General features: G+C 38.4%; 1 protein-coding gene across 3 annotated transcripts; it reads left to right on the top strand.

Moving 5' to 3' along the window:
- Positions 1-24,373: 24,373 nt before the first annotated feature.
- Emcn (endomucin) lies at positions 24,374-132,733 on the top strand. Of its 3 annotated transcripts, XM_052179163.1 has the most exons (12): positions 24,374-24,573; positions 64,489-64,611; positions 71,271-71,345; positions 84,349-84,462; positions 98,682-98,720; positions 115,574-115,663; positions 115,898-115,951; positions 119,006-119,101; positions 122,214-122,238; positions 123,574-123,635; positions 127,666-127,739; positions 132,055-132,730. In XM_052179163.1, the coding sequence occupies exons 1-11, from the start codon at positions 24,501-24,503 to the stop codon at positions 127,698-127,700; spliced, it is 786 nt and encodes a 261-aa protein (XP_052035123.1). In that variant the 5' UTR covers positions 24,374-24,500; the 3' UTR covers positions 127,701-127,739; positions 132,055-132,730. The 3 variants fall into 3 exon arrangements, with proteins under 3 accessions (XP_052035123.1, XP_052035124.1, XP_052035125.1); XM_052179164.1 differs by lacking the exon at positions 127,666-127,739 and having other exon boundaries at positions 132,055-132,733; XM_052179165.1 differs by lacking the exon at positions 98,682-98,720 and having other exon boundaries at positions 132,055-132,732.
- The last annotated feature ends 11,446 nt before the right edge of the window (positions 132,734-144,179 follow it).

Below are 144,179 nucleotides of genomic sequence, written 5' to 3'. Positions count from 1 at the left end.
CAGGTTCTACCTAGAGGTCACATGCAGGAACCTTAGGGAAAACAGCTGCAATAACCTGATATGGGGAAAAAGTTAACAAACTCATAGTGAGGCTTCAAAAAATTAATATGCATAAGATTTCCTATGTCAACCTCTCAAAACATTTTTGATATGATTCATAGACAATTTGCCTTAAGATCTCTTCTCCTCCCTTTCCTCCTCCTTTTCTTCCTTTCCCTTCCTTCCTCAAAGTTCCCTCCTCTCCCTCCCATACCCTCCTGTTCCTCTTCTTCTTCTCTCCTCCTTCTCCTCTTCTTCCTCATGATCTTCCTCCTTTTCTTTCTCCTCCTTCTTCCTCTTTCTCTTCTTCTTTCCCCTCCTAGTGGTTTTATGATGGATCAAGATGGATCGCGATTCATTGCTATAATCAAGACAAATACAACTATAGCATTTCCAAGTTCAGTTCAATAAACTCGAACTTGTTTGAGGGCTGTAAATCAAATGAATATCCAATTACATTTGAGCCAACAGCTTGTCCTAATGTGTTAGCATGTTTACCATTCTGTTTTTCCAAGTCTAACATGTTCTTCCTACAATCTTGTCTAATTTTGGAATAGTAATCTACTAGTGCTAAATGAAGATGCTTTCCAGGCAAGCATCTGACTTCACTTTGCATCATCACAAGGAAACATCCGAGGAGAGGAAAAGGTGAAAGCTTCAAGACAAGAAATTCATGTGGTTTCCTGTCCTTCAGTCACACTTACATCATAATTGAAGCTCAATATATTTTAGTTAAATGAATGAACTGCGAGGCCCCCAAAAGCAAGGAGAAGATCAGTATATATGGTACACACCACCTATTGTTATTTCTACTGCTGTAACCACTTATTTTAAGTAACACTTAGTAAATTTATGAAGAAGGAGAAGGAGGAGGAGAAGGAGAAGAGGAACAGCTTAATTCAGGCTCTTCACTCCATGATCAGTTGATACTGCACACTTTCAAGGTGGGAAGAACATTGTGACTGCAAGAATATGTGCCAAGGAGGGTTCTTTATTTAAGACTGAGCAGGTAGCAGAAATACAGGTCATTCTCTTTCACTTTCTTTTAAAAAAAATTATTGATTGTTTTATTTATTTACTTTTCAAATGTTATTCCCCCTTCCCAGGTATCCCTCTGCAAACCTCCATCTCATCTCACTTCCCCATGCTTCTATGAGGGTGCTCCCCCACCCACTCACCCACTCCACCTCACCACCATACCATTCCCTATGCTGGGACATCAAATGTTCACAGGACCAAGGACCTCTCCTCCCAGTGATGCCTGGCAAGGTCATCCTCTGCTACATATGCAGCTGTGGCCATGGGTCCCTCCATGTGTATTATTTGGTTGGTGGTTTAGTCCCTGGGAGTTCTGGCAGAGTCTGGTTGGTTAATATTGTTGTTCCTTCTATGGGGTTGCAGACCCCTTCAACTCCTTCAGTCCTTCCCCTAACTCTTCCATTAGAGTCCCCTTGCTCAGTCCAATTGAGCGTAAGCCTCCCCATCTGTATTTGTCAGGCTCTGACAGAGCCTCTCAGGAGACATCCATATCAGGTTCCTGTCAGAAGCACTTCTTGGCATCAGCAATAGTGACTGGATTTCACAGCCAGTACCATCCATATCATGCATGGGTCTGCCTTCTCCGTTACTCCTCTCTGAAACTGCTCTCACAGATGCATCCAGAGATCCTCACAGAGGTCCTGGACCATTCTAGATTTAGTCAAATACATAATGAATGGAACTTAGTCATCAACACCATCCCTGTGAGCATCATGCCCTGAAGCTGTGTTTTAAACCTGGATATTTATATTGATGTTGGGATAAGAAGTTGCTGTGCTAAGATGCTGCTGTTTACACATTTTTTTTATAAATTGCTATATTTCTTTTTTATTAGATAGTTTTTAATATACATTTCAAATGTTATCCCCTCTCCTTGTTTCCCCTGCAAACACAACCTATCCCATCCCCCCTTCCTCTACTCACCAACCCACCCACTCCCTCTCTCCTGTCCTGGCATTCCCCTATACTGGTGCCTCCAGCCTTCTCGGGACCAAAGCCCTCTCCTTCCTTTGATGACCAACAAGGCCATCTGCTTGAGCTTCGTTTGGTCTGTCAGTTGTATCTTGGGTATTCCAAGTCTCTAGTCTACTTTTCAGTGAGTGCATACCATGTGAATTCTTTTGTGATGGGTTACCTCACTCAGGATGATATTTTCTAGTTGCATCCATTTGCTTAAGAATTTCATGAATTCATTGTTTTTAATAGCTGAGTAGTATTGCATAGTGTAAATGTACCACATTTTCTGTATCCATTCCTCTATTGAGGGACATCTGGATTCTTTCCAGCTTCTGGCTATTATAAATAGGGTTGCGATGAACATGGTGGAACATGTGTATTTATTACATGTTGGAGAATCTTCTGGGTATCTGACCAGGAGTGGTATAGCTAGGTCTTCCAATAGTACAATGTCCAGTTTTCTGAGGAACTGCCAAACTGATTTCCAGAGTGGTTGTACCAGCTTGCAATCCCACCAGAAATGGAGGAGTGTTCCTCCTTCTCCACATCCTCACCAGCACCTACTATTGCTTGAGTTTTTATAATTTAGCCATTCTGATCGGTATGAGGTAGAATCTCATGGTTGTTTTGATTTGCATTTCCCTGATGACTAAGGCTGTTGAAAATTTCTTTAGATGCTGCTTACCCATTCTGTATTCCTTAGTTGAGAATTCTCTCGAGTCTAACTTCCTGAGTTCTTTGTATATATTGGATATTAGCCCTCTGTCAGATATAGGGTTGGTAAAGATTTTTTCCCAATTTGTTGGTTGCTGTTTTGTCCTATTGGCAATGTCCTTTGCCTTACAAAAACTTTGTAATTTTATGAGGTCCCCATTTGTCAGTTTTTTATCTTAGAGCATAAGCTATTGGTGTTCTGTTCAGGAAATGTTCTCCTGTGCCCATGGGCTCAAGAGTCTTCCCAAGTGTATTTTCTATTAGTTTCAGTGTGTCTGGTTTTATATGGAGGTCCTTGATCCACTTGGACTTGAGATCAGCACAAGGAGATAAGAATGGATTGATTTGCATTCTTCTGCATGCTGACCTCCAGTTGAAGCAGCACCATTTGTTGAAAAGGCTACCTTTTTTTCCACTGGATGATTGTAGCTCCTTTGTCAAAGATCAAGTGACCATAGGTGTTTGGGTTCATTTCTGTGTAAATTTGGTTTTATCATGGAATATCTTAGTTTCTCCATTTATGGTAATTGAGAATTTTGCTGGATATAGTATCCTTGTCTGGCATTTTTGTTCTCTTGGGGTCTGTATGAGATCTGCCCAAGACCTTCTAGCTTTCATAGTCTCTTTTCATAGTCTCTGTAATTCTGATAGGCCTACCTTTATATGTTACTTGACATTTTCCCTTACTGCTTTTAATATTTTTTCTTTGTTTAGTGCATTTGCTATTTTGATTATTATGTGACAGTAAGAATTTCTTTTCTAGTCCAATGTATTTGGAGCTCTGAAGGCTTCTTGTATGTTCATGTGCATCTCTTTCTTTAGATTAAGGAAGTTTTCTTCTATAATTTTGTTGAAGATATTCACTGGCGCTTAGAGCTGGAAATCTTCACTCTTTCTGTATCTATAATCCTTAGGTTTGGGCTTCTTTTTGTCTTGTGGATTTCCTGGTTGGTTGGGGTTAGAAGCTTTTTGCATTTTGTATTTTCTTTGACTGTTGTGTCAATGTTTTCTATGGTATCTTCTGTACCTGAAATACTCTCTTCTATCTCTTGCATTCTGTGTTGATTCTCACATCTATGATTCCTTATTTCTTTCCTAGGTTTTTTATGTCCAGAGTTGTTTCCCTTTGTGATTTCTTTATTGTTTCTTCCTTCGTTTTTAGATTCTGGATGGTGTTGTTCAGTTCCTTTGCCTGTTTGATTGTGTTTTTCTGTAACTCTAAGGGATTTTTATGTTTCCTTTTTAAGGGCTTCTACCTGTTTACCAGTGCTCTCCTGTATTTCTTTAAGGAAATTATTTATGTCCTTCTTGAAGACCTCTATCAGCATCATGAGATGCAATTTTAAATCCAAATCTTGCTTTTTCGGTGTGTTGGGGTATCCAGGACCTACTGTTGTAGGGTGATGCCATGTTGCCTTGTTTTCTGTTGGTAATGTTCTTATGTTTGTCTTACATGTTAGCTGGTCTTGCTGTCTCTGACTATTGCTTGTTGAGTCCTGCAAGCTTGTGTATCAGTACTCCTGAGAGACCAGTTCTCTCTGTGTATGCAAGTATGTAGGCACTAGTGGGAGACCAGCTAGCTCCCTTGTGGCAATATTTGTGTCTGTAGCTCTGTGGCCCAGGATCAGCTCTGGGCACAGATAGAAATCAGAAGACTCCTGTCCCCACCTGCTCCTGGGTTCTTCTGCCCTGAGGGTTTCGGGTTGGTTCCTCTGATCAGCTGGGGTGGTTTCACCTGCACTCTCAGGCCTGTCCACACTCTTGGAAGACTAGCTCTTTCCCTAGTCTTCCACCTGTGTATGCAGCCCTGTGGCTGAGGATGGTCTCCAGCAGCAGACAGAAAGGGGAATGCTCCCACCTAAGTGAGTTCCTCTGAGCAGCAGGGGTGGTCCCATCTACACTCTCAGGCCTGTCTGCCTTCCTCGAAGCCTAGCTATCTCCCTGTACCATCTGGGTATGCAACCCTATGGCTGAGGATGGTCTCCAACAGCCAAATTACTACATTTCATTATCGTTTTCCCATGCCCAATACAATAAGAATTTGTCTAGACAAAACTGAAATGAGCACACAGGTTTGAAAGTTAGCAAAAAAAACTGTACAGGATGAAAGTAATATATTGTCAATAGTCACAGTAATAGTCATGAGTCATTAGCCCTGATAAATGTTTGGGGTTTCCCTTTATGGGACTCAAGAGAAGAGGAGTTTGGGGGAGAAGTTTGGGAACTTCCTATGCATGCCCCAGTTCAAGAATAATGACAAGAGACTATATTTATTTATTAGCTTCTGGCCTTATATCTAGGCATTGTTTCCCATTAACTTTTTTTTTTATTGAATGTTAAGTCATTTTTTATGCAATATATTTTTATTTACATTTCAAATGATTTCTCCTTTTCTAGACCCCCACTCCCCGAAAGTCCCATCAGCCCCATTCCCTCCCCGTTTTCCCACCCAACCCTTCCCACTTCCCTGTTCTGGTTTTGCCCTATACTGCTTCACTGAGTCTATCCAGAACAAGGGGCCACTCCTCCATTCTTCTTGTACCTCACTTGATGAGTGGATTATGTTTTGGGTATTCCAGTTTTCTAGGTCAATATCCACTTATTAGTGAGTTCATACCATGATTCATCTTTTGAGTCTGAGTTACCTCACTTACTATGATGTTCTCTAGCTCCATCCATTTGCCTAAGAATTTCATGAATTCATTGTTTCTAATGGCTGAACAGTACTCCATTGTGTATATATACCACATTTTTTTTGCATCCACTCTTCTGTTGAGGGATACCTGTGTTCTTTCCAGCTTCTGGCTATTATAAATAGGGCTGCTATGAACATAGTGGAACATGTATACTTATTACATGCTGGGGAATCTTCTGGGTATATGTCCAGGAGTGGTATAGCAGGATCTTCTGGAAGTGAGGTGCCCAGTTTTCGGGGGAATCACCAGACTGATTTCCAGAGTGCTTGTACCACCACCAGCAGTGGAGGAGTGTTCCTCTTTCTCCACATCCTCGCCAACACCTGCTGTCTCCTGAATTTTTAATCTTAGCCATTCTGACTGGTGTAAGGTGAAATCTCAGGGTTGTTTTGATTTGCATTTCCCTAATGACTAATGAAGTTGAGCATTTTTTAAGATACTTCTCCGCCATCCGAAGTTCTTCAGGTGAAAATTCTTTGTTTAACTCTGAACTCCATTTTTTAATAGGGTTATTTGGTTTTCTGGAGTCTAACTTCTTGAGTTCTTTATATATATTGGATATTAGCCCTCTATCTGATGTAGGGTTGGTGAAGATCTTTTCCCAATTTGTTGGTTGCCGATTTGTCCTTTTGATGGTGTCCTTTGCCTTACAAAAACTTTGTAATTTTATGAGGTCCCATTTGTCAATTCTTGATCTTAGAGCATATGCTATTGGTGATCTGTTCAGAAACTTTCCCCCTGTACTGATGTCCTCATGGTCATTTCATTGGATGCTGAAAAAGCATTTGACAAAATTCAGCATCCTTTCATGCTTAAAGTCTTGGAAAGAACAGGAATTCAAGGCCCATACCTAAACATAGTAAAAGCAATATACATCAAACCGGTAGCCAGCATCAAACTAAATGGAGAGAAACTTGAAGCAATCTCACTAAAATCAGGGACTAGACAGGGCTGCCCCCTTTCTCCTTATCTTTTCAATATTGTACTTGAGGTACTAGCTCGGGCAATTCGACAACATAAGGAGGTCAAAGGGATACAAATTGGAAAGGAAGAAGTCAAACTATCATTATTTGCAGATGATATGATAGTCTACCTAAGTGACCCAAAAAACTCCACTAGAGAACTCCTACAGCTGATAAACAACTTCAGCAAAGTGGCAGGTTATAAAATCAACTCAAGCAAATCAGTACCCTTCCTATACTCAAAGGATAAGCAGGCTGAGAAAGAAATTAGGGAAATGGCCCCCTTCACAATAGCCACAAACAGTATAAAGTACCTTGGGGTGACTCTTACCAAACATGTGAAAGATCTGTATGACAAGAACTTCAAGACTATGAAGAAGGAAATGGAAGAAGACCTCAAAAAATGAAAAAACCTCCCATGCTCATGGATCAGCAGGATTAATATAGTTAAAATGGCCATTTTGCCAAAAGCAATATACAGATTCAACGCAATACCCATCAAAATCCCAACTCAATTCTTCACAGAGTTAGAAAGAGCAATCCTCAATTCATCTGAAATAACAAAAAACCCAGGACAGCTAAAACTATTCTCAACAATAAAAGAAATTCTGGGGGTATCAGTATCCCTGACCTCAAGCAATACTACAGAGCAATAGTGTTAAAAACTGCATGGTATTGGTACAGTGACAGGCAGGCAGATCAATGGAACAGGATTGAAGATCCAGAAATGAACCCACACACCTATGGCCACTTGATCCTCGACAAAGGGGCTGAAAACATCCAATGGAAAAAAGATAGCCTTTTCAACAAATGGTGCTGGTTCAACTGGAGGTCAGCATACAGAAGAATGGGAATTGGTCCATCCTTGTCTCCTTGTACTAAGCTCAACTCCAAATGGATCAAGGACCTCCACATAAAGCCAGACACTCCCATTAACTTTTAACTCAATTATTCCATTTACACTAACCTAAGTTCTGTGGCATGGCTGGTTAGTTACCTCTCCTTCCTTTCTGACTTACTTCTTCCTCTCTGTCTAACTGGATAAGCATCTCTCTCTCTCTCTCTCTCTCTCTCTCTCTCTCCCACTCTCAGAAGTCACACCTTACTATTGTGCCTTTTGCTATAGGCTTTTTGTTTTAACCAATCAGAAGTTGCCTTAGCAAGGACAGAGACACATCTTCCTATATTATACAGAAACATCACTCCAGCAGCTCTATGGGGGTATATGCGTTCTTTATTTTGATTGGCAGGCTCCATGAACCTGACTGTAGTAATATGCATGCCAAATTATACATAGACATAGGATTACCATCAGAATACTCTCCCTAAGAGTTCATTTGGAGAAGAGAGTTTGTTGTATGGCACATGCACCCGAAACTAATTCAGGTCAGATTGGCCCATTGCCCTTAGCTCACTGGAAGTGCCCCCCCTCCTGTGTTTGAATAGAAACAGGCCATTATCAAGGGGTTGCTAAGGAAAACAACTATTCCCATTGTTTGAAGCAAACATACAAGTAGCACAATACAGGTGGAGGTCCTGGACTGTTGGGGGATGCTGGGTGCTTTGTTTGAAGAAGGGTGTGTGTTTGCCTGTAGCACAAGTAGACAAAGGTCCCAGGATGCCAAGTGGTTAGAAGAGGGATGTGTGCATAAACCAAACTAAATGGAATCCGAGACTTGTAAACTATTTCCTATGCTTGCCTGCCTCAAAACACTTCAGTACTTAGAAATGGGAGATTTAGCAAATCAGATAATTAATGAATTGGCACTTAAAAAAACAAATAAACTGGAAAAAATCATCACATAAAAGTATAAAAACAATATTAAGAAAATTTACAAATTTTTTCCTTGTATTTAATATCCCAGGCTTAGAAACTCTTGAAGCTTAAGGATTTGTTTTGGAACAAGTGAAAAAACGAAAGTCAGGGTTTTACTGTGACAGGAACAATACAGTAAAACAGTGTGTCCATCCAGTGACTCCTTACGAGTGACCTTCAGAAGGATGACTGAATCAGGTCCGAATGAATCGAAGTATGGCTTTTTATTTATAGGTCAAGAAATTCAACTTTCTCAGATCTGAGTAGTTAACTCTGTTATATTCAAAAGAAGCTAATTGTATAGAAATGCGTTTTAACATATTCATTTGTACAGAATGTAATTACTGCCACAAAGCAGAGATGCATGCTTGATGGTCCAGCACAGCATATGCTCAAGAGGAAAATTCTATTTGGTGTAAATATAGATAGTAACTTTGGAGGAAGGAAATAAAACATGCAATGATTAAAAATTTAGAGACAGCGCCATCCCAACAGGATCACACCTCAGTCACCATGTCTCAAACTGGAGGGATTACAAGACACCTTGACTAAGTAGGAAGAAAAATCTAAAAACACCCCTCTTCAACCATTTCTATAAAAACCACAGGTTTTTTTTTCTGTTCTGTAAATCAGCATGCCAATATGATGTGATCAAATAGGCAAGTGCATTTGAAGCAGAAGGTCTCAGAATCAAAGAACTAACTGTGTCTGCCTGTGGAGTCTCCTCCTTGCTATTGGAAAAGATCAAACCAGTGTTAATCCGCCGCACATTTTGCCATATAAAAGAAACTTATAGTTTAAAGTGATAAAAATATTACATAAGTGGATTTTTAAAAATATTACTGTTGCTGGTTTTTAAACTTGGGTTGGATATTGGTGCTCAGAAGTCTTTATAGGAGTCAGTTAAGAATATTTATTGAATCTTAAACTGAGGGCTTTCTTGGTGAGTCTGAGAGTGAGGACTAGGAAATGCAGATGTTTCCTTTTAGTGCCAAGAAAACATTTTTTAAAAAAGTGTGTTTCCTAATGACTAATGCCAGCAATTATTAACTCCCAGTTGTCTTTGGAATCGCCAGGGGACACTTTGCTCATGGATGTGTGGATCCCTTCTTGTGCTTCCTCCAAGGCAAATCTGGTGCTAAGATTAAGGATAAACATAGACAAGATTAAACATGCACAGCAAACCAGTGCTGTGGTGTCAGGCTCCTCTGTGCTATCAACACCCCAGACCTCCCAGGACAGGAAGTTTGGATTTTATGGCGGGAAATACACTCAGGTGTGGCTCTGGCCTACTTGCTATAGCCACTGCTGTGTCATTTCCTCTGAACAAAAGCAACATTTGGAAGGATGGGTTAGGAGTGTTCCAGCTTTGTTGTTGATCCAAGATACTTTCATGTTCAGTTTTATATATGTGCAGTGCATGTTTAATGAAGTTGAAAGCATTTGTAAACAATTCTAGTTGGTGATGAAAATGATTTATTTTGAGAAGTTTGTTGAAAAAGGAAACGATTTGCATTTTGTATAAAAAAAAGTTCCACTCTGATAAGTGAAGGGATTTTACATTTGCCATGCCCATAATTATTAACACCTATTGCTAAGACTATTTATATTAATGTATAAAATATTTACATAATTTTGAGAAAATTTACCAAGCATTGTCTGGTTTCTACTTAGAAATTAATCATGAACCATTCGCATTAAAATGGTTTAAAGAATAGGATGTGCCTCAATTTCGGAACCAAGGACTGTTATTTCATAACCAAATGAACTAAGCCGGGGAGAAAACCTCTTGCTCTCTATTCTTGTGTCATATGACTGAACAGGAAGGTAATGAGTGTTCCTTGGGGTACTTGCTTGGGGTTGGTAGTTGCTTGGGGTAATTGCTAAGTTACATTCATGCCGTTACTTTGTGTGTGTGTGTGTGTGTGTGTGTGTGTGTGTGTGAGAGAGAGAGAGAGAGAGAGAGAGAGAGAATGTGTGTGTGTGTGTGTGTGTGTGTGTGTGTGTGTGTGTGCATGCATGTGCTCTCTGGAGTGAAGGCTAAGTTTCCATTAGAGTTTTCATCAATGTTCTATTGCTGTGAAGAGACACCCTGACTATAGCAACTCCTTGGGGCTAGCTTACAGTTATGAACTTTAGTCTCTTATCATCAAAGAAGACAGACATGGTACTGGAGAGAAGCTAACAATTCTATGTACAAAACTACACGCAGCAGGCAGAGAGGGGGTTGAAGGTGTGTGTGTGTGTGTGTGTGTGTGTGTATGTATGTGTGTGTGTGTGTGTGTGTGTGTGTGAGAGAGAGAGAGAGAGAGAGAGAGAGAGAGAGAGAGAGAGAGAGAGAGAGAACAAGAGATGGGGCCTGGCTGAAGCATTTGAAATACCAGAAATGAACCCACACACCTATGGTCACTTGATCGTCGACAAAGGAGCCAAAAACATCCAGTGGAAAAAAGATAGCCTTTTCAACAAATGGTGCTGGTTCAATTGAAGGTCAGCATACAGAAGAATGCAAATTGATCCATTTTTATCTCCATGTACTAAACTTCACTCCAAGAGAATCAAGGACCTCCATGTAAAACCAGACACACTGAAACTAATAGAAAAGAAATGGGGGAAGACCCTTGAGGACATAGGCACGGGGGAAAAGTTCCTGAACAGAACACCAATAGTTTATGCTCTAAGATCAAGAATTGACAATTGGGAACTAATAAAATTACAAAGTTTCTGTAAGACAAAGGACACTGTTAAAAGGACAAAACGACAACCATCAAATTGGGAAAGGATATTCACCAATCCTACATCTGATAGAGGGCTAATATCCAATATATACAAAGAACTCAAGAAGTTAGACCGCAGGGAAACAAATAACTCTATTAAAAATGGGGTACAGATCTAAACAAAGAATTTTCACCTGAAGAAATTCGGATGGCCAAGAGGCACCTTAAGAAGTGTTCAACATCATTAGGCACTAGGGAAATGCAAATCAAAACAACCCTGAAATTTCACCTTACACCAGTCAGAATGGCTAAGGTTAAAAACTCAGGAGACAGCAGGTTTGGGGGAGGATGTGGAGAAAGAGGAACACTCCTCCACTGCTGGTGGGGCTGTAAGATGGTACAACCACTTTGGAAATTAGTCTGGCTGTTCCTCAGAAAACTGGACATGACACTTCTGGAGAACCCTGCTATACCTCTCCTTGGCATATACCCAAAGGATTCCCCAGCATGCAATAAAGACACATGCTCCATTATGTTCATAGCAGCCTTATTTATAATAGCCAGAAGCTGGAAAGAACCTAGATGTCCCTCAAAGGAGGAATGGATACAGAAAATGTGGTATATTTACACAATGGAATACTACTCAGCAATTAGAAACAATGAATTCACAAAATTTTTAGGCAAATGGTTTGATCTGGAAAATATCATCCTAAGTGAGGTAACCCAATCACAAAAGAATACACATGGACTGCAATCTCTGATAAGTGGATATTAATTAGCCCAGAAGCCCTGAATACCCAAGGCACAAATTGCATAACAAATGACTCCCATGAAGAAGTATGGAGAGGGTCCTGATCCTGGAAAGGATTGATCTAGCATTGGAGGGGAATATAAGGACAGAGAAAAAGGAGGGAGGTGATTGGAGAATGGATGGAGAGAAGAAGGTTTATGGGACATATGGGGAGAGGGGATCTGGGAAAGGGGAAATCATTTGGAATGTAAGCAAAGAATATAGAAAATAAAAATATTTAATAAAAAAAAGAAATCTCAAAGCCCACCCCCAGTGACACACTTCCTCCAAAATGGCCACACCTACACCAACCAGGACACCTCATAATGCCATTCCATGAGCATTCAAATACATAAGTCTATGGGGAAATTTTCTGTTCAAACCACTACAGGTACCTTGTGGGTTGGAGATTTGTTCTGCAGTGAGTAGGTTTTGAAAAGTATCATGTAATACTATGGGTGGTCCTAGTAGGATTCCTCAGGTCTTTGAGAGCATGAAATAGAAAGCATCATGGTTCCTGAGAGACCCTGTAATCCTCAAGAGGTGATGTTGTAAGCAAGGCTCTGCTGCCTTGCTGGCCCTGCCACCCTTCCCAACCTGGTCACCTCTCCACGCTGGCCCTCTCTGCTCTCTTTCCCTCTGTCCCTGCCATCGCTACTTGCCCATGAGTAACACACTGGAGAACTCAGCTGACAGCAGCACCATCCCTTGACCTTCCCAAGCTGTGAGTCTGCATCAGGTATTTCATCAACATAGCACTAAACTAAAAGAGAAAAACCAATTAACACAGATTGGGGCTTCATTACAAGCCCTCATTCCAATTGGGCTGTCAGATGCAGCACTGTTTTCTGTTAGCAAAGCAGACATGTCTGTGACTCAGGAGGGACCTGTCGGACTTGGCCCTTTGACCCACCTGGTGTATCACCATGAGTCACGCATGGAAGAACTCAGCAAATGTCCAGAAATTCTAAAAGGATGTGGAAAACGGAAGCAGATTTGGCAGAAACTAAATCTATGGGCAACTGGAGAATCGAGTACCAGAGCGGAAGCTAAATCAAAGGCCAAAGAATGATGGGAAACTCCTCTTTAGGAACCATGAAACATCAGTAGTGCTTTTACTGCTGGATGTAAGTTGAAGCAGATAAGCAGGGTAGAGGGTAGGCCCAGCTGAAGACTTCTAGTGAAGGTTGGGATCCCCGCTGAGAAAACAGCCTAATTGACATAGAAAGTTAGATTATGCTGCTACCAAATCTATGTGGAGCAACCAGGAGAGGCGACTGACACAAAAGTTCTGCAGCCGATGAGTTTCCTGTCTACTGTAGTTCAGTGACAACTTCATCAAACTCGGATGTAGCTGGGGAAGACAATAGACTTCTCCACTACTCAGAGATTAGTGCCAAAATAAACTGGAAATACCAGTGACTTAATAGGACACAATGGTCTCCATTTTGCTCAAGCTGATTGAGAACTGATTGAGAGCTGATTGCTCACTGTTGAGAACTGAGAGGTCTGCACCACATAGTCACTCAGGAACCCAGTCCCCATGAATAGAGAGACAGGTGACTTCTCAGAGTATCCAGGAAGAGGAATGGAACTCATACTTGTTCTTCCTTGTACTGTTATAAAAATGGAGTGTGTTCTAACCAGTCACATGGCAGAGAGTATAGAACTTTATCATCCTCAAAATCTTTTCACAGAACACCAGTCTAAGATACAGCACTCAAAGATAAAAACCAAACTAAACTATCAGTAGTCACAGGCTAATTTAATACTCACAATTGTGATGAAACAGCTCTGTTCTGAATCTCTGCTTACCATCCCAGAAGCAACGCTTCCACATTAAAATGATCAGCACAAGACACTTTACTTCCCAGTTTAAATTCATGTTTCTGTGAAAACCAAAAAGTTATGCTTGCCCGCTGCTTTCTTTGTTGGGAAGGAGAAAAGGAAAAATTGACACATTTTTGTAGAACTAACTTCAATTGATCTGGAACTTGAAAGGGGAAAAACAAATAAATCACCTCATCATGACTTTAAAGTGGCTGAGCTGAACTTATCCTTTGATTGTTACAAAATGGCCAGAGAGAAGAAAATTCAAAGGGGGGGGGGGGACTGTATTTCAGAACCTGAGAGCAACTGACATAGGCAGGCAAGGGTGTCTGTGCACAGCCAGAGACAGGCAAGAAGACGTGTTCACAGCTAGAGGCAAATTAGCAGAGGTTGGTGGAGCACACTAAGTGTGAAAACATAATGATGTATAATGACAATCCATCTAAATCTCATGCTTAAAAAAAAAAAAAATCTGGAGCTGTGGAAGGAGAGAAGCCCCGCAGCCATATTTGCTGTCTGCAGGGACACAAAAGGATCACTAGGTACTGTAATACCCTGAGCTTTAGATTTCTGGTGGTGCAAACCTCCAGAGTCTGCCTGCACTCAGGAACTGAGCACATAGGCGGTTCATCTGCAAGCCAGTCCATCGCAGGACCTGTGACCTATGTGAGAATCAACAGAGGGAGTGACCCCCACCACAACTTCTTTCCTCCATAATAGAGCAGACAGAGAACACCTGGTTGACCTTGAAAACCTAAGTATAGCATTGCTTGAGGCAAGACTGAGAAGGGCTCCAAAGGCACAAAAGAGGAAGCCATCATATCAGTAATCTGTGCCAGAAGAAACCCAGACATCCAGTGGTGCAGAGATAATCTTAAAGATCCACAGAAGGTTGAAGCACCAGCCAGGGACAATAAGACCATCTAACCCCTGGGAGAACCAGATGGCTAAAGGCAAACATAGGAGCCTTACTAACAGAAACCAAGGCATTATGGCAGCATCTGAACCCAATTCTCCAACATTAGCAAGTCCAGGGTATCCCAACACACCAGAAAAACAAGATTTGGATTTAAAATCACTGGTCATGATGCTAGTACAGGAACACATGAAGGACATACTTAAAGAAATTCAGGAGAAAATGGACCAAAAATTAGAAGCCCTTTCAAGGGAAAAACAAAAATCATTGAAAGAAATTCAGGAGAATACAAAAGCCAATAAGGAGGAAACGCAAAAATCACTTAAAGAAATACAGGAGAACCTTGATCAACAGGCAGAAGTCATGAAAGAGGAAACACAAAAATCGCTTAAAGAATTAGAGGAAAACACAAACAAGCAAATGACAGAACTGAGCAAAAATTTTCAGGATCTAAAAACAGAAGTAGAAACAACTAAGAAAGCAACAAAGGGAGACAACTTTGGAGATAGAAAACCTTGGGAAGAAATCAGGGACCATAGACGCACATATCAACAACAGAATACAAGAGATAGAAGAAAGAATCTCAGATGCTGAAGATACCATAGAAACCATGGACTCAACAGTTAAAGAAAATGCAAAATGCAAAAAGTTTGTAACCCAAAATATCCAGGAAATCCATGACACAATGAGAAAGCCAAATCTAAGGATTATAGGTATTGATGAGAGTGAAGATTTAAAAGTTAAAGGGCCAGCAAATATCTTCAACAAAATTATGGAAGAAAACTTCCCTAACCTAAAAAGAGAGATGCCCATGAATATACAAGAAGCCTACAGAACTCCAAACAGACTGGACCAGAACAGAAATACTTCCCGTCACATAATAATCAAAACCCCAAATGTACTAAACAAAGAAAGAATACTTAGGGCAGTAAGAGAAAAGGGGCAAGTAACATACAAAGGAAGACCTATCAGAATTACACCAGATTTCTCACCAGAGACCATGAAAGCTAGAAGATCCTGGGCGGAGTTCATGCAGACTCTAAGAGAACACAAATGCCAGCCGAGACTACTATACCCAGCGAAACTCTCAATTACTATAGATGGAGAAACCAAGATATTCCATGACAAAACCAAATTTACACAATATCTTTCTACAAACCCAGCCCTACAAAGGATAATAGGGGGAAAGCACCAGTACAACGAGGGAAACTATACCCTGGAAAGAGCAGGATATTAAGCTTCTTTCATCAAACCCAAAGAGGATAACCACACACGTATAAAATTAAAATCAAAAATGTTAGGAAGCAATAACCACTACTCCTTGATATCTCTTAACATCACTGGACTCAATTCCCCAATAAAAAGACATAGACTAACAGACTGGTTACGTAAACAGGACCCTACATTTTGCAGCATACAGGAAACACACCTCAATGTCAAAGACAAAAACTACCTTAGAGTAAAAGGCTGGAAGACAATTCTACAAGCAAATGGTCCCAGGAAACAAGCCGGAGTTGCCATTCTAATTTCAGATAAAATTGACTTTCAACCTAATGTCATCAAAAGAGACATGGAAGGTCACTACTTGCTGGTCAAAGGAAAAATCCAACAAGAAGAACTCTCAATCCTGAACATATATGCCCCAAATACAAGGGTGCCCTCATTCATAAAAGAAACTTTACTAAAGTTCAAAGTACACATTGCACCTAACATAATAATTGTGGGTGACTTCAACACTCCACTTTCACCAATGGACCGATCAGGAAAACAGAAACTAAACAGGGAGACAATGAAACTAATTGAAGCCTTGAACCAATTGGAGTTAACAGATATATATAGAGAGAACTTTTTATGCCAAAGCAAAAGAATATACCTTTTTCTCAGCACCTCATGGTACCTTCTCCAAAATAGATCATATAGTTGGTCACAAGACAGACCTCAACAAATATAAGAAGGTTGAAATAATCCCATGCCTCCTATCAGATCACTATGGAGTAAAAGTGGTCTTTAGTAACAGTAAAAACAACAGAAAGCCCACATACACATGGAAACTGAACAATACTCTACTCAATGATACCTTGGTCAAGGAAGAAATAAAGAAAGAAATCAAAGATTTCTTAGAATTTAATGAAAATGAAAGCACAACATACACAAATCTATGGGACACAATGAAAGCAGTGCTAAGAGGAAAACTCATAGCTTTGAGTGCCTCCAAAAAAGAAATTCCAGAGAGCTTACACTAGAAGATTAACGGAACAACTGAAAACCCTGGAACAAGAAGAAGCTAATTCACCCAGGAGGAGGAGAAGACAGGAAATCATCAAACTCAGGGCTGAAATCAATCAAGTAGAAACCAAGAGAACCATACAAAGAATCAACAAGACCAAAAGCTGGTTCTTTGAAAAAATCAACAAGATAGATAAACCCTTAGCCAGACTAACCAAAGGGCACAGAGAAAGTATCCAAATTAACAAAATTAGAAATGAAAACGGAGATATTACAACAGAAACCGAGGATATTCAAAAAAATCATCAGATCCTACTACAAAAACCTGTACTCAACACAACTGAAGAATCTGGAGGAAATGGACATTTTCTTAGACAGATACCAATTACCAAAATTAAACCAGGATCAAATAGACCAACTAAACAGACCCATAACCCCTAAAGAAATAGAAGGGGTCATAGATAGCCTTCCGACGAAAAAAAGCACAGGACCAGATGGTTTCAGTGCAGAATTCTATCAGACCTTCAAAGAAGACTTAACACCAATACTCTTCAAACTTTTCCACCAAATAGAAACAGAAGGAACACTACCCAACTCCTTCTTCGAAGGCACTATTACCCTGATACAAAAACCACACAAAGATCCAACTAAGAAAGAGAATTTCAGGCCAATTTCCCTTATGAATATCGATGCAAAAATACTCAATAAAATTCTTGCCCACCGAATCCAAGAACACATCAAAACGATCATCCACCATGATCAAGTAGGCTTCATCCCAGGGATGCAGAGATGGTTCAATATAAGGAAATCCATCAATGCTATCCACTACATAAACAAACTCAAAGAAAAAAACCACATGATCATTTCATTAGATGCTGAAAAAGCATTTGACAAAATTCAGCATCCTTTCATGCTAAAAGTCTTGGAAAGGACAGGAATTCAAGGCCCATATCTAAACATAGTAAAAGCAATATACAGCAAACCGGTAGCCAACATCAAACTAAATGGAGAGAAACTTGAAGCAATCCCACTAAAATCAGGGACTAGACAAGGCTGCCCCCTCTCTCCATATCTTTTCAATATAGTTCTTGAAGTCCTAGCTAGAGCAATTAGACAACAGAAGGAAGTCAAAGGGATACAAATTGGAAAGGAAGAAGTCAAACTATCACTATTTGCAGATGATATGATCGTATGCTTAAGTGACCCTAAAAACTCTACTAGAGAATTCCTACAGCTGATAAACAACTTCAGCAAAGTGGATGGCTACAAAATCAACGCAAGCAAATCAGTAGCCTTTATATATTCAAAGGATAAGCAGACTGAGAAAGAAATTAAGGAAATGACCCCCTTCACAATAGCTACAAACAGCATAAAGTATCTTGGGGTGACTCTAACCAAACAAGTGAAAGACCTATATGACAAGAACTTCAGATCTCTGAAGAAGGAGATCAAAGAAGATCTCAGAAAATGGAAAAACCTTCTATGCTCGTGGATTGGCAGGATTAATATAGTTAAAATGGCCATCTTGCCAAAGGCAATCTACAGATTCAATGCTATTCCCATAAAAATCCCAACCCAGTTCTTCATAGAGCTAGAAAGAGCAATTCTCAAATTCATCTGGAATAACAAAAAACCCAGGATAGCTAAAACTATTCTCAACAGTAAAAGAATTTCAGGGGGATTCAATATCCCAGACTTTAAACTCTACTACAGAGCAATAGTGATAAAAACTGCATGGTATTGGTACAATATCAGGCAAGCGGATCAATGGAATAGGATTGAAGACCCAGAAATGAACCAACACACCTATGGTCACTTGGTCTTCGACAAAGGAGCTGAAAGCATCCAGTGGAAAAAAGATAGTCTTTTCAATAAATGGTGCTGGTTCAATTGGAGGTCAGCATGCAGAAGAATGAGCATTGATCCAATCTTATCTCCTTGTACCAAGCTCAACTCCAAATGGATCAAGGACATCCACATAAAACCTGACACACTGAAATTAATTGAAAAGAAACTGGGGAAGACCCTGGAGGACATGGGCACATGGGGAAAAGTTCCTGAATAGAACACCAATAGCGTATGCTCTAAGAGCAAGAATTGACAAATGGGACCTCATAAAACTACAAAGTTTCTGTAAGGCAAAGGATACTGTCAAATGGACAAAACGTCAACCAACAGACTGGGAAAGGATCTTCACCAACCCTAAATCCGACAGAGGGCTAATATCTAATATATACAAAGAACTCAAGAAGGTAGAACCCAGAGAACCAAATAACCCCATTAAAAAGTGGGGTATGGAGCTAAACAAAGAATTTTCACATGAAGAACTTCGGAGAGCTGAGAAACACCTTAAGAAATGTTCAACATCATTAATCATTAGAGAAATGCAAATCAAAACAACCCTAAGATTTCACCTCACACCAGTCAGAATGGCTAAGGTCAAAAACTCAGGAGACAGCAAGTGTTGGCGAGGATGTGGAGAAAGAGGAACACTCCTCCACTGCTGGTGGGACTGCAAGATGGTGCAACCACTTTGGAAATCAGTCTGGCGGTTCCTCAGAAAACTGGGCATGTCACTTCCTGAGGACTCTGTTATACCACTCCTGGGCATATATCCAGAGGATTCTTCAGCATGCAATAAGGACACATGCTCCACTATGTTCATAGCAGCCCTATTTGTAGTAGCCAGAAGCTGGAAAGAACCTAGGTGTCCTTCAACGGAGGAATGGATATAAAAAATGTGGTATATTTACACAATGGAGTACTATTCAGCCATTAGAAACAATGAATTCATGAAATTCTTAGACAAATGGATGGAGCTGGAGAACATCATACTAAGTGAAGTAACCCAGTCTCAAAAGATCAATCATGGTATGCACTCACTGATAAGTGGATATTAGCCTAGAAACTTTGAATACCCAGGAAATAATCCACAAATTAAATGATGTCCAAAAAGAATGGAGGAGTGGCCCCTGGTTCTGGAAAGACTCAGTGCAAGAGTATAGGGGAATTCCAGAACAGGGAAATGGGAAGGGGTGGATGGAAGAATAGGGTGATGGAAGAGGGCTTATGGGACTTGCGGGGAGTGGGAACCCAGAAAAGGGGAAATCATTTGCAATGTAAATAAAAAATAAAAATAGAAAGAATTGAAATGATTACAAATAAATGTTTATAAAGATATCAAAAAAAAGATGAATAAAAAAAAAACTGGTCTGCATTTTTTTTGTCACATGAGTGCAATGCCTATGGTAGCCAGAAGAGGGCATCAGATTGCCCCTGGAACTGGAGCCACATAATGTTTTTGAGTGCAGAGAATCATATTCAGGTCCTCTGCACATGCAAGGGGTGCTCTAAATCCCTGAGTCGTATTTCCAGCACTAAATCTCACATTTCTACATGGAGGAATTCAACAATATTAAAAGATGTCATCTGACATGGAAAATTTTTCCCTAAAATGCTATTTTTGCACACCAAAAATAAGACACATGGGCAGAAATATCAGACACAAGGTGACATGCTGGTAACAGTTGACCCAAATAGGAAGTTGAATAAAGTTGTTATAAAACTTACCCTTTTTGTGACAGGCATTTTGGCTGTGATGAAATAAAACATTAATGCTTCTATCACTTCTGGGCACAGAATCAATTTTTGAAAATGGATACAGGAGAAAGTATTATTTCTTAGAAAAACATCACTGTTTCTATTAGTATGATACACATAAATACTGTTGTGGCTCAGTTTTGTATGAGAAGATTCAATTTGAGCCAGAGTTTTACAAGGGTTATAAACACAGGTAAGGGTTCAGGAATGGTTTCTGAACCTTTCTAAACAGAAGATTGGATTGTCTTACGAAGAACGTTCCAATCATTCCATCTGTTGACAGGGGGCTCCATGCTTGTGTCAGAGAATTTGTATATTTGCACTGAAATAAATATAGATCTCATCTCTGAACTATTGCTTCTCTAACACTCCACATTCATGCCCCTCTGCACTGATAGATTCCTGTAAACTTTGGGAATCAGTGTGAATGGAAAAGACCATCTTTATGTGTTGAGTAAACAGGAATGGATGGTTAGAGAAGGTGACAGAGAGTGGCTTTGGAAGCCGAGACGGTTTGCCACAATTCGCAAATCTCACTTGAGTAAAAACAAACCAGCACTTAGCTGGGCAACCTCGAACCAACTCACAGAGTATAAATGAAGAATAATTTCCTGTTGGTGGTGTAGGTTTGGCCCGATTGCCAACTTCTTTACCATAGATGTCCATTTTGGCTCTGTAGGAGGGAGAATTGCTATCATCCCGATCATGAGTTCTAAACGTCCCTTGAGTTGTAGTTCTGTTCCCAGTGGCTACAAGAAACTAGCCAATTCTCATCTTCAGTAGCAAGGGCCAGGCCCCATAGCCACTGAGAATGCCTGATACGCTGAACACTTTAAGCAGAGCACAGAGTAAATGCCTGAAAATAAGTTTGGGATTGGGCTATCTTCTCTCTCATATCCTCGTGACATTCAGCATCTATTTCTTTCAAAGTTACCTTTATCACTCTGAAATAATGTCTCCTGTAGAATCCTGTCTTCATTAGGGTTTTACTGCTGTGAACAGACACCATGGCCAAGGCAAATCTTATAAAGGACAACGTTTAATTTGGCTGGCTCAAAGGTTCAAAGGTTTTAGTTCATCATCATCAAGGTGGGAGCAGAGCAGCATCCAGGCAGGCATGGTCCAGGAGGAGCTGAGAGTGCTACATCTTCATCTGAAAGCTGCTAGTGAAAGACTCCAGGGAGCTAGGGTGAGGGTCTTAAGGCAACACCCACAGTGACACACCTACTCCAACAGAGCCACACCTCCAAAGAGTGCCACTCTCTGGCCAAGTGTATTCAAACCATAACAAATCCTAATGGCATGAAGACACACCACTGGACTAAAACAACTTACTTTAGCAATTCTAGAAGGCAAGAACAGGTTTCTTTTTTTCTTTTACCCTTTTTCTGTAAGCACTGTGAAATGACCTCCCAGAATCTCCATTCATTCACTGCACAAAATTCAAGAGAGGCATAATGTTCATCGTCTGTTTCCCACGAAGAATCTAGGCACTTAGAGGACAAATATTTCAACCAGTGAGGACATCATTTAAGGAGGGAACAAGGGTTTGGAATCTGACAGTTTGTGAGATCACCCCTTTGCTTTCCAACCACTTTAGAAGATTATTTCGTTCCACATGAAGAGATGGCAGAGAGGAAGGAGACAAGTATGGAGAAAGTTTTTACTTGTGGCTTTAATAATAGTGCCACCTCCATAAATCTTCTCAGGGACACACAGGTTGAGAGAAGTCACCATGGTTACAGTCTTGGCATCCAATGTCTCCAGAGACAGTGATGTCACAGGCAGCCCTGGTTGTGTGATTCAGATGAACTCTGAGATGGTTCTTTTGTGACCTCATTTACAACAGCATCCTTTTCTTTTTCATTCTGGATTAAAATCTAGAGTAATTTGTGAAAAAAACAAATACAAACACATTCCTTCTTTCAGGATAGAAGGATTTTTTTCTTGTCACCTATTTTCTTTTATCAAACTGTTCTTAAAACACATACTACAAAATGATTAAAAACCTTTCTAGCTGTTAAGAACACCAAATATTTGGTAATGCCTGTGTAAATATATGTCCAAAGTATTAAAATTTAAAAGTATTTACTCAAACAGAAATTGAAGGGCAGGGGATATTCTCTTGTGGTTTAAAGTCAGAAATGTGTTAGTTCCAGAAACACATTTACAATCTCTCGTGTTCTCATTTGCTTACGTGTGCACATGTGTGGAAGTCATTGGAGAACTTATAGGAGTCAATTCTCTCTTTCACCATGTCTTTCCCAGAGACAGAACTCAGGTCACTGCACTTGGCTGCAAACACCTTCACCCACCAAGTTGTCTTGGTGGCTTCAGAAAACTTTTGAAAAGGAAAATAAATGAATATTCCTTTTGTTCCTTTCTTTTCAGCATGTGGTCCTAACAGTCTGGCTGAAATAATAAGCCCATTTTCAGAGTGAGAGAGAGAGAGAGAGAGAACATAAACCTCTGGTTCACTCTATATGAGTGAGCAAACCTACACCCATAGGTTCATGCATACCCAATGTAGCCCAGGTAACACAATCAAAATCAAGTAACAAAATACATAAAAGTAGCTTGACCTTTTCTCAGGAGTGGACGGCGTCTGGTGCTAAGAGTCTCAAACACTAAAGTCCCCAAACTCCCCCTGCACACACACACACACACACCCAAGAACAACAGCAAGCAGGAAGTGAGACAGCGTGTCTCACCCTGTTCTCACAGGACTACATTCCAGTCTGTTCCTGGAAAATGCCTGGGTCATCTATTCACATGATCTGCCATCCTTGTACCCTCTGGGTTGTGCCTGATAAAAGGGACACCCAGCGGTATTCTGATTTGTGAAAAAAAGTCAATCTTACTTATAGACAAAGTTAAAATTTAAAAATGAGCTCTTCAGAGACTAGACAGTGGTCAGGGTGAAATCAACAAATGTTGTTAAGAGGTCTGAGCCAATGATCTGTTCTGGCCACACGTCTATGGAGGAGTCCTTCCCTGGACAGTGTAGCAAGGAACTGGATGTCTCCTTAGAAATGGGTTAAGGTCTAATTTTATAATTCAGTCTGTAAGAATCCATTAGCATCGTCCTCTAGTAAGCCTGTACCTAAAAGTATATGAAAGAGCAGTCGGCTGAGATGTGAAACCTGTGACCCCAGAGTTCAGGAATCTCCTGACTCTATTCTTCACATGAGTGCTGTGTTCAGGGGCTTGGCTGTGCAACCGTCATGTGTAAATCAGTCGTCACTTCCAGCAAAGAGGCTACTGGTTGGTGTTTGGTCCTACAGAGCATACAATTCACAACATCACCGATGCCCTGTGATAGCTGATTTTACCCAGGCCATCCCAGTAAGATTCCTTATACCTACAATGCAGTAATTATTTTTTCCTATTCTTCATAGAAACCTACTAATAAAAACCAGGAATATCGACTGTGGATGTAACTTGGTGGAGGTGCACTTGCCTAACATAAATTCAGTCTGCAACAATATAAGAGGAAGGGTGGCCTTAGAACCAGAAATGAGCAGGGATTAGTTTTATATCTGTGTATACTTCTGTTAGAAATGCCTTGAAAACCTCTCTGGACAGTAATAAGAGGCCAGCTTACTTCCTCAAGAGCAGAGCGAAGTCCAATTAATGCTCATATTTGTCCCTAGAAGGTAGTCTTCACTGGTTGGCTTATGAGTTGAGAAGAGAGAAAAAATTCAATTCCTTGTGGATTTTGTGCTCCAACGCAGCCCTTGGGAAGGTACAGCCTTTACAGCGGAACTGAGGGGCTGCTCGGGGAGGCCTCTTTACAGCTTCTCTAAAACGCACCTTCAAAACAAAAGTTGGAAAGCCCTCTGGCCCAGTCTCAAGAAGGGTCTCTTCCTGTTCAAATCCCATCCTGACCTTTTTGTTGAAGAAGAGCAAAGTAATGCAGTAACAAAAACACAAGTGCCTGCCAAAGGAAGAGAGAGGAAAAAAAAGAGTTCCTGTAAGGGACTGAAACAATAAATCTCCTCTCTGCTGACCTCCCAAAGGGAGTGTGTGTATTTCCTCTAGTTCTTTATCAGAATCCCCAAAATAAGTAGGAATGGGCAGCGGCTACTCACACTCAGCACACCTTTTCCATTTGCTAATAGGGCCTGGTCAGGCTGGGAGCAACCGTTCCCTGCCTTACCCTGGAGAGCAGGAAGGCACTGAGACCATCCGTGGGCACCATGAGGCTGCTTCAATTGACTGCTCTTTTCTTGCTTTTGGCCACCAGTCTCTGCCGCGGTGAGGACAGCAAAGGTACGATTCTCTTATCTTTCCGAGGGTGTGGATGAACTTCTGGGCTCAGTTGATACTCAGGGGCTTCTTCCTGCCGTTCTGATGAGTTTCTGGTTGATCAGCTGAATGGAGGACACGGAGTTAGGTGTGGAAGAGGCTGTGGAGGCAGTGCCACCCAGTAGAGAGTTTGTTTCTACTGCAGCGGAATGTTTGCTGGTGTGAGGGCCCGAAGGCGTGTTTAATGGATTCGTGAACGCATCTCAGGAATTATGTTAACTTTCTAGGGGCTAAAAATAGAATTTCGGCTTAAAATGTGCTAGTTCAAAACAAAAACAAACAAACAAAATAATGTTCTAATAATAAGTGGATCGGGAAAGAGTGAAAATCCATCACTGGAGACAGTGTTGCCAATGTCTCCAACACTAGTTCCAGTTCCCTTTCACCTCCTAGGAAAAGCTAGGTGCAGAAGTAAATGGTGATTCACCATTAGGCAAATATTAGCATCTTAGGGGATTGAGTAAGTGGAGATAGAAATGTATCTCTTTTTCTTACAGAAGTATATACACACATAAACATAGTTGCATAATATTTTGTGTAACTTTCAGAACAAGCCAAACCCACCAATGATACAGGTAGGAAAAAAAAAAAAACCCTCAGATGCACGTTACCCTGAGCTAATGGGCAGTTGAAAGACTGCACACGTTTATTTCTAACTATTCTTAAGTAATAAAAATAAACAGTTACATTTAATAGCTTATTAGGGTCCTGGATTTGGCAATGGGAAGAACATAAAAATGAATACGGTGTTTCCCTTGCCCACAGTGGTAAATGTACTACTGAGACAAAGAAGTGTGTGATGCTAGTATTAGACAGATTTAATAAGTTTAAAAGCTAAAATGCAAGCTGCCTAGAGAAGACACATTTGGGAGAGATTGGCTCTGACTCTGGGGTGGGCGGCGAGCACCATGGAGGGTATATGTGTTAAAGGGAGGGTAGCAGAGTAGTCCAGAAAACTCCATTCTAATTTTATTTGCTTGTGCCCTTTTCCAAAGTTTACTGCCTAGAAGATTTTTAATTTATAAAAACAATCAAAAGTAGAAAAAAATAAAATCAATGCTCCAACTTGAGTTTACATTTTGTCAGTGATTTTGTTAAATACTTTTATAAATTTAGGATCAGTCTGAAGCATCATACAGTTGTTTAATCACACATCTGGCCAGAAAGTTGTAAGAGTGACTGAGAATTTAGTTTTTATAAAACGTGTCGAGGAGGATTCAAGTCGTTTTTATAAAAGTGACCATGAACTCAATGACCTGCTTCTAAGTTACTCTGAGAATGTCAGCTCTCCAACTTACTGCTCAAAATTGTGTGCCTCATTAATATAAATTCTGCAAGCCTGGGCTTAGGGTCCTCACCATGTCGGGTCCACACACCTTAGATTGTACAGTAGTCAGCCAGCACTTTGTAAATGCTGAGTGGGCTGCACATTCTACAAACAAAGAGGAAGAGGGCCAGTGGATGTGGTCTCCCTCCTGGGACTATAAGAAAGAAGCTACCATGAAGGACTACACAGAGCGGACCACTGATCTTTTGGGGGAAAATACCAGCCTCCTTTAGTTCACTGGTCAAGTGTCCTCTCTCAGTTTAACAGTGGCAGCTTTCTCTGAGTTATTAGCCCATGCTGGTATAATTTCTCACTCGGGCAGTGGAAATATTTAGACAGTATTTCCTTCTCATCTGCCAACAAACCTACTTGATAACTTGAAACCAGTATCTGGAGCAGGGAGAAGAGGGAAGGAGGAAGGGAGGAGGAGGAGTGAAGAGGAGAAGAGTGAAGGAGATGGAGGAAAGGAGAGGGGGGGAGAGAGAGAGAGAGAGAGAGAGAGAGAGAGAGAGAGAGAGAGAGAGAGAGAGAGAGAGAGAGAGAGAGGCTGATCTTAGAAAAGGAAGTTGTGCCTTGGCACCACAGATTGACCCTTGAGAGTGGCCTGGGTGGGACAGAGAGATTTTCCTGTCCATGTGGATGACTTTGATGCACCTGGCTCTGCCAGTTCATGTTTCCTTAGCAGATTGGGCACAGGAAATGAAGCATTTCCTAAGTTCACCTAGTCAGTTCTTTCCTTAACTCCCTGTACCAAGAGTACATTGAGTTCAGAGCTTCATGGCCCCTCACAGTTAGGATGATACACACATCTATCAGCAGAGTCAATCACTGGGGTTTGGGAGGGAGACATTTGGCTATAAAATCCAGACCATGAAGTAAATGCATGCTCTTTTTGTTCTGAAATTGACTTCTAAATGTGATCTTTTTTTCTGATAAATTGAGTACTTCCCTTTCTGGTGTTTTTTGTCAATCTCAGATTTAAATAAATATGATCTAGGCTATGAGACTTTTGTTGAAATCCAGAGAATATCTGCATGGCAGCAAGAAGCTTTGGTTGCTAGGATTCTGTTCTAAGACTTTGCAATGTACAACTTGGAGAGCTGCTCTATAGAAATATGTCCCAGAGGTTCCTGAAGGGAACTGTTATTCTTTCCTGTAGTCTTCTATGCTGTATTTGAAACTGAACAGAGACTCTAGTAGCTTTTAAGTCTAGAGTGGTGAGCTTTTGACTGAGACTCAGAAGTGTTAAATAAAGATTCCAAGAACATGGAAGATTAGAGCATATATATATATATGTATGTATGTATATATATATATATATGTATGTATGTATATGTGTATGTGTAGATGTATGTATGAGTGCGTGTGTGTGTGTGTGTGTGTGTGTGTGTGTGTGTGTGTAATTCCCTCTAACATTTTATTTTAATAGGATAGGCAGAAACAGAATTCTGAATAATAATATCAGGAAGATTTAATTGCTAGGAGGAATTCATTTGTTAGTGACAATATTCAATATTATAAAGTAAAAATCGATTGAACACACTATAAGAAGACACTGTGCTAAATCCAGTAACTTTATGCAAACTAACAGGAGCCATTCCTCATATTAGATAGAATGAGAAGAAGGAGAACCAAGTCACATGAATTCTGTTTTATTGTAGGTCTTAAGGAATAAATAAAGAGTGGTATAGAAAACTCGCACATCACTTAATTTGGTGTGTTGGGAAAACACAAGTTCTCATAAGAATGTGGTGAATGTTGCAACTTGAAATTAAGAGACTCAATGTGAATATAGAATTTTAAAAAATTGGGACACCATCAAAACATCAGTGCATTCTAATCTAGAAATATAAGGTAGCCATATTTTGAACATGGCTGCCTACTAGAAAGCAGAATACAGAGAATAGTATCGGGAGATGTTAAATTGCAACATGGGAAGCAGCAATGAATAGCCCTGGAGGTAGCTCAGGGTGAGGTAGATGCTTAACTTGTTTAAAGCCCTGGGTTTGAGTCCCACACTTACAAATAAATAGAAAAGAAATATCAATTCTTATAGTTGACAATTAAGACCTGTAGAAGTTGTTTGAGATGGGGTTTTATCATCCGAGTTATAAACCAGGAGGATCTATCTGTCAGCAGAATATAGATCAGACTAATGGAGTCAAGAGAGATAAAAGACCAAGAACCAATTTACAAGTCACTAAGTCTGAAAGCCTGTTGTTGAGTTGTAAAGAAGGGTCTAGGGAAAGCTTCACAGATGTAGAGGACATTGAATCATTTTTACTGCTGATGAGAGACAATCCAATACAGAGTTGTGTGAATACTAGAATTGGGAAAATTATTTCAGAGCAGTGTAGTGGTTATTCCTGGTTCTCAACTTTACTATATCCGGAATGGACTACAATCCAGAATTGGAAGGCTAACCTGTGATCCTAATCTGGAGGCTGGGAGATACAAGTTTCTGACCTGGATCTTGGCATGGAGATTTTGAGGCATAGTGGCTATGAATCCCGGAAGATTAAGACAGGGAGATCTCTGAGTTCAAGGTCATCTGGGATAAAGCAAGTCCCAGATCCAGGAATGGTGGGACACACCTTTAATCTGGGTGACACCTTCTGCCTGAGGCCTACCTAAGGACTTTGCAAGAAGGAAGATTAGCTCTCTCTTCTTTGCCTGCTTGTCTTGAGAGACTGAGAAACTGCTAGATTCTTGGACTTTTATTCAAGCTGCTGTTGGGGAGTTGGAATACACACTATAAGTCACCAACAAATCCCCTTATTATATAGAGACTACCCATAAGTTCTGCAACTCTAGAGAACCCTGACTAATTCAGAGCAGAGACCAGGAAAGATCCGAAGAGATAGTTTAGGAGAAAAACTGGTGCTAAGACAGCAAACTTCAATGCTGGTGAGGCTGAGATATGTCATGGGGTTGGGATATGCTAGGAGCTGGAGGTGCTGTTGAGAGATAAAGCATTCCTTAGCTCTCTGTTCAAAGGTTAATAATCTCATGGCGACAATAACATGGATATTCACTCAACTTCCCTTCTGTCTGGATGCCTGCGTTTTGCAATCCGCAAGGTACGAACATTCCGTGGCACCTATTCACTGAAGCATCATAGTTCTTACTCCACACTGCAAGCTCTGTACAGTTCCCAGTACCTGTATGTAATGTATATATTATATATTAAAATAATATGATAAACAAATAATATGAATATGATATATAACATAAAAAAACAAATAGTATAAAATAGTTATAGGAGTTTGCTTAGTCCTTCTACTAAGCTTAATTTTCATCTATATCTCTTACTTGGTATAAGCAATCTGTTGTAGTAATTCAATGTGGAGGAGATGCCGTGGGGACAGTATTTGGCCCACCAGTTGTTTGTTTACCATTTTTCCCTCAGTAGCTCATTTTAAAATGGTCTTTACCTAAAACTAAAAGTGATCATAGGTTATCAATGTGTGAAATACTTTCTGGATAGTCATAACATTTTCTTCAACAAACTCTCCTCTCATTTTATTTTAGAGATCATAATATTATATTCTCATTTTATTTTAGAGATCATTCAGAAAATTGAGACAATATTAGTACTTGATGGTTTCAGAAATTAATCTCTTAGATGACATTCATTTCCCTTTCAATTCCAAGCTTTAGGTAAATATTTTAATTTATGAATCATTCTATGATTCAAGCTACTAATATTTTTCATTAGTAATCAATTTCCAATGCACTCTTTAATAATTTGAGATGCACATTTCTAATTATTGATTTTTCAAAGTATGAATTTTACTGGGATGTAAAATTCCTGCACCATATCTCTTTTCCTTCCTCTGAATTCCTAGGGTCATTTTGGTTTTATTGAGTTAGACAGTGATGTCGTTGGAGTGTGAAATCTCTCAGAAGAGAAACTTAGAAGTTCAATTGGCTGGGGGGACTCTACATACCATAGCCCATAACAGAAGAATAAACACAAGAAAATTGGTGTTCACATTAACAGCTAAAGAGGCCAATTAAAAAAAAAAAAACTCCTCTTCTGAGATTTTTGTACCATGCAGACAGCTCTATCAGTAGAGAAAATAACTGTTCCCTAAATAGAAGCAGGTACTGTGTGAGAATTAGACACCTGGTTGCTGTTCCTTCTATCTTTCCTGACCACGAGAACTCCAGCCACTGCTGCGGCAGCCATCTGTAGCCATTTGCAGCCACAGGTGCAAAAAAAAAAAAAAAAAAAAAAAAAACAGCATTTTGCTTCACTTTGGTGACTATATTTTGCTTTCTGTCTGGTGCTATTCTGATGCTAACATATGTCCCAGAATCCTACCTGATTATTTTTAAAGCTTTGAAATTTAATACAGTAGCAGCATCCCACAAGACATCAATTTGATGAAACAGAAAGGAGACCCATGAAAAAGCTTCCTCCTTTCCCATCCCCATCTCCCCAGCCCAGTACTTTCCTTTCATTTTGTATTTATTTATTTGTGTGTATGTTTTTTTATGTGAACATGAGTGTGTTCCTGCATGCATTCATGTGTGTGAGCATGTGTGTATGTATGTCAGGAGATTCCTGTCCATATATGTACATATAGGAGGTCAATACAGGTGTCTTCCTCAATGGCTTGCCACAGAGGCAGGCGGATTTCTGAGTTCAAAGCCAGCCTGGTCTACAGAGTAAGTTCCAGGATAGCCAGGGCTACACAGAGAAACCTTGTCTCAAAAAAAAAAAAAAAAAAAAAACAAAAAAAACAAAAAAATCAATGGCTTGCCACCTAATTTCTGGAGACAGCATCTCTTAACAAACACAGAGCTCAGTAGTTCAGCCTATAAGTTCCAAGGACCTTCTTGTCTCTAAATTCTCCTTGCTGGAATTACAGATACACACCACTGTGCATCATTTTTTGGAGGGTTGGGATGAGATCTGAACTCAAGTTCTTAAGCATTTTTCCCACTGAGCCATGTCCTCAGCCCAGTACTTTTCTTTCAGAATTCAATACTTTTTCATTTCACCAGATTCACTGCTCTAGCTCCGACTCTGTCCTGCAATCACTACCATCCTCTATAGACTGAGGGGAAGCTTATCCCAGTTTCATAGTCTGCTTCCCAGAGAACTCACTCATCTTCATGAAAACATTTGGACTTGGGTGATGGTGTGTGCCACAATATAGATTAGTTATAGAGTCTCCTCAGTTACATAACTGTTAAGTGTTGACTGTTCCCTAGTTGACAAGCTAAACAATATACTAAAGAGAACCTGCTCTGAAGAAATCAGTTGTGTTTGCACAGATTTGGTAATGAGTTTTATGTCTAAAAAGTCACTATCATTGATTTTACTAAAATGTGCATTGTGTACTAATCTTTCCAATCAGTAATCTCCTCACTGAAGCCTTTATAAAGTGTGTCAGGTCCAGAAAATGGTGATGGCACTTGAATCTGGTCCACATCATCCCTGAGCAGTATTTGTGCAACATCTGTGAGCATCTGCCATTGGTGGTGCTGAGAACTTTACCTGTTTCTTCTGTTGCAGCATTTCAAGGACATCTGTAGCACATCTGTTTCACTGACTAAGAAGATGAGGTGAAAAAAATCATATGATATGATAGTGGGATCACGTGGCACGGAATCAAATAAGGCAGAAGCACTTCAGAGCCTCTTGTGTACCTTGCCACCTCCCAGTGTGGTGCCACTTCAGTAGCTTGAGTTTCATGATAATTTAAAAAAAAATAATGGAATTAAAGATCTACTGATCAATCAGAACAGTTGAGAAACCACTGCTGCCTCTCATGGTGTCCACAGAACTTCTGCTTAGAAATGAACATTTTTAATATGCTGGGTTCAAGTGAATCTCATGTAATGTGTTAGAATTTGGGCCCCTGACTCGTCATGATGCCTGAAACAAAATGAACCTGCCTCTAAGGGTCAGTGAAGCAGATATGGGGTTTACAGGAGCAGAAGGAAGGAAATAAAGGCAAACTTGTGGAATTAATCCCTTAATGTCAAATTATAATAGTTCTAGATTCAGACTGTCTATATTCATTGTGTCTATTGGGTGAATTAATTACTTAACTTCCAGCATCCTAAGTAACTTCGGGATAAGTGCAGTCCTCGCCTCATGGGGACACTAAAGGAGGAAGTGAAATGACAGGCATGGATGGTATAGAATGGGTAGCAAGTCTTCTACAAATTTTACTCTACTTTCAAACTTAAAGTTCTATCCCATAGCATATCCCATCATTTAGATTCAATGTTTTTATTCCACACTGATTCCAATTAGAATCAATTAATAAATATGTTGCTAACTCTCACGTGATAAAATAAAAGCTCATGAAAAAATTTCACACAAAATAATTGTATTCAAGGAAACTGGACACTGAATTAGGTTGTAGTCACAACATACACAAGTGGAAATTGTATATGTGAATTCATGTAATTTCTAGAATGTTTTCAAATTCGTAAGTCATTAAACTTGCTTCATTAATCAAACACTAAGATCAGTAGGTATAAAGGGAGAGTCATATTCCTTTAATGGTGTGACTCCATTGGTGATACATTGACTATTCTCTAAGAGAGATACCACACTGAAGTCTGTGTGTGCAGCACAAACTAGACATGGTGGGTTTTAAAAGAAGAAAGACTATGCACCATTGGATGGGTAGGAAAGTAGATGTGTATTTTGGAAGTGGAGTAGTTGGGTGAGCGTTATCAAAACACATGACAAAGTGAATTCTCAAAGAACTAATGAAATATTATTTTCAAAAGTTTATATTTAATGAAAAATCATTTTGTTTGAAAATAGCCAATATCTACTATTTCTTTAAGGTGGGGTCTCTCACTGAGTAGCCCTGGGTGGCCTTACCTTGTGTAGAGGAGCCTGGCATCATAAACTGACAGAAATCTGCTGCTCCTGCCTCTTGAGTACTGGGATCAAAAGTATGTGCTACTGCACACCACAGCACCAAAACTGGTTTTAATCTTTCATACAATAGTAAGTCTTAGTGGGTCTGAGAGGTGGGATGTGTCAGTGATGGAGACTCGGTCATGGTGTGACAAGAAGTCTTGTCTTGGTTCTGTGTGTGACAGACTTGGCCACCACACTGAATGTATGTTAGCACTGGTGTCTCCATCAGACAATAGAGGAAAGGATCTGTATTGACAAACACTCATGCTACATGGCAATGAGAAGTCTACTTGTAAATGCCATATAAACTATGAATTCCCATTGGTCTGTTTATGCTTATGGTAACTAATATTGAAATCACAGAGTCAATAAGTAGAACGATTTATATTCTTCAGGATTCTTTCTTAATAATAATTATGCCATTCTAGCACATCTCCTATAGCCATATACCTTATACGTGTGTGTGTGTGTGTGTGTGTGTGTGTGTGTGTGTGTATGAGTGTGTGTGTGTGTGTATGAGTGTGTGTGTGTATGAGTGTGTGTGTGTGTGTGTGTGTGTGTGTTGACATCCCAATGGCCCAATGGTCATGTTTTAAAATAATGCTTGAGTTACAAAAATCACACACAAAACACAGAAAACCATTTGTATCACACATTGGCTTTATTTTTAACCGAAGTGGGAAAAGAAATTTGTTTTTGTGGTAAGAAGTGTGAAATTGTGCTCCCAGAGTGTCGAGCGAGTGTGAGGGCACAGCCTGCAGCTCCTGGATTCTTTCCCCAGGGTAGAGAGGCCATTGCTTCTCTCCAGGGCCCCCACTCCTCTGTCCAACTCTGAAATGGCTCCTGGTTTTGTTTCTCTGAAAACAATTTTTAAAAGATGGGAGTTACTTTTTTTTTAAATACACAGAATTAGCTAATTAGGATTTATTGGTAGCAATTGAACTATTAAGATAGGGGTGTTTAATGATTAAATAGTGTGACTCAATGATCTTTTTGCAAATTCTTTTTTTTAGCTTCATTTACTTGATCTAATTTTATGTCAGATTCTAAAACTTGTAAAGATTGAAAAATAAAATGACAATGATAAAATACAATGATGCCAATCACCTGCCTACTTGCTAGGAAGATCAGACCACCACTTAACTGTACGTGAATTTTCTGGCATCAAGGACAATGTCTCATGATCCTTTTCTCTTCTGCCAGTCTCTATCTGTGAGTATATAGTAGACGGTTAGTAACAGGCCTTGCTTTAATGTGGAAAACTGTATTTCACTACACATCATCAGAGTTGAAAAGACACAGGCATCCCAGCCATGTTCTGATATTTGGGGCATGTTTATTTTTATCACAATGCTCTCCTTTGTTTCTCTGCTGCTGCTATAACACAGTGACCAAAGCAACTTGGGAGCATGTGTAGTTAACCTGTAGCCTTATAGGTTAAAGTCTATTGTTTGGGGGGAAACAAAGCAGCAACTTAGAGGCAGGAACTGAAGCAGAAACCAAGAAGGCGCGTTGTTTACTGCTTTGATCCCATTCTCACATTCAGTGACATTTCTCACAAGGGCAGGCCTATTTGCCCAGGGATGACACTGCCTATAGTAGGCCAGGCACTTATACATCAATTGACAATTAAGAAAACTGGGATTCCCTTACCTAAGTTATGTCTGGGCGTTGAGTTAACAAGAACCAACTATGACACTCGGCTAGCAGAGAACCTGTGGGATCTTTGTTTCTGAGGTATGGTCTCGGTTGGTTACATTTACTTGTCAGGCTCTGTAGAGCTGGCCTATCAACTACTTTGTCTGATGTAGATTGTGCTGGCCTTTGAACTAATGGATGTCCTCAAATCACAGCAGAGTGACGTGCAGCTGTGGAATCATACCTTCTTACAAAGAAAAACAAGAGGTCCCATAATTCTCTGTACCATCTGACAGGTCATTCTGAGCTATTATAGATCAAATAAAAGCACATTCGTTAAGTTCTTCACATCCAACACTTTCCTAAGTAACCCCAGTCTAATCCTGCAAAAATCAAGATATTAGATTTATAGGCCCAAATGCCATTTATGTGGTGGATATGGGTGTTAAGTCTTCTTTGCAGTAAAAGAAAGGCCCAACCTTTCACAACTCATTCATCTAAGAATTGTTTTAATATGAAATTGCCTAAATTATCTTAAAAAGATTGAACATACTGGGTAACACAACAGAGTCCTTTTTTTCTGGTTAAGCCCTGGCTGGTATCACAATCAGGACTAAGTAATGTGGGAACATACTGTCCTCTGAGTCAGGAGTCCTTAGTCTCTGTGCCAGTGGCTTCAGTTTATCTTGTGTCTGAGGCTAGCAGAGATTTCATGTTCTCCAGGCTGAATCTTCCATGTCTAGAAAGCAAATGAAGTGAGGCTAAATGATGATAATGCTCCTTTCAGATCTACAGTTTTATGCTCTTACTGTAACCAATGGCTTCTCTACGTCCTGCCCCTGTTCCCTTGCCTCTCTCCTTCCCCACGACTGTATCAGGGATATCTGTTCTGGAGCAGGGCTCAGGTCCAGAGATCCTCATCTGCACTGCCTGGGATGGCTTGACATGTGAAAGACTTCTCCTGTGCTGCCTGGGATCACAGAAACGAAACATCCTTCTGTTTTAATGACACGGTTCTTACCGCACACATTAACAACCGGGAAGAGTTCCTGAGAGGGAAAAGGAGACCAAAAATTGATCTGAAAAACTAACTCTGAGAGGGAGAGGCCCTGTGTGAGAGACCTGGGAAGGGACAGATATGGCCAATGGAAAGAGACCCTAAAAGTTCTGCCAATTGGGAGGAGGGTGCCCAGGCCTGGGGCCATGCTCCAGGCATCATGCAGTTCACTGTCTCACCACACAGCACACACTGAAAACTCTGAGAATTATAAAACTCCCTGCTTTCAGGGAAAACTTTGGTATGAGTTTATTATCTTTTTTTTTTTTTGCTTGTACTAGTTTAGGATAATAGGAAAGTAGACATGGCCAAGAAAAATATTATTTGAACTTCTGACATTCCCCCTAGGCAGCACAGCTTAAATCCCTACACTTTCTGGCCCTCTCCTTTTCAAAGGTTCCCTTAGCACTTACTCATGAGATGTCGGTGTTCCCTCTCCAGCCTAGTCCTTTGTCCCACCCTGTAGGCTACTCAAGCAAATTATCTACTTTTAATAATAACTTAATTAAGGGAAACAGTGCCACATTCTCTTCTGAGTCTCACGTGCAGTGGAAACGTGTCTGATAATTCAAACACAAAACTGACTCCCATGATACATTAAGATATAAAATGTTATGATACAAACTATTTGAGGACACTCAGAGGCAGAAATGGCATTAACTTAGAGAAGTTGACTCCAGAGAGAAATTGAGGTACTATGCTATTACAAACCTAAGTTCCACGTGCACAGAAATGTCTACTATTGGAAGATGACACCTGATTTCTGGCACTTGGTTCACTTACCCTGATAACATTCAGTAAATTAGAATCAGGTATAGGGGAGCTTAGGAATGTTCCCCAGAGATCAGAAACTAGACATCCTTAACATGAAATGAGCTGAGTTATTTGTCCAAAAGTACATAATAATTTCAGGATATACTTTTTAAAAAGAAAATTTAATAAAACAGAATAGCCACAAAGAAAAAAATGGAAAAAAGCAATAAGAAAGAGGAGAGGCTTTTCCTGTGTGTCCTTAGTAACTTACTCATAAGTTATTCCTGAATTGCATGTGCCCCAAGGAATCACGCTGTCTTTCCTAAATGTGTGAGCTCTTCCACCCTGCCTGTTCCTCCCATGGCCTGACTGCTCGTGTACTCTTCCTGTGTACACTACTGCCTACTGTGTAATGCCTGTTGCATCCAAGCAGCCAGCATACAGTGTGCAAAACTGTCACCATGTGTTTGATGTTTAAGGAAGAATGCATAATTACAGTATTATTTTGTACAACTAGCTAGGCTCCAATGTTTTTCTGTTTTTCAAGATGAAGAATATTTCTCTTAAATCATTGCTATAAATAATTACTAGCACAAATTTACAGTATGATTTCACAAGCTTAAGAAACCAGAGAACTTAGAGAATTATTTAAATTACAGAAAACACAAATCATAATATGAGATTAAGGTTTGTTTGTTTCCTCTCAACTCTTTCTTACTTGACTGTTGACCATAAACTTTCTGTCCTTGATGAAATTCTTGATGTCACATTCTTTTTTCCCCTCAGTCTTTTTTTTTATTGTTATTTTTTTTATTCGATATAATTTATTTACATTTCAAATGATTTCCCCTTTTCTAGCCCCCCCCCCCACTCCCCGAAAGTCCCTTAAGCCCCCTTCTCTTCCCCTGTCCTCCCTCCCACCCCTTCCCAGTTCCCCGTTCTGGTTTTGCCAAATACTGTTTCACTGAGTCTTTCCAGAACCAGGGACCACTCCTGCTTTCTTCTTGTATCTCATTTGATGTGTGGATTATGTTTTGGGTATTCCAGTTTTCTAGGTTAATAACCACTTATTAGTGAGTGCATACCATGATTCACCTTTTGAGTCTGGGTTGCCTCACTTAGTATGATGTTCCCTAGCTCCATCCATTTGCCTAAGAATTTCATGAATTCATTGTTTCTAATGGCTGAATAGTACTCCATTGTGTAGATATACCACATTTTTTGCATCCACTCTTCTGTTGAGGGATACCTGGGTTCTTTCCAGCATCTGGCAATTATAAATAGGGCTGCTATGAACATAGTAGAGCATGTATCCTTATTACATGGTGGGGAATCCTCTGGGTATATGCCCAGGAGTGGTATAGCAGGATCTTCTGGAAGTGAGGTGCCCAGTTTTCGGAGGAACCGCCAGACTGATTTCCAGAGTGGTTGTACCAATTTGCAACCCCACCAGCAGTGGAGGAGTGTTCCTCTTTCTCCGCACCCTCTCCAACACCTGCTGTCTCCTGAATTTTTAATCTTAGCCATTCTGACTGGTGTAAGATGAAATCTTAGGGAAGTAACAATCACTATTCCTTAATATCTCTTAACATCAATGGACTCAATGCCCCAATAAAAAGACACAGACTAACTGACTGGATACGTAAACAGGACCCTACATTTTGCTGCTTACAGGAAACACACCTCAGGGTCAAAGACAAACACTACCTTAGAGTAAAAGGCTGGAAGACAATTTTACAAGCAAATGGTCTCAGGAAACAAGCTGGAGTAGCCATTTTAATATCAGATAAAATTGACTTTCAACCCAAAGTCATCAAAAGAGACTCTGAGGGACACTTCTTGCTGGTCAAAGGAAAAATACAACAAGAAGAACTCTCAATCCTGAACATCTATGCTCCAAATGCAAGGGCACCCTCTTTCATAAAAGAAACTTTATTAAAACTCAAAACACACATTGCACCTAACACAATAATTGTGGGTGACTTCAACACTGCACTTTCCTCAATGGACCGATCAGGAAAACAGAAACTAAACAGGGACACAATGAAACTAATTGAAGCTTTGGTCCCCTCAGTCTTATAATAAACTGTTCTGTCAAAAACTAAATTTGAAGAATGTACGAATTTAAAGTTAGAAAATAATCAAAAATAACAACTGAAATTTCAATTCTATAAGTCAGGACAGCCTGTGATAAGGTTCTACCACATGATGTCCTTTTAAACTTTCTTGTTACATTTACCTATTCACTTTGAGTGTGTGTAAGTGTGGGTACATCCATACTGTGGCGTGAATTTGGGGGTCAGAGGGCAACTCACAGGAATTGGTTCTTTCCTTCCCCTATGTGGGTTCAGGGGCTTGAACTCAGGTCACCAGGCTTGAAAGCACATGTCTATCCAGCTAAGCCACTTTGCCAGCCCCAACAAAGAATCTTTACAGATTCTGTTTCTGCCCCCACCCCACCCTGCCCCCAGGTCCTACTCAGGCTCCGAGTTAGAAGCAGAGAAGGGTAGATATCACAAGTTGAATGAAATGCACTATCTGAGGTGGCCATGTGAGAAGGAAATGTCTTCCTCCACAGGGCCATAAAAGTGGACACTCAATCACCAGTACATGGCACTGTTTGAGGGAAGTTGTGGAACTTTTAGACGTTAGAGTCTTGATAGAAGGATTACATCACTAGAGGCAGGTTTTGAAGGTTTATAGTCCAGCATTTGTACTGAAAAAATTCGATAAGCTTCAGTGATGTCATGCCAATGCCATACCTTCTCTGTCATTAGAGACTCAGACTCTGGAGCCATACCCCAAATAAACCTCTTTTCCTTAAGTTGTTTCTGTTCATCATAGTTTATCATAGCAATATATACAAAGTAAGTAAAAAAAAAAAAAAAAAAAAAAAAAAAGCTGTTCATCTCCCCACTGAATTGCATGGAGAAATAATGACAAACATACTTTAGCCATCTTAACAAGATGAAAAAAATCTTATATTGACAAAAGCACAAAAATACATATACATACTTCCAGGTGCATGAAATTAAAGCTGCCAAGCCCAAACACTTGCATGCTTATGGAATTGGGAAGGCAAGAGTAGGAACTGTCACAATGTCAGGTACAGCTCACTTGTATAAAGATGGGAGGTGGGTCACTCAAAAGCACATTCTCAAAGATCTCCCAGGCCACTCACTGCAAGCCCAGCTGTGGGCTAAGATTTCACTTGCTTTATGGGCATTTACTTCCTTTCACTTCTGTCTCTGGCTTTTTATAATAAAAACCAAACATTTTAAAGACATCAAGAAAGCCCTGAAAATGTCACCAGCACAGTCCCACCACTTAGTTAGCACTTGGCAACTGCACTGAGTGGAAAAGAGTGAGTGTTCACTTGCGAAGTGTTAAATTATAGGAAAGCTAAGGATTACAAATGCAACTAATCAACAGGGCTTCAGGCAGGTGGGACAACCTGAGCTCAGAATAGAATGGAGATTCTGAGTTTCAAATCTTAACAATTAAATTGCAATTTATTAAAATGAAAGTAAGCAATCTTTTTTGGTAGAGAAGAGTCTTCAAGTGCCACAGAGTGATTAGCACTTATCTGAGGTTTAATCAGAAAACCTTAGGATATGCTAGAAAAGAAAGCCCAGAGAAAGCGCCTTCTCAAATGTTTGTTACAAGAATAGGTTCTTTTGCCAAATAAGGCTCCATGATGATGGTCCTAAACAATTTGTGGGTATTCTATTTCTCTGCATCATTAGAACAATATCTATTAATATAGAAATATTGTATACTTGTGAGCTTGAATTGCCCCATTGATTCCATGTCAATCCATGTTTAGTCTCTTGAATTTTAGCTTCCCATTAAATCTTGTTTATTTGACTTTAGAAACCTACCATGTAACAACCACCTTGCTCAGGCTTCTCCCCTGCAGGGAGGTAAATTTCTACAAGATGTAACTGCTCCCAATTATTTCAGCCGAAGTATTCATTGTCCTTAATTAGCTGATGAATCTGGTGATGGTAAGAGAGTCTTACGTGTGCCATCTCAGCAAACTGAAGATCAATGATGGAGACTAAGGTGGACCACTCAAGGTTCTCCCAGGAATACTGAGGGTGAGGCCAGGCCAGGCCACATAAGTTCATATTCACATTTGTTTGCTGTGTTTCTTGGTGCTGAAGACAGGAAATCATTACCTGGAATGTTTTCAGCTATCTCACAGACCTTTAATTCCTTTTAAATTTTAATTTTCCCCAGAACCCCATCTAAAGCAAGGTAGAAGTACTTAAAAAAAATATTTGCAAAGTGATGAAACATTTATCAAAAGCACTCCCAAGCAAGGCGGTGTGCCTTGTCTCCCAGTGGAGTTCTTCAGTATCAAAGCCTATCAGACTGGAATGTAATAACAATAGTGTAACACTTGAGTATCCATTGGGAATTATAAAGAAGGCTTATATATGCAATCTCTACAAACCTCTAAAGGCCAGGAAAAGAGGTACATATTATTTGAAATTTATAATAAACTTTTAAATTCTCTTTTTAAAATATTTGTTTTTATGTTTTTAACTATACACATGTGTGTTTATCTGTGAGTGTATAGGGGCCACTGGGCTGAGAGTACAGGTGGCTGTGAGCCAGTCAGTGTAGGTGTTGGGATCAGAAGCAGGTCCTCTGCAAGATCGAGCTGTGCTTTCAACCATTGTGTTCTCTCTCAAGGCCAGAATTTAACAAACCATGGAAATGAGACTGCAGGTAGCTTAAAACTGATGTTAAATATGCTCTCTTAGTACAGAAAAAAATAGCATATGCAAACTAAACTTAAAAGTTAAGCCAAGAAATAAGTTATATTTTTCTGTGACTTAAAAGTCGAATATTGACATCTAAAAATGAATTAACCTTTAAAAATTAGTTATGCATACAAGATGTGCACTCAAAGACATTTAAAAAATCGAGCAATATACCTTCCAAATGCACAAAATATGAGCATCATGTTTCTAAGATGCAAATATAAATCTCTTTAGTTGGTAACTAACATTTTTATCATTACATAACATAGTCCCAAGACATAGTGGACATTTAATAAATATGCTGAATGCAAACAACTAAGTATTTCATTGTAGGCTCCAGAAACTGTCAGGATTATATTCCGGGGAAATACTACAGATAGCACAATTGAGCATTGAGGAAAGCAAAATCACTTGTATTCTAGAGGGGCATTATTAAAAAGAGGGAGATGTAACACCTGTATTGCAAAAATTAGAAATAACAATGCCTTAATTAAGAGACGGCAGGGAGTCCAGCTTATCTGATGGAAGCCCATAGGAATTAGGGTAAGTTAAAGTTTTAAAAAAGAAAAGAAAAGAACCTGCCAAGATTCCTCTGGGATGCAGAAATTCATGCTTTAAAATCTAATTATCTCTATCTTGACAGTGACTTATGGTAGCCAGGCTCAGAACACACCCAAAGCTCTTTGGTGGTATTCTTAACTCTGTGTAAGTCATTTCTACAATGTGTAGCAAAATACAGTAACAGTTCATAGTACTGAGCTGTTTTCTTCTTTTTTTTAAATATTTTTATTTTCTATATTCTTTGTTTATATTCCAAATGATTTCCCCTTTCCCAGATCCCCCCTCCCCATATGTCCCATAAAACTTCTTCTCTCCATCCCTTCTCCAATCACCTCCCCCCTTTTTCTCTGTCCTTATATTCCCTTCCAATGCTAGATCAATCCTTTCCAGGATCAGGTCCCTCTCCATACTTCTTCATGGGAGTCATTTGTTATGCAATTTGTGCCTTGGGTATTCAGGGCTTCTGGGTTAATTAATATCCACTTATCAGAGATTGCATTCCATGTGTATTCTTTTGTGATTGGGTTACCTCATTTAGGATGATATTTTCCAGATCAAACCATTTGCCTAAAAATTTTGTGAATTCATTGTTTCTAATTGCTGAGTAGTATTCCATTGTGTAAATATACCACATTTTCTGTATCCATTCCTCCTTTGAGTGGCATCTGGGTTCTTTCCAGCTTCTGGCTATTATAAATAAGGCTGCTATGAACATAATGGAGCATGTGTCTTTATTGCATGCAGAGGAATCCTTTGAGTATATGCCCAGGAGAGGTATAGCAGGGTCCTCTGAAAGTCTCATGTCCAGTTTTCTGAGGAACCTCCAGACTGATTTCCACAGTGGTTGTACCATCTTACAGCCCCACCAGCAGTGGAGGAGTGTTCCTCTTTCTCCACATCATCTCCAACACCTGCTGTCTCCTGAGTTTTTGACCTTAGCCATTCTGACTGGTGTAAGGTGAAATCTCAGGGTTGTTTTGATCTGCATTTCCCTAATGACTAATGATGTTGAGAACTTCTTAAGGTGCCTCTCGGCCATCTGAATTTCTTCAGGTGACAATTCTTTGTTTACATCTGTACCCCATTTTTAATAGGGTTATTTGGTACCCTGGGGTCTAACTTCTTGAGTTCTTTGTATATATTGGATATTAGCCCTCTATCAGATGTGGCGTTGGTGAATATCCTTTCCCAATTTGATGGTTGTCGTTTTGTCCTTTTAACAGTGTCCTTTGCCTTACAGAAACTTTGTAATTTTATGAGGTCCCATTTGTCAATTCTTGATCTTAAAGCATAAGCTATTGGTGATCTGTTCAGGAACTTTTCCCCTGTGCCCATGTCCTCAAGGGTCTTCCCCAGTTTCTTTTCTATTAGTTTCAGTGTCTCTGGTTTTCCATGGAGGTCCTTGATCCACTTGGAGTGAAGTTTATAGTACATGGAGATAAGAATGGATCAATTCGCATTCTTCTGCATGCTGACCTCCAATTGAACCAGCACCATTTGTTGAAAAGGCTATCTTTTTTCCATTGGATGTTTTGGCTCCTTTGTCGAAGATCAAGTGACCATAGGTATGTGGATTCATTTCTGGATCTTCAATTCTATTCCATTGGTCTACTTGTCTGTCACTGTGCGAATACCATGCAGTTTTTAACACTATTGCTCTATAGTATTGCTTGAAGTAAGGGATACTGATTCCCCCAGAATTTCTTTTGTTGTTGAGAATAGTTTTAGCTATCCTGGGTTTCTTGTTATTCAAGATGAATTTGAGAATTGCTTTTTCTACTCTGTGAAGAACTGAGTTGGGATTTTGATGGGAATTGCATTGAATCTGTAGATAGCTTTTGGCAAGATGGCCATTTTAACTATATTAATCCTGCCAATCAACAAGCATGGCAGATTTTTCCATTTTCTGAGGTCTTCTTCGATTTCCTTCTTCAGAGACCTGAAGTTCTTGTCATATAAATCTTTCACTTGTTTAGTTAGAGTCACACCAAGATACTTTATATTGTTTGTGGCTATTTTGAAGGGTGTCAGTTCCCTAACTTCTTTCTCAGTCTGCTTATCCTTTAAGTATAGGAAGGCAACTGATTTGCTTGTGTTGATTTTATAACCAGCCACTTTGCTGAAGTTGTTTATCAGCTGTAGGAGTTCTCTCGTGGAGGTTTTCGGGTCACTTAAGTAGATTATCATGTCATCTGCAAATAGTGATAATTTGACTTCTTCCTTTCCAATTTGTATCCCCTTGACCTCCTTATGTTGTCTAATTGCTCTAGCTAGAACTTCAAGTACTATATTGAAAAGATATGGAGAGAGAGGACAGCCTTGTCTAGTCCCTGATTTTAGTGGGATTGCTTCAAGTTTCTCTCCATTTTGTTTGAAGTTGGCTACCGGTTTGCTGTATATTGCTTTAACGATGTTTAGGTATGGGCCTTGAATTCCTGTTCTTTCCAAGACTTTTAGCATGAAAGGATGCTGGATTTTGTCAAATGCTTTTTCTGCATCTAATGAGATGATCATATGGTTTTTTTCTTTGAGTTTGTTTATATAGTAGATAGCATTGATGGATTTCCTTTTATTGAACCATCCCAGCATCCCTGGGAGGAAGCCTACTTGATCATGGTGGATGGTCATTTTGGTGTATTCTTGGATTCGGTTGGCAAGAATTTTATTAAGTATTTTTGCATCAATATTCATAAGAGAAATTGGCCTGAAGTTCTCTTTCTTTGTTGGATCTTTGTGTGGTTTTGGTATCAGCGTAATTGTGGCTTCATAGAATGAGTTGGGTAGAGTTCCTTCTGTTTCTATTTTGTGGAATAGTTGGAAGGGTATTGGTGTTAGGTCTTCTATGAAGGTCTGATAGAACTCTGCACTGAAGCCATCTGGTCCCATGCTTTTTTTGGTTGGGAGACTTTCTATGACCCTTTTTATCTCTTTTGGTGTTATGGGACTGTTTAGTTGATCTATTTGATCCTGATTTAGTTTTGGTGTTAGATATCTGTCTAGGAAACTGTCCATTTCCTCCAGATTCTCCAGTTGTGTTGAGTATAGGCTTTTGTAGTAGGATCTAATGATTCTTTGAATTTCCTCAGTTTCTGTTGTTATATCTCCCTTTTCATTTCTAAGTTTGTTAATCTGGATACTGTTTCTGTGTCCTTTGGTTAGTCTGGCCAAGAGTTTATCTATCTTGTTGATTTTCTCAAAGAACCAGCTCCTGGTTTTTGTTGATTCTTTGTATGGTTCTCTTTGTTTCTACTTGATTGATTTCAGCCCTGAGTTTGATGATTTCCTGCCTTCTACTCCTCCTGGGTGAAATAGCTTCTTTTTGTTCCAGGGCTTTCAGGTGTGTCATTAAGCTGGTAATGTATGCTCTCCCCATTTTCTTTTTGGAGGCACTCAGGGCTATGAGTTTTCCTCTTAGCACTGCTTTCATTGTGTCCCATAGTTTTGGGTATATTGTGTCTTCATTTTCATTGTGTTCTAAAAAGTCTTTAATTTCTTTCATTATTTCTTCCTTGATCAAGGTATCATTGAGTAGAATATTGTTCAGTTTCCACGTGTATGTGGGTTTTCTGTTGTTTTTGTTGCTATTGAAGACCACTTTTACTCTATAGTGGTCTGATAGGAGGCATGGGATTAGTTCGATCTTCTTATATTTGTTGAGGTCTGTCTTGTGACCAATTATATGGTCGATTTTGGAGAAGGTACCATGAGGTGCTGAGAAAAAGGTATATTCTTTTGCTTTAGGATAGAATGTTCTATATATATCTGTTAAATCTAATTGGTCCAAAGCTTCAATTAGTTTCATTGTGTCCCTGTTTAGTTTCTGTTTTCCTGATCGGTCCATTGAGGAAAGTACAGTGTTGAAGTCACCCACAATTATTGTGTTAGGTGCAATGTGTGCTTTGAGCTTTAATAAAGTTTCTTTTACGAAAGAGGGTGCCCTTGCATTTGGAGCATAGATGTTCAGGATTGAGAGTTCTTCTTGTTGTATTTTTCCTTTGACCAGCAAGAAGTGTCCCTCAGAGTCTCTTTTGATGACTTTGGGTTGAAAGTCAATTTTATCTGATATTAAAATGGCTACTCCAGCTTGTTTCCTGAGACCATTTGCTTGTAAAATTGTCTTCCAGCCTTTTACTCTAAGGTAGTGTTTGTCTTTGACCCTGAGGTGTGTTTCCTGTATGCAGCAAAATGTAGGGTCTTGTATACGTATCCAGTCGGTTAGTCTATGTCTTTTTTTTTTTTTAGACTTAGTGATATATAAAGTTATAATAATGTGAGGAAATCATGTTTGGAAAGGGTCATGTTGAAGATCTGGAGTTAAGGACTGTAAGTGAATAGTCAGGAAAATGAACAAAGGTCAATATCTCATGAAGACTTCAAGTAATAAAAATGATACAGTTGCCTGCAATTTTATTTTATATATATATATATATATATATATCCTCTTGTTAGCTGACTGCCATGTCCTATCCAACATATATCCTTTCTATCTTCCAGCTCTCTCCACATATTACAACTTAAATATACCAATCATTTTAAAGTCATGAACACCTTTTTTTTTTTGCCAATACTCTTTTTTTTATTTGATATATTTTTTATTTACACTTCAAATGATTTCCCCTTTTCTAGCCCCCCACTCCCCGAAAGTCCCGCAAGCCCCCTTCTCTCTGCCTGTGCTCCCACCCACCCCTTCCCACTTCCCCTTTCTGGTTTTGCCGAACACTGCTTCACTGAGTCTTTCCAGAACAGGGGGCCACTCTTCCTTTCTTCTTGTACCTCATTTGATGTGTGGATTATGTTTTGGGTATTCCAGTTTTCTAGGTTAATATCTACTTATAAGTGAGTGCATACCATGATTCTCCTTTTGAGTCAGGGTTACCTCACTTAGTATGATGTTCTCTAGCTCCATCCATTTGCCTAAGAATTTCATTAATTCATTGTTTCTAATGGGTGAATAGTACTCCATTGTGTAGATATACCACATTTTTTGCATCCACTCTTCTGTTGAGGGATACCTGGGTTCTTTCCAGCATCTGGCAATTATAAATAGGGCTGCTATGAACATAGTAAAGCATGTATCCTTATTACATGGTAGGGAATCCTCTGGGTATATGCCCAGGAATGGTATAGCAGGATCTTCTGGAAGTGAGGTGCCCAGTTTTCGGGGGAATCACCAGACTGATTTCCAGAGTGGTTGTACCAATTAGCAACCCCACCAGCAGTGGAGGAGAAAGAAATTAGGGAAATGGCCCCCTTCACAATAGCCACAAACAGTATAAAGTATCTTGGGGTGACTCTTACCAAACATGTGAAAGATCTGTATGACAAGAACCTCAAGACTCTGAAGAAGGAAATGGAAGAAGACCTCAAAAAATGGGAAAACCTCCCATGCTCATGGATCAGTAGAATCAATATAGTTAAAATGGCCATTTTGCCAAAAGCAATATACAGATTCAATGCAATACCCATCAAAATCCCAACTCAATTCTTCACAGAGTTAGAAAGAGCAATTATCAAATTCATCTGGAATAACAAAAACCCAGGATAGCTAAAACTATTCTCAGCAACAAAAGAAATTCTGGAGGAATCAGTATCCCTGACCTCAAGCAATACTACAGAGCAATAGTGTTAAAAACTGCATGGTATTGGTACAGTGACATGCAGGAGGATCAATGGAACAGGACTGAAGATCCAGAAATGAACCCACACACCTATGGCCACTTGATCCTCAACAAAGGGGCTGAAAACATCCAAAGGAAAAAAGATAGCCTTTTCAACAAATGGTGCTGGTTCAACTGGAGGTCAGCATGCAGAAGAATGCGAATTGATCCATCCTTGTCTCCTTGTACTAAGCTCAAATCCAAATGGATCAAGGACCTCCACATAAAGCCAGACACTCTGAAGCTAATAGAAAAGAAACTGGGGAAGACCCTTGAGGACATTGGTACAGGGAGAAAGTTTCTGAACAGAACACCAATAGCTTATGCTCTAAGATCAAGAATTGACAAATGGGACCTCATAAAATTACAAAGTTTCTGTAAGGCAAAGGACACCATCAAGAGGACAGATTGGCAACCAACAAATTGGAAAAAGATCTTCACCAATCCTACATCAGATAGAGGGCTAATATCCAATATATATAAAGAACTCAAGAAGTTAGACTCCAGAAAACCAAACAACCCTATTAAAAAATGGGGTACAGAGTTAAACAAAGAATCCTCAACTGAAGAACTTCGGATGGTGGAGAAGCATCTTAAAAAATGCTCAACTTCATTAGTCATTAGGGAAATGCAAATCAAAACAACCCTGAGATTTCACCTGATTTTCACCAGTCAGAATGACTAAGATTAAAAATTCAGGAGACAGCAGGTGTTGGAGAGGGTGTGGAGAAAGAGGAACACTCCTAGTCTATGTCTTTTTATTGGGGCATTGAGTCCACTGATGTTAAGAGATATTAAGGAATAGTGATTGTTACTTCCTGTCATTTTTGACGTTATTTTTTAAATTTGATTGGTTAACTTCTTTTGGGTTTGATGAAAGGTTACTATCTTGCTTTTTCCAGGGTGAAGTTTCCCTTCTTGTATTGGTGTTTTCCTCCTATTATCCTTTGTAGGGCTGGGTTTGTGGATAGATATTGGGTAAACTTGGTTTTGTCATGGAATATCTTAGTTTCTCCATCTATGGTGATTGAGAGTTTTGCTGGATATAGTAGTTTTGGCTGGCATTTGTGTTCTCTTAGAGTCTGCATGAGATCTGCCCAGGATCTTCTAGCCTTCATAGTCTCAGGTGAAAAGTCTGCTGTGATTCTGATAGGTCTTCCTTTATATGTTACTTGGCCTTTTTCTCTTACTGCCCTTAATATTCTTTCTTTGTTTAGTACATTTGTGTTTTGATTATTATGTGACAGGAAGTATTTGTGTTCTGGTCCAGTCTGTTTGGGATTCTGTAGGCTTCTTGTGTATTCATGGGCATCTCTCTCTTTAGGTTAGGGAAGTTTTCTTACATAATTTTATTGAAGACATTTGCTGGCCCTTTAAGTTGTAAATCTTCACTCTCATCTATGCCTATAATCCTTAGGTTTGGTCTTCTCATTGTGTCCTGGATTTCCTGGAAATTTTGGGTTACAAGCTTTTTGCATTTTGCATTTTCTTTAACTGTTGAGTCCATGGTTTCTATGGTATCTTCAGCATCTGAGATTCTTTCTTCTATCTCTTGTATTCTATTGTTGATATTTGCATCTATGTCCCCTGATTTCTTCCCAAGGCTTTCTATCTCCAAAGTTGTCTCCCTTTGAGTTTTCTTAGTTGTTTCTACTTCTGATTTTAGATCCTGGATGGTTTTGCTTAGCTCCTTCACTTGCTTGTTTGTGCTTTCCTGTAATTCTTTAAGAGATTTTTGTGTTTCATCTTTCATGACCTCAGCCTGTTGACCAAAGTTCTCCTGTATTTCTTTAAGTGTTTTTTGCATTTCATCCTTATTGGCTTTTGTATTCTCCTGAATTTCTTTCAATAATTTTTGTGTTTCCCTTGCAAGGGAACTTTTGATCTATTTTCTCCTGAATTTCTTTAAGTATGTCCTTCATGTGTTCCTGTACCAGCATCATGACCAGTGATTTTAAATCCAAATCTTGTTTTACTGGTATGATGGGGTATCCAAGACATGCTGTTAAAGGAGAATTGGGTTCAGATGTTGCCCTATTGCCTTGATTTCTGTTAGTGATTATTCCTGCGTTTGCCTTTTGCCATCTAGTTCTCACTGGTGTTAGTTGGTCTTGTTAGTTGGTTAGCGGGACTCACCAGTGCAAGCTGCCCCTTCCCAGGTGGCCTCTGGTGCACAGCTTACCTCCTGCACTGCCTGGAGACAGGGTGCTGTTGCCCAGGCTGTTCATATCCTGAAGCAGACACCTGAAGGCTCCTGCCTGGACCCGTTGGATTCACCAGAGCACACTCTGAGCTGTTTTCTACTTGGTTTCTTCTGTTGACTTCTCTGGGGGAAGAATCATAGAACATCAATGGAAAAATACCTGAGCTCTTCTTCCCACAAGACCAGCACTGACCTAATCAGCCCTGTGGGTGGCCTGAATCCTTCTCTTCTAAGTGGCTTCTTCAAATGCATCCTACCTTTAATCTGGCCAGTCTCAGCCAACACCTTGCAGGTGTTAGAGAGTGATAAAAAGAAAGCCAGAATTGTTCTAAGTTTTTGTCACACTGCTGCTATAAAGAGGAATGATAGATAGTTGGTTTTAGGGGGGGGGGCAGTTGTTTGGTTTTTTTAAAAAATGTATGTTTAGGGATAATTTACAGTGCAATATGAGCTACTTAATGCAACTGCTGCCAATGAAAACGGACATTGTATTTCAATTTTCAATTGAGATGCTATGAAACATTATTCCACATCCTGATTCTCCTCCTCCTGGAATTCAATTTATACATTTACCAATATTAGTTTTTCATTGATAACTTTCCTCTTGATTAAAATTCAAAGAGTGAAAATGAAATTTTCACAGTTGCAAGAATTGAACCTTGGTTGAAGACAGCCATGGTAACTTCCTAGTTTTTATATAACTTAACTGTCTTAGGGTGTTACTGCTGTGAACAGACACCATGACCAAGGCAACTCTTCTTTTAAGGACAGCATTTAATTGGGGCTGGCTTACAGATTCAGAGGTTCAGTTTATTATCATCAAGATGGGAGCATGGCAGCATCCAGGCAGGCATGGTGCAGGAGGAGCTGAGAGTTCTTCATCTTCATCTGAAGGCTGCTAGCAGAATACTGGCTTCCAGGCAGCTAGGATGAGGGTCTTAAAGCCCATGCCCATAGCGATACACCTACTCCAACATGGCCACATTTGATAATAGTGCCACTCCCTAGGCCAAGCATATACAAACTATTACAATTTTATAAAAATGTAAAAATAAAATATTATATGACTTCATCGTTATTCCTAAACATGGAGGGGGTCGTGTTATCATTTACTGCTGTTCTTAATTCTTAGGCCATTCAGACATTTTCTAGTTTTCCTCTTACATTTTGGTTTTCACTTCATACTTATCCCTCCTAAACTTTATCCTACAAATAAACAGCGATTTCTCTCTTATTTTTTCCTTATCTCGATTTCTTTCCTTATTATTTAATATATTTTAAAATGTCATTTAACTTGCTGCCATTTGAAAGGTAGATTTCAATTACTCTTTCAAATGAAAAGATCAGATTTCTTAGACAACTAGTGACATGAAATATCTCCCCTGAGCATCTGGAGGTCCCTTAGCCTAGAGGGGTAAGGTCACAGTAGAGTTGTCCCTCTGAAAAGTTGGAACCCAAGTGTGAGGTGGATTACAAGTAGAGTTAGGAAAGTGGGGGGAGTCAAGGGGCTGTTCCTCCCATGTTTCCCTAGAGGAAACAGTTTAGCAGTTTGTAGTTTCATCTTTTCTGTTGCTCGCTATGACATGAAATGAGAAATCAAGTCTTACTAAAATCTGAATAGATTGTTGTAGGCCTTTGGCTCTGTTTTATGTAAAATATCTCCTCTGCATTGGCATTTGAGACATGAAATGATTGTCAGTCACCTGCTCAGCCCTTATTTTCTACTTGTTATCAGTCCTTCTAATATCTTTTGGATCATGGGTAGTTAAATTGCAGAGGAAGTGGCTATAATCCCTATTAGAATGAAAGAAATGAACAAAGAGATTGATTTTCCTTTAGATGCAGAAGCTGTGATTTGGTGCATTACAATATCCACTCCTCATTGGCAACTTTAACGTCCTTTGTCAGGAATACTATTTCCAATGTGTGTAAAAATGGTACAGCTTATGTCACTAGATGTTCTAAATGGTCATATAATTAAATAATATTGATCCATATTACCATATGCATCTAGTTTCCCAAGACAGATCAATGCGGTAGATGTTCTTATGTTTTTATTATGTTTGTTGATTTTAATTTTAAAGTTGAGAAAGCAGGAATCAAATTGAAGCCATCATAATTAAAAGTGTCTATCAAAAGTTCAGAGGTTGAAATTTAATCATGTGTCTGTAATCCAAGAATTTATGAGGCAAAGACAGGAGGAAAGTGTTTTTGAGACTGGCATGGCTCTACAGCAAACTCAAGATTAGCCTGAACTACACAATGAGATTCTATCTCAAAAAAATGAATAAATAAAATTCCTGCCTGCTCTAAAGTGACGGCTGGAGAAATAGTTCAATGGTAAAACACTCGCTCCCAGTGTGTATGTGTGTGTGTGTGTGTGTGTGTGTGTGTGTGCGCGCGCACGCGCACATGTGCATGCGCATGCATCACACCAACTCTAATAGTGTTCATATTATTAATTCTTATGATTACTTCTATTAAAATCTGTAGTGCCATTTTATATTGTATATCGTAGTATTATATATTATAAGTGAACTGATCTTTTTTAAAGAAGAACTGATATTAAGAAAAGAAGTAATGGTAGATAAAGAAAAAGCCATAAAAACTCAGATTGTAACATAAATCCAAGTGGAGAGAGAGAGAAGCTGGCATCTGTAAACCACGTTTTTAAGAACTCAGGCTTTCATAGTTTGCTGCAGGCAGATGGGGCATTTCTTTCGACTAGCTCCAGGTTCCTCACCAGCGCCTGTAACAACAGACAGGCTTGCAGTGACACACTGAGAATCAGTAAACAGCTCCTCTGGACGTACCAAATGCACTTTCCTCAACCTCTGCTCTGGAAGGATATGAAGAGTGATGTCTTCATAGTACAGTCTCACTGGAAACATGAAAACTGCCACAAACACATGGAATGACCCAGAAGTTATTTCCAGATTTAAAAGGACTCAACCATAAATCCAAGCTTGTACCATATTCCACTCTATCAGGGTCATAGAGGAGTTGAGTTTTCCTTAAAAAATAGTAATAAATATATGAAATAATGCTGTGAACATAGACATAAATCCAGAAACTTTCTCTTAGTCTTTCACATGGTCATTGTAAATTCAAAACAGTTCTTTATTCTTCCATGTTTAGCTGGTCCTAACTCACTATAAAGGATAGAAAAATTGCAATAGTATACATATTCAGTTCAATTTGAACAAAACTTATTATTACTGAGCATTTAATAAACATTAAGAACCTAATGACAAATACTCTACTAGCAGACAAAGATATAAAGATATCTGTTAAAGCCATTAAGATTGCCTGGAAAAGATGATAATTCTCACATTTTTTCATAATAAGTCTAAAGCCCTAAAATGTTTAATTATATCAAACATATCTGAAGTCTATATTAATGATATATTGATAATAATGTGAGATTATACCTATTGATTTTTCTCTTACGTATATCTCTGTTTCTATGTTGAGAAAGTAAATTTAATTGTTATAAAGTGAATTTGTCTTCAAAATTAACAAAAATCAATGCATAAATATTTCTTGGCATACCTTCTTGGCCTTAAGATTTGGAAAACATTATGAAATATATTCCTCAGTGCTGGAGACCTCCAGATTGCGGTAAAGCTTGCAGCTGTACCAAAGTATTCAAGTCTATTTCCTTTGATGATTTTCTCATCTATGTTAAGGCAAAAAATCCACAGCCAACAGCAGGAAGAAAAGGTACAGAGACAATTTATGGTTAGCCTCTACTTCACAAACACGTATTTACAACACAGCAAACATATGGTTCTGCATTTAGTGGGTGATATTTAATTGAACAAGAAAAGGATTTCAGGTAACCTCAATATTACCTCTATTTCTTCGTTACTTAATACAATACCATGATGTGACTGAAAAATGTTCTCTGAGCCCTTGGGAAATGTCAGAAAGTGTCACAAGAGAATGGAAAATATTCTCACACGTATCTTTATTTCCAGCTTTCTGCATCCATCACATCTTGCTCGGCTCTTTCCTTAGGGCATGTCCTTAACTTTGCTTTAGCAGAAACCAAAATGTGTTTCTCCTTTTCTTCATCACAGCAGATACAAACAAGTAACTAAGCTTCTAGTGTATATTGTGGATGGCAGTGAAGGCAGAGGATGCTCCTATAAAGGAGCAAAGTGAGGGCACATTTTAGTCATTTCTGCTACCGTGTTATCCTAATTCTCCATCTCAACCTTGGTCATTTCTTTTCTCCTGCATCCTCGGGGATTAAAAAAGTAGCTTCTGGCTTTCAGCAAATCCAGTTTTCTAGTTCTTTCTTTCACATCTGGTCCTGGTCATCAATTTAAATGTGCAAGATCATCTAATTTAAGGGTGAGTCTGGCCACATGTTCCCTAATAAATACCATTTCTAGCCCAGTCTTTGCCTTGGAATTTGGAAAAAAATCTTGGAGTGCTAAATTTTTCTAGTGAAAACAATAAGGCACTATCATAGAATGAGTTCCCATCTGTAAGTAATGAGGTGTGTTCATGTCAATTAGAAAGAACAGTATGCAGTTCACTTCTTGTTCTCCTGGCCAGTGAATGTAAGCTTCCAGTCCTGTATGCTCTGCAGGATGTCAGGATGTATGCTTCCCAGCCTGGAGCTGAGCACTTATCCTGGGAATGCATCCATGACCTACAACTATGTTTAAAAAAAAAAAAAACAAAACAAAAAAAAAAAACAACAACTGTTGCATCTGTCCCACAAGATGCAGAGTTATTTTTAAATGTGTGAGATATAGTTGACCCACAAGTGACTTCTTCAATGCCCTCATAAGGGAATAATACTTCAGAATATTTAGTTTCTGAATATAACATTACAAAGCTAACCCCTGAAATTGAAAACGCAGAAGAAACAATTTCATCTCTGTTCTCAGCTTAGTGCCTGTCCTCCCACTGAGCATGTGCTATCAGACCAGTTTTCTCTCTGCACTGTGCGGACACTGTGTGAGAACGCATGCATAGAGACAACACGGAATTCTGTGCTGACACTCAGAGCTCCTCTATACCACACCTCAAGGGCTGTGGCTCCCTGGATATGGATATTTGCTTATTTATTATTAGCCATATAGTATCAGTCATGAGTGCTGAAAGTAATTCGCTACTTGAAGGAGATGACTTAAAAAGAAGATTAAGCTGGGCAGTGGTGGCACACGCCTATAATCCCAGCACTTTGGAGGAAAAGGCAGGTAGATTTCTGAGTTTGAGTCCAGCCTGGTCTACAGAGTGAGTTCCAGGACAGCCAGGACTACACAGAGAAACCCTGTCTTCAAAAAAAACCAAAAAAAAAAGAAAAGAAAAAATAAGAAGAAGAGTAAATTTCTCACTCAGTCTTATGATGCTATTAAAGGCCACAGAAGACAAACTATCTGACCTGTGGCAGCAGCTCTCTCAATGTTGGGAAGAGAAACAACCCATTTACAAAGAAAATACCCCCTGAACAAGGAAAGAGAAACAAAACACTACAAATTTTTTAGCAAGTTTAAGTATTATTGTATTAATGGAGCTCACTGATACATTAAAAAAACAGCACACTTTTGAGTCATTGAATTAACACATAGACACTACATAGTGTGAGAATCAACCTCTATGACCTGGTTGAAACTTTGAGTCACAATAGTCATATGCTCACATTGGGAAAATTATTCCTCAAATTGTGACAGAAGTGTGACACATAGTAACTCTCTCACACCATTTGAGGCCAGCTTTCAAGTTAATTTCTTCTTCTCTGCATTCTTTCTTTCCAATTACTTTAACCACAGTTTCTGGAAACAAATGTTATCAGTATACTAATAAAAGGGAACAATAAAATAACATAAAATTAGTCAAACAGTTATCAAAGACCTGATTAGAAGAATCCAATTATAATTTTGAAAAAAAAAAGTTAAGATTTCCTCAAAAAAGCTTCATTAACTTGAACCTACTGATGGAGCTGAAGATTCTATCTAAATGTATCACAGCAATATTACCAAGTAGTATCTAGGTGTCCCTGCAGTAAAACTCTAAAATTCCCTTCATATCGTCGGTGTTTCTAATAGGTTTAAACCCAAGTCTAATAAGCTCATTGACTTTCTCATTTATCTTTTATATGTAATACTCTATGATGTCTGTTTCAATAAAACTGAAAATTGACATTGTATAAGTCAGCCTTCCATCACTATAATGAAATAACAGAGGCAACAGACTTCATAAACAGAAAAGGTTTTTTTACTCCATTTTCAAGGTTTCAAGGGCATGGAACTGTAACTGCCTGGGTTTGGCTGTATTATATGTTGGTGCACTATAAAACACTATCCAGTAGACTGTTTACATCTGAGACCAGAAGCAGAGAGACAGAGGTCAGCTTTTAGAGCCAACTATCTTATAGAAGCCATCGTGGAATCCTACGAGAACCACCTTCCTTCTGCACGCACCTGTTCGATGGCCCAAGGACCTCCCAATGGGGCCACTTAAAGAGCCCATCACGTCCCAGCAGCAGCGCCCAGCAAACACACCTTTGTCATCTGAGCCTTCTGAGGCTCATCCACATTAAATCCAGCAGACATTTAAAATGGTGAGCACCTTGTATAAGACCACATGGCTGGCGAGTGATAGAGCCTGGGCTCAAAACTAGCTATAGCTCAGGTTACTCCCAACCTGAAGTATGTCCCACACTTCCTTTTGTCTAATAAATTATTTTAATTATCTTCTGTTTATAAAGGACACTGTATATACATACATGTAAAGATATACTTCCACACACACTTGTGTGTGTGTGTGTGTGTGTGTGTGTGTGTAAATCGTAGGCTAAGATACTCACTTCTAGCTCTCTTATAACTTGAAAACTCTTTCTTATGATTATAGTTATATCCCCTGAATAGAAAGAGTGATGAAGCAGTGCTAACTACCTAGCAATTTCTTCTTATTATTGTTCTCACTTTTTTCTTTGAGTCTTGGTAGTCTGATTTATATGTCTTTATGAACTCCTCTTTAGGGGTGAACGCTGTTTGAAGACCCTTAGTGCCTCCTGTATCTGGAGTTTGGCATCTTTCCACAGATTATAAAATTTCCAGTCATTATTTCTACAATTTGCTTATGAACATTTTTGTTGTTGTTGTTGTTTGGTTTTTTTTTTTATTTCTCCTCCTTCTTCAATTAATACTGAATACAGATGTAGCTCTTGAACTTTTATAGCCCTGGAACTATTACTTTTCACGTGTGTATGTCTCTTTTTGCTCCCCAAATCCGATGATAGGGAATGTCTATCTTAGAACTCTCTGCTGCCTTCTTCAGCTTGTTGTGACTGCTGAACTTCCTACTGTGTCTTTCTGTTCAATCGTGATGCTACTCATCTTTAGAGTTTCGCTTTTTCTGTTATTGTTCTTTGTCCCACCAAGCCTCATTTTATTCATGCAGTGTTTATAAACACTGTAAGGCAGTGAGCTCTCTTCTCCGTGGGGGTCTTAAGATGAGCTGTAGAGTCGTGTGAAACACAATAAACTCCTATCTATATAGCCCACCTGGTTCTTCAAAGAAGCAATAGTATCTAAGATAGTGTACTGCTAATGTAGAAGCAGACACACCAATGAGTGAAACCGAGTATGAACCCAGAATGAATCCATATGAATGAATCCATATGCTATGGCTTTCAGCAAAGGCACCAGTACACACATTCTCAGTAAATGGTACTGGGATTCTGGAGACCCATGTGTCAGAGAGAATTAAGTTTAATTCTTGTCACACAACATATGCAAAAATCAGCCTAAAATAGATTAAAGACTTGTATATAAGATATGAAAGTGTCTAACAGTGAGAGGAAACCAGGCAGAGAAAGCTATGGAGAACAGCATAGGTAGGTATGGCTCCAAGCAAGCCCTGAGAAAAATGAAACAATAAGTGGAATCTCACCAGAATAAAGCATCTGGACAACATGGAAGCCAATAGACTGAGGAAGAAATCGGTGAGGTCGGAGACAGCATGGCACAGCACACCTCTGCCAAGGATAAATTGCCAAAACTCAAAGGACTGTAGGAGGGAGAGACCCTGATTTAAAATGGGTAAGAGAAGGCTTGCACAGTGTTGACAGGAGTTCAAGGTAGCCGGTATAAAAAGCCAGTTTAGAAGTTACTCAAAACACACTTAAAAAAAAACCAACAGCAACAACAATAACAACAGCCACAACCCTGAAGCAGACGGGCTGGGGAGATGGCCCAATGGGTAAAAGCATCATCAGCTGCTCCTGCAGAGGACCAGGATAGATTCCCAGCACCACATGGACATTTGCAACCCTCTCTAACTGTAGTTTCAGGCTATCTAAAGTCCTCTTCTGGCCTCCGAGGGTATGCTATCATGATGCAGTGATGTCCAACAGGTGAATGAACAACAACAACAACAACAACAACAACAAAATCATCAGGTCCAACAGTCACCTGTAACACACATCTATCCCAGAACTATGAATAATTATGGCAGGCAGTCGGAAATGAATGTAGCAGCGTGTGCACCAAGCACATGGAATTTGTAAAAAGGAACACAATGTGTCATCCATCATCGTATGCCTGAGGCTGGAGATCATTTTGCTCTGTAAGGTATTCTGGACTTTTTAAATGCGAGCTGCATCCCCCCACCCCCCACTTCTGTGTAAAATAACCTTATGGAAAGAAGGCAAGGTGGAGGTGGAGGCTGGAGATGGAGGAGATGTGGCGGTGATGGCTGACGGTGGTGGCTGCTGAGCACAGGATCTCAATTAGACTAGAGATTATAACTGAGAGTTTTCAGAGATGGATACTGAAAATATGTATTTATATACTTTAACTTCACTGCGTAAATTTTAAAGATCCAACCACAAAAAATAACTATTTGAGGTTGTGTGTGTGTGTGTGTGTGTGTGTGTATGTGTGTGTGTGTGCTCTTTAGCCTTATTGAGTTATTCCACATTCTACTTAGCAATAATTGCAACATCACTTTTGTACCGTATAAATATATTCAACCATAATTTACATTTGTACTTAGGGAGAGAAAAGATTATCTTTAATTTTTCAAAAAAAAATGAAAAAAAAACCTTCCTTTTTTATTATATATTTTCCTTATTTACATTTCAAATCTTATCCCCTTTCCTGGTTTTCCCTCTGAAAACACCCTATCCTATCCCCTCTCCCCCTGCTCATGGACCTACCCACTCCCACTTCCCTGTCCTGGCATTCCCCTACAGTGGGGAATTGAGCCTTCACAGGACCAAAGGCCTCCCCTCCCTTTGATGTCCAACAAGGCCATCCTCTGCTACATATGCAGCTGGAGCCATGGGTCCCTCCATATGTACTCTGATTCGTGGTTTAGTCCCTGGGAGCTCTGGGGATACTGGCTGGTTCATATTGTTGTTCCTCATATGGGGCTGCAAGCTCCTTCTGCTCCTTCGGTCCTTTCTCTAGCTCGTCCATTGGGCAATGGACCTTGTGCTCAGTCCAATAGAAGGCTGAGAGCTTCCACCTCTGTATTTTTGGTCAGCTACTGGCAGAGCCTCTCTTCACCCTTTTGTCACCAAATGTATGGTTTTGACTGACTTAGAGACCATATAAATTCAGCCAGGACTTGGAGAGAGTAGAAATAGGAGCTGGTCGTTCACAAGATTCCCAACTCAGCAAAAAAGTGTGCCATTTCACATGTGAAAGTCACTATTCCAGACTAGGGTGATCTGAGAAGTCTCTGGGGACTTGTGTTTTTGGAGAAACTTTTGGGAAAGTTGATGGACCCAGGAACTGAATGTTAAGCTGAATGGGGCAGATTGATAACAGCAGGCAGAGAGCTTGTTGTTGGCAGGTCCTAAGGGAGGCACAAGGCAGTGTTCCCACAAATCAGGCAGACATGCAACTGATCCCAGAGATGACCTGGGAGCCCTGCCTGTGACATTTGACAGAACTTAGAAGATGCTGCGTCCCAGCATCCATGTTATGAAACAGATGTCAACATAACCAGTGTGTGCCTAAGGGGTGTAAATGCTCATCAGTCAAACTCAGCACACGATATAAAAAGTCTTGTAATAAATTCCCAAGTCTAAATATACCTCATTATTAAACATGATCTTCAAAGGATCACATTAGCAAATGGAAAATTGTTGGCATCACCCCTTAGTATTGAACAGGATACTGATGGGTGGGGAGAATTGGCCCTGTAACAGCCTCTGGCCCCTCAAACCTCTCTGCTTGTCAGCCAGAACGCCTCAGATCCTCAGGTCCATTTGCAGATAATGTCTTATGTTTAACAAACTCACCAATGCAGCCCTGAGTCCTGTTCTCCCCTGAGGGGCCAGGTGGCTGAGACACCTGTCACTGCCTGCTGCCTGCCAGGCTTGGCACTCTGTCCCCACCGCACAGATGGCTGGTCACCCAAGGAGATGGCTCTTTCAGGTGCAGAATTTCTCCACTTATCGAAGTTATTTTCCAGAGAGGGATGAGAGTTTCCTGCTGGTTCTCTTCCCCCGCCCCTAATTCCACATAAGATTTATCTAAGTCCTCTTATGACTTCTGTTCCTTCAGGAGTATTTTTAGCTTTAATTGAGTTATGAACTGTACATCAAAAGCCTGGTTTTCAAGTTTTCAATAGCTTTGAAGCTTCATTTAAAATGGGATTTTCCTGTCTTTATTTCCCAAAGATTTAAGTTTATCAGACACAATTGAGAGCGACTTCTAGGTCCCAGGTCCCACTACAGCCCTAACTTTATTTGTTACTTTTGATCTCTCCTTCCATTTGCATATGAAACACACATTTCCATATTATACCTTATAATCCAATTTCTCTCAAAATCTCCTCCTCACAAAGTTATTAGTTATTATAGGTATATTGTGTTACTTAGATTACATACAGCCATCTCTGTGCATTAATTTCTATACAGAGCCAATTTGCTGCAGAACTCTGGCTTACTCTAGACACAACTCTTTTTTTTTTTTTTTTAGCACTTGTTGAAATAGATGCTTAATAAATATTTATCAAGTTAAATGGTTCTTTAGCTAGTGAATGTCTTATTTATTTCTTATGAGAAGTAAAATGTAAGCATAGTTTGACTGCATCCTTGTACATTAAGGTTTTTTTTTAATGAAATTATTTGCATCTAATTTCATTGGTAGTGAATCGGTGATATGTCTTATGTCAAAAGACAAGGGCTGCTGATCCTTTGAGAAGGGCTGCAGACAAACTGGTTGTCTGTGACTGTATACCTCAGAAAGTGTACTTTCCTTCAAAAGTTTAAATCTTTCCTCTGAACATTTTGCTCCTGGAAAAAGATATTGAATACTTTCTCAGACACAGTGGAGAGAATAAGTGCACATAAATATCACTGTGGAGCAAAGAGCAAGGAAAAGAATCCTCTTGTTGTATGACAGACTTTTCAGGAATAGACACAACACACACATACATGCACACACACATGCACACAGACATACACACTCTTGAGCATGCATCCATATATGCATGTGCCCATGCATACAAGTGCGCACGCGCACACACACACACACACACACACACACACACACACATGCATGTACACACACATCTATACATCTCAGAAAGGAACTTATCACAGAACAAAATCTAACTACTGTGAATTTTTGCTGGGTTACTAACAAAAATACTCATGAGGGGTTGCCTATAGGAACAAGGATGACTAACAACAATAACCAAAAAAGATAGAAAGACAGGAAGACAGCTGCCTGGCTGAGATGCTCACCCCAGCTTGGTGATGGTTTGCAGAAGGTGCAGCAGCACCACAGTCGAGAATCCCCTCCCTCAGCCTGGCTGCCCAGAGGCCTCACCCAGCAGTTCACCCCTTCTATAAAGCTGGGGAGGGCTATTAAGGAGTCTTTAGCCGCTTTCCCAGACTCATTGTGACTTTGTGTTTCCCTCAAGCCCCTGACCCTATAGAATTTCAGAGGAAATGGCTATACAAAAACTTCTTATCATATATTAAAGGTTACGGAAATGCTAACACACCAAATTTTCTACCAGTTGAAAACATCCTTTAACAATTCATTTTCTAAGCGAGGCTGTGCTACCTTAGGATACAAAAAGGATTCCTTCCTGAATGCTGGGCAAATAGAAGCACCTAAGATGCTTCTTGTGCCTGTAGCTTTTCTTCCTCTTTTTCATTGCACAAATATTCTACAAAGGACTTTTAAAAGGAATTGCCTTTATAGGGTCACACTTTCTCAATCAACAAGCAAATCCTTCTTGTTTTCTTCAGCACTAGCATTTGCAGAGCACAACCATATAACCCACGATATGTCTCGTGTTATTTACTGTTCACGGCTATGGCTATGGTCCCTACCAGAGTAGACAGTACTTGTGGTTGATGCCAGGAGGAACACAGCAGAGCCTTTTACTGCATCAGATCATAATTTTCATATAAGGAGTCATCCTGTTTGTTGAGTGAGGAAGGGAAGGAGGGAAGAAATGCCTCTGGAGATGGTGGCAGTGCTCAGAAATTAAAATGGTTCCCATTGGAAAAGTCTACATACAGGGCTCACACAGAGCTATGTACTAGTAAAGTTAATTAATGGTCTAAGTGGCACTGTATACTTATTTATCTTTGACTAGTTTACCCACTTCAAATTATATTTAGAAATTAGTATTAGGTGATAAAATGAAATTCTAAAAGACAGATAGGTAGACAGCATGGCTGAGACAGGGGATAGCCCACCCATGTGTTCCAGCTCCATAACTGAGACAGGGATAGCCCACCTGTGTGTGCTCCAGCTCCCTGATCAATACAGGGTGGAGGGGGACAGGGGGAGGGAAAGGTCAAAGAAAAGGTGTGAGAGCTACTTCCAGAGAGAAAACCCTTTCGACTTGATTTCTGTAAGGCCTTTGAAAATGCAGCTCTCCTTTCTGCATGTGCTAAACGCACCTGCCTGAGCTGATGCAGCAAGCAGTGTCCATGTACTGCATCTATAAACCAGGTCAGTGCCAGGAGCTAACACTTCTAAGCACCTCAGGGTGAACAGCAAATGCATCCACCTCAGGACATCAGAGACTCTGCACTTCACTGGACATGCCAAATTTTACTTTGGCACAGAGTCAAAGAAAGCTTTGAATACAAAGTAAATTTGAGGTTCCATACTGTTACACTGATGCACATATCTGTTAGGACATGTGTTAGGACATGTGCACATATCTGTCAGGACATATCTAGTTCAGGAAATGAACCTAAGTCTTTGTTGCTCTAATGCCATCTGCTTTATGTAATCTACTCTATGCACTGCAAAATTCAAGGCAGACAGAGAGTAGTGCCTTCTTCCTATGGTTGAGGGTTTTACATCCCTGAAGATATCTATTTACTGCATTTATGCCACGTGCCCGCAGCCTCACTTCTGTGGAGAGACTGTGGCCCTGCAGTTGTTCTGAGTGAAAACCAATTCCACTTCTGGTTACACACACACACACACACACACACACAGAGATAGAGAGAGAGAGAGAGAGAGAGAGAGAGAGAGACAGAGACAGAGACAGAGACAGAAAGAGAGAGAGAGAGAGACAGAGATAGACAGAGACCTATAAAATATGGGGCCAAAAGCTTAGAGAATTATAATAGTGTTAGGAACTAATTTCTTCATAGACTATTAAGAGTTGAGCCTCAGATTTCACTTTAGAAACAGCAGTGACTTCTGCCTGTCATTGACCATTTTCCTCATACTTGTTAAAGGAAGCACTAAGGATTGTCATTAAAAATATAAAATGTGGGCTAAAATTCATTATTACATTTCCATAATTTTGGTTGTCTAAGCATAAGTTCAATTTACAGAACAAAGCAATCTGAAGATATGAATTTATAGTGATCTTACATCTTAAACTATCACAATTGTTTAGTTTGCACTTTGTCTTTCTTGGGAAGGTCTCATTCTTTCTCTCTTGTGTTTGCATACATATATGATAAAGTGGATGTTAAAAAATGAAACAAAGCATAAAATATAACAAATATAGAACTTATGTGCACAAAAGATACAACAAATATATGTGTATTTAAAAAATACATGAAAGATAAATAATATGGTATAAAATATATTTTATATAAATGACAATAAATTATATATCACATTGATTTATACTTTAGAGAGAGAGCAAAAATTTTAAAACATTATAAAGATAAAAAGAATTATCAAGGACATATATACAAGTATTTATATTTTAGTAAATGTGAATGATGTTAGTGTGTCATGAAAATATATAGCTCAACATCTACTCTCTAGAAACCACACATTTAATTATTTTCTCTGGTAAGGTCAGTTATTGTGGGGAGCTGTTTTGACGGGCTCTAAAGATGGCGCCTGGCCATGCGCCAGGCTTGCTGCTCGACAAATGGGCAGGTCCTTGTTTGGAAGAACTTGAGCACCTAGCCTACTTCCGCCTTGTTGCAGCCTATGAGCATCTGCTACGTAGCTCATGGGGATTGGCTCACTATAATATATTTAAGGGGGTTGGGGAAGTGCCTCGGGAAGTCAGAAGATTGTTCAAGGTTCCTGAATAAACCGCTTAAAGAAGAGTTCGTGTGTTGCGTCTTTCCTCGCTGGTTGAGATAGGCGTGACAAGTTATAGTAAAAATCAGCGTTAAACTTCACATATACCATTCCTCGTTCCTCGTTAGTCTTCTCAGTTATTACATAGCTATAGAAATACTGACTTCTCTGCCATTCATACAGGAGAATCCCCACCATTGTGAGAGTCAAATGGACCCAGGAGCTAAGATCATTTAATAACAACTTGGAAATTGGTCCCAAATCCATGCTCTACTAACTGGGTTAAAAGAAAACATATATATTATATCACTATATATACATATACATATATATATATATACATATACATATATATATACATATACATATATATATATATATCACATGTATATGTGATAGATACATAGAGAGATAACATAATTATATTAGTTTACTATATTTAAGTAGATTACTCTGCTGATTGAAAACATTAATAATAATGCAATTACTTAAACATATTTTTTCAGATGTTCAAAATAGTTCTACTCCATCGCTGGCAGAACCTTCCACAACAAAAGCATCTGTCACAACACCAGGCACCATACCACTAACAAATCTTCACAGATCAACTGGTGAAACACCTACTGAAGGTAAGTAAGATCTTTCTTCGTAGAATGTAGTTCTCTTTTTAAAAGCAAAATTAGTAAGTAGATTGTTTATAATGTACTATGGGGAACAACTGTTACAAAACTAAGTAATAATTTACTATTTACAAATTCCTCTATAGTTCTTAGTAGAATATAGCATCTGGAGGCCTTGCTGAGTTTCCTTACTGATACTCTTTTAGATCACTTCCTGTTTGGGAACGCTCCCATTGTAACTGTTACATAAACAAAGTTTATTTTTAGAGAAGAAAACAGTTATCATACCTAAGTTCTAAAATATCTTTGTAAATAACCCAATTCTCCACCTACATAGCACAGCTAATAATTGGAAACTGTTCAAACAAACAAACAGATTTTGTAGGTCATTATGTCCTAATAATAGATTTAATTTGTAGACTTCTGTGGTAATGTTATTATGATTATTACTGGATGGGGCAGCAACTATTCCAGGAAAAGTATTAAAGGAGGCTACTTAACCATCTTTAAATTTTTTGAAATGCTCCTGGGATTGGTGGTGCACACCTTCTACCACTAGGGGGAGGGGCCAATGCAGATGACCTGTGAGTTTGAGGCTCACTATTCTGCATATCAATTTCCAGGGCAGCAAGCCCTATACAGAGAGATCCTGTTCAAAAGGAAATAAAAAGGGGAAAACAAAAGAAAAGCCATTATGACCACTCAAAACCTCAAAGGATTTTCAAGCCAATATTTGCTACATTGTTTATCTTGAAACTCAGGGATAAAAAATAAGGCATCTCATTCAAGCTGAGTATTCAAAAGGAGAAAAAGTGAACTTGTTTAATTAGTTCCCAGAAAACTGAGTATTTAGAGTATATGATGACTGAAATCCTACCTCTACACTTTTCATCTCTGTTTCCTTTCTTAATTTTACTCTAACATCAGGTTCACAAACAGGCACATCAACAATATGGACTCAAGGGGCTGCAGAGATACAAAGAGGTTAAGAACACTGACTGCTCTTCCAGAGGACCCAGGTTCAATTCAGCACCCACATCTCAGTATACAACCATCTGTAACTCCAGTTCCAGGAAATCTGACACCTTCATATAGTTGTACATGCACAGAAAACACAAATACACATAAAAAATTTAAAAAGGAATTATAAAAACAAAACAAACAAACAAAACAAAACAAAAAACAAAGCCAATCTGGACCTGAATAGGGTGGTAATTTAACAGACAAAAGGCATTACCAGCAGCATCTATTTCTACTGTGCTTGATTCTACAATGAAAACAAACCGGTCCTCACAGAATTTCTTGACCAAACCAGGAATAAGCAGACACAAGTGCAGCACTGGGAATTTTAGTTCCAGGATATTGGAGAATCATATTTCCACCAAAGAAAAGCTCCAAATGGCAAAGACGTCAAAGCCCAGGAAGTCTCAAGCCGCCTCCTGAACACTGTGTTTCATTTTGAAGGATTGTCTCATCTCTGTGTACAGACAGTTAGCCTCGCTGAGTTTTTTATTGGTTTTTGGTTTTTTTGGTTTTGTTTTTGATTTTGGTTTTGGGTTTTTGCTTTTAGTTTTTGGGTTTTTTTTTTTTTGTTTTTTTTTGGGGGGTTTTGGGTTTTTTGTTGTTTCGTTTTGTTTTGTTTTACAAAGTATAACTGTTTGCTTTCTTCCCTAAGCTTCAAACTGACTCAATATGAAATTGGCTCTAAGTCACAAGAGGACATTATGTTTGCCAGCAGTAAGGTTTACATAAGCGCCATGACAGAGTGTCTAGGTGCTGATGTTGCATCCAGGCCCCCACCCCCATCTCCAGATGATGCTATGGTCAAAAGTGCTACCTGGATAACACAAACCCTGGAACCATGTTTAGTTACATGAGCCATAGAGATGAGGGTTCACTGACAAGAACTTGGGCAGAATGATAATTCGTGACACCAGAAACACACCTTGTTTCGCTGAGTTCAGATGTTATTTGGAACCTCTTCATGTTAAGGCGGAGAAAGCAGATGGTTTTATTCTTTGTACAACAGGCGTGTCCTGTAGTTGGTCTTGGAGCACCTGTCCCTGAAGCAAGGGTGTGGCACACTTGAACATTTTGTAGCACACACACCTTCAAATTCCTTTTGGGAGACATTGCTAATGACTTATATTACCCATTTAATAAAATTACACTGTGGTGTGTGTCCCCAAAAAGTTCTCCTGGTGAATATAAATTGCTTGTTTTCATGTGTAAAATTATAATAAATCATATAAACTTTATGTCATAAAACTATTCAGACACACTGTAAAGTGAGGAATATTTTAATTATTCTCCCATATCCGCCTCCCTAAATCAGTTTTTACAGATTTTTATCCATCTGCACTTTCCTCCTTTATGGTCTTCTTTCTTCTCACTTCGATCCTTTTGTTTAATCAGTAAAACGTCATGGAAGCCACATTAAAGATGTGTCTTATCTTTGGGGACATGTTAATGCAAAGCTACAATGCCATTATCGAACCTACCCTCCGAATTACTATGAGTTTTGATCAATGTAGAGAACTTCTAAGAGCCATAATATAGTAGCGGGGAATATAGTAATGAGAGACGGCTGATGGGCAAACGAAGTGCATTCTGGGACCTCTGGTGAGACCAAGTGACAGTGTGTGGTTAAGAGGCTACCAAGTGGGAAAGACAGCCCCACCTGCACTCAGAGAAAGTCTGGTAGGGAGGAAAGCACTGAGAGAATGACCAGGCAGCTGAAGAAGGTGAGAGTAAGTGCTAATTAACGGGGAAAGAAAGCTAGAGATATGAGATGCTTTGACTTAGATTGTTTAACACCATTCTGAACTAAGGTAAATTGGAACATGTTCACTGGCTGTGCCTACCCTCCTAAAGGCAACACAGTCACACACAGTCATGATCAGGGGAAAAACCTGCCTCAGATCCTCACTGTGTTTGGTTTCTTAATGCCAGATATATGAACAGCTTAATTCTCTGGCACATTTATATGCTGACCCAACCCCTAAACAGCCTCGATATAGACTAAAATATTACACACACACACACAAACACACACACACACACAGAATCATGTATGAACTCACACACACACACAGGCATGCATATGCACACACATACTACACACATACACACACACACACACAGAATCCATTCCTTATTCTGCCCCTCTTAAGGCTCACATAGTGCTCTTACCTACAGTAAGAGTTTCTACAAACAAAACAAAAACTATAGAAAGCTGGTTCTTCTCATTTTCAGCTTTCCTAATCAGATTTTCTAGGGCTAAAAGTCAAAAGAGAGTTGGTTCCACAGAGCTTATAACTATCTGTCTTTGTCTTGCAAATGGCATTAATTCCATTAATTAATTCACGGGAAAAGTTAAAAAAATGTGTACAACTGAAAAGAGAATCATTCCTGTAGCAACAGAGCCACAATGGGGAAACTGATTGCCAGGCTGGGCCTGGAGCAGGTCCTGCTTTCAGAGCCTTGCCCAATCACAGGCAGGACTTGACCTGTCCCCTGATGTCCATCAAGTGACCTGTGCATTCCGTGCAAAGGTCAAACAGTGAGAGTCAAAGGGTACCATCTGGCAGGCAGAGTATTTCACCATCAGAAAATGAACTTCCAGGATACAAAACTAGATCTGAAAAATAATTGTTTTAGCATTGATTGCTATTCATCTTGCTTCGAAAGCATTTGATAGTCAATGTCTTTACTTTGGAGTTCAAGGATAGTGTTATCAACATGATATAATGGGGGATTCAAACAAAAGCCCCATATACATTCTCAGTTATATTCAAAACCCGGATACCAGAATACTCAATGGAAAGATTTTAAGATTAAAGCACTCGAATAAGTTCATTTGAATATAAATTCTCTCATCTCATTCCTGGAGAGTATTAGCTATCTGTCTACCAAAGATCGCTTCTTTCTCTTTAGGAAGGTGGTAGAAATAGATATCCAAAGGAGATTCACTTTTTTTTTTTTTGATATATTTTTTATTTACATTTTAAATGATTTCCCCTTTTCTGGGTCCCCATTCCCCGCAAGTCCCACAAGCTCTCTTCCCTCCCCCTGTTCTTCTTTTTATTTTAAAACATTTATGTCACTATATTTATTCATTCTTTCTGTGTGCACACACACATAAGCACTCATGTGTGGGTTTTGAGGACTAAACTCAGGTCAGCAAGTTAGCTTTATACTGAGCTACTTCTTTGACTCTGCTTAGTATAAAGGAAGGAAGGAAGGAAGGAAGGAAGGAAGGAAGGAAGGAAGGAAGGAAGGAAGGAAGGAAGGAAGGAAGGAAGGAAGAAAAAGGTTGACAGTGCAGTGCTGGTAATGGGATAAATTTGCTGAAAGTATATAAAGTTTTCAGGACTAACACTAAAATCTCCAGTAGTAAACTGGCATTATATTTCAAGTACAGTCAGAAGTATTTCCAGCCAGATATTTCAGATAAGGCTCTGCTATGGTCTTATGTGTAGAAAATAAGTATATAACACTGTAACGAATAACTTTTTTTTTCTTTAAGCCAAACTTTTATTTCCTAGAATTATATATGGCATCCTTGAAGTATTATAGGGAAGTGGAATTTTTTTTTCATTTTCTATATTCTTTGTTTACATTCCGAATGCTTTCCCCTTTCCCAGTTCCCCCCTCCCCATCGGTCTCATTTCCCAGTCTTTTTAAAGGACGTATTTATTTTATGTATGTGTGTTGTATTCCATAGGTACCTGCAGCTATTACGAACTGGGTTGCTGGAACAGAAGCTAAGGGCCAGGACAATATTTTACTGATCGAGGCTGAAACTTTAATGGCACTCAGACCTTTTAACAGTTTGGGCAAACCCTTCCCCCCAGACTCCAGGCTGAGTTCTGGTGGAAGTTGTCTAGCTTTGGCTGGTGGTCCTCATCTTGACTGCTCCAGCAGCTGGGTGGGTCACCTGCTTAATTCAGGAATTTGTAGACCTGGAGGAACAATGAGCTTAACCTTCACTCTGAGCTTCTCTACCCTAGGTGGAGCAGGATCAATCCAGCTCAAAGTAGACTGAGAGAAGTTCACTTTGACCAATGTCAAGTACACTCTTAGCACTCCACCCTAGGATAAAAATGCCTGCTGTAACCTACTTCCCTATTATGCCCTACTGTCAGATTCCTGCCCAAAGCCAGGGATTGTCCTTGGCCAATGTCAAGTTCCTACAATGTGGTATGACTCCCCAATATGGCTCTGTACATATGTGACTATGCTATTGCTCTCTTCAGACACACCAGAAGAGGGCACAGGACCCCATTACATATGGTTGTGAGCCACCATGTGGTTGCTGGGAATTGAACTCAGGATCTCTGGAAGAGCAGTCAGTGCTCTTAGCCACTGAGCCATCTCTCCACCCACAAGAATAGATCTTAAAACAAAAGCCTCACAAAATTCCTTGTATGGTTAGAAGGAATTTCAATAGGACTATGTATCTTTCTCCATATATATATATATGGCATCCACTTATGTTTATGCCAACTTCAGTCTGTTTCTCAAAATAATTCTTGAAAGCACTTGTTTATGAACTTGAAATTAACACAAATCACAGTTTCCATTAGTTACCATTAGTTCCTCAAAATAATGATGTGTATTTATTCTTCAGAATTTTAATGCAGTCAGCACATAAAGAGAAATCCACCATGCCATATGTTGAGTGCTACACATATATGAAAGTGGTTACCGATGTTAGCTACAATCCAAAAGTGTTAACTCTTCTTATCACAAGCATACTTGTGTACATGTGTGTATGCACACACAGATAGATAGGCAGACAGATTCTCTCTGTGAGGTGTGAGACTTATCTGAACAGGACTTCTTGCAATATTTTGTGGGAAACTTCTAGCAACTTTTCACTCTGAGTAATTTCAAGAATAAATCCTGGCCTTTAGTAAATAGTCTTTTAAATAAACTAGTACCAAGGGCATGAAAATCAGGGAAGGTCAGTGGTGTGGCTTATGCAGTCGACACAGCTCATGACTTGACAGTTATTCTTCAGTAACCTTTGCTTGTTTCACAACACTCTGTCCTTTAGCACTCGGGAATAAGGTCCCATGTTTACTGTGAAACACATTATAATCTTGCTTCACATATGCATGTCATACTAGGAGAAAGAACTATTTGGGCCTCTGAAATTTATATAATAGAAATTCAAAGACCATCTAATGAATGAGCATATTAATTACAGAAGTTTTCAACTTCATCTATGTCTGGTTAATATAGAATGTTCATTCTATAAATGACCAGGTTAAGGAAATAAAATATAATTCTGGAATAAAAATTATATTTCAAGATTCTATTTGAATTCTCCCTCCCCAAAGCATGGAAAAGTAAAATGATCTTTAAATCACTAAAATTTAATTTTTGTTATACATTTTTAGATCTTTAATGATAGCAATGCAATAATCTGCAATTAGGAACTTGCTATTTGATCATTCGTACTAAAAGTGTGTGTGTGTGTTTAAACCTCTCTTTTAATAATGAACACATTCTCTTTAGATAAAATAAGCTGGAAAACAGTAAAATACACGGGTTCTCAGGAATCTGTAGATTGATTGCAGGCCATTTCTCAACTTGATTTTCATTCATTGCTTGGCAGATGAGATTTATGGTTAATAATATCATCTATCTTATCAAACTAGGAATGAACAACAGTGAAGTATCCAAATCACCTTTGGTGCCAGCACTCAATTTACTGACAACACCAAAACATGAAGGTGAGTACTGATTTATTCTTGTTGTTACTAAATTTATATATTTGAGTGTGTGTATGTATGTTTGTGTGTGTCTGTATGTGTCTGTGTGTGTTTGTGTGTCGGTGTGTGCAACCTACGGGATTTTCTATAGACAACATGGTGTCATCTGAATACAGAGAAAAGTTTAGGTCTTCATTTTTGAAGTCAATGCCTTTAATCTACTTAGGTCTATTGTCTTCTACTACTCTTTGATAGAACTGCAGGAATGATGTTGAACAGTAGTGAGAAATTACATCATCGCTTTCTTCCTAACTACAAGAAAAAGCCATCCAGATCTCCATTTAGTATGATATTAGACCCTTAGTACTACTTTTTAAAGATGATTTTATCATGCAAGAATTTTGAGTTTTCAAAAGATGTGTTTTCTCATATTGAGGTTGTCATGTTATCCTTTCAATGATGAATGTAACAGATAGCTTAGATTGGCGCATGTTGACACTAACCTTGCTCCATTGGCAAAAATCTTCATTAGTGACACTGTGGCATACTTTTTATATGACGCCAGTTTCATTTACATTATTTTGCTAAGACTTTTCATAAGAGATATAAGCTTATAGATTTCCTGTGACCATTGTCTTCTTTTAATTTCAAAGTAATGTTAGCCTCATTAGATGATGTTAGAGTATGTTCCCTTCTCTCCAAATTTTGTTTGAAATATTTTATGATTTTATCATTATTATAAAGGCAAGTTACTATTTAAAGAAACTCACTATTTAATTAGGATACTCTTATCTGTCTTCTTTTTCATCAGAAGAGAACAGCCTACTCAAAATCTCATGAAGAACACCCAATGCCAACATTTCAGACAAGTAGGAATTGAATCACTCCATGTAAAGCAAAGTGATAAGTATGTTAGGAGAAGATGGACTTACATATGTTTTCTCTAGTATCACTAAGCATAGTGGTAAAATACTTGAGATTTGAGACATTTGTAAAGGACCTAACACAAGCAGACTTTATGAACACCTTGAAAATAACGGTGACACTTAAAAATAAAAACTTCTATCCACAGTGAAAGACAAAAGGAAATCCATCACTGCTGGATATGCAATTTCTATGAACTTCAGTTTCTACTAGGGGCACATCAAATGCTCCAAAATATTCCAAGCTTATCCCATAAACAAGTGTTTCTAATGACTCTGAGATATCGAAGATCTCTCAAAAAATAATAAATATAGAAGAGAAATAGAGAGGGAAAAACTTTTAATATTTTCTGCCCAAAATTATCCTGGAAAAAGCTGTAGGGATAGAAGATTAAAACATCTACATGATACAGGGGTTTCTATGGAAGAACATGTGATTTTATTACTTCTTTTATATTTATTTATCACATTATATATATATATATGAGTATTCTGCCTGGATATATGTCTGTGAACTGTACATGTGCCACGTACCACAGAGGCTAGAAGAGAGGGACTGACAGCCTGGCAGAGAGTTATAAATGGCTGTGAGCCACCACGTGGAGCTGGGACTTCAACCTTAGTCCTATACAAGAACAGCCACTGGTTGTAACTGCTGAGTCATCTCTCCAGCATGGCAGAAGGCAAATTTTTAAGTTCTGAATTCTGAATTGCTTTGATGATACTAAACCACTACAACTTATTTGATGTCTGAAAATTTTATTATACACAGGGCCACTTCAAATAGAACTGGAGTGGCCCTTTATATAAAATAAAGTGATATTTTATTCCTGCTCTAGATCAACCCCAAATTCCTATAAAATTCTATTTTGGTAAATAAAGTTAGAAAAAAATTTGGTGATTCAACCACTCAGCTAACAATGGTCTAAGGAACAATGCGCTCCGGCCCCCAACCATACACAGCTTGGATTGGTCCTTTTACACTTGGCAAAAGTGAGGAAGTATGTGCAACTCCAAGGACTCCTACTTTGTACAACAGCACATAAAATTTTCACTCATTTTTCTCCTTTTGAAAGTTCAAAGCCAGACTCTGGAGAGATTTCTTAGTGGTTAAGAGTATACCCTGCTCTTCCCTCCCCCTGTTCCCCCATCCACCCCTTCCCACTTCCCTGTTCTGGTATTGCCCTATACTGCTGCACTGAGCCTTTCCAGAACAAGGGGCTACTCCTCAGTTTTTCTTGGACATCATTTGATATATGGATTATGTCTTGGGTATTCCAAGTTCATTGGCTAATATCCACTTATCAGTGAGTGCATACCATGATTGATCTTTTGAGACTGGGTTACCTCACTTAGTATGATGTTCTCCAGTTCCATCCATTTGCCTAAGAATTTCATGAATTCATTGTTTCTAATGGCTGAATAGTACTCCACTGTGTTTATATACCACATTTTTTGTATCCATTCCTCTGTTGAGGGACACCTGGGTTCTTTCCAGCTTCTAGCTATTATAAATAGGGCTGCAATGAACATAATGACGAGCATGTATCCTTATTACATACTGGGGAATCCTCTGGGAATATGCCCAGAAGTGGTATAGCAGGGTCCTCTGGAAATGACGTGCCCAGTTTTCTGAGGAACTGCCAGACTGAGTTCCAGAGTGGTTGTACCAATTTGCATTCCCACCAGCAGTGGAGGAGTGTTCCTCTTTCTCCACATCCTCGCCAATACCTCCAGTTTCCTGAGTTTTTAATCTTTGCCATTCTGACTGATGTAAGGTGGAATCTCAGGGTTGTTTTGATTTGCATTTCCCTAGTGGGAGCGGGGAGCCAGAAAAGGGGAAATCATTTGAAACATAAATAAAAATATATCGAATAAAAAAAAGAATATTGACTTGGTTTATATAAAACTTCACTAATAACTTAGTTTTGGATTTTAACTTTCCTTGAACATTTGAAGCTATGACAGGTGATGAATATTTAGCCAGATAATTACTCCTAATGTATATGCATGTAAACATTCTCTGTTATAAACTTATTTTATTTATGATTTGAATTTATGTGTAAACTTGTGATGAACTTTTTACCATGCAAATTATTATGAGATATGTATAAGTGTTGAGGACAAAGAGAGGCTTGTGAATTTCCTTTGTCCCGCTTAAGATTTTTCCAGCTTTTCCCCTTTTTCTTAGAGAGCTTTCATAGGAATCTTTTTACAACTTAGAAATAAATGCCAAATTCACTTTTTTTAAAAAAAAATGAGTATACACTGCTCCTGTAGAGGACCTGGGTTTAGTTCCCAGCATCCATGCATCCACATCAGGGAGCTTACAACAGCCACCTCTCCCCCTCTCCCTCTTCCTTCCCCATCCCCCATTCCCTCCTCCTCCCCTCCCCCATTCCATCTCCCTCTCTCTCTCCCACACACTGAGAGACAGACAGATAGACACACACACACACACACACACACACACTTCAAGCAAGTATTTTTTAAAAATGTTTGAATGCCCCATGCCTTGGCTGTTCTCTTCTCCAGGATCCTTGGGACTCCCATAGCTACTCCTATAGCTAGGTTTCAGTGCCCTGAGCTCTCACTCCTAGGAATGAATTCTGGAGGGGATCAAGTTTCAGTTTGACCTATATTTTTACATATACATAGCACAATATGTAAATTAATTGACAATATACTACTTTTCAACCCAAAGAAAGAGGCCAAAGGAGTCTTCAATAACATCTTCTGCTTCTATTTCTGCTGATGTTTAGAAATATCTTCCTAGGACATTTAGTGTAGACATCAGGACAACCTACATCTTACCATAAGTTCATGACCATTATCCCAGAAGGCATTGAGGGAACCCAGACATTGATTACATTGATAGTTACAGAGCTAGAATTCTATAATTCTATAATACTGACTTTAAATCATCCTTGAATCTGATCTTTCACAGCCATTATTTTTTTTAAAACATAAGAAATAAATTCAATTTCTTTGTATTTATTGATATTTGCTTTGAATTCACAACAAGGTCTGTTTTACAGAATCTCTGGAACTTTCTCTTATTGATTTTTTTTTATGATTTCACAACACATTTAGGCCTTTTATTTGGGACTATATTTTTGTTTGTAGTATCAGATAATGGTCCTGTTTCATTCTTAGATTATGGCAATCTAATTCCTTGCAACCTTTATTGAAGAGATAATTCTTTCTTCTCTGTGATCTCTAGCTATTATGTCAACTATTAATTTGTTTTTATTTTTGGTTCTCATTTTTGTTTGTTTTTTTGTTCACTGTTATGTATGTGATTTATACAATTACCATGAAATTTTGATTACTATTGCTTTGTAATGTTGTCTAAAATCAGGGAGTATGGTGGTTTCTATTTTTTTTATTCTTTCTCAAAATTGCTTTGGTTTGCTAAATATTTTGTGGTCCTATACATTTTTCAGCATTTTTGTGTGTTAGTTCATATGAAGAATGTGATTGAGATTTTATATCAAATTACATATCACTCTGGGAATTACAGAGATTTTTAACAGTACTAATTCTTCTCATCCATGTAATGATTTTTCTGTTTTTGTTATATTTTATTTCTTCTAGAATTGTCTTATAATTCTTAATGTTCAGAACCACCACCTTGTAGATTAAATTTATTCATAAGAGGGTGTAAAGCATCTTTTAAAAATAAAACTAAGCCAAATATCATTTCTCAACTGTAGCATTCAACAGCATATGCCTCAGTCAATGCTAACCTGGTCAGAATTCATTCTCCTATGCCAAATTTATTCAAAAAGAGTGATTTTACCACAGATATCAGGTAAAACACACTCTCAATCACAAAGTTCCAAATATATAAACCAGGATATCATTTTTCCTGTACAATTAAAAATAATAAACTTTTTCTCTTAAGCCAATCTCTTCTAATAACACAGTAAATTACTAATGTATTCCATGCCCTCTTCATTATTTCACAATAAATTCAGTTTCCAAAATGTATAAAACTAGTCTCATATTGAAAATTCCTAAATAATGAAGTTAAGTTTGCACTTGTATTGTGCTCAACATTAAGCAAAAGATTACTATAAGGAGACAGGTAAAATCAGTTCCCTTTAAGGTTGCTCTACTACTGGTATGACTACTTCAATCATGCTCCATACTAAATTCACTTATTCCAACCCCTATACAGATAAAAGTTTCTCCTGGTGTCTTGCATATGCTACACACACCAAGTCCTGAGATTTCAAATGACATGGACTTGAAAACCATAAGTTTTAACAGTAAAAGTAATACTATCTTGAGGTTACAATTCTCCTATAAATTAAAATACAAACCAAAAGCATATCAAGATATCCCTTTACCTCACTAAGAAAGGTCCTTATCATAAAGCAGTAAGCATAATACTTGTAAAGAAATATGTACCTATTTTAGACATTACTGTGCAAAATCATATAAACAGTTCTTGAAATAATTAACACTAAAACAATGATAAGATTCAGCAACCTCATTGCTGGGTAGATATCCAGGGGAAATATATGACCATCTGAAAGAGATGTCTATATGCCTATGTTCATTGTGGGACCATTTGAATTGGCCAAGAAATAGAACCTACCCAAATCCCAGCAACTAATAATGTACTTCTAAAACAGTGGACTAACATTCAACCAGAACAATAATGAAATCCTGACAAACAGGTAGAGATAGACACCGTGCTATGTTTAAGCCAGGTATAAAAGACAAATAGAACTAATCTCATTTATATGTAGAATCTAAAATAATTATCATGGTTACAAGGCTAAGATTACAAGGTAGTTACCAAGGACTAAGAAGAATAGGAGCACACAATATAAGAGAATTACACAAAAGTTTCATGAGGTAAGAGTAAAAATTTCTGGCCTGCTATTCTGGTGTACCATATGGTGGGGATAAATAAAAATAAATTGTCATTAAAAACACAAGAAGGATTTGAAAGCTTTTAATCATAAAGAAATGACAGCATTTGAGGAAATATGCTTACCTTGATCTCAACATTACATGATATAGATGTATATCAAAAGAGCACATGATCCCTCCAAAATGTACAATCTTTATGATTTACATTTTTAAAGATTTAATTAAAATATTAAATTTTGCTTATTGAATTTAATCTCGATAACATCCTCTGAACTTAATTAAAATATTAAATTTTGCTTATTGAACTTAATGTATATAGCATGCTCTGAAGTTGCAGCACAAGATACATTGAGTCCAAGGGGGCACACACTGTAATCTGAGGAAAGTAGAAAGAGTGAATAAATGCAATGTGTAAGGTTAAAGGCATCGCATCTCAGCCTTTTGGCTAAGATCAAGTGTTGTGAGTTTAACGGCCTCCCTCACCATGGATTTTCTTTCACTCTGGAGTATCCAGTACTTATTAGCTAGAGCCCGGAACATACTGTGTGTGAGCCAGAATATCCCATCAGGGTACGTATGTGACAATGGTCATGTGTTAGTAGTCATCCATCACACGTGTGGGTCTTTCTTTCCTTGGGCCAAAATTCAGAGCATATATGCATGTATATATGCACCAGAAATGGCAAGCCTTTACACTGGGTTTGTCTTCTGCTCCACATCTTCATTCTGTCTTCTCCAGGTCTACTACTTACATTTTAAAGTAGTTTATATTCAAAAGTAGAGCATCCAAGGCTCCCTCCAGTCCTCCTCTCTGCAGGGTAGCCACTTACCAGCCCTGGACTGAGTGTGGGGTCTTGGTCCATTCTCATCCTTAACTTTCTACGTTAAACATGCAATTCTCAAAGTCACATCTTTGGTGTCAGACCCCCTAAGTCTTCTATTATTTCACCCTTATCTTCAGCTTCTAATCTAGAAACCTTCTACATATCTCTTGGCTGTGCATCATCTCTTTGAACACAAATAACTGGCAAGTGACATAATCTTACTTGTCAATTTCTGCTTCTCTTCCTGTGCTTTGGGTCCAGCAATGTTGGAACAATTGCCTGGAACAATGTTTTGAAGTGAGTCACTCCCAGTTTTTTTGCCATGAGTTTAAGAATTTCAAGTCTTCCATTCAATTGTTTGGCGTATTTTTAAGTTGCTTTTTAAATAGAGTATAATGTAAGGTTCATTTCAGTCTTCTATTTAAGCATATCTAGTTTTCCAGAATCTTCTATTATTCTTTATTCAATTAATATTTTGGGTACTTTTGTTGAGAATCAGTAGATGTGGTGAGTCTTCTTAAGAATCTCTGTTGTGTTCTTGGTCTATGTGTTTTTTTATATCAATAACATGCTGTTTGACTAGTCTAGCTTTGTGGTATATTTTGAAGTCAGATATCTCAGATTATTTCTTCTGCTCAGGATTTACTTTGCTTTTCATACTCTCTTGCACTGTCACATGAGTTTTTAGTAATTTTTTTGTCGTTTTATGAGAAATGTCATTCGTACTAATGAGCAGTCATTAACTGTGGTTTGCTTTGGGTAATATGGATATTTTGCTAATAATTCTCCCAATTCATGAACTTAAGGACTTTTCATTTTGCCTGTATGATGCATGTTTTTAAACTTTAGCAGTATTTTTAACTCTTATTATTCATTAGTTAGGCATATTCTAGATACCTCATTGTTTGGAGTAATTATCCCTTTTCATGATTTCTTCTGTAAAAACTCACTATTGGTATATAAAAATATTATTTACATCTATGCTGATTTTGTATTCTATTATACTACAGTATTGATTTTATTCATAAGTTTTAGTTGTTAGTGGATAAAGTCTTCAGGATGTAAAAATTATATTTATATTTTCTTCTAAGACTGCAATTTACTGGTAACTATATATATATGTATACACACACACACACACACATATATATATATATGCCACATGCTAACAGATGGCAAAAGAGAGATTTGGATAGACTAGAACTGGAATACAGATAGCTGTGAGCCATCACGTAGGTTCTAGGAACTGAACTCAGGTTGTCTGCAAGAACAAGTGCCCTTAACAACGGAGCCATGTCTTCAACCCCCTTCAGGGTTTGATATCTATTGAATCAACTAGAAATATGATAATCTGACTTCATTCCCTTTAATTTTATATAGTTTCTAATTTTTCTTTTTTCCTTTCATAACTGTGGCTAAGATATTAGTTCTGTATTTAGTTAGAGCTATGAGATCGGGTGCATCTTATTCTAGATTTTAGAAAAAATGTCAGCTTTATCAATTCAATATAATGTTGACCATTGGTTCACCATATATTGCCTGTATTATTGAGTTATTATTCTTGTATCTTTAATTTGTTGAGGACTTTTATCATAAGATATCATCAATTGCCATGTGTTAAAATAATCATATGATTTGTATGCTTCAGTCTGCTGATTAGATGTATTATACAAGCGTATTTGTACATACTCCATCAACCATGTACCCCTAAGCTAAAACCAACTTGATAATTGTCAGTGATCTCATTCATAGATTCTATCTTCAGGTACTTTTAATTTTATGAATCAAATTTTTTCTTTGCTAATTCAATACACATAGACAACACATTCTGATTACTCTCTAATCCCTTCCTCCTACAATTTCTTCCTACATTCATGTCATTTTGTTTTGGTATTGACTCACTGATTTTTAACAAGAGTCACGTAACAAAATGTTTGGAACAATCCATTGGAGCCTGGCAGGCTCACCATTATAGATACAACTGAAGAAAGTTACCCACCCTCTCCCAGAATCTGTTAGTAACTAATAGTTCAGCAGAGGGAGGTAGGGCCCGTGAACCCCTCTCTGATCCATAGATGGATAGAGCTATAATGGATATCATGAGAAGGTTTCCCAGAAATCTAGAGATACAACTACTATATAACACAACTATACTAGTCCTGGAAGTATATCAGAAACATTCTACATCCAACTACAGATGCTTGATCATCCTTGTTCATTGCTACTGCACTCAACAGTAGCTAGAAAAGGCAAGCAGTCTAGTTGTCTATCAACTGATGAATGGGTGGATGATAAAAATGCAATACATGTATGCGGTGAAATTTTATTCAGGTGTAAAGATGTGTAAATGCATGAAATTGGAAAAAAGTTATACTAAGGTAGTGAACCAGGCCCCGAAAGACAGACACTGCCCGTTCTTGCTGCTCTTCCATGGCTCCTAACGGCAAACTTTCACATCTGTGTTTAACTTGGAGCACTTCTGGAAGCCAAAAAATAAATAAATAAATAAACCTAGAAACAGGTCTTTGATGGGGTCAATGCCCTAAGGCAGGGGAACTATTAGACTATACAATTCTATTTCCATGACAACCTTTCTTTCTATGTAAATCTTTACTAGTAAAGTGAGATGGTGGGTGTTTTTACATTTTTAATCAATTTTAGCAATATTTGTTGTACTTGAAGGAGATTTAGTCCAATTTACATTCAAAATTATTTTTGAGAACTTTGGCTATCATTTGCCTTTTTTTATTCTGTTTGCTTTTAATATTCTTTATTTCCTATTCCTCACTATTTATTGAATTTGTGCATTAAGAAATTACTGAACCAGTAGCATTAGATTCTTTTGTACATCTCTTTTGTAAATCTGCTTTTCTAGTGGAATGCAGACTTTTACTTATGCTGGTGAGAGTAATTGTCTTTCTTTCAGTTTGCAATGAGGCTTCTTTAAGCATCTTCTATAATGCTGATTTGATAGACTTTGATGGATATGAATTCCCTTTGGTTTTGCTCATTTTTTTGCCATTGTTACTTCCTTTTGTTTTCTTAATATCATGAATTACAGTAATGTTGGTTGGCAATTTAATCTTTCAAGCCATAGAATATACCTTTCTATCGCCTTCTTGTCTGTGGGATTTCTGTTGGACAATCTGCTGGTAGTGTAATGAGGAGAATATTACACTTTTTTCCTTCAGAGTTTAAAACATTTTATTGCCTTAAACTCTAATATGTAATGGTAAAAATAAAAATTTGGTCATTTCTCTTGGTAACTAATTAGTATCTTGTGCATAGACTTCCATATTAATCACAAGATTTGAAATGAGTTCTACTATTATTTTTCTGCAAATGAAGTTTCTATGTCCTTAACTTTCCCCTTCTACTTTGGGTGGGTAATAAAAAAAGAGTGTTTTTCTATTTAATGTTGTCTTAAAAATCCTGGATGCTGTCTTAACCTTTTCTTCTGTTTGTTTTATCTTTTCTTCCTTCTTCCCCATTTCCTTTCTTTTCCTTGTGACAGGAACATTTCAAAAGGCCTTGCATCAACTTCACAGATTCTTCGTTTCCCATGATCTAACCCATTATTGGAGCTGTAATAGTTAAATTTTCTGAACTCTATTTACAAGATTTTTGTGCTTTGTTCTTTTAAACACCTCCATGTCTGGTGAATTTGCCATTCCTGTTCTACCGTTTTCCTTCTCTCAGTTATGGCGTTCACTGAACTCTCCTGGATTTCACTAAGATTTTAATGTCTATCCTTTTTAAATTTTTTAAAGTAATTTTTATTGCTAAATAATTCCCATAGCATACAATTCAGCAGTTATGAGTCCAAGCATTCATTTTTAAATACTTTTTGCAATTTCATATGCACAGACAATGTGTGGTCATATTCATTGCCCCATGAACCTTATTACTTCTTACTCCCATTTGCCCTTTTTTGTCATCCTAATTAGTCCCCTACTACTTTTATCCTTTTTAATCTTTTACATTCTTCATTGGCATTTTAGTCATTAAATTTCTTTTGTTGTTGGACATGTTTGTTCCTTTTGCCTTACTGCCATGTTTTGTGGTAGTCTGGTGCACCTACAATGAGATTGGATGTCTGGGAGATCATTTTGTGTGTGTGTGTGTGTGTGTGTGTGTGTGTGTGTGTGTGTGTGTGTGTATTTGATATATTCTTTATTTATATTTCAAATGATTTGCCCTTTTCTGGCTCCCCACTCCCCGAAAGTCCCATAAGCCCTCTTCCCTCCCCCTGTTCCTCCATCTACCCCTTCCCACTTCCCTGTTCTGGAATTCCCCCACACTGCTGCACCGAGTCTTTCCTGAACCAGGGGCCACCCCTCTGTTCTTCTTGGACATAATTTAATATGTGGATTATGTCTTGGGTATTCAAAGTTTCTAGGTTAATATCCACTTATCAGTGAGCACATACCATGATTAATCTTTTGAGACTGGGCTACCTCACTTAGTATGATGTTCTCCAGCTCCATCCATTTGTCTAAGAATTTCATGAATTCATTGTTTCTAATGACTGAATAGTACTCCATTGTGTACATTGTGGAGATCATTTATATCTAATACTTTTGTAAGGTGGCTATATCAGCAAGCTGATTGCTTGCAATGGAAAAGTATAAGATTGTGATACAGCGCGGTTGATTACTGCTAGCTGGGCACCGTGTGTCATCTCCATACAGGTTCTTTGTATCTTTAATGACCCTATGTAGAGTGCGTAGCAGGAAAGAGTCAGGGACCTACTGTCTGTTTGGAAAAAGTCATAGTGGAGGACACTCTTAAGTGTTCTGGCAGATGTGGTGTGGACAGCAGTGTGTGTGACTTCACCTGGTGTCCAGTTACACAATGGGAGCTGCAACCTTACCAAGTGATTTCCTCAGGCGCTGTTAATGGCAATCCAGCCACTAGCAAGGGCCTCTGGTGCTAGTGGTCTAAGTGTGATAATGATTCCGAAGCACTTATCATCTGTCTAGTCAGTGGTACAAGCAGATGTTACAGATGTTACATGGGGGTAACACAGTACCATGCTATGTGGAGACCTCAGTCAGGGATTTTTTTTTTAAGTCAGAGAGATTTTAATGTTCCATTTTAGATCATCTGAGGAGTTCTTATCCAACAGATTTTGGAGAGGAACTTCTCTTATGACATTTCCCAAGCACATATTTGAGACATCAGTGAGTAATAGCTGTTTGTGTCTTCCATTCTCAAGTGTTGAATCGGCACTCAGGGCTGATGGTGAGCATCTTTCCCGTTTCTGAGATATGAAAAACACCAATGTTCTGCAGTAAGGCCCAACACTACTTTCTCAAGAATTTTCCTCACTTTTACACTGTATATTGCTTCTGAGTATAAGCTCTACATTTTCTTTCTCATACAGGATTAACTATGCGATTTCCAGTTGAATCTCAGTTTTGTTTGCATATTAAATCCTGTTTCAACCTGAGAATGTATTTACTAAGAACCCTTCTAAACTATTGGTTCTCCCACACAAATGCCTCAGTAGCATTAGTACTTTACTTTATAGATTCTTGCTTATTGTCATAATTTTAAGACTTTTTGCACTGGAGGGCATCAGAAATCTCTTTTTCAATCCATTCTGTAATAAGAATATTTTAAACTACTTGACTAGTTCCAGCTAACTTCAAATCAAAGTAGAACAAATTGTATACTAATTGACAATTATTAATTTCCTTGACTAGCCCAATGTCCCTAAACTGAACTTTGAAAACACTGAAAATCACAGGTCCTTTCTAAACTAATAGTACAAAATATATGTTATTTCAAGTCAGCATATTCCAGCATTGTTTTTTTTAAAATCTTGGCTTACCTTTGCTGTTAATTTTCTTTTAAAAAACTTAAGAAACATAATCTTTAATAGATTCTATTGCTCTGCCTTGTCTATGTGCATAAAATCTGTTCTTAGGAAGTGTGAGAGCCATAGTGCCCTCTTTAGCTGCTGTCATTTCTATGTCTTCCCAGTAGTGAGTGATTACTGTTTTAAAAAAAGGATAGATTCAAGACATGACCCTTGTCATGTAAAAGTTATGTAGCTAGACAAATCACTAGACTCTCTGAGTCACACACATGTTATGTTCATTAGCATATATATGTGAGAGTATTAACATAGCATCATATTAGCATAGCATCATATGTGAGAGTAGTCATAGCAAACACACAGGAAACACTAACATCACTCTACTCTCTTAAGTAATTACCTGGATCATTCTAATGGTGACCATTAAAATGCTAGATTTCGAAATCTTGGTCAAAATATTTTCATTAATGAATCTTGAAGTGGTAAATGGATATGGGCACAAGTGTCAATGAAACAAGCTAGTGATGTATATATTTCTGATAGATGCTCTCTGTTTTTACACATAGTGAAAGCAACAACTGATGGTCTCCTAACGAATGAAGTTTTCACTATAAAAACAACAGTGCCAAATACTTCGATTTCAAATGCTGTTTCAACGCTACCAAATTCCCAGCACAAGAGTAAGTATTATTTCTGCTGCTCTTCCATGCTAATCTATTGGATAGGTTTTGGTTCAGAATGTTTTCCAGCCCCACTACAAAAGATCAGTGCTCTGCCTATACATCCTTCTATTCACCATCAAATAAGGCAACAATTTGGCAACCTTGACTGGATTCTTAGAGTCTATACACAGCCACAATGGTGTGAGTGCCAATGCAAATTAAGATCAAGTTGAGTAGTTGTTTTCTAAATCATTTGTCTACAAGAGGCAGGCAGCAAAATACACAACTCTGATAAAACTAAAACATTCTCTCAAAAAAAACAACCTATTGAAAAGTATTCTTAAAGATATAACCTGAAAAGATTTAACATTGAAAGAAATTAAAGCATTTTAATTTATTTAATTTATTATTGAAAATATTCACAACCCCAACATATATTTTATGAAAATAAATTAAATTAGTTTTCCCAAACTCAGGGAAGATCGAAAAATTAAATGCTTCTTCTTTAAGATCTAAAACACAGTTTCTGCTAAACACTGTAACTGGAGGCTCTAAATAGTACATAAGATAAAGTACAGATAAGTAGAATAAAGAGCATTATTCAGGTATAAAGGAAAAGGTAATATTTTTATTAGTATAAGGAACAATCATGTATATAGGAAATAAAACTCACAATGATATTGCAATAACCATAAAGTAATTTTAACTCAAAATGCTAGATGTTATAAATCTTAGTTAACATATTACCAATGCTGATCCAAAGAATTAAAAACAAATTATTCCATCTAAATTAATATCAAATGACACCAAATATTTAGGGATAATTTCAATGAGACAAATGCAGTATCTGTCTACCAAAAACAGTCAATACTATATTAAATCAGTATCTAAATAACTGTATGTTACATGTCCTTGGATTGGATTTGAAGAGTTCTTCCCAAACTGATAAATGACCCATTATATTTCAGGAGAGTATATAGAGAATGACAAAAAGTATTTTTAAAAAATTGACATATATATATACAAAATTTATGTGGAAATGAAAATATAGACTAGCCAAAATAATTTTGACAAAAGAAAGTAAAGTGCATGGATTTACAGAGCTCAGTTTTGAAACTTATTCCATGGCTATAATAATCAAGTTTAAACTTTTGGGCTATTTGGCTTAATGAAGGAATCACATACAAAATATGACAGAATATTTTCTTAAGCACCCTGGTCTCCTAGATGACTGGTTGGCAGAGCCTGGTGATTCCCCTCTCACCTTAAGTTTATAGCTGATAATTCCTCAGGTCATGGTTATAAGATAAAAGGATTTGTGACTAACACAATCCTAACATCTAAAGAAAGGGGAACACGCTTTAGAAGAAAAGAGCTAATGAGGCTTGTTGTTTAGCTCCTCTGCAGAAAGCAGAATGGACAGAAGGTATCTTTTAGCATTCTTTTTGAATCACATTTATTTCTTTCATGCTATTCTTTCATTCTGTCCATACAAGATTAGCTCCTAAAATTATAGAATTTTAAAAAGAGAAATCATCATTGATTCATTCCTCTGAAATTATAAAGAAATGTGGGATTATTCAATGTGTTTATCCATGAACACTCTTTTGCGAAGTCACCTGTGTGTCACCATTACTCTCATTTGTGAGACTCTAGTAGTCTAGACAATGACATCATAGAGTCAGTGGTGGTTGAGAAAGACAGCATAGGAGGTAAATGCTAACCTGGTAATAATGAATGGACAGGTTCTTAATAATGAAATGGAAGGAGGAAAAGGAAGCAAGTTTTTCTGGAGTCAAGATGCTCTCTTGGATGTGGCATTTAGCAGGGAGAACTGAATAAAAGGGAAACAAACACATGATATCTGCAGAAGAGAAACCGAGAAACAAACATACGAGAGTTAGGACAACTAACTAAGAGGAGGCCCGGTGGTTAAAATGAGAGGGACTTAGGTGGCAATAGAGTAGGAATCAAGTTCTTGTCTATACATGGCCAGCAGACCACAGTGAATTCTAATGAAGAGGATGGGGAAAGAACAGAGCAACAGCATGGTCTTGTTCATAGCTTAAAAAGCCATGAAAAGACATGGTGGCGTACGCCTGTAATCCCAGCACTTGGGAGGCAGAGGCAGGCAGATTTCTTAGTTCGAAGACAGCCTGGTCTACAGAGTGAGTTCCAGGACAGCCAGGGCTACACAGAGAAACCCTGTCTCAAAAAAAAAAAAAAAAAAAAGACATGAAACCATGAATCTGTGCTGAAGTTCATAAAGTTTGTCTGGTCAGCAATTTCTTGGATATGACCCTAAAATCACAGATTTAAAAATAATCACATGAATAAAATAAATAGATTATAAAATAAATGGTAATATTTTACAGATACTTAAAACCTTCTAACTTGAAATAGCTAATCATTTAATAAGTTAATTTGTTAGATATGCATAAGACATTCAGACAACTCAATAGCAAGAAAACACTGAGAAAACGAACAAAATACTTAGACATTTCTCAATAAGAGAATAAAAATAGCCAAAAATCTACACTCATTTTTTAAGTCATAATGAGATATGGCCTTGTATTTTAGAATGTCTTTTATGAAAACAATGAAAAATGTTGATGAGGATATGGAAGAAAAGAAACCTTGGTAGGTCATTGGTGGAAATATAAATTAGTACAAACACTGTGGAAGACCATATTGATGTTTCTTAGAAAATTAAAAATAGGACTACCAAATGAAATATACATATATATATATATATATATATATATATGTATGTATAAATATGGAAAGATAGATAGATAGATAGATAGATAGATAGATAGATAGATCCAAATAATTCAATCTATATCTGGGGGGCATATACTTATTTTCCTGTTTATTGCAGCCACACTAAAAATAGCCAAAATGAAGAACAAATCAGTACCTTTCAATAAATAATAGATTGAAAAAGAAAAGGTGGTGAAATGTAAATAAAATTGAAGAGTATTAAGACTTTATGAAGAAAAACTAAAACATAGCAAGTGTGAGAATGTGGAAGAACTTGAAGGTCATGAAGCTAAGTGAAATAGACCTAGGATGGACATACAAATGCTTTATAACCGTGCCTGTGTTTAGACCCTCATGAAGTTTAACACCTCTGAGCTTGGCAGTAATCCTGAAATCCTAGCAATTTAGAAAGCTGAGGTGAGAGGAACTCAAGATCAAAGCTGTAGAGATGCATAGTAGAGTCAAGGCCAGCTTGGGAAACCTAGCAAGACTCTGTCTCAATTTCTTTTCAAAGATGCACTCATAGAAGCAGAGGAAAAGTAGTTACAAGAAACTGGAGGTGGGAGAGGTTTGGGGTAGGTAAGACAATGTTCTGGTTAGATAGCAAGAATCAGTTCTGGGGGTCGATCTTACAATACACCATCATTGTTAAAAATAATAGAATATATTATATAAAGGGATAACACTAGATTATGCATTGTCATCACAAAGCAACTGGCAAGAAGTGATATAACCTTTTTACACTGTATATATGTCCATATATTATATATAAACACACACACACACACACACACACACACACACACACACGCACACACACACACACACACATATATATATATATATATATATATACACATACATATGTATGTATGGCATATGCTGCTTACAAGCATGTGTTACTCTTAGGCTTTTTTAGATCCTGTTTTGTTGTTGTTGTTGTTGTTGTTGTTTGCTTTGATTTAGTTTTTGTTTGAGTTTTGTTTTGTTTTGTTTTGTATGCTTGGTTTTTTGTTTTTCTTGTTCTGGGGTTTTTTACTTTGGTTTGGTTGGTTTGACTTGGGTTGTTTGTTTGTTTGTTGACATTACTGTGACAAGTACCTGACCAAAATAATTTAAGGGAATATAGTATTTTTGCTGAGTGTCAAAAGGGGCAATCCACAGATACTTGGTTCTGTGTACTTGGACAGAACATTTCAATGGAAGTATGTGGAAAAAGGTGGAATCCTCATCCCATAGCAGACAAAAAATGAAATCGGACTTGGCATGACCTCAGTAACAAACACATTAGCGAGACTCTGACTCCTATCATTTTCCAAAATAGTGTCGGCTTGTCACCTAGTACTAGCATAAGCTGCTAGTACTACAGAAGCTTATGAGGAATAGTTCACATTCATAGTATACATGAACAGAGTATAGCACTCTGTCCCTGGGTCCCAGAGGCAAAACGACTTAAGTCCATTTCCAATATACTTTGTTAATTGACACAAACTAGAGTTACCTGGGAAAATGGAGTTTCAGTTGAGGAATTATCTCCATCAAACTAGTCTATGGGTGTCACTATGAGTATTTTTCTGATTGACACGGAAGGTCCAGTGCTTTGTGGGCAGTACCATCCCTGGAAAGGTGAGTCTGGGGAGTTCAAGGAAGGTAGGTGAACAAGCCAAGGGAAGCAAGTCAGTTAACACCATGGCTTCTGCTTCCGTTCCCCAGGCTCCTGCCGCAAGCTCTTGCCCTGTCTCCATCAGTGAGGGACCACCACCTGCAAAGTCAAAATAAGCCCTGTATTCCCTAGCGTTTTATGTTAGCAACAGAAAAGCAAACTAGGAGCTCACATTACTCTAAAAATTTATCAGTTCCTTAGCTTGGAGCTAGGAGCCTTATGTCTCATATTTCTATAACATGTGATGCTGAGTGAGCCTTGTTCATGGAACAAAAGATAATTCAAGTCATAAAAAACTCACTGCACTATGAGACAAAATATACATAAAATATAATCATCTCAATGAATGCAAACAAAGGCTGTCACAAAATCCAATGCTTCTTCTTGAAAGAAACACTCATCAAAATGGGTAAAGGGAAATTCCATCAACAATGGATTTAGGGGGGAAAAAGATGCCTGCAGCTGACTTCATACTTAGAGGAGAAAAGTGTTAAGCTTCGAGTCTAAACTCAGGAATTAAGCAAGGGTGCCAGCCTGACTCTTTAACAGAGCACTCAGTGTCCAGAGCAATTAGACAAGGAAAGAAAAAATAGGAAAAATAAAAGGGAAACCAGCTCTGATCTGAGAGGGTGGAGTCTGTATATAAAATAATCCCAAACAAAAAAGAACAGACTGAAATGAAAGGCAGGGCTAATAGATTAGTTTAGCAGATGCAGAGGCCACAACATCAACGATTTTATTTTGCACTGATAACTAATGATCTCTAGAGGAAATTAAGAAGACAAAATTATGCTAAACATGTCTAAAATAATGAAATACATAGGAATAAATATAATCAAGAAAATTATAACTTTTCTCAACTATTTGTTGAGATATTTAGACTTTGGATCTGTTGAATTTCATGATATGATTTTTTTTATTTGCAAGATTTTTATAATAAGGTTTTGATTGAAGCAATGTTGAAATCTGATACTCAAGCCTATAAAGACTGCTGAATCTAATGGATATCAAAGGACCACAGAAAGCTAATTATTTTCATATGGACAAGCACTCTGTAATATATCATGGACTTGATTTTTAAAAAGTCTCAACATCTTAGATAAGTTGTTAAAAAAGTTATCCAGTATTGAATTTATAGCAGCACTGTAGTGGTATCTAACTCCAAAATGCATGGAAAGAGAACAGAGGTTAAGATCTGATTGTCTAAGCAACCAATCTCAAGAAATTGGGGTTAAAAAAAAGAAAGAAGGTAGAAAATGATAAAAAAGAAACATGAAACTAATGAATCAAAATAAAAAAGCAACAAAGTAGATGAATAAACTATAAAGTTGTGGTTTTGAAGGTGACATGGCAATAGAAGCTTGGGGGAAAAAGACAACAAAGAAGGAGACCTAGGAAAGAAACAATCATTTGAAACATCCTGGGCCCCAGTGACCCAAAGACCCAAATGCATGTAAGGAAACTCCTGGAAGAAAGTGATGAAGGCAGGCAAAAAATGTTTCCCCAATACAACTAAAAACAACACACAAGTAGATTCAGGAAGCATGATGAACACAAAATAGAAAACAGAAAGAAACCACACTAAAAGGTAAAGAGAAAATCTTGAAATAAGCTCTTGGGAAAAAATGACACATTAAGTAAAGGAACACGGGAAATGACAGCATCGCTTCTTCAGGAAGAAGGCCTGCCAGAAAACAAGAGCGAAATCTTCCCTACAGAAGGGGAAACTGTCACCCTCGGGTTCTGTGGAGACTCTTACAGACATGCAGAACTGAGACATTTTATTATGAGTAAAAACAGTGCCAGACAGAAATTCAGGAAAGAGCTCTGAGAGTGGGGAACTCATGCATAGATACAAAAAGCGTTTACCTCATTTCAGTCTCTTCAATGGAGAATTGATTGTTTGGCTAAAACATAACAAGTACCTTTGAGGCACGGCATACATGTAAACAATATGTAGAACAATATGAGTATATGCAAACAATATGAGTTTGAGAGAGGTAACTATATTGTTGTAAACTCAATAATGGAGGCATTGTAATCCTAACAGAAATCTCAATCCGGTACTGGATAGTCGACTCAGGCCTGCGTACCACCTACCCAAACTCCATCGGCAGCGCCTGCATCAGTCAGCTCAAAACTCGACTTCAGGGGTATCCAGTGCCCTCTCTGGCTTCTTCTAACAATTGTGCACATGTGCACATACCCATAAACAGACACACACATACATATATATAATTAACATGATTTTATTAAATGATCAATCCAAAATGAGTTGAATAGACATGAAATTTAATACAAATGTCAGGCTTTTTAGCTTTAAATCAAGTACTGTGGTAACAGAAATGATATATGACATAAAATGGCTTAAACATTTTTCTTATAAAAGTAGATCTTAAATGGAACCAAAATATGGCCCAACTACACTCAGAATTTAAAACTGGATACCAATATGCCTCAAACTATTCCATAAAATAGAAAAAGAAGGAACACTACCTAATTCACTCTATGAAGCCACAATTACTCTGATATCTAAACCAGAATTAAACAATAAAAAGTTTAAATATAAATAAACAGAGAGTTTAAAAATGGAGGAAGATGTCCCCACATTGCAGGAGTTCGGTTCAGTTTATTCAGTGCACTAAACATCTCATTCACCTGTATGAAAAGGTCTAACCTTTGACACATTTTTGACGACAGACTGGTGACATGAGAAGGTTTTTGGTATATGTTAGTCCTAGACTCTGGCTAAATACCTAGATAATGTGTGTGCATCTCTTTGTTAGAGCAAAGATTTCCTAACCTGCATGTTCCCTTTGCTATCTCACAAAACCTGAATTGCCTTTCATGTACAATGGTCCAGAGTGCAATTGGTCATTCCCCAACTAAAGAAAGAAAGTTTGTGCTGTGAAATAAAATCTGACACTTGAATTTTTAGGCATTCTATCTAAAAACAGAAAGTGTGTGTTAGGGGGGAAAGGGAGTTTGTTATGGGGAGTGTTGAAATTTAGACTACTTAGTTCTAAAGAAGCTTGATGAAACATGTAAAACATTTTCAATAAAACAAAATTAGCTGCAAAACTATCTACAAAAAATAAATCCCTTGGTATGAAAACCAGAAAATATGAATGAATGGATATCTCAACTTTGAAAAATTACCGTTAAGTAATTTATGTTCAGAGAAGTTTTAACAGGTGCACGATGGCACTAAATGTGCTATATCATACAAAGGAAATTATTCTACTAGCTAGTGGGGAACTAATGAATACCATGGAGTGAGCATTTCCTGGAGTCTAAATGAACTCTAGTGCTCTCATAGGTTACCAAGATCACCCCTTCCCTCTGAAGTATAAAGCCATCCTCCATGGCTCACGTCTGTGAATGAACTGTGTCTGTGGTCCCTGGTTCATGGGAATGGAGGTGGGAATTTCTGGTTGCTTTCATTCACGAGGCTTAGAAGCAGGTCTGTATTCATATCCTACTGAAGAACGCTTTTATTCTTAGTTTCAGTGAAATACTTTGCAGTCCTTTACATTGGATTAGGAGATGAGCCGTTAGAGAGGTGGTTCTTAACCTTCCTAGTGCTGTGACCCTTTAATACAGTTGTTCCTCACATTGTGGTGACTCCCAGTCCTAAAATTATTTTTGTTGCCACTTTATAATTGTAATTTTGTTACTGTTGATCATAATACTGTGTTTTCCAACAGTCTTAAATGACCCGTATGAAAAGGTCATTCAACTCCCAAAGAGGTTGCTACTCCCAGGTTGAGAACCACTGCATTAGACTGTTAGTTTGCTGGGGACTGTTATGGCAGTATTTATAGGGTACACACAGAGATTTTATAGAATCGTAATAGTATAACTATGGAAAAAGGACAATATTTTCTTCCACCATTTTTTAACATACAAATTTCAAATTACTCTATCTTTAGCTTGTATTGTGTTAGGAAGTTTGATTTTTAAAGTTCCTCTTAGAGTCACTGACTTGAATTAACTTTTAAAAATTGTTAAATGAATTTTGGCTCAAGATTAGGCCAGAATTTAAGCAAAAGTCTCATGTATAATTATGCCATTTTGTACAATTTACTTATATGCTGTGGCAGACATAACATTAATAGTTATCAAACCTAGGCATCATACAACTGTAGAATGTTGAAGATACTCTTTGTCCTGAAGTACAAAAGACTCAACTCTTTACATAAAAATAAACACACACACCCAACTCAATTAAATAAACATGCCTTCCTGTTTAATAAATGGTAAAGTTATATGTATAGCAGAGTAATAATTAAAATTCCTTTCTCTTTTATTTATTAACACTAGCTGGTTTTTTGCATGTCCATTTTATATAGTGATGTACCTGCAGCTGTATAAAAAGTTCACAGTCAATAAAAGGACATCCCAGCGATTTACCCCCTCATAATTCTAATATCAGAAAATCTGTAGTCAGGTTTGCATCAGGGTTCAGTCTACAGGCCTAGAATGGGTTCTCCCTCCCTTCTGGCTCACTGCTGGCTGCTCACAGGTACCTTGGCTTGTAGTATGTTACACATGTGCTTACCTTTATGCCACCTTTGGCTTGGGTGTCTGCACATCAGTTTCTGCATATGCTCTCCTACCCAGACTGCGCTTGTAGTTTCATTAAGTCACCTGTTATGGATCCAAAGCCTTCCCTAATCTACAAGAATCACACCTCAAGATCGCAACTAAATTATTATTACATGGTTTCTTTTTTTTTTTCAAATAAGGCCATAGATTTCATATCCATAAAGCTTTTGGAGTGATGTCATCAAGAAACCCACCTCTGACCAGGGACTTGTAGAGGACCTCACTGTACCCAGTTTTGTGTTCAAGCATTCATCATTTCTATATAGCTCTGTTTTCCTGGGCACTGATATGTGGTTCAAAAGAAATGCTAGTAACAGTGATGTTTCTGTAGACCAGCATCTGATGTGCACTGGTATTGCCTGTAAATCTATTAATCTTTTCATCCTGGGTTTTAAGTTTGGGACTAAGGTGTTGAAAATGTGGCATTCTCTTTTCTCATTCCCTGGGATGTTGTGGTTTATGTCCCATGTATGTCCCACAAACTCTTATCTTAAAAGCTTGGTCCTCACACAGCAATGAGCAAAGGTTGGACTTCTGGGTGGTGATCAGCTCATGACGGCTCTTGCTTCAGGAGAGTGTGTCACATTTGTGGGTGGCTTTGCTGAAATGGCCTTTGTCAGCTTGTCTCATTATGTTCCACCATGACATGTTGCCTCACCACAGATCAAAGTAACACAGCCAAGTGCCTGTGCACTGCTGCCTGAGAAACCGTGAGCCAAAACATCCCTGCCTTGATTTCTCTTAGGGAGTTTGTCACACTTAGTTACAACTGTGTACATTTTATTAGTGTCTGAGAACAGATAGGAGAGAGGAACATATAGAGCACAGAAAGGTAAATGGTATTGGATGAGTCCAACACATGGCTTGTGGCTCACACATATTGCCGAGAATACAGCTGAACAGACAGTTGTTAAATACTTAAACCATTATGAGACGTTTCTGAGATCATTTTCTTAAACTTTAACTCAGTTGAGCAGAGATTCTTAAATGTAGATATTCTTAAATGCCATGTAACAATATCAGCAGATAGGTAGAAGAAGTGAATTCAGTGTTTATAACTAGATAGGAAAGAGAAAGCCTAGATGTGGCCAGAAATTAATGAGAGAGAGAGAGAGAGAGAGAGAGAGAGAGAGAGAGAGAGATCATTCTTTCTCCCTAGAATTAAGTCTGACATAGCTAAGGAAAGAGAATGGTGAGCAGGAGTATGGATTGATGGTAAATTGCAAATAAACTACATGTAATGAGTAAATTTATTTGGAAATCTATTTATCATTTATGAATGTTATCATTAATAATCTATACTATAACTATTATGCATGTCTACTTTTTAATGATAACATTTATATACAATGAATGGATTACCAAATAAATTTCCTTATCACATAATTATTTATAGTTTGTTATGTAGCTTACATTTATACAAAAAAAGAGTATATTTCACAATATCCAAGTAGACATTTTAGAGGTGCTACCATGAGAATAGACTACACCCAAGTGTTTGTTCTTCAAAGCACCACACCTTCTTAAAGCAAACAGTGGTGCTTTAAGCAAGTTGGGTTAGTGGTTATGAGTAATGAGCCACAATTCAAAATGCTTAGCTAATAAAAAATTAAATGCAAACATTTATTTGTGCTGTGGCCATTGGTCAACTGTGAAGCTTCTCTGAGCCTTGGGCTTTTCATCAAGAGTGTTTAAAAGAATAAATCTGGGATGAGGAGATTGCTCACTGGGTAAACCACTTGCTCTGTAAGCAGAGGACCTGTGAAGAGACCCCCCCACCACCCTCAACATCCAGCATAATTGTAAACAACTCTACCATGGGGCTGAGAGGAAAAGAGAGGCAACTCCCTGAGTTTGCTCCACAGTCATTCTATCAGTCAGTGGCTCCAGGTCAACCAGTGAGAAACTTTGTCTCAAACACTAAAGTGGAGAGCAATTGGCAAGACACCCAACATCAACTTTTAGGCACGCACATGGACAAGCACACTGAAACACACAACATACACATACCATGTACACACACACACACACACACACATACCCCATACTCACATAAACTGCATCCTCATAGCATTCTTATAAACATTAAAATGAAAGGAAATAACATCCTTATTGAATGTCCCTTTCAAACCATCATAAAGAATCCTTCTCATGCCATACGATTATCCCACAATTCAGAAAACATTAATTTATCTGAGTCAATGTTACTTTATGAACTGTTCCTTTTATCTGAGCCACTCACAAGGATTTAACCATAACTTTCTTCTTTTTCGGGCTAACTACTTGCTATCATTTGCTGTGGGTACCAACAGGAGGAATCCAGAGAGCTATCATCTTAGCCACGTGCCCTAGATTAGACAAACCAAAAATAATCACATGTCCATGCCTAGTGTCTCAGTATCAGATGACAGAATACAATGTAAATTGGTCATAACTTATTTTACAGTAGAAATAAACAATCATATATAAAAATAGCTCTTTATATTCCTTCTCTTGTATTTAGCATCACATTTATGCCACTATTGTTTATTATCAGAAAACACGCTCTCTTGTAGGAAGGAAGCAAAGTTATTTGTTGTATTGCTGGTAAAGCTGTCTGATTCAAATGATAATGTTTAAGATGAGCATCGGAAATATATTTGCAGTTGTCAAGACCACAATTTGATAGTACAGGATTAAATTCGACAACAGACTTCAACAGTTCGGTCTTTGACTGATCTTCCAACTGTGAGATATTAACATCCCATATGCGTTTGAGAATTGACTTGCCTCATTTCCTCTACAGGTCCAAGTGTGGCCTTCTGACAGCACATATGTGTCCTCACAGTTATAAATACAAACCAGAGATACTCACATTTACCCATATGCCATAGCACCCATTTGCACTGAGAGTTTTATATTCTCCAAACTGGGTCTAGGTTTGAATGCTGTATACATTTACAACAGTTTGTTATCCTCAAACTATTTCCTCTGTTTCAACAAAGGGACACACATTCCTTTCTTGTTTTGCTTTGTTTTGTTTTCAAATGTTGGCGATCAGAGCCAGGCATTGCACTTGCTGGGCAAGCACTCTTCCACTCAGCTATACCCCAAATCCTGATTTATTAGGAGATGATCTCACTAAGGAGCTCAGACTAATCTCAAACTTATGATCCTCCTGCCTCAGCTTTCCGAGTGCTGGAGTCATATTTCTAAGTGCTATGCCATTATGCACAGACGTATTCTATTTCTGATTAACATTTGACATCTGTAGAACTTTGTCCTCAGTATTTTATTCCTCCATGTGCATTCATAGGTATGGGCCTTGACCCCGGGCTATTCAGTATAATGAGATGAATTGATGTGTTTCTTTACATTCCAGAAAAGTTTCAGGGCACAGTTACATTTCTTATCTGTTTTACTTTCACACAAATTTATTATGTATTTTATAGGCTAAAAAAAATCAAATAAAGGAGAATGTGAAAGTTTTGTCTGATGCAAGCTTAAAACATTTTATTCTGAAATAAGTCTATCAAGGAGGAAAGGGTGTGACCTGATAGTAATAAAAAGAACAAAGGGTTTTGATTTTCTTTATATTCTAATCCTATCTGCTACTAAATATTTTAACTGCATCTTCCAAATGCAGCATTATGCCACTTTCAAAAGTATTTTAATTAGTTATCAAAACCAGGAATTAATTATGTAAGCTATATACTTATAATGTTTAAGAGGAGAAAAACTGTCTAGTTCAGTAAGAGTAGATGGATTTGAAACCAAAGCACTAAGCTGTCATTGTGGATTCCACCTTTAAGAAAGCAAGTTAATTTCTCTCAGCTAATATTTGCAGATCTGAAAGATGGGAATAATATCTCTCATAAATATCAAATTTACAATCCATTATTCTTTTCTATCTACTAGAGACATACTATGCCATGTCCAGGTAACAGGTATTGGAATTACAGCTCTATAGAAGACAGGAAATCTATTCTCAGGGTGACATCAGACTGTAAGCAAGTTTTCAAGCAGAAAGTAAATGTTACTGTAGTAATAAATTTGAAGTGGAGCCAAAAAAGGTCAGGGTGTGCACCTTTCAAGACTGGTGTGAAAGGGTGTGCAGAGACAGTTTAGGGTGGTGACTTGAGAGAACACTAAGACATACAAAAGAAGAAGAGAAACCCAGGTCTGGAAGAACCCTGTGTCTTTGAACCTTTGGTTTATTAACACAAGGTACAAGGTGGAGCAGAGTTAAAGAGGGGGATGATGGGTCAGAGAACAGAGGAGCGAGCCTAGGGTTCCTGACTTCCTAGGAAGACTGACCAGCCACAGTAGGGAACAGAATGAGCCAGGGCTAGCTTTTAAGAGATTTTGCTAGGAGCTCTTGGAAACTTGATAGACAGCAGAGCAAGTGCTGGGAAAGACTGAGTATACCCAGGAAGCAAATAATTTTGTGAACGTTGTTCTTAGGCTTCTGTTTGTTTCAGAAGTATTTTCTATACTTTTCACAGAGCAAATCCTCTTCACGGGCCATGTCTTCAAAGTCACTGAAGGGACTTTTTATGATGATTTTTTAAAGCGACTATCCTTGTTGGCATCCGCCCTGGACTGTAGACAGCATCCAGGAACACCATAAGTTTTTAGTGTATCTTTTTGACTCTTCTTGCAGCTTCCCAGGTAACATCAGGTCTTAGTAAGACAATAGCACAGGATACCCCCTTTCATACAGGAATTAAAGTACTTATGGTTCGTTTTGTTATATTTAGGTATTCCATGAGTAAAAATATGTAAAAATGACCTATGGTGGGAAACTAGAAATGCAAAATATGAACTACTTCGTATTTTTCTAAATGCAAATTGTAAAAATACAATTCCACCCTTTCCTTGGGTATTGTGAATGACTGAATTCGCACTGAAAAACAGAGCTGACAACTTGGAACAGCCATTTTACAGTACACAAAGCCTAAGAAGTGTGTTCCTTTAAGAGGAAGTTACAAGTCAAATGATTTGTAGTCATGACAATGCCATGTTTAAACTGTTGCTTAAAAATTAGAAAAAGTTCTTTGATTCTTGCTCTGAAATTTCCTGCAAACATAAGACTCTGTTATCTGGTGAAATAAATGAATCTGAAAAAAGTTGATGTCTATAACAGCTACCACTGAAAAAAGAACTGTAAAGCCAGATATTATATTCAACATTTAATTTTAGTGTTTTTATTTTTCCCTGAAAGCTGAGAATCAGAGTTCAATCAGGACAACAGAAATATCAGGTAAGTTCATTTTCTCTTCTAAGAGCATTCATCAGAACATGCCAAAAAATGAGACCATTTAGGAGTGCATATGCAAGCTTGCAAGGATGGTGAGTTAGAAAACAGTACAAGACAACTAAATATCAGAAGGGTTTGAGTTTAAAATACTGAAACTAGAAATATCTAGGATATGCCAGAGGACTATGATAGAGGTAAGTAGAGCCAGGCTTGAGAAAGAAACCTATAGATGTCTCTCCCCAGTTCTGGCTGTATCGGTCAGTGTTTCCTCTCAAAGGAGTACAATGTCTTTACCTACTTTGCACAAAATCTGGTCCTGACATCCAAAAAGAGGTTGTAATTAACAGTTTGAACCTGCAGTGGTAATACCAAGGATATCCCATGTCTGGACACCTGACTTTTATTCTAAATTAGCATTCAGTAATGGAGGAATGGAAACTCTAAGGAGACCCATGGGATAGGGAAGATGGTAAGGCTGAGTGCTCTTTGACCTTCTGCATCTATAGAGGACCGTGACCTTCCTTTTTTCTCCCTGTTACTAACACAGATGACAAATCTTAGAGATCCTCATTCCTTGTGACCTTTAGTTAAAACAGAATTAGAAGATGGGACCAAGATGATTCAGTGAGTGATGTGTTTTTCCATGTTGTAACATGAAAATAATCATATAGTCAGAAGACATGTTTGTATTTTCTACTCAATAGAGGAAGTTACTATGCAATGGGTAGCTTCTTCATACATGTGCAACATGAATTTATATACAGTTTCTAAATCAGGAGAAAGTCTAACTATAGTGGACAATGGTTCAATATATTAAAAGGCTTCAAATCAAATACGATGTCATGCTAAATATGGAGAATCATATATTTAATCAACTACTACCAACCAAGACAGCCAATAAGCATTCATTTTATTTCCATTATCTATAACACTAAGAAAGATTTGGAGCCTACCATTAAAAGGTCACTTAGCGAGATTGGTCAGTATCATAAATAGCTATAATAGCCTACCAGTCATGTAAATATAAAGTGGCTCATCCCAGGTGAGCTTCAGGCGACTTTATGAATGGTCAAATGAGGCTCACATACCTTATGAACGAAAAGAATCTAGGGGAAAAAGATCAAGAGTCCATCAGGGAAGTGACCTTCAAAACTCAAACTGCCAGATTACCCTACCTATTGATTTCTGGATGAGCTCAGAGCTAATAAAGACACGAAGGGAGCCATTAAAAACTTGTGTGAGGTATGGATTCCCTAGAGGTACAGACATAACATCACACGACATTACAATTTTAATCAATGCTAGAATTTGCCTTTTCGTAGCCTTATTATTCTCAAAGCTGAACTTTCTATTCCTTTGACAAGAGAACTCATTCCTGTGACTCCTGGCAGGAAGAACACACTTCAAGGGATGGTCCCATGCCCGATGCAAATTGGCATTAATGGGTTATTTTTAAAGAATGAAGTTGTGGAGATAAGGAGGTGGGGCTGTCTCTGGAAGGAATTGTGGGGAAGAGTTGGAGTAAATACAATCAAAATTCATTGTATAAAATTCTTAAATATTAATAACCGCTTAAAATATCCCTGAGTGAAAGTGAATATAATGTGTCTCACTATATTGGAGGAAATAAACATCATCTTCTCTAGTATTTTATAAAACACAGCTATTTATCTCAATTGTCCAGATAAATATAGCTAATAGGATATGTATATATAAAGATATTTAGAAGAATTGTGGAGTCTGAAATTTTATGTGACCCCCACAGTGAATAAGCCAAAGTCCCAACAAGCTGACAGTGCAGCAGCCTAAGTTCCTGGATGTAGCAGCCAGGGATTCTGACATAGAAACCAGGGATCCTGAGGATGTGGCTTCAGGCAACACAGAAAAAGGTTTGAGGAGATGCCTCAAAGATCAAGGCTTTTGTTTAACAAATGTTAAGGATCTGAACTCAGTTTCGCATAAGCCATATAAGAACAAATGCCATAGTGCATATCTGTAATCTCAGTGTATTTATGACGAAACTGGAGCCTGTAACAGAGTGATCTCCAGAAGCTCACTGGCCAGCCAGCCTGACACACGGAGAAACTAAGCAAAATACCCTGTCCCAAGCAAGACAGAAGATAAGGATGCACCCTCAAGATTGTCCTCTGAGATCTGTATAGGCCATATGTCGGTAACCATCACAGTAGAGTCTCTGTACCCCTCTAGTATTTAGCACAACTTATAAAGAATGTGGAAAAAAGATAGCCTTTTCAACAAATGGTGCTGGTTCAACTGGAGGTCAGCAAGCAGAAGAATGCGAATTGATCCATTCTTATCTTCTTGTTCTAAGTTCAACTCTAAGTGGATCAAGGACTTCCACATAAAACCAGACACACTGAAACTAATAGAAAAGAAACTGGGGAAAACCCTTGAGGACATGAGCACAGGGGAAAAGTTCCTGAACAGAACACCAATAGCTTATGCTCTAAGATCAAGAATTGACAAATGGGATCTCATAAAATTACAAAGGTTTTGTAAGGCAAAGGACACTGTCAAAAGGACAAAACGGCAACCAACAAATTGGGAAAAGATCTTCACCAACCCTACATCTGATAGAGGGCTAATATCTAATATATACAAAGAACTCAAGAAGTTAGACCCCAGAGACCCAAATAACCCTATTAAAAAAATGGAGTACAGATCTAAATAAAGAATTTTCACCTGAAGAAATTCAGATGACCCAGAAGCACCTTAAGAAGTGCTCAACATCATTAGTCATTAGGGAAATACAAATCAAAACAACCCTGAGATTTCACCTTACACCAGTCAGAATGACTAAGGTTAAAAACACAGGAGACAGCAGGTGTTGGCAAGGATGTGGAGAAAGAGGAACACTCCTCCACTGCTGGTGGGATTGTAAGATGGTACAACCACTTTGGAAATCAGTCTGGCAGTTCCTCGGAAAACTGGACATGACACTTCCGGAGGACCCTGCTATACCTCTCCTGGGCATATACCCAGAAGATTCCCCAGCATGCAATAAGGACACATGCTCCACTGTGTTCATAGCAGCCTTATTTATAATAGCCAAAAGCTGGAAAGAACCCAGATATCCCTCAATGGAGGAATGGATACAGAAAATGTGGTATATATTCACAATGGAGTACTATTCAGCAATTAAAAACAATGAATTCATAAATTTTTTAGGCAAATGGAGGGAACTGGAAAATATCATTCCAAACAAGGTAACACAATCACAAAAGAATATACATGGAATGCAATCATTGATAAGTGGGTATTAATTAGCCCTGAAACTCTGAATACTGAAGATACAATTAGCATATCAAATGATTCCCATAAAGAAGGAAGAAGGGGGCCCTAATCCTGGAAAGCCTTGATCCAGCATTGTAGGGGAGCACCAGGACAGAGAAAAGGGAGGGGGAAAGATAGGAGAATGGATGGAGAGAAGAGGACTTATGGGACATATGGGGAGGGGGGAACTGGGAAAGGGGAAACTTTTGGAATGTAAACAAAGAATATAGAAATAAAAATATAGAGATAGAGGGGCGGCGGCGGCGGCAGCAGCGGCAGCAGTGGCTGCTCCAGCTGAAGGGCCATCAGCAGTGGAACCAAGGCGTCACAGGGACCAGTTAGGCCCTGCGCCCTACGACCACTGACCTTCGCTGACCAGCCGGACAGCAAGCAGCTGCAGTTGTGCGGCGCCTTTCCTGCACGGAGGCCACTTCAGAACTCGGCCTCCCACCAGTCAGGAGAGGAGCATCCATCTTGGCTCCGTACTCCAGGAATCGGACAGACTGAGGTACACAAACATAATCCGAGGCCAACACCGCGGTGGTCTGAGCCCGACGGGCGTTGGCCTGCACCCAGGCCCTGGGCGGGTCGGGGGGCCATCGGGGTGCCAACCCAACCAGGAGGTTTTTTGCCCAGGCCTGCGAGCACGCCGCCGCCATTTTGCCTGCAGGGCGACAGAGAGCTCAGGCGGGCAGACCTGTAACAGGCATAGCCTAAGGCTAACAAAGCGGGGGTCCAGGCCCCAAAAGGCACAGGACTGACCCCAAGAACTGGGCGGCTTGGTGGGCCATCTGTGAGTCAACCCGCCCAGGTGATTGTTAGCAAAGCAGACTCTCCCGGCGCTTTCAGGGAGCGCGGGCGCGCACGCCCGCCATCCTAGTCACCTGGCAAACCCAATTAACAGTCAAAGCCATAGGGGAACTTTGCTCAGACCTTGGCCTCCCAGGCTTTTGCCTGGACTCAGGGACTGGGCGGCCAGGCTAACCTTGTGTGCGACAGCCCGGTTGGCAGATCGGCTGCCCAGCAGAGTGAGCGGAACACAGGGGAGGTCACAGTAGCATACACCATCGGCACTCCCTGGGAGTGCACACGGGCTCCATCTGCTCCACAGACACAATCTGGGGCAAGGCCTCAGGCAGAAGCCCTTAGCTCTACTCTCTCCGCTTCCGGATCCAGATCAGTCTGGGCGGCAGCATTACATCTCCAAGTCCTGCAAGTGGCTAGCTGGGCTTCCGGGCGGCCAGCTGGGAGAAGTCAGGGTGCTCCAGTGAATCCAGCGGGCCCCAGCGGGAGCCTTCGGGTGCCTGCTTTGGGATCTGAACAGCCTGGGCAGCAGCACACTGTCTACAAGCAGTGCAGGAGGTAAGCTGTGCACCAGAGGCCAACTGGGAAGGGGCAGCTTGCACTGGTGAGTCCAGCACTGACAAGATAAACTAACACCAGTGAGATCTAGATGGCAAAAGGCAAACGCAGGAACGTCACTAACAGAAATCAAGGCAATATGGCAACATCTGAACCCAATTCTCCTCTACCAACATGTCCTGGATACCCCATCACACCAGTAAAACAAGATTTGGATTTAAAATCACTGGTCATGATGCTGGTACAGGAACACATGAAGGTCATACATAAAGAAATTCAGGAGACAATGGATCAAAAGTTAGAAGCCCTTGCAAGGGAAACACAAAAATCATTGAAAGAAATCCAGGAGAATACAAAAGCCAACAAGGAGGAAATGCAAAAAACACTTAAAGAAATACAGGAGAACTTTGCTCAACAGGCTGAGGTCATGAAAGACGAAACACAAAAATCTCTTAAAGAAATACAGGAGAACTTTGGTCAACAGGCTGAGTTCATGAAAGAGAAAACACAAAAATCTCTTAAAGAATTACAGGAAAACACAAACATGCAAGTGAAGGAGCTAAGCAAAACCATCCAGGATCTAAAATCAGAAGTAGAAACAACTAAGAAAACTCAAAGGGAGACAACTTTGGAGATAGAAAGCCTTGGGAAGAAATCAGGGGACAGAGATACAAATATCAACAACAGAATACAAGAGATAGAAGAAAGAATCTCAGATGCTGAAGATTCCATAGAAACCATGGACTCAACAGTTAAAGAAAATGCAAAATGCAAAAAGCTTGTAACCCAAAATATCCAGGAAATCCAGGACACAATGAGAAGACCAAACCTAAGGATTATAGGCATAGAGGAGAGTGAAGATTTACAACTTAAAGGGCCAGCAAATATCTTCAATAAAATTATGGAAGAAAACTTCCCTAACCTAAAGAGAGAGATGCCCATGAATATACAAGAAGCCTACAGAACTCCAAACAGACTGGACCAGAACAGAAATACTTCCCGTCACATAATAATCAAAACACCAAATGTTCTAAACAAAGAAAGAATACTAAAGGCAGTAAGAGAAAAAGGCCAAGTAACATATAAAGGAAGACCTATCAGAATCACAGCAGACTTTTCACCTGAGACTATGAAGGCTAGAAGGTCCTGGGCAGATCTCATGCAGACTCTAAGAGAACACAAATGCCAACCAAAACTACTATATCCAGCAAAACTCTCAATCACCATAGATGGAGAAACTAAGATATTTCATGACAAAACCAAGTTTACCCAATATCTATCCACAAACCCGGCCCTAAAAAGGATAATAGGAGGACAACACCAATACAAGGAGGGAAACTTCACCCTGGAAAAAGCAAGATAGTAACCTTTCATCAAACCTAAAAGAAGTTAAGCATTCAAATTTAAAAAATAACGTCAAAAATGATAGGAAGTAACAATCACTATTCCTTAATATCTCTTAACATCAATGGACTTAATGCCCCAATAAAAAGACACAGACTAACTGAATGGATACGTAAACAGGACCCTACATTTTGCTGCTTACAGGAAACACACCTCAAGGTCAAAGACAAACACTACCTTAGAGTAAAAGGCTGGAAGACAATTTTACAAGCAAATGGTCTCAGGAAACAAGCTGGAGTAGCCATTTTAATATCAGATAAAATTGACTTTCAACCCAAAGTCATCAAAAGAGACCCTGAGGGACACTTCTTGCTGGTCAAAGGAAAAATACAAAAAGAAGAACTGTCAATCCTGAACATCTATGCCCCAAATGCAAGGGCACCCTCTTTTGTAAAAGAAACTTTATTAAAACTAAAAGCACACATTGCACCTAACACAATAATTGTGGGTGACTTCAACACTGCACTTTCCTCAATGGACCGATCAGGAAAACAGAAACTAAACAGGGACACAATGAAACTAATTGAAGCTTTGGACCAATTAGATTTAACAGATATATATAGAACATTCTATCCTAAAACAAAAGAATATACCTTTTTCTCAGCACCTCATGGTACCTTCTCCAAAATCGACCATATAATTGGTCACAAGACAGACCTCAACAAATATAAGAGGATCGAACTAATCCCATGCCTCCTATCTGATCACTATGGAGTAAAAGTGGTCTTCAATAGCAACAGAAACAACAGAAAGCCCACATACACGTGGAAACTGAACAATACTCTACTCAATGATACCTTGGTCAAGGAAGAAATAAAGAAAGAAATTAAAGACTTTTTAGAACACAATGAAAATGAAAACACAACATACCCAAATCTATGGGACACAATGAAAGCAGTGCTAAGAGGAAAACTCATAGCCCTGAGTGCCTCCAAAAAGAAAATGGAGAGAGCATACATTACCAGCTTAATGACACACCTGAAAGCCCTGGAACAAAAAGAAGCTATTTCGCCCAGGAGGAGTAGAAGGCAGGAAATCATCAAACTCAGGGCCCAAATCAATCAAGTAGAAACAAAGAGAACCATACAAAAAAATCAACAATACCAGGAGCTGGTTCTTTGAGAAAATCAACAAGATAGATAAACCCTTAGCCAGAATGACCAAAGGGCACAGAGAAAGTATCCAAATTAACAAACTTAGAAATGAAAAGGGAGATATAACAACGGAAACTGAGGAAATCCAAAAAATCATCAGATCCTACTACAAGAGCCTATACTCAACACAACTGGAGAATCTGGAGGAAATGGACAATTTCCTTGACAGATACCAAATACCAAAATTAAATCAGGACCAACTAGACCATCTAAACAGTCCCATAATGCCTAAAGAAATAGAAGGAGTCATAGAAAGTCTTCCAACCAAAAAAAGCACAGGACCAGATGGCTTCAGTGCAGAATTCTACCAGACCTTCAAAGAAGAGTTAACACCAATACTCTTCAAACTATTCCACAAAATAGAAACAGAAGGAACACTACCCAATTCCTTCTACGAAGCCACAATTACGCTGATACCAAAGCCACACAAAGATCCAACAAAGAAAGAGAACTTCAGACCAATTTCCCTTATGAACATCGATGCAAAAATACTCAATAAAATTCTTGCCAACCGAATCCAAGAACACATCAAAACGATCATCCACCATGATCAAGTAGGCTTTATCCCGGGAATGCAGGGTTGGTTCAATATACGGAAATCCATCAATACAATCCACTACATAAACAAACTCAAAGAACAAAACCACATGGTCATTTCATTGGATGCTGAAAAAGCATTTGACAAAATTCAGCATCCCTTCATGCTTAAAGTCTTGGAGAGAACAGGAATTCAAGGCCCATACCTAAACATAGTAAAAGCAATATACAGCAAACCGATAGCCAGCATCAAACTAAATGGAGAGAAACTTGAAGCAATCCCACTGAAATCAGGGACCAGACAAGGCTGCCCCCTTTCTCCTTATCTTTTCAATATTGTACTTGAGGTACTAGCTCGGGCAATTCGACAACATAAGGAGGTCAAAGGGATACAAATTGGAAAGGAAGAAGTCAAACTATCATTATTTGCAGATGACATGATCGTCTACCTAAGTGACCCAAAGAACTCCACTAGAGAGCTCCTACAGCTGATAAACAACTTCAGCAAAGTGGCAGGTTATAAAGTCAACTCAAGCAAATCAGTGGCCTTCCTATACTCAAAGGATAAGCAGGCTGAGAAAGAAATTAGGGAAATGACCCCCTTCACAATAGCCACAAACAGTATAAAGTATCTTGGGGTGACTCTTACCAAACATGTGAAAGATCTGTATGACAAGAACTTCAAGACTCTGAAGAAGGAAATGGAAGAAGACCTCAAAAAATGGGAAAACCTCCCATGCTCATGGATCGGCAGAATCAATATAGTTAAAATGGCCATTTTGCCTAAAGCACTATACAGATTCAATGCAATACCCATCAAAATCCCAACTCAATTCTTCACAGAGTTAGAAAGAGCAATTATCAAATTCATCTGGAACAACAAAAAACCCAGGATAGCTAAAACTATTCTCAGCAACAAAAGGAAATCTGGGGGAATCAGTATCCCTGACCTCAAGCAATACTACAGAGCAATAGTGTTAAAAACTGCATGGTATTGGTACAGTGACAGGCAGGAGGATCAATGGAACAGGATTGAAGATCCAGAAATGAACCCACACACCTATGGCCACTTGATCCTCGACAAAGAGGCTGAAAACATCCAATGGAAAAAAGATAGCCTTTTCAACAAATGGTGCTGGTTCAACTGGAGGTCAGCATGCAGAAGAATGCGAATTGATCCATCCTTGTCTCCTTGTACTAAGCTCAAATCCAAATGGATCAAGGACCTCCACATAAAGCCAGACACTCTGAAGCTAATAGAAAAAAAACTGGGGAAGACCATTGAGGACATCGGTACAGGGAGAAAGTTTCTGAACAGAACACCAATAGCGTATGCTCTAAGAGCAAGAATTGACAAATGGGACCTCATAAGGTTACAGAGTTTCTGTAAGGCAAAGGACACCATCAAGAGGACAGATCGGCAACCAACAAATTGGGAAAAGATCTTCACCAATCCTACATCAGATAGAGGGCTAATATCCAATATATATAAAGAACTCAAGAAGTTAGACTCCAGAAAACCAAACAACCCTATTAAAAAATGGGGTACAGAGTTAAACAAAGAATTCTCACCTGAAGAACTTCGGATGGCGGAGAAGCATCTTAAAAAATGCTCAACTTCATTAGTCATTAGGGAAATGCAAATCAAAACAACCCTAAGATTTCATCTTACACCAGTCAGAATGGCTAAGATTAAAAATTCAGGAGACAGCAGGTGTTGGAGAGGGTGTGGAGAAAGAGGAACACTCCTCCACTGCTGGTGGGGTTGCAAATTGGTACAACCACTCTGGAAATCAGTCTGGCGGTTCCTCCGAAAACTGGGCACCTTACTTCCAGAAGATCCTGCTATACCACTCCTGGGCATATACCCAGAAGACTCCCCACCATGTAATAAGGATACATGTTCTACTATGTTCATAGCAGCCCTATTTGTAATTGCCAGATGCTGGAAAGAACCCAGGTATCCCTCAACAGAAGAGTGGATGCAAAAAATGTGGTATATCTACACAATGGAGTACTATTCAGCCATTAGAAACAATGAATTCATGAAATTCTTAGGCAAATGGATGGAGCTAGAGAATATCATACTAAGTGAGGTAACCCAGACTCAAAAGATGAATCATGGTATGCACTCACTAATAAGTGGATATTAACCTAGAAAACTGGAATACCCAAAACATAATCCACACATCAAATGAGGTACAAGAAGAAAGGAGGAGTGGCCCCTGGTTCTGGAAAGACTCAGTGAAACAGTATTCAGCAAAACCAGAACGGGGAAGTGGGAAGGGGTGGGTGGGAGGACAGGGGAAGAGAAGGGGGTTTGCGGGACTTTCGGGGAGTGGGGGGGCTAGAAAAGGGGAAATCATTTGAAATGTAAATAAATTATATCGAATAATAAAAAAAAAGAAAAAAAAAAGAAATAAAAATATAAAAAATGTGAGATTTATAAGCAAATAGCATAATCCTAAAAATCTGTTGATCCTGTGACAGAATAGATGGAAATTAAAAATGGTTTTAGAATATATTTGACTTATACTTTCCCTCTCTCAGTTACTGTCAGACCTATTACCTCATCTCCCTGAATCACAGAGCCTCACATCCTTAAAATTCAAAATTAAATATACTTTCTTAGAGGAAAAATTACCTGGTTCACATGAAATAATAATATCATACTTTGTTTCTTCTTGCATCACATGCACAAATTCCTAGCATTTAGTAACTATTTAAACTGGATAAGGAAAAAACAAAAAATAAACAAATAAAAATTAAACTGGATAAGGAAGAGGAAATCTTCCCTCAATATTAATTTCTATATAGTTATCTAAAGTATCTCAGTTCATAATAATGTCTAGGTTACTATCTCAAGTTAATTCCATTGATGTCCCAAGTCAAAGTGAATGACATTTGAGATAAGACTTTGACATTGCTGTACAAATTAGTTCAGTTTATAAAGGTAAGCTCTGAGGAGAATAGAAATCTATCTCAACCAAGTAAAGCCAGAAAAATGCCCCTCTGATGTTCTACTACCAACTTAGATATCACTAGCATATGCACATAAGAGTTATGAAAAAGTAAAGTATCATGTGATTAAAAAACTACACCATCACATCCCCCCCTCCCCCCCCCCCTAACACAGCTGTACCAACTGCATGCATGGCACTCATCATCAACTATGTGTGTTCTAGCTGCTTTTCTATTTTTTCCATTTTTTAAATTTTTTTTTTTACTTATTGAAAAGGGAAGTAAAAACACTTTATGGTAAAATTAAAGATTTACATGGAAAATATTTCAGATAAACATGTTACGATTTACAATTTTCATGGAAAATTAAGGAGTAAAGTGGTACACATGCAAAATATTGCTAAATTAATTGAAATATGGGATAGAAACAGTTTATGATACAATTGAAGATTTACATGGAAAATATTTCTGATAAAATTGTAGAAAAATGTAGAAAAACATGTTAGAATTGAAGATTATCTTAGAAAATTTTATATAGACATAATAATGGTAGGCATAAAAGTATTCCTAAGTGGATTAAAAGTGGAATTATAAACATCTTCTGATAAACTTGAAGATTTACATGGAAAATATTTCTGATAAAATTGTAGAATACATAGAAAACCATGTTTAAATTAAAGATTATCATGGAGATTAGATAGATAAAATGATAGGCATAAAGATAATTCTAAGTTGATTGAAGGTGGAATTATCAACATTTTTGCATAGCATTGAAGTGAAGATTTGCATGGAAAATATTTCTGGTAATATTCAAGAAATAAATAGACAAGCATGTTAAAATTGAATATTTTATGGAAAATTTTCACAAAAAATGGTTGATGTAAAAGCTCTCTCTAAATTAATTGAAGGTTGAATTAGAAACATTTGTGATAAAATCAAAGATTTACATTGGAAACATTTCTGATAAAATAGAGGAAGTATATAGAAAGACATTAAAATTGAAGATTATTATGAAAAATAATGCAGATAAAATGGTAGACAAATGAAATTACTAAATTAATTAAAAGGGGAATTACAAACATTTTCTGATAAAATTGAAGATTTACATGGGAAATATTTCTGCTAGTCTATGTCTTTATTGGGGAGTTGAGTCCATTGCTGTTTAGAGATATTAGCAGGTGTGATTGTTGCTTCCTGTTATTTTTGATGCTATTTTTATGTTTGTGTGGGTATCTTCTTTTGGGTTTGTTAGAAGATTACTTTCTTGCTTTTTCTAGGGTGTAGTTTCCCTCCTTGTGTTGACATTTTCCATCAATTATCCTTTATAGGGCTGAACTTGTGGATAGATATTATGCAAATTTGGTTTTATCATGGAATATCTTGGTTTCTCCATCTATGATGATTGAGAGTTTTGCTGGGTATAGTAGCCTGGGCTGGTATTTGTGTTCTCTTAGGGTCTGTATGAGGTCTGCCCAAGATCTTCTAGCTTTCATTGTCTCTAGTGAGAAGTCTGGTGTGATTCTGATAGGTCTGCCTTTATAAGTTACTTGCCCTTTTCTTCCCTTACTGCTTTTAATATTCTTTCTTTGTTTACTGAATTTGGTGTTTTGATTATTATGTGCTGGGAGAATTTTCCATTCTGTTCCAGTCTATTTGAGTTCTGAAGGCTTCTTGTATGTTTTCTTCTACAATTCTGTTGAATATATTTACTGGGCCTTTAAGATGTAAATCCTCACTCTTGTCCATACCTATAATCCTTAGGTTTGGTCTTCTCATTGTGTCCTGGAGTTCCTGGATGTTTTAGGTTACCAGCTTTATGCATTTTGCATTTTCTTTGACTGTTGAGTCAATGTTTTCTATGGTATCTTCAGCACCTGAGGTTCTTTCTTCTATCTCTTGTATTCTGTTGTTGAAGCTTGCATCTATGATTCCTGAATTTTTTCCAAGGTTTTCTATCTTCAAAGATGTCTCACTTTGTGATTTCTTTATTGTTTCTACTTCCACTTTTAGATCCTGGATGGTTTTGTTTAGTTCCTTCACTTGATTCTTTGTGTTTTCCTGTAATTCTTTAAGGGATTTTTGTGTTTCTTCTTTAAGGTCTTCTGCCTGTTGACCCATGACCTCCTGTATTTCTTTAAGGGATTTTTGTGCTTCCTCTTTAAGGGCTTTTACCTGTTGACCAATGTTCTCCTGTATTTCTTTAAGGGAGTTACTTAAGCCTTTCTTTTTTTTTTTAATTCAGTATATTCTTTATTTACATTTCAAATGATTTCCCTTTTTCTGGCTCCCCACTTCCCGAAACTCCCATAAGCCTTCTTCCCTCCCCCTGTTCCCCCATCTACTCCTTCCCACTTCCCTGTTCTGGTATTCCCCTATACTGCTGCACTGAGTCTTTCCAGAACCAGGGGCCACTCCTCCGTTCTTCTTGGACATCATTTAATATAGCCCTCTATCAGCATCTTGAGATACAATTTTAAATCCAACTCTTTCTTTTCTGGTGTGTTGGAGTATCCAGGACTTACTGTGGTGGGAGAACTGGGTTCTGATGTTGCCATGTGGCCTTGGTTTCTGTTGGTAGGGTTCTTGTGCTTGCCTTTCGCCATCTGGTGCTGGTATTGTTGTCTCTGGCTGGAGTTTGTTCCTCCTGTGGACCTATAAGCCTGTGTCCTTACTCCTCTGAGCTCAAAAGTGAAAGCACTGCTGGGAGATCTCTCTCTCTCCTGGCAGGCTATGCACAGAAGACTGTGGAGTTTCCCAGCTCCCGGTGCAAATGGAGGCAGGAAGACTTCTGTCCCAGATGCTACACTGATCTTAGGCCCTGTGTGCTCCTAGCTGAATCCCCTCCAGAGAGAAGGTGGAGATCTCACCTCTGTGCTCCCGGTGGGCTATGCACAGAAAGCTGTGGAGTCTCCTGTCTCCCTGGTGCAAATGGTGGCAGGAAGACTTCCATCTCAGCTGCTCCACTGATCAAAGAAGTCTGTGGAGTCTCCCAGCTCTCTCTAGCTACTTTTCTAATAAGTCATTTCATTTTTGATGAGGGAAGCCCAGTGTAGACTCCATCATTTCCTTGGGTGTCAGTATTAGGGTGCCAATGATAGCATCAGCACCTGTACTTGTTATCAGATAACAAGTAGACAACACTAAAAACTTATACATGCAAGTACCATGAAATGGACTCAGTGAGTTGTGTTTATGTATTTGTACACATGTATAAAATAATAATAAATACATGAACATAGGATGTAATGAAAGGCAGGAGAAGCCATCAGACAGAAAGGTAAGCCTGATGTGGAGAGGGGGAAGGAGAGGGGAGCTGGGTACAAGCATGATAGGCATTCATGCTCAGGAAACTTTCAAAGGGTCATCAAGGAATCCTCCAGCCTAAAAGAACCTTAGAAGGAATTCGAGGCTCTCAGGAAGTAGTGGGTATCACCATACCTACCAGGCTTTCATCTGGCCTGGGGAATCACAGCCACCAACATTTCTATAACTTCAGCCCTTGTAAGACCATTCTCAAGTCAAACTGAGATTTCTTATGACATCATTAAAGTCTTGTGTTAGTAAGGTTCCCAATGACTTATGAAGTGTACAGAAGAAAAAAAAAAAAAAAACATGTACATAGTGCTGCCTGCCTTTGATCCCAGCACTCTGGAGGGAGAGGTGATTTTTAGCTACCTCCTCTACATAACAAGTCCAGAATAGCCAGGGCTATATAGTGAAACCTCGCCTACAAAGCCAAAATGTGGCCCTGCTCAGCATGTATGGGGAAAACATGAATACATTTCAGTGCAATAGGTTTGGCTCAAAGAGAACTTGTTGCTCATAGCCTGATCTGAAGTTAATAAATTGCATTTAAATTGTGACGCAATGCCTCTACAACTCAATAGCCAACACAATCAGAAAAAAATCAGGACCCAGTACAAACATGTATGATCTAAGAGATACATGAGTTCCAGCTTCGTCCACTCCTGACTGGAGAGAAACACACCTGAAACATAGAAATGGCTGAAAAGTCAATTTCACATGGCTGTACCCCAAATGTTTTAGGAAATGAGACAAATTGTCTTTTGGAAAGTTCACCTTCCTAAAAGACATTATCATACATTATTATAATATCATATAGCATATATTACATAATGTTATATAATTTAAAATAACTATGCCAGGGTCATTTATTCTCCTAGTCCATTTAAACTTACTCTTATTTAATCTTTACAGCAACAATATAGCGTAACACTATTTTAACCCCATTTACATGCAAAAAAATAAAAAAGAAGTTAAATCACTTGCCAAGTCTTCACAGGAAGTAAGTTTTGCAGCTAGAACTTAGCTCTGGCATTCGGCTTATAGACTCACGTTCTTAACTACCACGTTATTCTTCACCTGTATCTTCTCTGACAGTGGTGTTTTGGTAGAAAATTTGGGGTAGCACATTTTTAACAGAATAAGTGAAGCTCACCAGATCATACTATGCATCCCTCTGTTATAGTCACAGAAATGTGTGTGTGTGTGTGTGTGTGTGTGTGTGTGTGTGTGTGTGTGTGTGTGCTAAATTCAGAAAAGACTTCTTCAGAATTGCAGTTACAGGGGAAAAAAATAGAAACTTGGAAGTTTCTGCTTCAGCCACTTCCTTAAATCATTCACTTAAGAAGGGTTATCGCGACAATCTTCTGGGACACAGTGGTAACCACTGACCCTGGACAATCAAATTCATTTTTATATGGAAAGCTTGGGATGGTATAGTTTGAATCAGAAACAGTCCTAGATCAGCCCTTGGCCTGAAAATAAGGAGGTACTGAGGGAGGATGTGGAGTCTTGAAAACTAGCTGTTCTAAATGCAACAACCGTTGGTGATTCGGCAAGCCATCTTGGCCACTTCCAAAACACCTAAAAGACTATTCAACCCCCGCCACCACCACCCCCCGCCCACGCAGCCTGTGACCCAGGAAAACACAACTAACAGTATGGAGCTCTTGGCTAGCTCCTGCTCTTTTGCTTAATATTTCTTTTTTCCCTTTTCCCCCCTGCTTCGTGCACTAGCCTGACATTTCTCTTTGTTCCTATGGGCATGCATCCAGCTCCCTCCCACAGATCTCTTGCCTAGCAAGCAGCGTGTCGACTCCCAACATGATGCTGCCCCCACAGAGCAGGCAGCGTGTGCTATGCTGTGGGTGGCAGAGGGGAAAGGAGCCATGGCGGCCCTAGAAATATCAGTCCCTCTGCTGCCGTTAGGCATGGCCTCAACATCTCTGCGGGGTCCTAAGCAAAGTGGATGTGTCAGTGCAGGGAAGCGGTTAGCCTTGTCTGGTGTGCACTGCCTGAGGCAGGAGCTGGTGGGAGGGAATGGAGAGAGCTAAGCCCTTTGTACTCTTGGAGCTTTGTAGAAGGATGAGCCAGCAGCTATGATACAAGAGTATGATAGTGAGATGCAGTTATGCTATATATATTAAAAATGATGTTGTCTTATATTTAACTTTTTCAATAATTTTAATAATAATAATAATAATCTGTATATTCATCTGATTAAGTATGGAAAGGACATTTTCCTTAAAAGAAAAAAAGATCATGGTCAATGATCTAGACAATCTAGCAGTCATTGTTCAACAGAAGGTGTTCATATAGCTGTAGAGTCTTATGGAGGAAAATCAAGGAGTTCCTACCATTTCTCCTGGAATTCTAATTAAATGCTATGTAGTAATGTTTTATATTTAGCCATTGGCAAATGTCATAAAATCAGAAGCTTTCTGCATTTATATCGATTTTAAGCAGGTGTGATGGACAAAATACCATCTCCCAACATTAAAAATATCTGAAATGTGGTTAGTGTTTATCATAGATTTATATCTCACAAGAACCTCATGCTTTTCATTCTATGAACTGGGGACTAGAGTCTGAGACTTGCTTAAATACTCTTGGCCAGTCCTCTGGATAATACAATACTGAAATACAGTTCACGTGATGCCAAAGTCTATCATCTTTCCAGGAGAAATAGGTGAAGTGAAGTTCAGCATTTTATATATTCTCTTATACAGAAATAAAGTGTTTTCCCAGGTCTTTAAAAATGTAGACTGTTTAAAGCTACAAAGAAATCCAATACAAAGACTCAATACCTAAACTAAGCCTGGGTTTGTGATTTTCCTATAGTTACCACTCAACTGCCAGATGCCTCACCAAAAACCACTGAGATACTCTCTGCATCTCTAACAACTGCAAAAACCATCTCCCAGCTTCAAGGTATGATTTTATTGGATCTAAATGGAAACTTCTTCTACTTTACTGTTCTTTATGAAATAAACACTATCCATCTTCATTTTTGAAACATACTTTTGCAGGGTGAGGAAAAATTTTGCATTTGCAACATCATAACTATAAATCATGAATATATCCTTAAATGGGAGTTGAGGGAGGGTATGTGAATTAACATATTTATCCAAGGTGACTAAGTTGTTTTCTTTCTCAAAATAACAGATACTGAAGATGGGAAGATTGCAGTCACTCCATCAACCACCCCCTCCTATTCCAGTGAGTAACATATGCATCTCCATTCATGGAAATAGATGTGCAGGATATGTAAATGAGAACAATAAAGGAATGGGGTTGTGGATAGCCTGTTCTCAACTTTACTCAGCATGTAACTCCATTATAACCCAAACTATAGCCTGCTTTAAAAGCTCTTCATAAATCTGATCTCAGTTACCACACCATAGCCATTTTGTTTTTCTTTTCCACTTTTGTCCTGTGGTAAACAATTACCAGAAAAGACAAATAATAGCTTAAGGGAAGTATGTTCAGCTGAGGCAAAACCTCCAATCTCCACACTAATAACTTTTTATCTAAATCATCATGCCATATGCCTTCAACATATTCATCATTTGTCAATTAAGTATTCTTAAAGCAACTAAATTATTTTAAAAAATGCTTTCTTAACCTTGATGGAATTTTATCATATTGGTTGCAATTAATTTTAACATAAACATGTGTAAGCAATATAACACCTTACAGATGTGCTAAGTCTGAATAAAGAACATTCAATAGCTATGGTTCCCTTAGTAATTAGTTAACAGTAAGGTGAATGTATGTGAAGATGGAATTCCAAGTGAGTATTTTGATTTCAGTAAAACCACTTCATTGATAAGATATCAAAGAAAGAACTGACCAGTTGATTAATGCCATTTTCATTTTGATGAATTAATATCACTCAAAATCTACCTTAAAGTGTGCTAAACCATTGACTCTTTTTTGTCTTGTTTTTTTTTCTTTTAAATGGGTTGTTTTATTTATTTACATTTATTCTTTTTACCTTGCTTCTACTTCCTTTTTATTGGATATTTTCTTTCTTTACATTTCAAATGTTATACTCTTTCCAAGTTCCCCTACACCAGAAGCCCACTATATCATGCCCCCTCCTCTGCTTCTATGAGGGTATTCACATACTCACTGGCATTTCCCTACACTGGGCATCCAGCCTTCCCAAGACCAAGGGCCTCTCCTCCCATTGATTCCCAACAAAGCCATCTTCTGCTACATATGCAGCTGGAGTCATGGGTCCCTCCATGTGTACTCTTTGGTTGGTGGTTTAGTCCCTGGGAGCCTTGGGGGGGGGGGTCTGCTTGGTTGCTACTGGTGTTCTTCCTATGTGATTGCAAACCACTTCAGATCCTTCAGTCCTTTCTCCAGCTCGCTCCTCCATTGGGGACCCCATGCTCAGTCCAATGGTTGGGAACATCTACCTCTGTATTCTTCAGGCTCTGGTAGAGCCTCTTAGGAGACAGCTATATCAGGCTCCTGTCAGCAAGCACTTCTTGGCATCCACAATGGTGTCTGCATTTGGGGACTGTATATGAGATGGATCCCCAGGTAGGGCAGTCTCTGGATGGCCTTTCCTTCAGTCTCTGCTCCACACTTTGTCTCCATATTTGTTCCTGCGAGTATTCTGTTGCCACTTCTAAGAAGGACCAAAGCACCCATACTTTGGTCTTCCTTCTTCTTGAGTTTCATGTGGTCTGTGAATTGTATCTTGGGTATTCTGAGATATTGGGTTAATATCCACTTATCAGTGAGTGCTTACCATGTGTGTTCTTTTGTGACTGGGTTATTTCACTCAGGATGATATTTTTCTAGTGCCATCCATTTGCCTATGAATTTCATGAATTCATTGTTTTTAATAGCTGAGTAGTACTCCATTGTATAAACGTACTACATTTGCTGTATCCATTCCTCTGTGGAAGGACATCTAAGTTCTTTCCAGCATCTGGCTATTATAAATAAGGTTGCTATAAACATAGTGGACATGTGTCATGTTATAGGCTGGAGCATCTTTTGGATATATGCCTAAAAGTGGTATAGCTCAGTCCTCAGGTAATATGTCAAATTTTCTGAGGAACTACCAGACTGATTTCCAGAGTGGTTGTACCAACTTGCAATTCTACCAACAATGGAGGAGTGTTCCTTTTTCTCCACATCCTTGCCAGCATCTGCTGTCCCCTGAGTTTTTTATCTTGGCCATTCTGACTGGTGTGAGGTGAAATCTCAGGGTTGTTTTCATTTGTGTTCAATGTTATCTGTCTTCCTGGTTTCCCCTCCGAAAACCCACTATCTCTGCTCCCTCTCCCCTGCTTCTATGAGTGTTTTCCCCCAGCCACCTACCTACTCTTGCCTCACCACCCTCGCGTTCCCCTACACAGGGGTATCCACCTGTCACAGGACCAAGGGCCTGGAGGGTCTGAGTGGTTGATATTATTGTTCTTCCTATGATGATAATGAAGTGCCAACTACCCTACTGATGAGTTGAAATATTATTTCCCTTGATAAGTAGGTAAAAAGCAAGAAGGCAAATAGATGGAATACCTGACTAATTCTCCCATACACCGACCCTTTGCTACAATCACTAAACTTTTACCCTTGCAAACAACTATCACTATAAACTCAAAAGAAAAGAAAACAAAAAACTCTCTTATTAATGAAATCAGGAAAACCTTCCTCTAATTCACAATAGCAACACACCCTTAAAACACATGCACACATGTGCATATCTAACTACTTTGAGCTATGTTGTTAGACTTTCTAAAATGCTATTTAATCCATCTATTTATGCTCTTTTGCACATTTTCTATTTTTAAGGCAACATGTTGAAAAGATACTCACGAGTCTCAGCCTTAGAATTAGAACTACCCAGTAAGCTTCATCTTTTTTCAAGTAACTTTATTATAAAATACAAATATATCATATATATATATGTGTATATATATATATACATATATATATATATGTATATATATATATATATATAATAGAACTGTTGCCTCTAATCTCTTTCCTCACTCCCCCAGCCTCCAGGAAAATGGGAAGCCATCTCCTTGAGGTTTGGTAGTTTAAGAAAGGTTGCAAGGGTGACATCAAGTGGATATGTCAGAAATGACAAGCAGGACAAACCCATAAATCATATTATTGCCTGAAGTATACTAGTGCTTTGATAGGACATTGTTTAAAGACGAAACCACACATGTTCTGTTAGGTGTGGCCTGTTTGTATAGAATCAGCACCACTCGAGCTAACAATGTTTCCAATACTTTTCAGGTATTATTTTGCCCGTGGTTATTGCGCTGATTGTTATAACACTCTTGGTGTTTACTCTGGTGGGTTTGTATCGAATATGCTGGAAGAGAGACCCAGGTAAGGATTGGCTATTTGTTTCATTTCATTTTGTTTTCCCAAAAGTAGAATGAGTAGCTGCTTAGTGCAACCTTGAACTTAACCGGTCAGAAGGAGAAGTGTTGTAGTAAAGATAGATATCATGCTGCCCAATCACAAAGAACGGGACCAGATAAAGAAGTTCTCTCCGTGCTGTTGGAAGAAGCAATGTTTTTTAGATTTGTTGCTAGAACAAATATAGATAATCAATTCATGCTAATGAAATACCTTCAATTGCAAAGATAGTCATAGGTATATGCTCCAAAGACCATGTGCAGTAGGATGCATGGTCAGAGGAAGCAAAGGTATATGGAAATTCAGTTTAGAAGCCCATAATCTCAAGAATCATACTCTAGGATCCTTTTCTCTCCTTAAGAGGCTCAATATCTTTCCAACATAGAGGTACCTTCTGTGGAAGTAGCTCATCCTTTCTTTAAATAAACTCTATGTTAGAGTAGATTAAATTAATATTTTAAAGTAAATAAGTTATAAAGATATGTCCTCATATTCCTTATCTAGAATTCATCATCATCATCATCATCATCATCATCATCACCGTCATCATCCACTACAACAACAGCAATCATCTATTCTCATAAGCAGCCTAGCTTAGAACAGTATATTTGTTGGAGCTAAAGAACCAATGTTAATTAATTATTCTAAACAAAATTCTCTATTTTTATTCATATTCCTTCCTTTTTATTTAGGTGTTTCCCTAGTCCAAGGGTGACGCTGTCTTTTGACTTAATGCTTCAGCCATACCTCCCTCTGCTTGCTTAACTCTACCATATTACTTTAGCTCATCTGCCCATGTCCAGACCTCTGCCCTGGACTGGCTGTGAAGTTCAAGTTTTCATGCATTTATCCATACTTGTCATTTTCTTGTAACACCAACCCTACCCACCCCTTGGCTTTTAGAACACACTTGCCACTTACCCTATAGGATTCAACCTACAATAATCTATTATACCTTCTGATGATGTAGCACTTCATAAAGTGGGACACATCACACTTTGAACCTTTTTAGTTCACAAAATTGGATGACAGCTTCGTGGTGCAGTAGAATTTTGACTCTGCTCTGTGCCTGTTTTGCCTGTGATCCCATCAATCATTCCTGTTATAAACCACATAAATTTCACATTGCAGTAGATTTTATTCTATTTTAAAATGACCATCTTCCCTTCATTTTCATTCTATTTCACTAACAAAATTCTACCTGAGCCTCTTAAACTATTAAGAAGGTAAAAGGTACTTATTTTTAAACAGCTTATAAGCTGCATTCTTACTTTCTTACCCCAGGATGCTAATAAATGTGGTTTAGGCCAGCCACTGACTGTGCATCTCACAGACAGGATCATGGCAGCAAAGGAAGTTAACAGAGCAACAGAGTGGCATCCACTCAAGCTCTGGGTGGGAAATAAGAAAAAATAAACAAATAAAAAACAATGGGCTTTTCTATAGAAATAAATGGATAACCCACATAATGTCTGAAAGATACTTTCTTATCTAGTTTCCAAAGAGAAAATAGTGCTTGCATAAACCAGCTTGCTCCCATGATTTTAACCCACCAGTCTTATTTCTATGGGAATCTTGTCATTTCAGTTGAACTCAGTGGGGGTTGAGTCTATAAAATGGATAAAAATTATTATGTTAAATCCACTTCTAAAAATACCATGTACTGCAAAAGACTTGTTTAAACTAGAAAATTTTGAAAATGCATGAGTTAAAAGTGGCATTCTCTATCAAAGCTGACTCTAAAGGAATAAATCCTTATCGCTCTACAGTTATTCCTGAGATGTATGGTGTTCTAAAATGAAGTGTGGAAATTATATAATCACCCAAATCTATTTGGTTACTGTTAGCCTTGTTTCCACACAGAATTTTAAGCATTGTTATCATTAAATTAGCTCCATTAAACACCTGCAGTTAATCACTCTTTGAGAATGTGGAGGAGAATTCATTACATTCAGAAAATTAGTGAGTCTACTCTGCTCTCTGGAAAACAAAATGAATCAGAAATTGGAAATTAAGCTTATCTGAATAATGTTGATCGTAGATTGAGCTTTAAAGCAAACATGGCATATATGCAGAAAGTTTGTTGGAAGGCATCTAGCTGCTAATTAACCCACTGCTACCATACTCTAGGAAAAATGCTAAAGCAGGCATTCAGATATTTCTCAGCTCACTCTGAAAGGAGGCTAAGTAATATCACATTTGATACTTATGGTAATAAATATGCCTGCTGGATCCTGCTGATGGGGAAAACATCATAGGACATCATTAGTGGGCAGCATGGGATATGATAGGTTAATGTTAGGTAGTTAGGCTTCTAGTTGGATATCTTGTTTTGGGGAACAGAAATAAAATCAACCTAAATGTTAATGATAGTGAAAATCTTTATAAAAATAATAATGTTCAAAGGCAGAAGAGAACTACTCAAGAGGCCTAGCCCAGCAATGAGCTAGGTTAGATGTGACGAGAAACTGATACAGGAGCCAAATGGGGTGGAACGGAACCAGGAGCAAAACGAAAGAGTTAAACAGCCTAGCATCTGCTTCCTGGAGGCCACGATCCTACAGTATGAACCATTCTGAGAGTGAACCCAAGGGGTTTCTACCAGACACTTGGGAAGCTGCCTGGCAGAGAAAGCAAGAGTTTAGCTCCCTCAGTGGCACTTGGAAGGCCCCTCGTGAGAGGTTGAATCACCGGAGTACAATCCAACACAAAGGAAATCTCTATCCTCACTCACTACAAATACAGGGATTTATCTCCCCAAAAAAGGCTAATGGGCAAAGGAAAATAGAAAAGTCATTTTCTCTGGTTGAAAAGGCAACTCGATGCTTTGAGAAGTTTTTCAGAGATACTTGGAAGTTTCTAGTGTCTGTGTGAGAGATAATCCTGGAAGGTACAGTCTCAAAGTTATGTGATTCTCTATGGTAAAAATAAAACCAGAACTCACTTTCTTGTTGTTTACACAAATGCCCCATGTCAGGTTAAGTGTTGAGACCTGAGGGAAGACCTCTGGGTAATAAGTAAAATGGAAAGAGGAAGCACCTAAGATCCCAGGTTTAATAACAACCATTTTCTTTTCTAGGTACTCCAGAAAATGGAAACGATCAGTAAGTCGGGCTGCATGATCTCCTCCAACTCTAACTTCCAATCCTGCCATTTACATAGAGAAAAACTTTTGAACTTATACTTAACATTTATGTATTTGTTTTCGTTTTTAAAAAATAGAGAGAAGCTACCATACATGGGTTTCAGCTACTTGTCAGAGCTACTTAAAGACAACTAAAAGAGAAAATTACTTTTAGGCATGGATAAAGTACGAGAAGGAAAACAAGAAAAAAAATGATGAAGGAAAGATTATGTGAACGGGTAGAGAATAAATATAACTAAGCAAAATCAATAAACCACACCTAGCACGTTAAGATTGTTTTCCTGGTGAAATGTTCAACATGTTAACCGCAGCTAAGGAAAGCAGTGCATGCTACGCAAGCTGCCTTTGAAGAGCTTTGACCGAATAGGAGCACTACTCTACTTTGTGTGTAGAAGCAAGCAGAGCTGCTGGTAGCAAAACAGGCAGCTATTGCAAGCAAGGGGTGGACAAGCCAGGATGTACTCTGTTACTGATGAAAATCTCGGAAGCCATTAATGCTTTGTTGACCTGAATGTGTGGCCAGCATTTACAGTAGTGATATCTGCTGGGAGGGGTTGTTGCTGTTGGTTTGGTTTTGGTTTAGTTTCAGTAGACTGTAACCATTACAGAAATAATAGCTCTTAAGTACCTATGCATCTTAGTTACAAATGGAGGCTCTCAAGATGTCTAGGGAACATCTTGAGATGTTCTAGACTATTAAAATCTATTCAGAATCAGCAGTTTCTATCCAATCCAGGCATTTTCCCGTGGAAAACAGCTGGATTACCTTTGAGGTGATTTTGAAGGCAGTGTGGTTCCTAAATCCAACTGGGAAGCAGTGAAAGTGTCAAAGGCTACTTGAATTTTGGAATTAGAATCCAGAAAGTAATATGGGGGAGTCTCTTTAAAATGGTTGGTTCAGTCACTAAAATCTCAAGATCTAATAAAAATGAATGTCCCTGGCACTTACTATCTGATCAGAAAGTTCACAAATGTTTCTGTGTCTTCCACTACATAACTCAGCATTGGAGACATACATAATTTAGACCTCACAACTTCATTTCTATAATCCAGGTGATGTTTAACTAAAGTGATGGCTGCCAGTACAACAGTGTTCCAACCTGCCATCTTTCCTCAAAAGATACTGGAAAAGGTCGCACAGTACATGTGTGTTTGTAGTAAAAATAAACAGTGTTTGCCACAGAATCGTAGAAAAACAACTTAGCTTTTTCTTCATTTTGGGCCACATTTGTTTCCTTGTGAAGAACACTGCACGTGTCTGCAGGACTAACCTAAATGTTTCTGTATCAAACAGGCCTCAGTCCGATAAAGAGAGTGTGAAACTGCTCACTGTTAAGACAATCTCTCATGAATCTGGTAAGTTCCCATTTGGTTAGAAGACAAGTGATTAGACAGAAATCTAACTACGATGTTGAGTTGTAGTCACATGAAACCCAAAGGGAAACAGAACCTCTCGAGAAATAATAGTTCAGCTGTCGCTCACAAGAAATGCAAATTCCTGTTATCAACAGGAGAGGACCTTTAAAATGTCATTTTCATAAAATGGAGTCTTGGGCCTTGCATTACTGGAGATATGAGATTGTACAGGAACTCCTAGTGGTATCTGGAAGGAGCCGGCTATAATGAAGACCACTCGAGGTTCTCTCCCACCCATTTCTAGGAAAATGACAGTTCTCAGTAGAATCGTGGGTTTCTCAACAGGACACCACCACTGTAGTGGGTAAAAATTAAGCAAAAGTACCTCCCCTCCCCGCTAGGCCTCTGCACCAAGTCTCGGTGGGTCAGCTATCACTGTTGCTGCCAAGCCAAACTTTCCCAGCTAGCTCTCACAGCATCTCAGCTGTGTTTCCTCTCAACCATAGACTCTGTAAATGGTGGGAGTCCCACGCTTCTGCCCAGGACCCACTCCTTCCAAGTATCTGTTAAAGCATGACTCTTACAATTGAATAGTTAACCAAATATACTTATGTATATAGGACTCCTAATTACATAATGCTAATTTACAATGATATTATCCCAATATTTCAAACCTCTCCAAGACACCAGAAATACATCTGAAGCCATCTGGATAACCATGTCTCCCTCTCTCTCTTCTCGCCCCCAGCCCCCCTCTCTCCTCCCCTCACTTCTCTTAGCTCCTCCTTCTCCTCCTCTCTCCCCTCCAAACACTGGCCTCTCACTGCCTCAATGTTAATGGATAGGAAATATCTTGCAACACACCACCATTATCAACAGCCCCAGAATGACAACGCTCTTCAGTTCTGGTTTGCAAAGTGAATGACAGATTTGGCTCTTCAGTTCTGGTTTGCAAAGTGAATGACAGATTTGGCTCTATCGCATTCAGATGGTACATGCACCAGTAAGGGAAGCTGAACATGGTAGATAGATGACACCCCACACCCCCACCCCAACCCCCGCGGCCCTTAAAAGTTTCCGTTTTCTTCCTACAGGAGTTGTCAGGACCCAGCTATAAAGCAGGAATGTTATCTTGGGATTATTAAGAAGTAGTCTCTGATACTTTCATTGCTTCCCAGTTGGATTTAGGAACCACACTGCTTTCAAAATTACCTCAAAGGTAATCCAGCTGTTTTCCATGGGAAAATGTCTGGATTGGATAGAAACTGATGATTCTGAATAGATTTTAATAGTCTAGAATTAAGCTAAGTATAATGACCTCCAAATGGCCTGAATTTTGATTAAAGTCTATTGTTACCAACTCTTGGTGGCCTCTTCAGTGTTCCCAATCAAACGACTTCTCATTGCCTTTCAAACTAATTCAAATACATTTTCTTTATAAAATCACTCTCACCACTTATAAGAAATTTCATTTTTGAAATTATTTTGCATTTGTCTCAGAACCAATGTTGAAATCTTTCCTAAAATATAACTAGAATATAACCTGACTGGCTTGAATATAATTTCTCAAGTTTAGCTCAATTTTTCTCCCTTCACCCATATGATCATCGCAAAATATTTTAAAAAAAATGTTATCTGGTAAAAAAGACCTCAGGCCACTCAAAAACTGTGATTGAAGATTAATTACTACAGCTTACATTATTTACTTGAAGGTCTAAGGCATACAGTGTTACTTATGCTTAAGTGGGAAGACAATGAAATCAGAGTGACAGCAGTCGTAAATGTTTAGGGATGTGATCATTGTTTCGCTATAGAATTTCAGGACTTTAATTTCAAAATGATATGATAGAAGCCAATAAGCAAATGTTTCCAAGGAAACCAAAACAAAGCAAAACAAACCTCTACAACCTTATATCTTCAAGGAAAATTGCAGTGTATGCTGAATTATTTTAGTTGCTAGATGCTTTAGGGATCCTGGATAAATTTTGCTGTTATTTTTCCCAGTTTCAATGATTTCTTTTCCCCGAACCCTCTTGCTCTGGCTGGGTCACCATGCTAAATCGCCCACACGCCTTGGTTCCTTTCTCTACACTCCTTAACAGATAGTGTGCCGCTGAAAATGTAGTTCATACCTGTTTAAAGGTGGAGCTTGTCTTCATATAAGAGAAACAGTGTGTGGCTCTGGAAGAAACCTGTGCTTTCAGAAGAATGTGCTTGGCTTTTGTAGGAGATTTAGCCAAGTTAAATACCACCTTGTCTAAGTGCAGAATATATGTCCAACATGATTGGACTCTCAGACTATAACTCAGAATCCATACATTTTGCTTCTCCTTTAAGCATACAATGAAGGGTATAAGAAAATTGAGGAAATTTTGGTCACATTATACATACTATGAAATAGGAAAAAATAATATAAAATGAATTTTTAACTACATATGAAGCACAAGCTTGATGCAACTACTCTTGGCCTGTTATCTTACTGCTTTCCAGCTGCTCCTTCTGCCTTGCATACACAAATGTGCTCCGTGTTTTTCGTCACAGTGTGTTTGCAATTTTCTGTGGCTGCAATAAAATCACATGACCAGAGTCGATTTAAAGAAGAAAGGGTTTAGTTTAGCTTGTGGTTCCAGAGGGAGGGAGTCCTTGTGGTGAAGAAGGCATGGCACAGTAGCAGGAGCAGGAAGTGGCCCACATTTTCATGCACAGACTGAGAACAAAGATAAAGAACAGAAAATATGGCAGGGCTGTAAACCCTCAAAGTCCACCCTCATTGACATGCTTCCGCAGCAAGGAGCCACCTCCATAATCTTCTGAAACAGCGCCACCAACTGGAGGCCAAGGGTTCAAATATTTGAGCCCCGGGGGACATTTCTCATGCAAATCATTACATACAGATGTCATTACTATAATAACTGTTAGCCAAATCATAATGTTGTTGGACAGAACATAAGGTCAAATATTAAGGACTATGATGAATTCGTGTGTGATGTTCTTTATGTAATATCTGTCAGATAGAAAGGGTTAAATAAAAATGTATGTTGTTTATTCCCTATACTTCTACCTCATTGTCACAGACTCCAGGTAAGTGATGTGCCTTTGGCAAACTAAACAGGTGCAAGGAGAAGATTGTAGTGTAGTTTCAATGGCTGTCACACTGTGCTCAGCAATATTTGCAGCACAGGACCTAAGGAGCATAATTGGGAAGAGACCCAAGTCTGTCTTGTAGTTCTCTGACACTATTTATTACTAATACACCTGTGAAAGTAGTGGTGACATATATATTGTCTCCAGAAGATAGCTGTGTTAGCCACTGGCAGATAAAACCTAGAGTAAAAGGATAATATGCATCCTAAGAACTGGAAACTCATTCCCATATTGCTCCAAGAGATAGTGATGGGCACTAATATTTGATACTCCCTGAAGGATGCAGGTCAGAAGAAACACACCCATCATGAATTTAGTACCATCTAAAAACTGCTCTGGGACTATCATCTCCCCACTACCCAAGTTCATCCTTTTACCTTCATACTCAATGGCAGAATATGGCTGAAATTTTGAAAGATATCACCTATATGCTTCTCTGAATGTCACTAAAGTGTTCCTATTGGCTTACAAACTATTTCCCCAAAGTTTTCACTGAACAATTTAAACAGAAGGCCCCAAGAATACCTTTGATAAAATAGCACTTTAAATGTAGAGTGTGGCTTTGCCTAGGGAAAGGAACAGGAGAGTCAATAATGAACCACCTGACTTCTCCACTGCTGTGTCCCTGATTCATGCTCTTACCCCCAGGGAGTTAGTAAGCAAGGCTCTTTTAGGGTGAAAAGAGATGACAGCCAAAGAAAACTCATAAATATTGCTAAATAATTTCCAGGCAACAACAAAAGGCAAACTGTGGCTTTAATGACAATCTTGTAGAAAAATCGAAGTTTTCTTGAAAAAAAGAATGAAAAAAAGAAAAGCTCAGGAAACTTTAGTTTCATACCTCATCTCTCTGAGCACATAGATCAAACCTATCCTCCGTTCTTAGGTGAACACTCTGCACAGGGGAAAACCAAGAACTGACATCGTGATGGATCCTCCCTACACCTGGGCAATAAATATGTAAGTGTCCTAATCCACAAAGATTCTCATTAAGGTCTGTTTCATTAGCCTGCTATACCTCAGATTATTTCATAGACTTTTAAACCCAGAACACTTAATGACTGATGTCAACAAGGACATCATTGACTATTTGTGTAAAAACAAACTATAGGAAAAGCTACCAGAGGGAAGACTGCTGTGCTGATTGTAGAACATCCTTCCAGTGTCCCTCCCCACTGGCTTAAGGAATGACATAGTTTATTCTCCCTTTCCTCTGGATGATGCTTCCTTGTGAATACAGTCCTCCTGCACCTGGGTTAGGCAACGTTCTACAGTGTAATGACAACTTGCCGGGCACAGGGACAGTGCTGACAAACCTGTAGTTTATTGTAGGAAAGGACGCCATACAGAAACCCCACGCCCTGCATGAGATTAATGTTGTGCCTCTCTCACCTAGGCTGACTCACAGCTAGTGGTTGAGCTCCATAGAAGACCCAACCATCTTTGTGCTGTAGGGATTGAATCAGGAGGCACTTTCTCTCAGGATCTAGGAACCATAGATATATGTACAAAGTCATTTGAACAGAAAGACCAAAAACACAATCTTAGTTAAGGTTTCTTAATCCTCAACTAATCACAGAGATTTCTTTTGGCTACATGATCAGGTGAGGAACACAGCCCTTCTAGTAAGTCAAGGAGACCAGTGATAATTAGAAATGATAAATTTCATGCTGCCATAGTTGTTACTAAAAAAAAAAAAAAAAAAAAAAAAAAAAAGTGGAAATCCTCAGAAGCATTTACATCCTAGCTTTTGATCAACATGCTCCTTGTCTGGACCAGGAGCCAGTGCAAGGCAGGCACCATTCTTATTTCCTGTCAAGACTGCTCTGGAATTGCTTCATGTGAAACTGCCTTAGGCTTTCCTAGAAGCAGTTTAGGAGACTTTCTGATTTTGACTGGGTTCTTATAAAAAGCATTGACTAAATGCTGTCACAGTGTTTGTTATTTTATAGAACACACAGAAAAACGTATCCTTCATAATAAACAATAAAAAGGAAATGAACCAATAAGTACTGGCCTGATCAACCTGGGCATCACATAAGTAACATATCCAGGGTGAGGAGTGCCCTTGTTCAGTGCACTGCTTGTATCTACTGCCCTGCTAGCAATCTGGTTGCCTAACTGGCACTGGATTGTCTGCTGAATACAACCGGGAGAACTGAATGTCCTAGCTTCCTTCATCAGGAACAGCAGACAGCAGCAGAGATGCCCATCTAGATTCAGACATCACTATAATCAAAATCTATCTGCCTCTATCCCGTTACTAAGCATGTATTGCACAGAGAGGAACCTAGGGCTTTACCCTTCCTTTTTTAATGGTCACTTTTGGGAGAAAAGTTTGAGAAACTGCATGTGGTAAAATGTGATTAATACATGAGAATCAGCTCATGTAAAGGAAGGTTCCTTGAAATCCAGCTGTAGTTTTCTTTTAACCCAGAACCTAGTAAAGAGATATTTTCTTACAAAGTACTCAAAATGTGGAAGCCAATTGTCCAGCCTGAATAAAAAGGAACTCCCTTCTATTAAAATGGGTGAAATGAAAAGGGAAAAAAGAAAAAGTTGTCTGTCTAGGTAAATTTAATTAAAGAAAGTATTTTCCAAGCTGGGGATGTTATCATATTCAGTAAAATGCTGGCCTTACCATGCACAAAGCCCTGGGTTCACTTTACATCACCATAAAATCAGTCATGGTAGCTAACAGCACTGGGGAAGTAGAGACAGGAAAATTTGAAGTTCAAAAACATACATAGACACATAACACATAGTAAGTTTGAGGCTAGCTTGAGGCAGTGCCTCAAACTCAGAGAGAGAGAGACAGAGGGACAAAGACAGAGGTCTATCATCACTCTCTCTGTGCCTTAAAAGTTGTCATTAGAATATGAAGCCTTGTTTAGCTCTGGTAAGGAGAACTATTATCATAGACATTCATAAGAAAGAACAGTGAACTGTGTCATTTCTTAGGCCAGTTGGGTGGACTAAGGGAGGGAGAGAGAGAGAGAGAGAGAGAGAGAGAGAGAGAGAGAGAGAGAGAGAGAGAGAGAATGAGAATTATCCAACTCCTATTTAATAGTAGGCTGCAACCCTACATCAAGAATTACAGGCAAGTAAGGAATACTAAGAGCCAGAGAAAGTCTTTTCCAGGGAAGAACACACCAATTGGTTATCCAACACCAAAACATCATCCCTTTAAGATATGCATATGAGAAACATTATACAGTCATAGATTTGAAGTAGAGAGAGGACAGGGGTATGGGAAGTTTAGGAATTGTTTTAAACATTCCAGTCTGGTGAGGTGGATAAATTTCCTCCTGCTCTAGTGTTGGGGACTGTTGTAAAAGTAACTTTAATTCACCCCATGCAGTTGTCCTCTCAGACACTTACTGTTGAATAACCTCACACTTTCTAGTTCTTTCTGAACTCTGGCTGGCTGGTTCAACTCAGTTATTCTGGCTCAGACTCCTCCCCAAGCTGACTGATTCAGTCTGGCTTCTTTCTGCTTCTCACTGAATTGCTCTGCTTGGCCTCAAACTAACTCTGGCAATTAGTTCTAATCTTCTGGATCCTTCTTATTCTCTGGCTTCAACTGCTTCTGCTGACTTGCACTGAACCATGTGTTTTATATGAATACACAAACATACTCAACTCTACAGCACTGCACTCACTGCATGAACTGCCAACTTAACCTCACTGACTGAACTGTGCTCTTAAATAGCTTTTCTCCCAAGAACTGGTCATATTCTAACTCTGATTCATTCTGTCAAATCTTGCTCTGCTTTGGCATTTTGTCTGCCCCTCAATTAGACATCATTGTTTGGCATTAAACATGTGTACTAAAGGATTCCAGCCAGAGAGATTAAGGACCTGTCTGCATTCCAGCTGGATCACATAGACCTAGAAGGTCTTTGGATGTGATCTGAACAGCCATGTTGCTGGATTAAAATTCCTCTACACACTGGATTCCAAATCCACACAAGTGTGTGATGAGTGTGGCAGCCTCCTTGTAAACCTAGCTCTCAGAGATGAAAACAGGCTGTCCCAAAAGCAGAAAGTTCACTAGCCCTCCTAGCCAAATTGATAGTTGAATTCGAGTGAGAAGCCCTTCTTCAATATAATGAGAAAGATTGAGACAGACACTATCAACTTCTGGACTCCACATGTGCCTGTGTACATGCAAACATGCCTAAACATATAGTCACACCATGCATATTATATACATATCTTACACACACACACACACACACACACACACATAATATATTCATTCCAGGGGATAAGATTTCTTGTCTTTTGATTCACAAAGCTAGCAGAACTCCTGTTGCGCTTCTCAGTAAGTTTGGAATTGCATAACCATCTTCTGAAAAAGTAAAGATCAGAAAGGAGTGGGAAGAAGCAAGCATGGCATCTGCCAATTGCACCATCTCTTTGTGTTACTTTCTCTTCAACATACATATTTCTGTCACTGTTCTTAGAATTTAATAACCAGTGAGTGATTTCCAAGCCGTCAACTAGAAATCAGATATCAGTGCAGAGACTCATAATGATTTGGGATGGGTTCATCAGAATTAGGGAAGGAGCCAAGAACTTTCTGAATCTGTGTGCAACAGCAGTGTGCAGACAGTCACTTACATTTCACCTCAAATGAACATTCTAGATATATTTAATGCTTTCTCTTTGCACTATAGATCATCTATATTTTTGCAGGTTATTATATTTAATGTGAATTGGCAGGGCACACAGGAATTCCAAAATTTTTGACCCTTAGCTTCAACTACGAGAATAAAATCTTACATAAGGAATAAGAAAACAATTACAGAAAGATACCATCTCATCAATTCAAACCCATCCTACCATATGCTACATTTATAACAATAGGAAGGTCAATAAGGCACCAGAAAATAGTGCCCTTATACTGCAGATGTGGTGTCACACTGGTGCATGCACTAGGTACTATGCTCAGGGTTCAGTACCTAGCAGTGTTTAAAAGGAAATCAAGATTGGTTGGCTGTGGGTTGGAAAAGGGTAGAAAAGACGCTGCTGATGTCAACAACACTTCCAGCCTGTGTGCTTGAGTGAATCATGGATGTAGCAGAAACGATCAGGATTGTGGCTTGAGAGCCAGTTTACAGAAGGTATCTCTCTCCACTCAGTCTCACTCTGAAGTGTGTGTGCCATACATGTGACTACTGTACACAACAATTTAAGGAAGTCTCCAGCACGTCTCTGGGTTCTTCACTTCCATAGATCTGAGCTTTGGTTGTTTTTTTTCCATTCACAGGCTTCAGCTTCAGCTTCTAAACTCCAAGGGGTGGAAAGAAGAAAAAGTCCACACAATGTCCAATCTTCTCACCAGTCTACACCAGTTGCCTGTCCCAGCAAAGGAATGGCAGACATACCATCACCTGAGAACTCTGGATATCTCCTGTGTGAGATATAGAAAATCAAATGACTTTAGTTTTCAGGGACTGTTCTAGGAGGAACTGTGAGCCCCAGCCCAGGGCAGCTGGAAGACATGCTGTAGCTGAATTTAGACTTTCCAGGTTTTATAGCCTCGATCTGTGGAGACTTGCCTGTTTTCTTTGTGTTCTTGTGTTAGCCAGTGTCAGTATTTATTGTTTCCCACTGTGTTAATGCAGGGAGAGTTTTATAAGTGTGTTAATAAATGTTAAATAGGAATCATGCCATGTTTCTCTGTAGAGACAGGTATGTTATTCATGTTTTCAAGTGTTACTTTTAATAAATAATGGCTGTACTCAGAATGCTAAATATTACATCATGACTGATGTGGCATTGTAATCCCATACTTTCGGCTAGCTTTGGGTTGATATTTTGAAATATTAAGATTCATCAGAATATGCGGAAAACATCTGTAAAAAGCACCAAAGGACTCAAGTATAAGCCAGTAGTAGAGGGGAAAAAATTAGCATTTCTTTTGTTTCTCTCACTTGTAATTCACAACTTCTGACAAGAATACCTGGATGGTTATGATATCAGGGATACATTTCTTTGATAGATCCCTTTCACCAATAGTATCTCTGTGGTTATTTTTATTTACTTATTTTTAAAAATATCAGATGTGAGACAAACAATCAGTGCTAAAATTCCAGTCTAGAAAATCAACATCTCACCAACACTTAATTGAGATATTGTTTTCCAATGAGTAACCTTCCTAAAAATTCCATAAAAATATAGCACTGCCCCCATCAAGAACAGATCCCACTGTTGAAACCTTGATCAGCCTTGACCACTTTCTTGGCACATGAGAACAAAATGGCAAGATGGCTGGAGCTCTGGGGAAATTTTGGGAATTAACAAGCTTCACACTGTAGCTCTTTTCAACATCTATGATTTCTTCAGCAGAATTCAACGAAAGCTTATTTTAATGATCTGAGGGAAAGTGAAGATGGAAAGACATATATTATAGGGTCATGTTGATTTTCTTTTACTGAGATGTTTTCTTTCATCTTTAGCTTTAGGATCATGTAATCATTTTGATTTTACCTTCTTAATATTTGAGCTGCATCTTATCAAAGATATCAAGCAAGCATGTATACAAATCTCATGGATGTCTCTCTATTTTTCTGTGAGGAAGGATAGCAAAATAGGAGGGGGAAAAAAAAGAAGAACCTACATATGCTTTCACCTTGGGAGTATTTCTTAAGGAAAAAAGGTTCTAAAAGTGTGAGAGATTAGTTGCAGCATCCTCCGCAGGGGGTATTTGTAATTATTCTAGATTGTTCCAATGACCACCTCAGCAAAAGCCTTTTAAAATAGCTTTTTTATTGCAAAGAAGCAAACTCTTTTACTTCAGGCAAAATGGCTTTTCTCTAACTTTCATAAACATCATCCATACTGATTTGATCATTCCAGATTAAGAACTGGTCATAAGGAAACTGCTCTAAACCAACCACCAATGTGTCAGATCTGTATTGAAGGTCAAAGTGATAACAGAGAATTTCTGGCCATACTCAAGCTAATTTGATGGCATTAACTTCAAAGAAATCTCAACTTTGTACTTAACTTAAATTTTTGAAAGGATATTTTCTTTGAAGCCATTAATACCATTACTGAAAGTCTTTTGATGATTTATTAGATGATTTATTTCCATATCTAACATCATTATGAGGTTTTAATAATAATGTACAGTTCAGATGTCATTTAGATAAAAATCAAGGTCTTCCATGTGTTGGTGCTACATGACAATATGAATATAAGTCTATCCATAATCAAAAAATCAGCAAGAGCTAACTACTTAATGTTGTCATCTGAAAACAAATCGGTACCACTGGTTGGCACACTAGCTGTTATGGTTGGCAAGGCATGGCTTCTGAATGCCCCCTTGTTGAGCTGAAATATTGCATTAGATATGGCTGACATATCTCTTACCTTCCTATCATCTATATTTAAGTCTGTGAGGATCAGCTTCTGACATCCTCTAACCTTCAGTGATGGAGGTAGTAGTGCTTTTCTGACTTCTCTCTGTCTCCTTCTATAGACACTGAGATTTTACAGGCTCTGGATACAGTTCAATAGCCTAGTATGTGTGAAACCCAGTTTGATACCCAGAATAAATGCATACAATTTGGCGATAGATTAGGTAGATAGATGATAGATAGATAGATAGATAGATAGATAGATAGATAGATAGATAGATAAGATAGATAGATGGATAGATAGATAGATAGATAGATAGATAGATAAGATAGATAGATAGATAGATAGATAGATAGATAGATAGATAGATAGATAGATAAGATAGACAGATAGATTGATTGATTATATGAAAAGCATGATTATGCATGTCAGTAAGACCATGCAGGACTTGGGATACTGATGAACGCTGAAGACATATGTATATATACACACATACAAAATTCTATTTTGAGTGGTCATACAGTTTTCAGTGTCACCAGCTCCCATTCTCTACCAATCTCAGATGAAAAAGAATAGGAAAAGGCTTGCATCTACTCTGAACATATAAAGCCTATTTTATATTGCCTTTGTTCAATAAATACACAGTGTGGCATCTGTTTGTATATTTATATTACATGAAGTTATTTTAGCTTTATAATCTGAGAATAATTTAAATCACATGAGAAATATGTATTGCTTATATGCAAATATGTCATCATTTTATACAAGAAACCTGAGTATCCACAGATTCCCTCTCCCCACACCCCGGAATACCATAGGACATTGTAAAACCAATTACTGGTATTAATTCAAGGGTCTGCTGTGGTCTGAATCAGTGATAATGTTATATTTATATCACTACAACTAATACCTAAGATGAATCAACTGCTAAAGAGAAAAGTTCAGGAGGCTCCAACTCATGACCATTTGATACCATTTGCCTGTGGCAATATAGCATGTCACAATAGAAATGCATGATGGAGTCATCTTGCAGTTTTCATGGTCAGGGCGTGAAAGAGAATACAGTCACCTTCTACGACACAACCCCAGTGGCCCTAGTACCCATTAAGCCCTGACTCTTAAAGAGCTCACCACCTCCCAAAGCAGCACATTGGGAACCAAGCCTGCAACATGTGCATGATTGTGGAATACTCACAATACTAAGTGTATCAGGACTAATATAGAAGATATTCACCCACCGGGTGAAATGAACCTTTGATATGTATGCTGAGTGAAGAATCTGGGATGGAGTAACCACATAACTAAAGCATCCTCAGGACCAGGATATTACAGGTAGCTCTTGTCTGTGATCATAGCACTTGGGACATGAAGGCAGGATCACGAGGGCTACTTACTAAGTCTTGGGATAGCCTAGGCTACAGAGTGAAATCCTAGGGGAAGAGGGAGGAAAAGGAGGAGGAAAAAAAGGTGATGGAGAGGGGCTTATGGAAAGAGAAGGGACCACAAAAGAAAAGTGAAAAGAAAAATTGTCCCTGAAAAAAAAAAAAACAGTTATCATCCAATTTAAAAAGTGCACTTTGGAGTCCTGTGACCAGGACTAATTGGGATTAGCTTGAACATACTAATTTATCTTCTGGCATAAAGCCTAAAGGAAAAATTATTTACTAGACCATGGGAAACTATTCAATAGTGTATTATTGTACTTGAAATAAAAAAGAATCTACCAAAATGAATGTCACCAATAATAATATGAAAGTTACCAAGGACAAGTTTAACATTTAGAAATGAGGAAGAGGCCCATAGACATTTTAAGTCAGGGTTTGTTTGTTTGTAATAAAATAAAATTCTACTAAAGCAATAATGGAAAATATTGGCAGATATCACTATGTCCAGTGGTATAAGCCAACCTTGAACTGTGCTAAAAATGCCACAGTTGATATTATATTAGAAGCATCTTCTTCTAAAGATGCACAAGTCACCCCAGAAAGTTGAATCATTACACTGAAGAGCGACCTTCATGCTGTTCTTCACATCTCTGTTCTGTGGTTTCAGGTCTCAGTTTTCTGAGTCACACAAGGCAGTGAAACCGTGATGTTCCCAGTCCCAATTTTTTAAAAATGGGAGGAACACAGAACACCCCACCACTAACACTTAAAAACTTAAACAATCATCTCAGACCGCACACTACCTAGCAATGACCTAGAATACATGTAAGAGCAGAAGAAATCTTTAAGGGGCACTCACAGTAGCTCAGTCTGAACCAGTAGCACACAGAAGAACCCTTCACCAAAGTGTGCCCTTCATTTGGAGTTGAGAAATACATGAGAGGAAAGGAGCTGAGTGGCTGGGATTGGTGGGCTGCAGAATCAGATAGGAACTCACACAGAGAAAAGCCTTCAAAAGTCTAGATGCAGGAAACTATATCTGAACAATAGTATAACGATCTCTGAACAGAGTACAACTGAGAGACCAGGAAGTGGGAGCGGTGGACTATGTGCTCCTAGCCTCAGATTGCAGCCCAGAAACCATCCATATGTGACAAATGGTGCCTGAAAACCCTTCTGGGTGACCTTGATTAATGACCCCAGATATTAACACCTTAGTAGAGGCGTTGGAATACTGATCAGCGAGAATGTCTGTGGATTGGCCTTAACATACTTAACAAGCATGGCTTGTAAAGACTTAAGCCAATCCACTGAACATTTAGCATACTTCCTGAAATCTGATGCTCTTTATCAAGACAACAAAATACAACATAAAAAGCACAACAACATAAATTTCAGATATTATCATGCCTAAATTTAGATACATAGATAATAGGTAGATAGATGATTGATAAATAGATAGATAGATAGATAGTAGGAAGATAGATAGATATGTATAAGCTCCCAATGAAATAAACTTTAATTATTATTAAAATTAGTCAGCCGGGCAGTGGTGGCACATGCCTTTAATCCCAGCACTTGGGAGTCAGAGGCAAGCGGATTTCTGAGTTCAAGGCCAGCCTGGTCTACAGAGTGAGCTCCAGGACAGCCAGGGCTACACAGAGAAATCCTATCTTGAAAAACCAATAAATAAATAAATAAATACATAAATACATAAATACATAAATACATAAATACATAAATACATAAATGTAAATATGAATATGAATATGAATATAAATATAAATATAAGTATAAATATAAATATAAATTAGTCAATAGATTCAGGATCAAATAAAATGATGGGCACTTCACAATTAATTTGATGAGATCATGTTGACTTAGTAACAGTCACCTAGGCAAAGATGTCTGAAAAGGGAAAAAGTAAAAGGAATGAATAAATAATTGTCATGAATGGGAATGGTAAAGCTATTAACTAAGTATTAGTAAATCAAATCCAGCACATTTTAAGAAATTCTGGCAGTGACATTAACCCCAGAGGTCCAAGTGCCTACTCTTTGAAAACCAATCATTATAATTCAGGCAACTAACAAGGTAAAGAAGAAAATACTGTGCTTTGATGTCACCAGACAGAAAGGGGCATCTGAGAAAATTCAGTATTTATTCATAAGGTAGTTTATCTAATCAAATTAATAAGGATTACCATAAAAGAAAGAAAGCTCATTTATGAGAAACCTACTCTTACATAAATGTTTAAAAATCCAAATGTTCCCCTTACGTTCAAAAAAAAAGGATGCTCACTTTTATCTCTTATTTCAGGCATTGTTGTTGAGAGAGGGAGGTGTCTTCAAAAATAATTCTGGAAAAATTAGATATGTATGATCTACTAAAATTAAATCCAGAGTATATAAGTTCTATGAAAAGGAATGAGACTGAAGCAGCAATTTAAAAAAAAAAATCTCCTGAGGAAGCAAACCTCAGTACCATTCTAATGGAGTCTACCACTTTTAAAATCACTTTATTGTAAATAACTTGCAAAATTAAAAAAAAAAAAGCATTAGGCAGTCAGGTTAATATATCCGTTCTGACAGGCACTTTTCCAGACCCAGACCCAGTTTTGTACAGATGAATGAACTTTCATACAGTTAGGACATCCATTCTGAAGCCAGGGAGTTTCACACTGGATCATGTGCCTATACTATTGATTGCATCATTATGTACTTACCAACCATGAAAATAAAAAAAAAAAATCACAACAGACTTTAAACTAAAACAACAACAAAAAATCAATTAGCTATATATCTTTCCTCATATGTCCTCTGACTTTTACCTCCCTTGTTTCTTCTTCATAACCTAATGGTCCACTCTCTTATTCTTCTTACTATATCTTATAATACACCCACACTTATATCTGTTACATATATGAATGTAGGCATTGTAAGGTGGGATCTACATTTGCAGAAGAAAATCTGATTAATTTCTCTTTCTGAGATTGGGGGTCACTTCAGTATTATACTCTCTTACAAATATATACTCTCTTACAAATTTTATTTCATTTTTCTTTATAGCTCAATAGTATTCCATTTTATATGTGTACCAGATTTTCACTATTCCTTCTTCCATTGATAAATGTCTAGACTGGTTGCATTTCCCTGCTGTGCTGAATAGAGCAGCAATAAATGTGGAGAGTGAAACTTTCTCTGTGTCTACCAAACTTTTTAAAAAGAGATAAGTTCAATACTCTTCAAATCTTCCACAAAATGAACAGTAAGGAGATCTATCAAACTCATTCTGTGAAACCATATTATTCTAATCAGATTCCAAGAGAACTCTCTCTCTCTCTCTCTCTCTCTCTCTCTCTCTCTCTCTCTCTCTCTCTCTCTCTCTCTCTCTGCTATAGACTTTTTCACTGGTTAAAAAAAGACACAAAAATACTTGCAAATCAGTTTGAGGAATGCATTAATAAGATCATACACTATGTAGCAGTATAAGACAAAACCAGAACAGGGAAATGGGAAGGGATGGGTAGGAGAACAGAAGGAGGGAAGGGGGCTTATGTGACTTTTGGGGAGTGGGGGACCAGAAAAGGGGAAATCATTTGAAATGTAAATAAAAAATATATCGAATAAAATTAAAAAAAATAATAAATAAAAAAATAGATCATACACTATGACCAACTGTCTCCAACTCTCAGAAGTAAAGTACATTCAATATATACAAGACAAGTCATAAATAGACTTAGGACCATAATTTGTACGATCATCCACTTGACAAGGTTTGACATGACTTCATATAAAACCCTAAGAATACAAGGAACATGCCTAAACAGAAAACTAATAACAGAAAACTAATCATCACTATTACAATAAATAGCAAACAGCTAGTAAAAGAAACTCCTTTATGATGAGGATTGAGGCAAGGTTGCCCACTGTGACCTGATTTCCCCTCATATAATGATTGAAATCTTACTTGGAGCCATAAGACAAGATAAGCCAACTACAATGGATACAAATAAGAAATTACATGATAATATATATATTTTTTTAAAAAATAAATGCTTCATGAAAGTGCTCTTAGATCTTAAAAGCACTTTCATCAAAATAACATTATAAAATCAGCATATGAAAATCATTAGCCACTAACAATCTTGCTGATTATGAGGTCATGAAAAAAAATCCATTCACAATATCTTCAAGAATATAAGACATTTAGTGTCACCATAACGAAAGTAGTTAAAAATTAAAGAAACAAAATGAAGACAATAAGATATAGAAAGATGTCCCGTGTTCACAAAATGGCAGAATGAATACTGTGAAAATGCCTATATTTTTGAAGGCATTCTACAGAGTCATGACAATTCTCATCAAGATTCCAGTTGCATAGCCCAAATATACCCCAATAGTGTAAACAATTCGAGCCAGAAGACATCTAGAAAGCATCACAATACCTAATCTCAAACTATACTCCAAAGCCAGATTAACAAAACAGCATGGTATTGGAACAAAAACAGACATGTAAGCCAGGACAAAAAAAAAAAAAATAGAGGACCCAAAAATAAACATATACATGAGCAACCACCCAATTTTTTATAAAGGTGTCAGAAATATATATTAGGAAAGAAGAGATGCACTTCAACAGATTATGCCAGGAAATTGTGATACCTACATGTAGAAAAATAAAACTAAATCCATATTACTCACCCTGTACAAAATCCATTTAAAGTTAAATGTTTAATGTAAGACTTGAAACACTGAAAGTACTAAGAAAAATATACCAAGATATAGCAAAGACCTTCTAAAAAGGTCTCCAATAGTACGGACCATAATTCTAAGAATTGAGAAAGTGTTGTGTGAAATTAAGAAAGACAAAAAAAGAATCTTCTGCAGCAGCAAGGAAAACCATTAAAGCTTGAAAGAGAACCTACAGACTGAGAGAAAACTCTTGAAAACTGTACGTCAGACAAGGGATTATTATCTAGAACACACAAAGAACTCTAAAAGTAAAATGCCCAAATACCAAATCATCCAAACAATAAATGCATTGACTAGTTGAACAGATCTCAAAGTAACACAAATGGCCAATAAATTTTTGAACAGGTGTTCACCATCCACAGCTAGCAGGGAAATGTAAATTCAAACTGGTTTGAGATTCTATCACATCCCAGAAAGCTGGCTATCACCAAGGAAACAAGAGTTGACAAATGCTGATTGGGAAATGATGAGAATGAAGCCTCACATGCCACTTCCAGGAATGGAAACAGGTGTGGTGGTGAAGGTTTCTCAAGGCGCATGACCAGAATCGTATTAGTCAGCTGACGACTCCTGGGTAAGTCAACGTATCCCAGAGATATTTATTCTCACTGGGTTGCTTTGGTTTGGTTTGGTGATGGTAGTTTATTGTCATTTTTGTGGAGTCACCTATCAAAGAATACATGGATGAACAAAATGTGGTATGTATACCCAACATAATTTTGTTAACCATAAAGAAAAACTGATGATATCTTAGAGGAAATTAATAAAACTGGAGTATTACATTAAATCAAATAATCCAGACTCAGAAAGATAATCACTGCATCTTTTCTCTTAAATCTAGTATCAGAATCTAGTATTAAATTTATATATGTTAGCAAATACATATGTGTGTACATAGATATGTGTGTATATAAATATATGTATATTGGTCATGAAAAAAAGGAGTTTATGAGAGATAAAGAATAAGTCTTAAGGAAGAGAGAAAGAGTGTTTTTAAAGGGGAAAGCATGAAATATATGTGACAAGAATGAAGAAGAGAGGATTATGGGGGATCCAGGAGAGCCAGAGAGGTGGGAGGAAAGCGCTCTGGATGAGTAAAGTCACATATGTGTGTAGACCTGAGTGCTAGACCTGAAGAGTTAGCATGATTTCCCTCTTGCTGAGTGGATTTAAATCTAATTAGTAGGTTGTTGGTGACTGGCAAGATATGTGTGCTACTATCGCACCTTTTGAGTTGGTTATTGTACCATTCTGGTCATTGTTGTGGTTTCATAGGCATAACAGCTGGATAGGACTGTTGTTTGCTGTCCTTCTTTGGAAGTAGCATGGTGTCTTCTGATACCACGAATGATAGTCTTTGGGGAGTAGATATTCAGATCAGGGGCCTACTGGGGGGTCTCTGCATCCTGCTTCTGAAGTTCATGGTGTCTTAGGGAACAGAGACTTACCTTCTACCTCTGTGGAGGAAAACCAAAGGCAATGCCAATAGCTTGAAATGTTTTTAAAGCCTCTTGGATAACTCAGGCTTGTTTTGTTTTTGTTTTTGTTTTTAGTTTTTATTACATATTTTCTATATTTACATTTCAAATGTTATCCCCTTTCCTGGTTACCCCTCTGAAAGCCCCCTATCCCATCCTCCTCCCCCTGATCACCAACCCACCCACTCCCATTTTCCTGTCCTGGCATTCCCCTACACTGGGGCATCAAGCCTTCACAAGATCAAGGGCCTCTCCTCTCATTGATGTCCTACAAGGCCATACTCTGGTACATATGCAGCTGGAGTCATCAGTCCCTCCATGTGTACTCTTTGGTTTGTGGTTTAGTCCCTGGGAGCTCTGGGGGGGGGGGTACTGGTTGGTTCATATTGTTGTTCATCCTATGGGGCTGCAAACCCCTTCAGCTCCTTGGGTCCTTTTTGTAGATCCTCCATTGGGGGACCCTGTACTCAGTCCATTGGTTGGCTGAGAGCATCAACTTCTATATTTGTCAGGCACTGGCAGAGTCTCTCAGGAGACAGCTAGTATCTTTGATGCCTCCTGGCTAAAGATATAAACAATAAACTAAGAGTGGGCTATAGTCACACAATAGAATACTGTTAGGGAGTAGAATGGAACAGACCATCAATATGATTCCCCCAAAGTGTTTTCAGGTTGTCTGCAGTCAGCTGCAGAAAAGAAGTCAGACACAGTAGAGTGAAGACTCCACAACTCCATTAGACAAAGTTCTAAAACAAAATAAGTTGATAGCTGCCTGGAGCCAGGATTGGAAGGAAATTATTAGAAATAAGAAAAGGCACAGGGGAGCTGTGGGGGTAATCATAACCTAAAGTTTGATGATGGTGTTGGCTATATGAATATACATATTAATTACATACCTTTGAAAAATTCAGGAACAAAAATCTTAGCTCCGAGTACCTGAGATTATGATCTTGTTTGGAGAGAGGATTTTTTAAAGGAAAGTTAAAAGTACATAAACTCGCTAGAATGACACCTGTCTAATAATACTTGTGTTTTTATAAGGATTGGAAATTGGAAGGCAGGCAGGCATGAGCATGCATGCACACACACACACACACACACATACCACAAAACCATATGTAGTCATGAATGTAAATGTGCCATGCATGAGCCATCAAGAGAGGTTTCTAAAATAACCCATCCCTAATGACACCATTAGTTTGGATTTTTGAAAGTAGATTTCTATTATTTCATCTACTTAATGTCTTATTCTTTACTAATATCAACCATGGAAACTTACACTTTCCTAGTGTTATTGAAATAATTAAATAAAGTATAAATAGCAGCAAATGAAGTTCCAATATTTTTCTCTCCTGGTTTTCCTAATGGCTAGGAAAGTCTATACTCAAAAAAAATTTTTTCAAGCCTGAGATTTGTCTCTAAAAAGGCAAATATGCTAAATCCTTCTATTCTACCACTAAAACATATCTATCTAAACTTGGAAAGAATTTGTTTCTAGCATCACTTATTAATATAAATGAACTTTCTGCAATGTCGACATGCCTCAGATAACCTCTAATAGATAACAGTGCAGAAATGTATCAACAGTTATCAATAAATAAGCACACTGCCTCCCAGTTATGAGCAGTTTTAACTATCAATGTGGCACAATCTAGAATTGCCTAAGTGGAGGGGCTTAATAGATGAATTGTCTAGAACAGTTCAGTCTAGAGGCATGATTGTGGAAGAGTGTCTTGATCTATAGAAAGACGCGGTCCACTCTTGGTGCCAGCATTCCCTAGGCTGGGTACAGAACCATGTAACAGTAAAGAAAGAAGCAAGCAAACAGTTAATCATGAAAGTATTTATTTTTATTTGCTCTTGAATTTGGCTGTGACATGACTAGCTCCTTAGAGTTCCTGTCTTGACAACCCTGAAATGATGGACTGTAAGGTAAATAAAAACTTTCCTCCTTTAAGTTGCTTTTTGTCAGAATATTCTATCACAGTAACCGAAATGAGATTAGAATGTTCCTCAAAAGTCCTTTTTTGTCACTACCCCCCCCCTTGAACTCCTTAAGACTTCAGCATAAAGAAACTAAAGAAGCTATGTCTGGCAAAGATGTCCTGATAGGTCAAAGCTTAAATCATGCTGTAACCAGATATTCTTGATATAACCAGATATTCTCGATGCCACTGATACTTAGATGTATGATTCAGTTGTGAGGAAGGCATAAAGATTAGCAATTCATGAAGACATTGTTTAATTTCCTTTATTTAATTTTAATGATCCTGTTGACAAAAATGTAAGCCTAAAATTCTCCAATTTGTGCATCTTTTTTGCAACACAATATTTGCAATATCTTCAAGGCTCAAAATTTTACCCACATTTATGGATAGGTCTGATTTGTCTTCTCAATGCCATGTATTTGTGACT

The sequence above is a fragment of the Apodemus sylvaticus genome, chromosome 4, assembly GCF_947179515.1.
Source record: "Apodemus sylvaticus chromosome 4, mApoSyl1.1, whole genome shotgun sequence".
Classification (NCBI taxonomy): domain Eukaryota; kingdom Metazoa; phylum Chordata; class Mammalia; order Rodentia; family Muridae; genus Apodemus; species Apodemus sylvaticus.
This window is presented reverse-complemented; position numbering and strand designations above follow the sequence as displayed.

Bases quoted from the DNA above. Each gene is read 5' to 3' on its own strand.
- Emcn (XM_052179163.1), top strand. From the start codon at position 24,501: ATGAGGCTGCTTCAATTGACTGCTCTTTTCTTGCTTTTGGCCACCAGT. The intron at 84,463-98,681 runs GTAAGTATTATT...TTTCCCTGAAAG, and splicing joins ACCAAATTCCCAGCACAAGA to CTGAGAATCAGAGTTCAATC. The intron at 115,952-119,005 runs GTGAGTAACATA...AATACTTTTCAG, and splicing joins AACCACCCCCTCCTATTCCA to GTATTATTTTGCCCGTGGTT.